At 42.2% G+C, this 144,179-nt stretch overlaps 2 protein-coding genes and 1 non-coding gene across 11 annotated transcripts; 1 reads left to right on the forward strand and 2 right to left on the reverse strand.

Annotated features, from left to right (window-relative positions):
* Nucleotides 1–9,674: 9,674 nt before the first annotated feature.
* SLC38A7 (solute carrier family 38 member 7) lies at nucleotides 9,675–26,525 on the reverse strand. Of its 9 annotated transcripts, XR_008382551.1 has the most exons (13): nucleotides 26,095–26,440; nucleotides 25,776–25,898; nucleotides 22,523–22,911; nucleotides 21,709–21,907; nucleotides 21,326–21,470; nucleotides 20,006–20,104; nucleotides 19,351–19,408; nucleotides 19,020–19,134; nucleotides 17,300–17,447; nucleotides 16,590–16,789; nucleotides 15,780–15,834; nucleotides 10,832–11,575; nucleotides 9,675–9,877 (listed from the first exon to the last, which is right to left on the reverse strand). XR_008382551.1 is itself a non-coding variant. In XM_053603175.1 (12 exons), exons 3-12 carry the CDS (start codon nucleotides 22,790–22,792, stop codon nucleotides 11,473–11,475), a joined length of 1,392 nt encoding a protein of 463 aa, XP_053459150.1. In that variant the 5' UTR covers nucleotides 22,793–22,911; nucleotides 25,776–25,901; nucleotides 26,486–26,525; the 3' UTR covers nucleotides 9,675–11,472. The 9 variants fall into 9 exon arrangements, 8 of the variants coding, with proteins under 8 accessions (XP_053459150.1, XP_053459160.1, XP_053459197.1 ...); XM_053603175.1 differs by lacking the exon at nucleotides 26,095–26,440 and adding an exon at nucleotides 26,486–26,525 and having other exon boundaries at nucleotides 9,675–11,575; nucleotides 25,776–25,901; XM_053603185.1 differs by lacking the exon at nucleotides 26,095–26,440 and adding an exon at nucleotides 26,486–26,501 and having other exon boundaries at nucleotides 9,675–11,575.
* Nucleotides 26,526–35,071: 8,546 nt separating this feature from the next.
* GOT2 (glutamic-oxaloacetic transaminase 2) lies at nucleotides 35,072–63,016 on the reverse strand. The gene is made up of 10 exons (XM_053603234.1): nucleotides 62,822–63,016; nucleotides 51,302–51,458; nucleotides 50,371–50,499; nucleotides 47,163–47,222; nucleotides 46,500–46,661; nucleotides 46,159–46,263; nucleotides 44,933–45,083; nucleotides 44,290–44,455; nucleotides 37,086–37,236; nucleotides 35,072–36,240 (listed from the first exon to the last, which is right to left on the reverse strand). Exons 1-10 carry the CDS (start codon nucleotides 62,968–62,970, stop codon nucleotides 36,118–36,120), a joined length of 1,353 nt encoding a protein of 450 aa, XP_053459209.1. The 5' UTR covers nucleotides 62,971–63,016; the 3' UTR covers nucleotides 35,072–36,117.
* A 66,336-nt stretch (nucleotides 63,017–129,352) lies between these two features.
* LOC128579942 (U4 spliceosomal RNA) lies at nucleotides 129,353–129,496 on the forward strand. Its single transcript, XR_008378311.1, has one exon. It is a non-coding gene; the product is annotated as a U4 spliceosomal RNA (small nuclear RNA).
* Nucleotides 129,497–144,179: the final 14,683 nt, after the last annotated feature.

Here is a 144,179-nt window from a genome sequence, read left to right on the forward strand (position 1 = left end):
CCTTTCCTATAAAGCATTTTTGTTGGGGCGGCTCCTATGGCTCAATGAGTGGGGTGCAGGCCCCATATACTGATGGTGGCGGGTTCGAGCCCAGCCCCAGCCAAACTGCAACAAAAACATAGCCGGGTGTTGTGGCAGGCGCCTGTAGTCCCAGCCACTCAGGAGGCTGAGGTAGGAGAATCGCCTAAGCCCAAGCGCTGGAGGTTGCTGTGAACTGTGATGCCACGGCACTCTGCCAAGGGCGACAGGTGAGACTCTGTCTCTAAAAAAAAAATAAATAAAGCATTTTTGTTTTTCCCATAGTTAATAATTGCCATGTTTTCCCATTCGCTTACTTATTTGTATACTTACCTAAATGTTGTAAAAGATCTGTCAGTAATTATTATAAATGATAAGACATTTTAGATGGCCTCTTAGTTTGATTATTTTCCCTGGAACCTTCCTTCTATAACTGTACGAAATCCTGATCCAACTGAACTGGTGAACCTCTTGGCAGCTGCCATTCTGAAAGCACCTTGGCTATGCTTCCGAGGTTGATTCCTTGTTTGTGGATGCTTTGCCTTTCTCTTTCTTGATCTACAACTCTGTGCTGCTGAAGCATATCCTTCATTGACTTTTTCTTTTTTTTTTGACACAGAGTCTCACTTTCTTGCCCTCAGTAGAGTGATATGGCGTCATAGCTCACAGCAACCTCAAATTCTTGGGTTCAAACAATCCTCTTGCCTCAGCCTCCCAAGTAGCGAGGACTACAGGTGCCTGCCACAACACCCAGCTATTTTTCGAGATGAGTTCTCGCTGTGGCTCAGGCTGGTCTCAAACCCATGAGCTCAGGCAATTCACCCGCCTCGGCCTCCCAAGTGCTAGGATTACAGGTGTGAGCCACCGCGTCCGGCCTCCTTCATTGACTTTCTAAGGCAGACTACATAGAATGTGAATTCATTTACACCTTGCTTTTCTGGAAAAATTTTTTCTTTTTCTGTTTTTTAAATTACAGTAGAGAAATACCAACTTGACCACCCAAAGGACTGTAACAAATTGGTCAACATACAGAAGTGGTCAACATAAGGAACTAGGCCTCACCCAAGGAACTGTAACAAATTAGTCAACATACAGAGGTGGTTAACACAGGAACGAGGCCTACTTATGTTTTTTTTTAATTGAGACATAGAGTCTCACTTTGTTGCCCTCAGTAGAGTGCTGTGTGTTTATAGCTCCACAGCAACCTCCAACTCTTGGACTTAAGTGATTCTCTTGCCTCAGCCTCCTGAGTAGCTGGGACTACAGACACCACAATGCCTGGCTATTTTTTGTTTGTTTGTTTGTTTGTTTATTTTTATTTATTTTTTAAATTATTATTATTCCTTTTTTAGTTGTTGCAGTTTTTGACCAGGGCTGGTTTGAACATGCCACCTCTGGTATATGGGGCTGGTGCCCTACTCCTTGAGCCATAGGTTTGTTTTTTTTTAGCAGGGCAGGGCTAGGTTTGAACCCACCAGCCCTGGTGTATGTGTCTGGCGCCCTACCCAGTGAGCTATGGGCACCGCCTGGAACTAGGCCTACTTTACTGATAAATACCTGTACAGGTGGTGCATGTCTGGTCTATGAAAATTAGGTCAGTTTAAGGAGGTAGTCAACTAAGCAGGTTCTACTGTATTTTAATTGACACATACTAATTGTACATATTTATGGGGGTGTGTGATGTATCTTTTTTTTGAGACAGAGTGTCACACTGTCATCCATGCTACAATGCCGTGGCATTAGCCTAGCTCACCACAACCTCAAACTCCTACATTAAGGCAATCCTTTTGCCTTAGCCTCCTGAGTAGCTGGGACTACAGGTACCTGGTACAACACCAGCTTAGTGTTTCTATTTTTAGTAGAGATGAGTCACACCAGCTCAGGCTGGTCTCAAACTCCTTAGCACAAGCAATCTTCCCACCTCAGCCTCCCAGAGTGCTAAGATTATATCTGTGAGCCACGAAGCCCTGGCTACTGTGATATTTCAACACATGTACACAATGTGGGTAATCAAATCAGGGTAATCAGCATTTGGCACCTCAAACATTCATTATTTCTTTGTGCTGGGAACACTCAAACTCTCCTAGCTATTTGACAATATACACTAAATTGTTAATTATTGGCTCACACCTGTAACCCTAGACCATGTGGGAGGATTGCTTGAGGCTAGAGTTCAGGACAAACGTAAGCAATATAGAAAGACCGGTCTCCACAAAAAATTTTGAAAAAGTAGTCGGGAATGGTGGTGCATACCTATAGTCCCAGGTACTGGGAAAGCTGTGACAAGAGGATCACTTGAGTCCAGGAGTTCAAGGCTACAGTAAGCTGTGATGATCCTATTGCACTCAGCCTGGGTGACAAAGCAAGACCTTGTCTCTTTAAAAACGAAATTATTAATTATAGTCACCCTATAATGCTGTAGAACACTCAAACTTATTCCTCTTATCTAGCTGTACTTACGTATCTGTTAACTAACCTCTAGCTATAGTTGTTCTCCCCTCCCCTTCCCTGGCGCCAGTAACCACTATTTTACTTTGATAACTGGAAGTTTGATTTCAGGCTCACACTTAATTGAGGATTTGGTTACACACTGAATAGATTGCAAATTAATTTCACTCAAAATTGCTGGAGGCATTGACATGCTATTTTCCACTTTGAAGTGATGCTAAGAAGTGTCTCCCCATGGACACCCTTCATAAAACTTTTAAGATTTTCTCTTTTAGTGTGCCACTCTTAAAATTCAATTTAGTGGATCAAATACAGTGACCCATGTTTTTCAGTTCTGGAAAATTCTCTTGACTTATTCTTTGATAATACCTCCCTCCTCTGCTCTTTATCCCCTGCCCATTTTCTCTGATCTTTATTTATGGCATTCCCATTAGTCAGATGTTGGACCTGAGTTGAAACTCTAAATTTTCTTTTCTTTTGTCTTTTCCATCTTTCTTTTTCTACTTTCTAGGAGATTTTCTTAACTATCTTCCACTCTATTTTTGGTTTATTCTTTTGACTATCATACTTTGAATTTCCAGGTGATAGTTCTAATTTTGTTTATTTTTCAAGACATCTTTATCTTATTTTACAATTGCAGTATCTTCTTTATTTTTCTGAGAGTATTAATCACAGCTTTTGTTTTATTTTATTTTCTACCTGCATTAACTCTGTTCCTTATGAGTTGCTGTTTTTGTTTGTTTGTTTGTTTGTTTTCCTGATTGCTATTTTGGTTTCTCTCTTGTATGTTAGACATGTCCCTCTTCTCTCTCTCCAGATCTATGGTTGTTCATCCATAGCTAAGAGTCCAGGTGGAGGCTTCAAGATGGTGGACTAGGGACATTCTCATCAGCTACTTTTGGGAAAGCTGGGGAGAAGTGTCTCTAGCCACCTCCATCTGGACCATTCTGCCTGGAGACAACATTGCAATGGCACAGTGAGACAGCTTGGGACACCAGTGCCACAGCCAACTGTCTGACTGGAAGCTGTGCATTTGGTTCCAACTGATTTGTTGGCTGAAGCTATCGCTATGGGGTAATGTTAAGGACCCAGTCTTCATACTAGGGTATCTGTAGGTCTTTTTTTCTGGGGTTATTCAACTCCTCCCTGAATGGATCACCCTATCTCCTGCCAGTGTACATAACCTAACTTCTAGCCTTTCAGAGCAGGCAGAGAGACTTAAGTCCCATCAATTCAGGTCATAGAATTCCACATAACCCCCATTTTCAGCCCTTCACCTTTTCCCTACCCTCTACTGAAACTTGGGTTCCTGAGTCAGCATTCTCCCTGGTTCATAGGTCTAGGGAATAAGCTCTTTTTTTTTTTTTTTTTTTTGTAGAGACAGAGTCTCACTTTATGGCCCTCGGTAGAGTGCCGTGGCCTCACACAGCTCACAGCAACCTCCAACTCCTGGGCTTAAGCGATTCTCTTGCCTCAGCCTCCCGAGTAGCTGGGACTACAGGCGCCCGCCACAATGCCCAGCTATTTTTTGGTTGCAGTTTGGCCGGGGCCAGGTTTGAACCTGCCACCCTCGGTATATGGGGCCGGCGCCTTACCGACTGAGCCACAGGTGCTGCCCGGGAATAAACTCTTTTTCTGGAGTGTGTCTGGAGTAAGGGAAGGGAAGTCTTAGGGAGTAGGTGGAGTCCCTAGAAGCAAGGCCTAAGATAGGGACTCTTGTAAAACTGATTGAGGGAATGGGGAAAGCACAATAGGGCAGATGAAGTTCAGCACGAACGTGGTCTTAGGGCCGGGTGAGGTGCCTTATTCCTGTAATCCTAGCACTCTGGGAGGCTGAGGCGGGTGGACTGCTTGAGCTCACTAGTTGGAGACCACCCTGAGCAAGAGTGAGACCCCATTTCTACTCAAAATAGTAAAAAAAGTAGCTGATCATTGTGGCAGGTGCCTGTAGTCCTAGCCTCATGGCTATGAGCTCCAATGCCATGGCACTCTACCCAGGGCAATTGAGACTCTGTCTCAGGAAAAAAAAAAAAAGAAAGAAAGGAGAGAAAGAAAAGAAAGAAAGAAAAGAATAGCTGGGTGTCATGGCAGGTTCCTGTGGCTATGAGCTGCAATGCCATGGCACTCTAACCAGGGCAATTGAGACTCTGTCTCAGAAAAAAAAGAAAGAAAGAGAGAGAGAGAAGGAGGGAGGGAGGAAGGAAGGAAGGGAGGACAGCTGGGTGTCATGGCAGGTTCCTGTAGTTTCAGCTATTTGGGAGGCTGAGGCAGGAGGATCACTTGAACCTAGGAGTTTGAGGTTGCTGTGAGCTAGGCTGATGCCACAACACTCTAGCCGGGGTGACAGAATGAGACTGTCTCAAAAAAAGAAAAAAAAAAAAAAAGAATGTGGTAGAGAATGGCTATATCATGCTTGCTATAGGTACTCTGGGGCACCATGGAGGTAATCTCAATTTGAGGCTAAGAGTGTGTAGTTGACTGGTGGCTTTATGCACTTACCTCAATTAGTCCAATCAGTGATTTGACTGTGTGATATAACTTCCCAGTGAAGCGTAAGTGTCATTTTTGTAGACGGCAGCTCAACTGAGAACAGGGCAAACCAAACCAAACTGACAGCCACTGAGGACTTGAGTGTATCAGGCCAGGGACACACCCAAAGACACCCAAGGAGGGTCTGGGTGGGCAGTATTCACTCCAGGAGTCAACCACTGTCTGAAAACTTTCAACTACCCACCACCTGCCAGCCCCAAGCTTTCCCCCTACCTTCGTGTGCCTGCTCAGGACCACCTGCATTATAAACATTTATTATGTTAAGCCCCTAGGAATTTGGGTTTATCTGTAGCAGTCTCTTAAATAATGCCTCAATTTTGTTTTTAATTGAAGAGTGATTAAACAAACAACAACAAAAAAGAATAACTATACAGATGAATCTTGCACCTGTTTGGAGGGCAGTGTTTTCCTTCTTCCTGGCTGCAAAGGCTTTGGCCTTCCTCCACATCTCCTGACCTTTTTCTGTGTCATACTTAGGAAGTATCAAATCTGGGTTTGTAATATCTAGCACATGACCTACACAATAAGTCTCTGTGATTATTGGATTGGTCTGATTCTCATACCAGATTGGAGGCTGTAACTTACAGGTGGCCCAGCCCTACCACAGGGGTGTCATTCAGGTGTACCTAGTGGCAGCAGAGTCATTGGAGTCCCGGAGTCATCCAGAGACCTGGATTCTCCTCTGAAGTCACAGGCTCTCCCTTTCATAAGAGAAATTACACAAAGGTGACCTCTATTGAGCTAAAGAAGAAACTGTTATTATACCCTCCTTCCTCCTAGTACAGGCAGTCTCCAAGTTACAAACATCTGACTTAATGACTCGCACTTATGAATGAAGCCCCATTATAGTTTATGAGTCCCGGTTCCAACTTACATACAAATTCACCTTAAAAACAAACCCACAGAATCTATTTAGTTCATATTCCGGGGACTGCCTGTATAGCAAAATAGCCAACCCTGTGGCCATGCACTTCATGTGTATAATTATATGAGTATCCTTGGATTTGTGATACCTACATATTCTACAAGGTGGGCATCAGCACCTCCACATTATAGTTGAGGAAAAAGAGTTTCAAAGAAGTCAGTCAACTCGAGTTCTCAGTTTTGTTTTTGTTTTTTTTTTTTTGAGACAGAGTCTTAACTTTGTTGCCCTTTTTAGAGTGCCATAGTGTCATAGCTCACCGCAACCTCAAATTCTTGGGCTCAAGCAATTCTCTTGTCTCAGCCTCCCAAGTAGCTGGGACTACAGGTGCCTGCCATGATGCCCGGCTATTTTTAGAGACAAGGTCTCACTGTGGCTCAGGCTGGTCTCGAGCCTGTGAGCTTAGGCAATTCACCCGTGTTGGCCTCCCAGAGTGCTAGAATTACAGGCATGAGCCACCACACCTGGCCCTAGTTCTCACAGTTTTAAGAAAACTGTGGGACTCAAGCCAGGTCTATCTGATACCAAAAACTTTCCTCTGTCCATCAGGCTCCTGCTACTCAAAATGTGGCCCAATAACATCAGAGCACTGGCATCTCTGGGATGTCAGCAAAGCAGACCGCAGGCCCCCAATGCAGTTCTACTGAGTGTAGCCTAAGATCCCCAGGCAACTTGTGACCTGTATGCACTTTTATACAGGTTGAAGTTTGAGAAGCACTTGACTCCCAGAGGTAGTGGAGAAATCCTAGCCTGTGTCTTCTTGAGAACCTGAGTTTTGCACATTTCTTTTGAACATGTGCCCTTTAGTTACAATTATTTTTCAAAAGCTTTTTTTTGATACAGTCTCCACTCTGTTGCCCAGGCTACAGTGCCATGGCATCAGCCTAGCTCATAACAATCTCAGAATCCTGCTTCAGTCTCCTGAGTAGCTGGGACTGTAGGTGCCCATCAAAATGCCTGGCTAGTATTTCTATTTTTAGTAGAGACAGGGTCTCTTCCTCAGCTGGTCTTTTTTTTTTTTCCGAGACAGAGTCTCACTATGTTGCCCTTGATGGAGTGCTGTTGTGTCATAGCTCACAGCAACCTCAAACTCTTGGGCTGAAGCAATTCTCTTGCCTCAACTTCCCAGGTAACTGGGACTACAGGCACCCACCACAGCGCCAGCTATTTTTTTGTTTGTTGTTGCAGTTGTCATTATTGTTTAGCTGGCCTGGGCTGGATTCGAACCCGCCATTCTCGGTGTATGTGGCTAGCACCATAACTACTGTGCTACAGGCACCGAGCCAGCTCAGGCTGGTCTTAAACTCCTTGAGATTAAGCAATCCTTCTGCCTCAGCCACTAAGAGTGCTAGGATCACAGGCATGAAGCAAGTACTTTCTTTCCTCTGGCTTCCCATTGCCCTGTGAATTGAATAAGGTCAGTGAATATCATTACTACATTATAGGTTTACAGAGTCCCAGGGAAGCAAGGCAACTTGCCCAGAGCCACCAGCCAGCAGGTATTCCATAATTTGACCATTCTTGATAGACTGGCTGGAAGAGAGCTGTTTACTCACGCATGGTTAAGAGTGCTGTCTGGTTTCAATCTTGTTATTACCTGTGACCTGTATGATCATGGGCAAGCTATGTCACCACTATTAGCCTTGGCTTCTTCATAGAGGAATTGTGAAGACCAAATGATGATGCAAGTGCTACCATACTTTGAGAACTCAACAAATGTTATCCATTCATTCGTGTATTCAACCTTTTCAGACACTCCCTCCTCAGCTTCCCCAGTAGCTAGTACTACAAGCAAGCTACTGGCACTTTTTTTTTTTTAAGAGACAGTCTCACTTTGTCACCCTCGGTAGAGTGCTGTGGCGTCACCACTCACAGCAACCTCCAGCTCTTGGGCTTAGGTGGTTCTCTTGCCTCAGCCTCCCAAGTAGCTGGGACTACAGGCGCCCGCCACAATGCCCGGCTGTTTTTTTGTTGCAGTTTGGCCGGGGCCAGGTTTGAACCCGCCATCCTCAGTATTTGGGGCTGGCACTCTACTCACTGAGTCACAGGTGCCACTCCTGGCTAATCTTTTTTAACTTAAAAAAAAAAAAGTTTGAAACAGGCTTTTGCTGTCCTGCCGGAGCATCATCATAGCTGTGACTTCAAACTCCTCGGCTCAAATAATCTTCCTGCCGTAGCCTTCCAAAGTGCTGGGATTATGGATGTGAGCCACCATGACCTGCCTTCAATAACTGAGGACTTGCTACTATGTGCTGGGCAGTGGCTAAGATGCCTGGTGGATAGAGAAGACATGGGCCTAGCCCCATGGAGCTTACAGTCTAATGGGGGACACAGACATTGATCCAGTGCTTACACATGTGTGAAGCATTAGGCTGGGTACGTCTTGAGTACAATGTTCAAAATGGATGCATCTGGCTGTTAGCAGGGGAATGTGCCTTTGTCATCTACCTCTGTTCAGAGAAAGTGAAACCCAACCTCTAGCTGAGTGGTTCTCAAACTTCCTAATGCTGCAACCCTTCAATACAGTTCCTCATGTTGTGGTGACCCCCAACCATAAAATTATTTTCGTTGCTACTTCTTAACTGTAATTTTTCTACTGTTATGAATCGTAATGTAAATATCTGATACACAGGATGTATTTTCACTGTTACAAAGGGGTAGCGACCTACAGGTTGAGAACCGCTGCTAGCTCTTCCACTGCTAGTCAGGTGTGAACCATTGCTCATATCCCATCCTATCCCTCAAGCCTGTTTGAAGCGTTTCCTCCCTTGAAGGTGAGTCTCTTTTGAATTGGGGTGGGGGTGGGGCTTGGCCTTATCCTCCTGTGAGTATCACTGAAGCAGTAGGGAAGTGTGGTGGGGAATGAGCTGTTAGACTTGACCCTAAGGGCAAGACGGAGCCACTGAAGACTTTCCCAGAACTCTCAGGACTCCCCTCTGTTTCTGTCCCACACCTAGGCAATGCTCTCCATCGACACTGGCCACTGCTCGGTTTCTCAAGCCATGTTCTTCCCACTTCAGGGCCTTTGTATGTGCAATTCCCATGGCATGCAAAGATCTGAGCTCTCTTCACTTAGTTAATTCCTACTCATCATCCACGGGCCAATTCAAACATCACCTCCTCCAGGAAGTCTTTCTTGATCCCAGGCAAGGCCCCAAATGTGACACACTCTACTTTCCTTTCTTGGTACTTACCACAGTTTCCAAGTATATACTGGTGTGACTACTTGCTTGGCATCAGTCTTCTCCAAACCATGCTGAGAGTAGAGCTAAAGTCTGTTTTATTGATTACTTTCTCATCAGCACTGAGCACGGTTGACTGGCTCTGTAACCAGGACAGCAGGGACCTGCTTTGCATATGCCGCTGATAAGATGGGGGTGATGCTGAGGAGTTTGAAGCTCACTCCAATGTTTGAGATCAGGGGGCAATGTGAGGCCACAGAGGTGCGGGAGAGACACAGAGGGGGCTTCAGTAAAGGCAGAGGTAGCAAGACTGGAGACTGAGTCACATTCCCAAGTCAGTGGGAGAGGACTGATAGGGTGTAGAAGAAAGTGGAGGTGGCAAGAGGCACTTGAGGATTCCCACTCGGTAGAAGGAGCACGGTGGTGCCAGTCCAGAAATGAGGGTGGCTTCTGGATGATGACATGCCATTTATATTTCCCACCCCAGCCCTTCGCCCTTCTGGCAGTGGCTTGGATTCTGACCCCAACAGCAGACATAAGGACGCAGCTCAGCAGCACAAGTTCCTTTTATTAACCATCTTCCCTTTTCCAAGTGTGCACAAGTAGAAAAGAAACAGTGAAATTACCCGAACAGAGAGGACTGAGGAGAGGATGGTGGGGAGTTGCGGGAGGTCCTGAGGTTAGGCCAAGAGGTGAGATTCCAGCTCCTTTTCCTGATGGTCTCTCTGTGCAATGACTTCCCTCTCATCCCCGACCTCTGAAACACAGCACCAGGAGGCTGTGCTGTCAGTCCTGCAACTAGGTTGTCCTCCTAGCCTTGTCAGGGATGGGTGCTGGCAGGGCCTGGTGCTATGCAGGAAAACAGCAGAATGAATCTGGCCCCAGGGGCAGAGGTGATCAGGCACCAAGAGGGGATATGAGAAAAGGCAGTTCATCTAGTCTAGAGACCAAGCAGAACCCTAACTGGCCCCCAAACAGCCACTGCTTCTTAGATTGGACTGCCCTGAGTGGTGGGCTGCAGGGCAACCCTAGTATAGAGATTTTGGTAGGAGGGCCAAGGAAATGATGGGGGTCCAGGTAGAAGAGGAAGCCCAGACTGGTGCCTGGGATTGGCCAAAATGAGCTGAGGGGTCAAGGTGGTCAAACAGGAGTATGAGGGGATAGTGTTTGTCTTCACCTCGCTTGGGATAACCTCAAACAATTGAGGTGTGACCTCAATGTGACTGACAGGCTGTGAAGGCCAGGACTAACAGATGTATGGTGCTGAGGAAGTTGTGAAAGAGGATTTGGTATCTCCACCTTCCAACTTAGGTGAGTGGGAGAGACTCAGCTATATAGAGCACTGGGGTAGGGAGTCAAGAGGGAGAAGGGAGTAGACGAGACCAGATTAGAAGGGAAACTTCCAGGCCAGTGTGACAGGCTGAAATGTTGCCCATCAGTGACAACCCTTTCTTCTCTCTGGGTTATCAGGCTAGAGTTGGCAGGGGAGAAGGGAGAGGAGAGGCAGGGAGAAGAAAAGCAATCACTGAAAAAGGTGTCAAAGAGGTTCACCTTGATCCTGGCCAGTACAGCTTGCCCGGAGGGTTTGATTGGTTCCCAACTCTCTCCATCACCCACCCTGGAGCCTATGCAAAGAGGGACCCATCTGGAATCTGAGAAAAGCAGACTCCCCCATTAACCCCATGGGAAAAGTTAATGGAGGAATACTCACAGCACCATGGCACGTGACAGCCCCTGGCTTCAGAGCCGGCTGGCACCGTTTGTAAACATTAGACTTGGTGATGCCTGGGGAGGAGGAGGACAGCGATGCCCAGCCTGGACCATCAGGTTTGGAGAAAGAGACAGGGTGGAGCTCCTAACATGGAGTGGACCAGGCTTGAATCCACCTGCCTCTGCCTTTCCATATGACTTTAGAAATTGCTAGATCCTAGAGGAAGCCACCGCTGGCCCCAGTTAATGAGCAGAGCCCCTACTTAGGACAAGATGCTCTGTGGAGGACGGTGGCCTTTTGTCTATAGTTTTTTTCCAGAGGGAAGTCAGACTGAGGTCTTTCTTCTGAGACCCACTGGCTTCTTCACCATGGGTTCCAGGCATGAAGAAGTTGAGGGCTTGGAGAGGAGACCTCCTGCCACCACCCATGACACTGCCAGGACTGGGGAGTGGAAGAGAGCTGGATTTGAGATGCCTAAAGTTGTGGGGCTTGATTTTTACCCCAGAACTGTTCCTGGAGAAGGATGTCCAGATGTCATCCTACCAGTCGGAACTATGGTGGACATGGTGTGCTCCCAAAACTCTAAGAGATGGGTTTCTAGGTCCAATGACAAAGGCCATGTGTTCCCTGAGAGGCAGTGCTTATGCCAAGACATCTACAAAGATGGCGTTGGCTGTGGTCTGGCCGAAGATGAAGGCTCCCAGGGTGACCAAGAGGACTCCGTAGCTGACCAGCACCCACCAGCTGTAGGGCAGAGGATGAGAGGGGCCTGATCAGTCATCCCATCCCATGATTCTATGACTTCAATATCTATACCAGTTAATTACTGTAATTATACCACTCCTGCTTATAGAGCACAGAGCATGTCCTTCCTCCCAAGGACTTTTCAGAGGCATGTAGGGCAAGGTGTATCATCCCTAGTCCATAGGTAAGGAGACCAAGACCTAATGGGATGAAGTGACTAGTCACAACACACCAAGGGCAGGACCAGGATTAAAAGGAATGGAAAGATGGAAAGATGTTCAGGAAAAGAAGTAGTCAGTTCATAAAAAACAAACAAACAAACCCCCCCAAAACAAAAAGCATACATCTGCAAATGTACCTATCAAAAATAGCAACAGGGTTATAACTGGCTTTTGAGATTAAGGGTGATTTGTTTTTTATTTAATATACATACACTGTATTTAAGAGACAAGGTCTCATTCTGTTGACCAGGCTGGAGTACAGCATTGCAATCATGGCTCACTATAACCTTGAACTCCTGGCCGCAAACGATCCCCCCACCTCTGGGCCTCCCAAAGTGCTAGGATTTCAGGATGAGCCATGGTACCCAGCCTAAAATTTTTATTTTCTTCTTTAGATATTTTCTTGTTTGTATTTTTAAAGTTTTCACTTTTATTTTATTTTTTGAGACAACGTCTCACTACATCAGCCTTGGTAGAGTGCTATGGTGTCACAGCTTGCAGCAACTTCAAATTCTTGGGCTTAAGTGATTCTCTTGCCTCAGCCTCCCAAGTAGCTGGGACTACAGGCACCTACCACAATGCGTGGCTATTATTTTGTAGTTGTCATTGTTGTTTAGCAGGCCGGGGCGGGGTTCAAAACTGCCAGCTCTGGTGTATGTGGCCAATGCCCTAACCACCGAGCTATGGGTACCAAGTCATACTTTTATTTATTTATTTATTTATTTATTTATTTATTTTTTGTAGAGACAGAGTCTCACTTTCTGGCCCTCGGTAGAGTGCCGTGGCCTCACACGGCTCACAGCAACCTCCAACTCCTGGGCTTAAGCGATTCTCTTGCCTCGGCCTCCCGAGTAGCTGGGACTACAGGCGCCCGCCACAGTGCCCGGCTAACTTTTTTTTTCTTTTTTTCTTTTTAAAGCATGCGACTGGTTCTCAACTTTTCCATTGCTCAGGGAAATCTACATATTAAAGCAATGTAATATTTTTCATCCATAAGACTAACAAAACTTAGAAAAGCTGTTATATATAGTGCTTGTTGGCAGGGGTGTGGGAAAAAAAGGCACTCTAATTACTGCTGCTGCAACTCTAATTGGAACTGCCTTTTCTTTTTTTTTTTTCTTGAGATAGAGTCTCACTCAGTTGCCCCAGGCTAGAGTGGCTTAGCTCACAGCAACCTCAAATTCCTGGGTTCAAGTGATCCTCCTGCCTCAGCCTCCCAAGGAGCTGGAACTACAGATTCCAGCCACAATGCCTGGCTAATTTTTCTTTTCTTTCCTTTTTTTTTTTTTTTGAGACAGAGTCTCACTCTGTTGCCTGGGCTAGAGTGCCATGGCGTCAGCTTAGCTCACAGCAACCTCAAACTCCTGGGCTCAAGTGATCCTCCCACCTCAGCCTCCCAGAGTACTAGGATTACTGGTATAAGCCACTGTTTTGGAGGGTAATTTGAACCGTCAACCAAAATAAAACATGTGGCAAGGCTTGGTGGTTTATGCATATAATCTTAGCACTTGGGGAGGTTGAGGTAGGAGGATTGCTTGAAGTGAGGAGTTTGAAACCAGCCTGAGCAACACAGCAAGAACCATCTCTACAAATAATTAAAAAATTTGCTGGGTCATCGGCTGAGGAGAAGGATCACTCAAGTCCAGGTATTTGAGGTTAAAGTTACCGATGATCTGATCACTATATCCAGCCTGTCTATAAAAAAATTAAAAAAAGAAAGTAAAGGCTTGGTGCCGGTGACTCAAGAGGCTAAGGCGCCAGCCACATACACCTGAGCTGGCAGGTTTGAATCGAGCCCAGGCCCACCAAGCAACAACGATAGCTGCAACCAAAAAATAGCTGGGTGTTGTGGCAGGTGCCTGTAATCCCAGCTACTTGGAAGGTGGAGGCAGGAGAATCACTTGAGCCCAGGAGTTGGAGGTTGCTGTGAGCTTTGATGCCATGACACTCTACCCAGGGTGACAGCTTGAGGCTCTGTCTCAAAAAAAAAAAGAAAGTAAAACAAACATGACCTGTGACCCAGCAGTTTCCTTCTAAGAATTGATCCTACCAAAATCATTGAACAGGTGTGTCAAGATGTTTTAAGAGTATTCACATTTGGGCGGCGCCTGTGGCTCAGTGAGTAGGGCGCCGGCCCCATATGCTGAGGGTGGCCGGTTCAAACCCAGTCCCAGACAAAAACTGCAACAAAAAAATAGCTGGGCGTTGTGGCAGGCGCCTGTAGTCCCAGCTGCTCTGGAGGCTGAGGCAGGAGAATCGCGTAAGCCCAAGAGCTGGAGGTTGCTGTGAGCCGTGTGACGCCATGGCACTCTACCGAGGGCAGTAAACTAAGACTCTATCTCTACAAAAAAAAAAAAAAAAAAAGAGTATTCATATTCAGGGGTGGCGCCTGTGGCTCAAAGGAGAAGGGTACTTGCCCCATATGCTGTAGGTGGTGGGTTCAAACCCAGCCCCGGCCAAAAACTGCAAAAAAAAAAAAAAGATGCTGAAAAGCTACCTGAATTAAAAAAAAAAAAGAGTATTCACATTCAGGACACATTCCCATAGCAGAATACTCTGTAGCACTTAAAAATGGAAGAAACGTATCTTGTGCTGATAGGATGAAGTGAAAAAAACCAAGTGACAGAAAGGTGTATTCAGCTGGACGTGGTGGCTCATGCTTGTAATTCTACCACTTTGTAAGGCTGAGGTGGGTGGATTGCCTAAGCTCAGGAGTTCAAGACCAACCTGAGCAAAAGTGAGACCCCCATCTCTACCAAAAGTAGAAAAATTAGCCAGGCATTGTGGTGGGCACCTGTAATCCCAGCTACTTAGGAGGCTGAGGCAGGAGGATCTCTTGAGCCTAGGAGTTTGAGGTTTCTGTGAGCTATGATAATGCCCTGCCACTCTACCCAGGGTGACAGAATGAGACTCTGCCCTTAAAAAAAAAAAAAAAGAAAAGAAATAGAAAAGAAAAGTATATCTGGCATGAAACCTTTTTTTTTTTTTTTTGAGACACAGTCTCACTTTGATGCCCTTGGTAGAGTGCCATGGCATCACAGCTCATAGCAAACTCAAACTCTTGGGCTCAAGTGATCCTCCTGCCTCAGCCTCCCAAGTAGCTGGGACTACAGGTGCCCACCACAATGCCCAGCTATTTTTAGAGATGGGATTTCACTCTTCCTCAGGCTAGTCTTAAATTCGTGAGCTCAAGCAATCTATCTGCCTTGGCCTCCCAGAGTGCTAGGATTATAGGTGAGCCACCGTGCCTGGTTTCATAAAACCATTTTTGATAAAACCAAACCATTTACAAAAGCCCCATATTTGTGGGGCTTATATGCATATATGAACATATGCATAACTATGTGTACAAAGAAATGTATGTGTTCCCAGAAACAGTCTAGAGCAGTGGTTCTCAACCTGAGGGTCACAACCCCTTTGAAACAATGAAAATACATCACGGCATTAGGAACGTTGAGAACCACTGGTCTGGAGGGCACAGAGCATACTGCCAACACTCCCTGTGATAGGGAGCAAGCTGTGGCGTAAGGGGACTGTGTTTGAATTATTACAACTAGCATTTTATCCCTTTTACTATTAACACCCCCATGATTCTTTTTTTTCTTTTTGAGACAGAGTCTCATTATGGTGCCCTTGGTAGAGTGCGATGGCATCACAGCTCACAGCAACCTCAAACTCTCGGGCTTAAGCGATTCTCTTGCCTCAGACTCCCAAGTAGCTGGGACTACAGGCGCCCACCACAATGCCCAGCTATTTTTTGGTTGTAGTTGTCATCGTTGTTTGGCAGGCCCGGGCTGGGTTCGAACCCGCCAACTCCAGTGTATGTGGCTGGCGCCCTAGCCACTGAGCTACAGGCACTGAGCCTCCCCCACAATTTTTAAGTATACAAGTCTCTTGACTCCTGCCTTTATTAAGGCCAACTCTAAGGTCATCTTCCAATCCACCACCTCCCCAGGAAGACCATGGGCTGGGCCCTGCTTTACCTGGCTGGTTTGACTTCCTCCATCTCAGAGAGTTTGGCTTGAATGAGGCACAGCCCTGTGAGGAAAGAGGTAGCCTTGGGAGTCTGTTGGGTGAGGGGGCTCCCTCCCTCAGGCTCAGCCTCCTCCCTTACTAAGAGGCAGTGGTGGTGGATGGAGAAAGGCCTGGCAACTACTCCCCAAGGACAGCCAGCATCTGACAAGGCCCCCTTGGGTTGCATGTGAAACTCAGAGCTAAAGGGACAGCACGGAATGGTGACTTAGTGGTAGCCCAACACCAGAGCTTTTCTCAGTGAACTTCTAAGCAGGTGTGGCTCTCTTGCTCCAAGCAAAGTGACCAGGCTATCACAGTGGCCTCCCGGATTAGCAAGGTATAGCCAGAACTTATATAGCTGGGCAGACAGGACACTTCCTCAGGGATATGAGACTGACCCACGTCAGAACTCAGGTCTCCTGATTGGTGTGTCAGGAGCCACACCAGACTCCACTCTTCCCTGGGCTGTGATGGGCTAGACCAGCCAGACAGATCCCTGATAGTCAGGAAGCAACAGATACCTGCATGAAGGGTTAGAGTATAGGTTCTGGACCCAGACAGCTTTGGGTTGGAAGAGGTTTACTTACTAGTTGTATCTGTTAACTTCTAGACAAGTCTGTGACCCTCTCAGAAGATAATTGTTTGGATAGGGGCTACCACAAGAGCTGAGGTGGGGGTTACTCTTCCCTGGCAGGTTTTGAGCCAGTGGGGAGCCAATGGCAGGGAGGCTCTGGAAGTCTGTGCTGTCAGGCTGGGAGAGGGGGCACCAGGGGCTGTACCTGGGAAGACGAAGATGAAGCAGGCGGCTAGGCCCCCAATGACTGAGATGACCTTGCCGATATCAGGAATGAAGAGCGCCAGCAGCAGGGTGAGCAGGAACCAGACCAGGGTTTGCAGCACTCGCCGCCGCCGCTCCCGCCCCACGTCTTCCTCCACTGGCATCCCTTGGTAGCGAAGCCACAGGCCTTCAACCACCGCCCTGCCCACAAAGAGAGGGTGTCAGAGGCGCCGTCTAGGACATGGGAGCTGGACTGCTAACTGGGTAAACTGTAAATTAAGGCCTTAATTTTGAGTTTTCCCTTCTGAAAAACGGGCATGCTAACACTCTGGTTGGTTGCTGTGGGGACTAGATGAGATGGTGAATGTGGAGGGCTTAGTGCTTTGCTTCACCACATGAGAGCTGATACATTATTCTCCATAAAAGGCATGGTCAGGAGTATCCAAAAGGTCAGGTATCCAAGTGAAACCTCAGAGATTCTTATGGGACTGACAGAACATTCTGGTGACCCTGAGCAAAAGGGGCTCCTGAGATCCAACTTGGGGTAGCTACTTGAGGGACAACCCTAGGCAGTAATTCTTTTCTACTAGCTTCAGTTCTTCCTTCTCCAGACTGGATTCCACACAAGGCCAAAGGCCCAGGTTGAAAGGCTCATAGGGACTGAGGGCTCTGGGGAGCAGGAGGACCCCAGTGGGGTGGGAGGAGGCTCACCGCCCACAGAAGTGCAGGATAGGGTAGGAGGTGAGCACACTCAGTATGATGAAGGCTCGGGCAACGGCCACAGCCATGTCTTCGGAAGGGTAGGACAGGAGCACATCAGGGTTCACAGATGCTCCAAAGGTCAAGAAGCCACAGATGCCTGTGCGCAGGGACAAGGGGGCTGGGTCAGGGCAATCCTGGGAGGATGAGTGAGCCCGCTCACTCCTCCTGCGATGTCAACTGGGAAGAATACTGGAGCATCTCTGAAAGCTTGGAGCTAGGGTCAGAGGGGTTGTGGGGGTGAGATCACACACCTCCCACCCTGTCTTCTCATATCCCCACCTTGCTGGAAGCCCTTTATTCCTCATCTTTCTGATCTTGAACTTGGCCAATGTATTCCCACCTTGAAGCATTAACCCTTCCATCTGCCCAGATCTTCATGCTGCTGTCTCATCATTCAAGTCTTATCAGATGTCCCTCCTTAGAAAGCACTTCTTGCCAGCCCATCTACAATGATCCCCCACCCTAGCACTCACACCACCTTCTTGTTTTCTTTCTAACACGCACCTCTCTCTCTTTTTTTTTTTTACTGGCTTATTGTCTGTCTCTCCAGCCACAACACAAATCTCAGGAGAATAGGGACTATGCTTGTTTGCCTCTCTTTTTCCAGGCTATATCTTCAGAGGCTAGTGCAGTACTGGCTCAGGCAGCCCTTGCAACCATTCTTCCTGCGTCACCCAAGCCTGCTTCTTTATCCTAAACACTCTCCCCAGAGCAGCCAGAGCCATCTTTCCCTGTTCAAAATACTTCCTCTCTTGGGATCCAACACATTCAAGGCCCAGTAAACCCAGTGCCCATTATGTGTCTGGCCTCACTGTCTGCCACCTGCCTCCAAGTCACTCCACTCCAGCTACAGAGACACCCTCTGTGGCCCTGCCTCAGGGACATGGAACTTTGTGGTTCCTCCGAACACTTTCCCCCCAGCTCTTCATAGTCTGGTTCTTTCTCATTATTTGGGCCTCCTCAGAAAGGAGGCTTCTATGGACCATCCCACCTGGTCCCATTCACATCTTTCCTATTTCACTTTGTCATAGCTCTTTCCATTGTCTGGAATTTCTTATTTTATTTATTTATTTTTTTGAGACAGATTCTCACTATGTTGCCCTCAGTAGACTGCCATGGCATCATAACTCACAGCAATCTCCAACTCCTGGGCTCAAGTGATCTTCTTGTCTCAGCCTTCCAAGTAGCTAGGACTACAGGCACTTGCCACCATGCCTGGCTAGTTTTCCTATTTTTAATAGAGACAGGGTCTGGCAATTGCTCAGGCCAGTCTGGAATTCCTGAGCTCTAGCAATCCACCTACCTCAGCCTCCCAGAGTGCTAGGATTACAGGCATGACACACCATGCCTGGCCTGGAATTCCTTATTGATTCTCTAGTGACTCGTGCATGACTGTTAATTCTATGGGGGCAGGCCAGGCCTGCCTCTCCCCATGGCATCCCCCATGCTGAGAACAGTTCCTAGTACTTCCTAATCATCAGTTCAGAACTGATGAATGAATGGATGATGGATACACCTCTCTCATCTTGGCAGGAAAAGATCCCAGGAAGCCCAAGTTCAAGCTAAGGCCTTCAGCAGTATTTGTCCTACAAGGAGTGCATGGGCTCTCTGTCCCCAGGAAAGCTGGGCCAGAGGACTTGGGTACTCAGAGGAGGAAGGGAACACTTACCTGTGCCCATGTAGACAGCAAGGGCAATGACCATGGCAGCTGTCACCACTCCTCCCCAGGTCTTTACCTCGGGCTGCTGCATGCTATTGAAGACAGGCACACTACTCACGTGACACTGTTCGGGTAAAGAACACAGTCATGGTGGGGAAGTGACCTTGCCCTCAGTTTCTAGAGGAAGGTACCTTGGGGACAAAGGGCCCAGAAACAAGGGGCAAGTTCTGGGCTCCTGATTCATCTTTCCCCTCAGGATTTCTCCCACCCTGCCAATGTGGGTTCTATCCCAGAGTGCAGGGGCAAGCTAAGGGGACAGAAGGGACCTTGCAACTGGCACCTGAAATCCAAAGCAGATGGTGGGCATGGCATTGAACACTGCCATCCAAGAAGCCGGCCTGTGGAGAAATGCACAAAGTGCTGCTGTCTGGGAACCCTTCAGAGCCACCAGCCAACCCACACCCTTACTCTTCATTCATCCCACCACAATTCCAGGGACTAGCATTCTACACCTTCCACCCATAGAAGTCTGGGAACAGGGAGAAGAGATATCTTCATTTCATAGGCCAGTAAACTGAGGCTCAGAAAAGTCCTCCTGGGACTGAAATCCAGAATTCCTGGCTCTTGGAGTAAAGCTTTTCTGGTTTGTTGCATTCCCCAAAAAAGGGAAACTTAAAAAAAGAACAAAAAAACCAACAAAACAGACTTATGTGTAAACAGAAGATCCAAAATATGCATTTTCACCTCAATGAGGTCTAGTCTTGCACCAGGTCATCTGTCAGAGGTTGGTGGCAAAGTCTCCCCCATCTTTAGTTATCTTTCCTCCCTCCAATAATAAGAGAGCAGGACCTTGTGCCTTTTCCCTACAATAACCAATGAGTCAGCCCCAATGAGATAATAAGCCTTGGAAAGGTCTTTTGATGTGTGACCCAATACTCACTGGGGCCCAAGAGGCAGTTTCTACCCTATACATCTCGCAACGGGCCTTCACTCACCTGGTCAGAATGTCCCCTGGGGTCATCTCTTTATCTGGCCAGATATATTTGATGATAATGATGGCAGTGACGTACCAGGTACCCACAACACTCAGGAAGCTGCCAGGAAGGAGAGATTGAGTGTCCTCCTCCCCAGCCTCAGCTGCCCATTCCTTGATTCCATCCCTAGGGACATCACCCTCAGCTCTAGTGATCACGGGTATCCACTCGATGAACTGGGGACTATGCCAAGCAAAGACTCAGGAAATAACTGAGAAATAAGTTTCAGAGAAACCTGCCAGAGCCAGGAGGGAGTGGGACAGCCAATAAGGGCCCCAGTTGGCATTTCTGGACACCTGCTCCATTCTTCCTCCCAGAAAATGCCCTGGATCAGCTCCGTGGCTCAGAGCCAATGGCAGAGACCCAGGATCCGAAACACACCTAGGGACTTTGATCAGAGCAGCCCAGCCTTGGTGAGCATGCCAAGGAGGTCATCCTTTTAGCTTGGCCTTTGAGAACTAGGAGATGCCAGAGGTGAGAGGGTTGAAGAGTACAAATACTGCAATGTCAACGTTTAAGGGAGCCATCAATACACCTGAGTTGGACCCCTCCATTTACAGTCTGGAGATAGTCTAGAATCCCAAACCTTTTTTTTTTGTAGAGACAGAGTTTTACTTTATCGCCCTAGGTAGAGTGCCGTGGCATCACACAGCTCAACAGCAACCTCCAACTCCTGGGCTTAGGTGATTCTCCCGCCTCAGCCTCCCGAGTAGCTGGGACTACAGGTGCCCGCCACAACGCCCGGCTATTTTTTTGTTGTTGTTGTTGTTGCAGTTTGGCCGGGGCCGGGTTTGAACCCGCTACCCTCGGTATATGGGGCCGGCGCCCTGCTCACTGAGCCACAGGCGCCGCCCTAGAATCCCAAACCTTTTTAGACACTGAGCCAGGAAGCAAGTCTCTACCCTTCAGCTAACCTGTATCGGACTTGCTGCCAGCCTGACAATCTCAGATGATCCAAATCCCATCTTTCCAGGGAAAGCCAAGGCCCAGACCAGCAGACTGCCTCCACACTCCCAGCCACAACCCATTCCTTCTTTGACAAGGACACTTAGAATTGAATCTCTCACTGATGAAGTGTCATTGTCTCCCTCAATTGAAAGAAAAAAAGGAAGGTCTTCTGCCTGGAACCCCCTGCAAGCCCTGGCCCACCCTTGCTTGCCTACTCTTGCTCCCTGAGAAGGTAGGTAGCACAGGGGAGCAGGGTTCTGCCACAGCCCCTGGGTCTCCATTTGCCTAGGACCAGAGCTCCTCACTGCCCCCAGCTGGGAACCTGCTTCGAACCTGGCATATTTCTGGAAGCCGATCTCCCTGGGGATGGACAGGGGCAGGATGAAGAGGATGGCAGTGAGGCTGATGGTGAACTTGCGGTCAGTGTACCAGGAGCCACTGTTGGCCCCCTCAGGCTTCTTGGCCATCACAGCTATAACTGCACAGAGAGGAAGGAGGGACTATCATGCCAGGCCACCACAGCGTGTAGCCCTCCTGCTCTGTTGGGCCCCGGGACCTCCCTCTATCTAATGGGTCCAGCAGCCTGGAAGTAGGACTTCTAGAGGAATGCTGGGCCTGGGTAAGTCCTAGACAGGTGTTCAGAGCTTTTCCCTTCCATCCCAGGATCCCCAAGGCTGAGGGGGAGAGGTGAGGTAGGTACGGAGGGGGAACCTCACTCTTGTCCTGCTGGTCCCCAATGATGATGAGGAAGGCGATGCAGGTGCCGAAGGTATATATGGCGATGGTCACCTCACACAGCACACCTGTCAGCTTGCCGCATACGGCCCATACCACCTCCTGGTAGGTCCTCTCGTTGCTGGCCTGGGAGCAGTAGGCCAGGATGACGAGGCCACTGATAATGAAAACTAACATGCCCTGTAGGGGATGCAGAACCAGAGTGTGTGGGAAAGACCTGGGACCAGAGGGTATGCTGGTCCTGCACAGCGTTTAGGCCAGTGCCCAAAGCAGGCTTGGCAAATCTCACGGGGCAATATTAATAGATTGCTAGGTTGTTGAGTTGAGATTTTCTATAAAAACAAAATGTTTTATGAAAAATTTCAAACATAAAAAAGTAGGGAGAACGGTACTGCCATTACCCTTCACTCAGCTTCAAATATCATCAATTTTCATGGTCAGTCTTGTTTCATCATATTCCCCTTCTCACTCTGGATTATTCTGAAGCCAATAAACCTTGTCTATCATTTCATTAATAAGTATTTCAGTATGTAGTTCTAAAAGATAAAGGCCTCCCTCTTTTAAACATAATCACAAAATCAATGTAATACCTAAAAAATTATATATACAGCTGATGGGGAAGCCTTCTGAAAGCCTCATCTGGGCTCAGTGGCATGCTGAAGATGATTAGTAATGTCTACCATGCTTGGGTAGGGGAGAGTGGTGCATGTGTCACTATAGGCCATCCCTGAACCTAAGCCTCCCTTTAGAAGCAAAGAGCCCGCCTGAACTGCACCTCTGTCCTCTTGGACTCACCATTTGCAGTGCGATGCCAGCTGCCACACCCCCAGCAGTGCTGAAGGCTGCTGGAAAATTGAGTAGCCCTGCGCCCAGGCAGGCATTGACGACGATGAAGACAGCTCCGAGTGTGGAAGTGGTGCCTCTGCCTGGACCCCCAGGAGGGGCCTCCCACTCACTCTTGGGGACTGTGTCCACACAGGGACTCTGCAGCAGCCGGGCACGCTCCCCAGCATCTGAGCTCAAGCTCCACTCACTGTGGTCACTGTTGATGCTGACCTGGGCCATGGCCCCAAGAGCCCTCTTCCCTGAGGGTCTGCAGGTTCTGCCTCAGGAGCACATCCCCCAGGGAGTGGAGAGAACACCTATCTGTTCCAGGCTGTTATCCTCAGAGGGCGCTTCTCAACCTAGATGGGACAAAAGCAGGTGCTACTGTTATCCTGAGATGGGGAAACTGGAGCAAAGTAAGGCGAAACAATTTTCCCAAGATCATATGGCTGGGATTCAAACCCTCATGTGCATCTGGACAAGACACCGCATTAGGTGTCACAGTGCAGGGAGGCAGAGACAGAAATATGTCAAGTGCAAATCTTGCTTGGTTCAAGCTGAAGAACTGCAGGGTCAATTAGATGTAAACATAAAAAAGAGGAGTAGTAACACACGTCAGCACTAGAGAGAGACCATGCACTGGGCAGGTGTGTCAGCAACCTTTCTTACCTCACTCAATCCTTATGATAGCCTCATGGTCAAAAGGTTCAGAGACTTTAAATCGCTGACCCAGAGTCACATATTAGCAAGTTGCAGGACAGGATCTGGATCCAGATGTGCCTGGCTTTCTAGCCTGTTTCCATACCACGCAGTCCCCAGAGGGGCAATCACCAAGAACCATGATTCAACATATTACAGTACAGCACACCTCCCTCTGACCCAGAATCTAAATTCTGTTTGGCTTTCAAAACTCTTCAAAATTTTAAGTTAATTTTCACTCTTCTCCCATGTGACAAGTGCCCCATGCCTATTGGGTATGTGTCTTTGGGAAAACAATTATTAATCCTGTGTTTGGAATGCTCCCAGCCGCTTTGCCAGCCTTTCAGGTCCCATTTCTTCCTCATTTTCTCAGACAATTTCTAAGTTCTTCTTGGAGCTACCGGGGGCCCCAGCACCACTCAGGATGGTTTCCTCTCAGCATTCCCTCATGTGCTAGCATTTCATGACACTTGGCTTGCTTTTCTGGGTTAGTTTACAAGACTCTGAAGCCAAATATACAATGTTTATTGTTACTTTTGACCACTATTGCTGCAGTTATTGCTGCAGTTATGCAATGCTTTATCTCAATCCTCAGTGTAGTCTGAAAAGGCAGATGATGACAATCACCATTTTACCAAAGAGGAAACTGAATCCCAGGTGGGGTAAGCACCCTCCGCTGGGTCGTACGGTGGTCAGTGGTAGAGCTGAGATTCAAATCTTGGCCTGTCTTATGCTAAGGTATCCATTTGCTTGTATCTGCTCCACTTTTGGGCCCAAGATGATACCTTGGGCAAGACTGGACTCAGATAACAGGCTTATCACCTGACTGATTCTCTTCACTCTCTGGGTAAACACAGCTGAGTTACAGTTTTTTCTTTGGACTTGGTCCTCTTTATTGAAAACTGGGAAGACATTTCTTCTTTCCTCTGAGGAGCCCAGCCCTGAAAATGACTTTTAGTATTCTCAAGGTTCAGTTCACAGCCTGAGACCCCCAAGAGAATGGTGGTGTTAAAGAACAAAGCTCGGGCGGCGCCTGTGGCTCAATCGGTAAGGCGCTGGCCCCATATACCGAGGGTGGCGGGTTCAAACCCAGCCCCGGCCAAACTGCAACCAAAAAATAGCCGGGCGTTGTGGCGGGCGCCTGTAGTCCCAGCTACTCGGGAGGCTGAGGCAAGAGAATCGCCTAAGCCCAGGAGTTGGAGGTTGCTGTGAGCTGTGTGAGGCCACGGCACTCTACCGAGGGCCATAAAGTGAGACTCTGTCTCTACAAAAAAAAAAAAAAAGAACCAAGCTCACCCCACAGATCAAGCACAGCCCTGAGCAGGGAGGGGTGGTAGATCTGGGTCTCGACCTTGGGCAAGTCATTTCCCCTTTCTAAGACTTTACACCATAAGTTTCTGTGAGGAGTGTGTTAATAAAGGTTTAGCATTCAATAAATGGTCACTGCTATTATTTCTGTAAATTTCCCTTCCCACATCACCCACCTCTACCATGCATAAGAACTGTTAGCCCTAAACAAACAGGGAGTAGAACACTAGTACCACTGGCCAGGTAACAGTGGGATAGCTAATGAGAAAGAAGAGCAACACAAAGGCCAGGTTACAAAGGCAGGGGCTTAGGGGGATACTAAGGAGCCAAGTGCAGCTTTCCCCAGAGGCTGCCATCGACTGGTTACCACCCAGGCTGGTAAAATCTGCCAAAGAATCATTTCCCCAGAGTCTCATAATTCCTGAGTCCCAATCCAGGTTTTCATTCAAAACTCTCTTTTATTCTCTACTCATTCCTTCCCGGTTTAGTTTTTATTGCCCACAGGGAAAAAAAGGGAGCTGACAGATTCAGCTATAATAACTGATCTAATTACTGGCCTTCATAGAGCCACACCCTCACCCCTAGAGGTGGAGAATGAGATTGAGGCCCCGTGGACTGGAGTGGTACCCTCATGAGAAGGAAAGGGAAATTATAGGCACTCTTGGACATCTGTCATCAAGCATGGGACCAAGGGACACAGCTCCAGAGGAAACGTTCCTCTGCTGACTCCAAATCCAGAAACATCAGTTAGATGCCACAGGCCTCTTCCTCTTATGTATACCGTCACTTAGCCAACAACTCAGCAAAAATCAAAGCAGTGAGTGGTAAAGGCAGAGTTTTGGACATCCAGTCTCCAGTATAGCTCAAGAGAGATCTGCAAAGTAATCCTGCCAAAGTTGTGAGACCATCTCCACTACGCTCACCTACGGACACAGAGGTCTGCAGGGTGACTCCTTTAAGGTCAGAAGGCTTGGTGAAGCTTCCTGATTTTCCAAGTGTCACGTTTCCCTTTGGCACCACTGCCCCAGTCCTGCACCATTTGCCTAGACTTCTGTTATCCACAAGAGAGTGCAGGCTGGGGTACTTATGGAACTCAGAGGCTGATTAGTCCCACCCCTTGCAGAATCTTTGCAGGTGTCCAAGATCTCTCAGTACACCCCACCCCCACCCCCACCCCTTGCTCCCAAATTAGTCAGCCACACTGTTTCCGGCTTACCTGCCCTTTCTACTTGATTGGCTGTGGAAAGGCAGGGGTGCTCCATCTCCCTGAAGGTCTGGGATCTGATTCTCCTCACTTCCCTTTCTGGCCTTATTTTTTTCTCAAGACATAATTTAAAACCTGCTGTCGCAGAGAAAAAAGTTGGGGCTGTTTCTGGGCTGGCTTCAGCAGAGTGGAAGGAACTAAGCAGCTCTAAGTATATCTCATAGTAAGGAGTGCCAGATCAGATAGGGAAACAAGCCCACAGAGGGAAAGAGGTTAGACTAAGGTTACTGCGGTTAGCTGGCAGAGCCAGAACTAGAAGGCTGGTGCCCACCTGCTCAGGCCAAAGATGTAGGCCCCTCAGATCCCAGCTGCAAGGGGTTCCCAGTCCAGCTGTGACGGAAAAGGGTTAGGCGGCACTGCCAGGTGTGCCAGGTTGCACCGGGGCCAGTGCATTCAAGGGTCGATTCCCAGGCCTGACGAGAGGTTACTGTGGGGTAAACTGGGGAGGGCTCTGGGAATCGATCCCGGCCTAGGACTAGATGGAGACTGGATGGGCTAAGGGCGCGGCGGAGCTGGCGCAATAGAGGGCGGGCGTCGGGTGAGGACGCCAGGCTCCGCAGCCCGGCGGGGAAAGGATTCGAGCCCTGTCGCGGTGGGGGTCTCCAGGGACCCCGGGGACCTAATGTTTCCAACCATCACCGCCCCTACCTCTTACCACCTACCTTTGGTGCTTCATTCCCAAGCCGCCAGAGGAGACACGTGAGCATAGATCACATGATCGCCCGGCTCCGCCCGTCCAGGAACGCTGGGAGTTGTAGTTTTCCTTAGGCGTCAACCTTGCAAAACACCAACTCCCTGACTTAGCGCCCAGGCAGCCCGAGTGCAGTTGTCACCACTATCTAATTTATCACCACTATCTAATCTGAGAATACTGTGGTCACCTCTCTGCCCCCTCCTTTCCAAAATATCCTGTAACCATTATCAGTTCTTCCCCAGCCCTCCTATCCCCAGGCAACCACTAATCTATTTTGTGCTTCTATGGATTTGTATTTATTTTTATTTTTCTTCCTTGAGCCACAGGTGCCGCCGTATTTTTATTTTTCTTTATTGAGACAAAGTCTCACTCTGTTCCCTGGGTAGAGTGCACATTGCAACCCTCCATCTCTTGGGTTCAAATGATCCTCCTGCCTGAGCCTCCCATGTAACTGGGGACTACAGATGCATGCCAGGGCACTGGCTAATTTTTCAATTTTTTTTTTTTTTTTTTTTTTTAGTAGAGATGGGGTCTCACTCTGGCTCAGGCTAGTCTGGAACTCCTGAGCTCAAGCAATCCTTTCACCTCCATCTCCCAGAGTCCTGGGATTAGAGGCATAAGCCACTGCTCCTGGCCTTGCCTGATTTGCCTATTCTTGACATTTTATACCAACTGAATAATACAATTTGTATGTGACCTTTACGTCTGCTTTTTTCACTTAGCATACTGTTTTCAGAGTTCATCCACGTTAGAACATGAATCTGTACTTCATTCTTTTTTATTGCTGAGTAAGCTCCCCTCTGCTTATCCATTCATTAGTTGATGAATATTTACATTATTTCCAATTTTTTTTTTTGGTAGAGTGCTGAGGCCTCCCAGCTCACACAAACCTCAAACTCTTGGGCTTAAGCAATTTTCTCACCTCAACCTCCCAAATAGCTGGAACTACAAGCACCCGCCACAACGCCCAGCTATTTTTATTTTATTTTTTTGAGGCAGAGCCTTAAGCTGTCACCCTGGGTAGAGTGCTGTGGCATCACAGCTCACAGCAACCTCCACCTCCTGGGCTTAAGCGATTCTCCTGCCTCAGCCTCCCAAGTGGCTGGGACTACAGGCACCCGCCACAACACCCGGCTATTTTTTTTGGTTGCAGCCATCGTTGTTGTTTGGCGAGCCTGGGCTGGATTCCAACCTGCCAGCTCAATTGTATGTGACCGGCACTTTAGCCACTTGAGCCACAGGCGCCACGCTGCCCGATTATTTTTAGAGATGAGGTCTGGCTCTGGCTCTGACTTGTTTACAACTCATGAGCTCAGGCAATCCACTCTCCTAGGCCTCCCAAAGTGCTTGGATTACAGGCATGAGCCACGGCACCTGACTCTTCAGGTTGTTTCCACTTTTGGCTATTGTGACTAATACTGCTGTGAACATTTATGTCTAAGTGTGGATGTATATTTTATTTTGCTAGGGTATATATGTAGGCATGGAATTGATGCATCCACATCCTCTATATTTAACTTTTTGAGGAGTTGCCATACTTTTTGCCATTTTCTGTTCCTACTAGCAGTATATGAAGGTTCCAGTTTCTCTATGTCATCACTAACACTTTTTATCATCTCTCTTTTTTTATTACAGCCATTCTAGTGGGTGTGAAGTGATATTTCATTGTGGTTTTGGCTTACATTTCCCTGATGACTAATAATGTTAGCATCTTTTCATGTACTTATTGATAATTTGTGTATCTCTATAGAGAAATTATCTGTTCAGGTCCTTTTCCCATTTATTAATTGTATATTTTTTAATTATTGGGTTGTAAGAGTTCTTTGTATATTCTGGTTTGGATTTTGTGATTCCCTGTCACAGCAGAGGCATCTTTTATATAATCTGCATATATGATTTGCAAATATTTTCTTCCATACTGTGGGCTTTTTAACTTCCTTCAGTGTCCTTTGAAGCATACAATTTTTTATCTTTGGCGAAGTCTCATTTACCTATATATTTTATGGCTGCCTAGTTTGGGCTCTTATATCTAGGAAACTATTGACTAATCTGAAGTCACAACATTTATACTTTTCCCCCCTGAGTTTTTTTTTTTTTTTTTTATTGTTGGGGATTCATTGAGGGTACAATAAGCCAGTTACACTGATTGCAATTGTTAGGTAAAGTCCCTCTTCCCCCTGAGTTTTATAATAGTTTCAATTCTTACATTTAGGTCTATGATTCATTCGAATTTAATTTTTGTATGTAGTATGAATAGGGATGCAATGTTATTCTTTTGGATGTGAATATTCATTTGTTCCAGCACCATTTGTTGAAAGAGTGTTCTTTTCCTATTGAATTATCCTGACGCATTTGTGCAAAATATTATTTTAAATTTGTTATTTACCAGGCACAGTGGCTCATGCCTGTCATCCTAGGACTCTGGGAGGTGGGTGGATTGTATGCGGTCACAGGTTTGAGACCAGCCTAAGCAAGACAGAGACCCCACCTCTAAGAATAGCTGGGTGTTGTTGCGGATGCCTGTAGTCCCAGCTACTTGGGAGGCTGAGGCAAGAGAATCGCTTAAACCCAAAAGTTTAAGGTTGCTGTGAGCTGTGATGCCACAGCACTCTACTGAGGATGACAAAGTGAGACTCTATCTCAAAAAAAAAAAAAATTGTTATTCGTGGCCAGGCATGATGGCTCACACCTGCAATCCTAGCACTCTGAGAGGCTGAGGCAGGTGTATTGCTTGAGCTTAGGAGTTCAAGACCAGCCTGAGCAAGAGTGAGATTCTGTCTCTACTAAAACCAGAAAAACGGGCGGCGCCTGTGGCTCAGTGAGTAGGGCGCCGGCCCCATATGCCGAGGGTGGCGGGTTCAAACCCAGCCCCGGCCAAACTGCAACAACAACAAAAAAAATAGCCGGGTGCTGTGGCGGGCGCCTGTAGTCCCAGCTCCTTGGGAGGCTGAGGCAAGAGAATCGCTTAAGCCCAGGAGTTGGAGGTTGCTGTGAGCTGTGTGAGGCCATGGCACTCTACAGAGGGCCATAAAGTGAGACTCTGTCTCTACAAAAAAAAAAAAAACCAGAAAAACTAGACAGGCATCATGGTGGGTGTCTAATCCCAGCTACTCGGGAGGCTAAGTAAGTCAGGAGGGTGCTTGAGCCCAAGATTTTGAGGTTGCTGTGAGCTATGATGCTACAGCACCCTACCCAAGGCAACAGACTATTAAGAGATAGAGTATCAACTGTCACTCCAGGTTGGAGTGCAGTGGCGTAATCATAGCTCATGGTAGCCCCAAATTCTCAAGCTCAAGAGATTCTCCTCAACCTCCCAAATAACTAGAATTATAGGTGTGCGCTATCCACACCAAGTTAATTTTTAATTTTTTTTTTTTTGTAGAAATGAGGTCTCACTGCATTGCCTGGGCTGGTCTGAAATTTCTTGCTTCCAGTGATCCTTCCACCTTGGACTCCCAAAGTGCTATGTATAATCCAGTGCTGGTGGCATAAGCCACCATACTGGGCTGACTTATGTAAAATGACTGTGAGGACTTATTTCTGGACTTTTAATTCTATTTCATTGATCTACATGACTATTTTTTTTGTTGTTAGTACTGCATTCTTATGTTTTTTCTAGAGGCTTTATTGTTTCACTTTGCACATTTAGTTTTGCAATCCATCTTGAATTAACTTTTGTATATGCTGTTAAGTAGGGAGTCAAAGTTCATTCTTTTCATTTAGTACTCTATTAAGTACTTGAGGGCAGAATTTGTAGGGTTGGAGCTAGTGGTTTCTGTAGTGACATGGTGTGCCATTCCTCCATTTCTTTAGTTGTCATCAATTGCTGGGAGCAAGGCCGCTCGGGTCCTAGATTCTCCTTCATTCTGTATCGCAGAGACCATGCAGTTGGCACATCTTCACATTTTCTTCTTTGGCCCTGCCTTTTCTGCTATTGTGTAAGCCAAATATGGCTGTTACAAAAAGGGACTGTTGGTTCTTCCAGGAAACTCAGGCCTGGCCGGTGTTCTGTAGTAGTGGGGGTTTCTTGTAGTGACCCTCCTCACCCTGGTCCAGTCTGCATTCTGCATTGCTCATTTCTCCTCTTCCTATTTAGTGGCTTCTTCTTCTTCTTTTTTTTTTTGAAACAGAGTCTCACTATGTTGCCCTGGTAGAGTGCCGTGGTGTCACAGCTCACAGCAACTTCCAACTCTTTGGCTTAAGCGATTCTCTTGCGTCAGCCTCCCAAGTAGCTGGAACTATAGGTGCCTGCACAACACCCGGCTATTTTTATTGCAATTGTCATTGTTTTTTTAGCTGGCTTGGGCTGGGTTCAAACCTGCCAGCCTTGGTATATGTGGTTGGTTGCCGTAACCACTGTGCTACAGGCGCCAAGCCAATATATAGCGGCTTTTGATAGATTTGTACGTATTACTGTTCTAAACCACTTTCTGTCCTTCCCTGGGGGCTGAGAGTGGATAGTGCATGGTATTTCTTTGCCCTGCTGCTTTCAGGCTTGACCATGTGACTTGGTCTGGCCAGTAAAACTTGGCTGGATGTTCCACGTGTTACTTCCAGATAGAAACTATCGGATTCTTCATTTAAGCGCAGAACTATCTGTGTGTATATAAAATGTCTAAAACATTTTGACATGACTGAGAGTTTGAGCCTTCCAAATTTCAGGGATGTTTATCTTACCCAACCACTGAGATGTCCAATAAAGTCAGTTTTATGTGCTTGTTTGATGTCTAGTCCTGTTTTAGACAAACATTAAGACTTAGCATTCAGCGCTGTTCTCTTATTGTCATGTGGGTCTTAAAATCCTACTCTCACTGCTTGATGTGCAAGAAGACTACTTGAGATTTGGTGCCTGTGGCTCAAGCAGCTAAGGCTCCAGCCACATACACCTGAGCTGGTGGGTTCAAATCCAGCCCTGGCCCGCCAAACAACAAGGATAGCTGCAACCAAAAAATAGCCGGGAGTTGTGGCGGGTACCTGTAGTCCCAGCTACTTGGGAGACAGAGGCAGGACAATCACTTGAGCCCAGAAGTTGGAGATTGCTGTGAGCTGTGATGCCATGGCACTCTACCCAGGGTGACAGCTTGAGGCTCTGTCTCAAACAAAAAAAGGAAGGCTACTTGAGTCTGGGGGAATCGGAGAGCTGCCACCTTGCAAATAGCTTTAGGTATTAGGCTAAAGCAGTGTTTTTCAACCTTTTTTATGTCATGGCACACTTGATTCTACAGTTAAACTTCCATGGCACACTTAAATTATGTTTATCAAAAAAGAAAAGAGTACAAAAATACTTACTATGCTTTGAACTTCTTCTGAAAATAATTTAATTAATGATCCTTTAAACTTTTTGAGGCATACCTAAGATCCTCTCATGGCACACCAGTTGAAAATTACTGGGCTAAAGGGTTGGAGCTTTGAGAAAATGCCATAGCAGCAGAGCACACTCTTTAAGGAGAGCATATATTTAAGTATGATAACAGTCCTAGATTCGTATAAAGACTGTGAGATCGTGGGCAAATCAAGTCTGGTTAATTATCTGTAAAAATGGGAATGTAACTATCTCTTAAAACCACAAGGATTAAGACAGACTAGATAAGTTTGGAATGTAATAATACTTGCTACCACAGGAAGCAATAAGTTGTAGAACTCCATAGAGTAGGCTACACAATTAATGTTTAACTTGAGAGTTTGCACTGCTCACCACTACATGATACTGGCTCCACAATAATTCTGGAAGATTTCGCAGAATTAAAACCTTCCAAGCAGTAGACTTACGTTCTAAGAGGAAAGCTATTTGTCCAAGATGCGTGAACTGGGCTTGGTGCTTGTAGTACAGTGGTTATGGCGCCAGCCACATACACCAAAGTTGGTGGGTTCAAACCTGGCTTGGTCCAGCTAATGAACAATGACAACTGCAACAACAACAAAATAGCTGGGCATTGTGGTGGGCGCCTGTAGTCTCAGCTACTTGGGAGGCTGAGGCAAGAGAATCGCTTGAGCCCAGGAGTTTGAGGTTGCTGTGAGCTGGATGCTATGGCACTCTACTGAGGGTGACATGGTGAAACTGTCTCAAAAAAAAAAGAAAAAAAGATGTGTGAACCGGTCTTGGTTTGTACATCAGGATCTGTGACTTTCTATATCTAAGCAAATAATCAAAGTATACACATTATGAGAGGAAAAAGGGGGCACAGTGTTTGAGAAAGTACCATTATGAATACCTAGATATCACTGAACAAGCATCTAACAATATTTTTCTCTTCTCTAAATTTGCATTTTATACACATATTTTGGTATGATATTAACAGAATCAAAATAATTGCAACTCCTATCACAAATGGCTAGTAATATCCCTAAGAGATAAGGAGCTCCTGAAGTTGATAAAAAAACCAATCTTTCAATAGAAAATGGGCAAAAGATAGGAATAAATTAGAGAAAATATTTTTCAAACATGAAAAATTTTGTGTCTCCCTCCCAAAGATAATGCACATAAAAACTACACTGGGATGTCAGTTTTCACCTCTCAGATTGGCAAAGATAAAACATAATGTGTTGAAATTATAAGTGAACCCAACTCATCCACAGTTAGTAGGAGTATAAATTATTATCTTTAAGATTAGGGCAACTTGGCAATGTCAAAATGTACATACATTATTTTATTGGCTCAGCAATTCTAGCTCTAGGGATTCATTTTTCAGCTATACTGGCTCATGCATAAACTGGCACACATACAAGGTTGTTAATATAGCACTATTTATAATGCTAAAGATTGGAAAAGGCCTGTCAATAAAAAACTACCTCAATAAGTCATAGTATATCCAAAGTATTATGCCATAATTAAAAATGCCGAGGAAGATCTTTTAACTGTAGGAAAAAGGCATAGAACATGTTAAGTGAAAACAAAGCAGGACACAAAATTATGTAAATAGTATAATCTCAATCATGTAAATATTTGCATAGAAAAATCAACCGAATCAATTTAAATTATAATGAAACAAAGGCATGACTGTTCTTGAGCAAACTTCCCTCCTCCATCAGGTTGGAGAGTTTTAACATCTTAGACCCAGACTGGGAAACCAGGAAAAGGTTGTAGGCAAACTGTCTGAACTTCTGAGAAAAACATCAGGGTTCACACACCATGTGAGGAAATGGACATAGTCCAGGGCGAACTGGTAATAAATGTATTTAAAAATAGGAAGGTCAGGTCAGGCGCGGTGGCTCATGCCTGTAATTCTACCACTCTGGGAGGCCGAGGTGGGTGGATTGCCTGAGCTCACAGGTTTGAGACCAGTCTGAGCCAGAGTGAGACCCCATCTCCAAAAATAGCTGGGTGCTGTGGCAGGCACTTGTAGTCCCAGCTACTTGGAAACTGAGGCAAGAGAATCACTTGAGCCCAAGAGTTTGAGGTTGCTGTGAGGTATGATGCCACAGCACTCTACGGAGGGGGACAAAGTCAGACTCTATCTCAAAAAAAAACAAAAAAAAAAAAAGGAAGGTTAGCAGGGTGGTTGTTTCCTTCCCAGTTGAGGTGAGATCTTAGCACCCAACTTTCGACTACTGTTGCTTTGGCAAGGGTGAACTTGAAGCAGTTCTCCTAATCTGGGTAGTCAGTCCCTTTCTAAAGCAGGTAATGTTTGTCTTTTTCCTTTTTCAGTATTTTCCCAAAAACATCCAGTGAACCAGTCCATTCACTTATCCCTTCAGCACCTTGGTCTGTATCTATTAGCAACAAGAATATCAAAGAGCAAAGGGGTCAGGTGTGACTTCCTACTTGCCATGCACTGTGCACCTCAGGAGAGAAGAAAACAAGGGGAAAAGAACAAGTTGAGTCTACCTTTCCCTCCCAATAACCATCAGAACTTTCTGGTTGGTCTCTGGGCCTGACTCCTGCCCCACTGCTTGGTTGGCCAGTTGCTGTCTGATCTTGAAAGGCTCCTTGCACTAAGTAGAAAGGGACAGAATACCCTAAGTAAGCCTGAGGCCATGCAGGTGACATTGGTGTTTGCTAAGGGGCACATGACCTTCTGTTAGAGATCACAGACTGCCAATCTGCTGTTTGCCTCTTGCTTGCAAATCATTTTCAAAAAATCAAATTAGTTGCCAACTTTTAAGCACCAACAGACTTTCCATAAAAATTGAGATTTCCATTTTTTCTTGAAAAATTTAAGACCTGCAACCTTGAACTTCCATTCTCATAGTTCCTGTCATTCTGTACTCTTTCTCAACACCCAGGATAAGAGCTGATCACCAATGATCATCTTACACTGAGTTCACATCATTTTTATTAATATTACCTACTTGGTTCCTATAGACATGTGAAATTGCCACTTCTTCTCTATACCTTTCACCTCTTCACAGGATCCTTTGTGGGACTCCACTTGTTCCCCAAGGTCCAAGGGATTACCACATTCTCAGTGTCTTTGACCAAACTGAACGGTAGGATGAAGAAAATTCATCTTCAGTCACCATTTGGGAGTAGTGAACTCATCTATTGGCTTATGGTCTGTTAGACATCCTACCCCTTCCTCCCATTAAAGAGAAAAGATAACTCAGTAGACAGTGGTTGAGTCTACAGTAATTTTATTGTAACAGAGAAACCAGGCTGCAGTAAGTCTACATGATTGGAGCAGGTGGTGGTTATCTTTCCCAAGTGTAAAGCCTGAGCCTAACTGGCAGCACACAAAGGCCACAATAGCCTCCTTTCTGGTACTACCCTGACTCATGATGTGAGAAAAGTGACTGTACAACCACACTCAACCAAAGGAGGAGGTCCGTCGGGGTAGAGGCAATATCCCAAAAGGAGAAAATTACACAATCATTGAAGAGGACGCTGAGATAAAGTGCAGTTACCGACTCTCCACTATTCTTCGCCCAGAAAGGTGAGGGTATGGTATTAGCAGAAAATTATGTTCTTCATTCTTAAATCTGATAGGATGGGGTTGTCATTCAATCAAGCAATAGAATGGGATGAAAATCTAGGTTAGTTAAAAATCTTTGTGCCTAAGGAAAAGAACTGCAATGACAAGGGAGAAAAGTGAGGCTTCTCTTTTTCTTAAATAAGGTAAGAAAAAGTATCTTTTATTTTCCTTGCTGCACTGGCAGCAGACTCATTGGTAAAACACAATTTCTGCAATATGGTCTGTTGATAAGGTTGCTCCATCATGAGAAGACAAACATGAGGTTAACCGTTAATGACAAAACTAGGTCTTCTCTCAAAGTTGCTAACAAGTGTTATTTCTCACGAGGAACCCTTGAAACAAGACACTTCAGTTAAAGCTTCTGAAATATTGCAACGGCATGATTGACAGGTTTTTTTGGTGCTATGACTTTCTTGCACATGTAAACTCTTTCAGCAAAGTTGGAGATAAAAGGATGAGGGAGGGTTTGGTTTAGAGCCACAAAGTTCCAGATGCCAGCCACAAATGCCTCTGCCCTATGTTGCTACATGTTCTTTTCTGAGAAACACATTCAGTTGCTGAGTATTATGCGCTGTGGTTGAAAGAAATGATACACACACCACCATCCACCCTCCCTCTCGTTCCATGTGAAGCTCACAACAGCAAAGGCTGAAGATGGAAAGGTTGTCTCTGTTCCTTCACACCAGGGAAATTACTTAGTGACCTGGTGAATGGCATGGGCAAGGTAGCCAACATTGCTGGAGGTGACCCCGGCCACAGAGATGCGGCCATCCTTTGTCATGTAGATGGAAAATTCCTTGGTCAGCCTCTCCACCTGCAGGAAGAACAAGAACACCTCTTCTCATTCAGGGGAATTTTCCTTGGGACAGCACAATGGCCTACTTGTTAAAATAGGAAAACAGAAGCTCTATTTTTCTCACTTAACGCCCTATTCCCAGAATTTGCTAGGCTAGCTTAGAGTGACAGAAGAATAACAAGCTATTTTGAAGTAAGATAATGAATTCTGAGGAAGAAACAGGTGAAAAAAATCTTAGATTCACCACAGAGCTAGAATTCAGTTATGAAACAGCTATTTCTCCGCTCTTTCTTCAGAGAAGTAGCAGTGATTGTGAACACAATCAAAACAAGCTTTGTGGCTGGGTGTGGTAGCTCATGCCAGCAATCCCAGCAATTTGGGAGGCCAAGGTGGGAGGATCCCTTGAGGCCAGGAGTTTGAGACCAGCATGGGCAACATAGTGAGACTCCATTTTTACAGAAAAATTTAAAAATTAGCCAGGTATGGTGGTGTGATCCCAGATACATGGGAGGCTAAGGTAGAAGAATCATTTGAGCCCAGGAGTTGAGGTTACAGTGAGCAATGACTGTGCCATTCCACTCCAGCCTGGGTGACAGAGTGAGACCCTACCCTTAAAAAAAAAAAAAAGAAAGAAAAAAAAAATAACAGTTCTGCTCTTTAGAAGTTTGCACTTTTGCAAGGATATAGATAGGTAGACAATTAAAACAAACAAAACCCAACCAAACAAAATGAATACCTTTACCTAAAAGGGCTCCAAGATAACCATTTTTAGAGTAGCCCTGAAAAGGGAGGTAACGTACGAGCAATTTGTCTGTTTACAAAGACCAATTGGTTAGCTGCAGAGAAATTAGGAGTCCACTTACCTGTTCAGGCTTTAGCCCTGTGAAACAAAACATGCCAATCTGGTCAGTGATGTGTTGCCAGTTGTGGGAGGAGCCCTCCTTCTTGAGGTTAGAGACCAGTTGAGTTCGCATGCCAATGATGCGGTCGGCCATGCCTTTTACTTCTTGCAACCTGTAATAAAACCCCAAGATGCAGCTCACTCTGGCCAAGCCTGATAGGTAAGCCAGAGTTCATAGTATTTTACCTCCCCTGAGTTCTCTACTGTGCTTCAATTCTCAGTCTTAGACTACGTCACATGTTGATACTTCCCAGGGAAGAAAGCTATTTTACAGTGTTCTGTTTATATCAGAACACTATTTTGATCAGGTAACTAAAATAGTTAACATACTTGAGTATAGACAGTCTCCAATTTGTGACTTTTCAACTTTCTGATGGTGCAAAAAGTGATATGCATTAAGTAGAAACCATCACTGTAAGTACTTATACAACCACTGCTTTTCATTTTCAATATTGAGTAAATTATCGAGATATTCAACATTTCATAATACTCATAAAATAGGCTTTGTGTTATGCAAGAGAATCGCTTAAGCCCAAGAGTTTGAGGTTGCTGTGAACTGTGATACCACAGCACTCTACCCAGGGTGACAGCTTGAGATTCTGTCTCAAAAAAAAAAAAAAAAAGATAGGCTAGGATAATCATGGTATTTGGTAGGTTTGGTGTGTTAAATGCATTTTGATTTATGTTTTATTGGGACGTAACACCATTGTAAGTTAAGGAGCATCTGTATTAAGAAAAGTGAATCATGCCTCGTGTGGTGGCTCATGCCTATAATCTTGGCACTCTGGGAGGATAAGGAGGGTGCAGGATTGCTTGAGCTCACAAGTTTGAGACCAGCCTGAGCAAGAGTGGGACCCCATCTCTAAAAATAGCTGGGCATTGTGGCAGGTGACTGAAGTCCCAGCTACTGGGGAAGCCGAGGCAATAGAATCACTTGAGCCCAAGAGTTTGAGGTTGCTGTGAGTTATGACTCCATAGCACTCATCCTACTGAGAGTGACAAAGTGAGATTCTGTTTCAAACAAGAAAAAAGCGAATTATTCTCTGTAAAACTTATGAAGACTAAGATAAAAGCTGTGGGTTTAACAATAAAATATGACCTTATTTTTTTTTTTAACATGACTGGAATGTACATTTCTACCTTCACAATTCAGATAATGTACTGTGACAGACCCTACAATGAACAAAGCCGTTTGCTAGGTGCTGAGGTCTAAGAAATAGTCCTTGCCTTCAAAAGCTTACAATGGAGACTAGGAACCAAACCTATAAACAACCAACTATGGAACAAAACAGCACTTGGAAAATTAATAGAACACTGTTGTACTAAGAAAGCTCAAAGAAGAAAGACTTAATTCTGCTGAGGCTGTGGAGAAGGCAGTCCTCTACATGGCTCACTTGATCTAATCTTCCCTTTCCTCCAAAATTACCCTTTTCATTCTGTTCTTGTGTCTCTGGGAAATTCTTGTCAGCTCTCACCAACTGGATGACTATAAAGATGTTTATATGTCCTTGCTCTTATCTGTTCACTTTCCTAAACCATCTCTGTGATTTCATACAGTTAGATGAGATTATAAACTGCCAATCAAAGTCCAAATATAAGTCCTAGTCATTAGTTTATTTGATCCAGTGAAGGATTTTAAAATTGAGCACTTGTACGTTAAAGCTTAAATCTGGAGTTTCTCTTGAAAAACGAGAAGCTGACGGCATTACATTAGCAGTGTGATTACTGGCTGGAGCTGAGGAGCTCCTGCCCCTTCTAGGTGTGGCACTTGATTATAAATTTCCTGCAGTTCCCACCTACCCAGCTCCATTCACTTTGAGGCTTGAGTCTCAAAGGCATTGAGTTATGACCATAGCTAGATCTGGCGCCGCCACTTCGAAAGCCCTCTGTCCTCCTTGCTGCCCAGAGAATAAAGTTCTGACTTCTTACAATAGCAATCAGGGTGCTTCATGATCTGCTCCTGCTTCTCAGCATGACTGACTTCTAGAAAACATTCCTCCACACACTCAGTATTTTCTCCACAGAAGCCATGTGGGGCTCTCTATGGCCACTTTGAGTAATGCACGTCTCATGCCTGTGACCTCTCAGGCAGATCTTTCTGCTCATCTTTCTCTCCCCTTCATTCCCTTTGCCATCAAAATCCTTTCCTCTTTTTCCTTCATTGAGGCATAGCTCAATCACCACATTCTTTATTACATCATCTCCAACTCCCCAATATAGTCAACGGCTCTTCCTTTAGTTATTCTTTATTCCATTCAGTCATACATCAAATGTCGCATGCATGTTTTTCTCATTGGATTGTAAACTCCCTGAGGGTAAAGACCATGTCTTAGTCATCAGCACAGTATCTGTCATCTTTGTCCACTTACAGACTTTCAAGTATGTATCAAAAGGCATACATTAAAAAAAAATTCAAAAATATCAGAGAATATGAAAATTCTTTTCTTTTTTTAGTTTTTTGAGACAGAGTCTCACTTTGTCACCTTGGTAGAGTGCTGTGGTGTCATAGTTCACAGAAACTCCTGGGGTTAAGCAATTCTCTTGCCTCAGCCTCCCATATAGCTGGGATTAAAGGTCACAATGCCTGGCTATTTTTAGAGACGAGGTCTCGCACCTGTGAGCTCAGGCAATCCACCCGCCTTGGCTTCCTAAGCACTGGGATTATAGGCGTGAGCCACTGCACTGGGCCTTGGAAATCCTTAAGTAAAAAAGTTTAGTATGATTCTAAGTGACAACACTGAAAATAATCCTACACATACATATATAACAATATGTGATAATAATGGGCAAGGAAAAAAGGGCTGTGTTATAGGGCCTAAAGTTATGATTAAATTTTTCCCTTTCTCAAAGTTTTTGCAATATACTTACATGTAATTTTATAAAAATGTATAATTTTAAAAGTAATCAACTTTTTGGTAAGTCTAGCATGAATCTATTGTACCAGAAAAAACTATCCTGAGCTAGACTGCTTCTATTTACTTCATTGTTCAGACTTACTTTAAGATAGAAAAAATAGGCTTGCACCTGTGGCTCAAGTGGCTAAGGCACCAGCCACATACATCTGAGCTGGCGGGTTTGAATCCAGCCCGGGCCTGCCAAACAACAATGATGGCTGCAACCAAAAATAGCCGGGCATTGTGGCAGGCGCCTGTAGTCCCAGCTACTTGGGAAGCGGAGGCAGGAGACTCGCTTGAGCCCAGGAGTTGGAGGTTGCTGTGAGCTGTGATGCTATGGCACTCTACCCAGGGTGACAGCTTGAGGCTCTGTCTCAAAAAAAAAAAAAGAAAGATAGAAAAAATAGTTGTCACATGATGAGTAGGTAAGCTACATATAAAGTTTCTTAGAGATAGTAAATAGCAGGTTTAGCTTTTCTTTGTTTTATTAATTCTTCATTTTTAGGGCTGGGCATTGTGGCTCACAGGTTTGAGACCAGCCTGCACCAGGGCAACATCTTGTCTGAAAAATAGCCGGGTGTTGTGGTAGGCGCCTATAGTCCCACCTAATTGGGAGGCTGAGGCAAGAGAATTGCTTAAGCCCAGGATTTTGAGGTTGCTGTGAACTATGACAGCACAGCGCTCTACCAAGGGTGACAAAGTAAGACTCTGTCTCAATAATAAAAAACCTCCATTTTTAGAAGAAAATAGGTTAAAAATGGCTCTATGAAAAAGGAAAATATATGCACATGTGCATATTGCTTCAAGAATAAAAACCCCTCATACCCTGGAAGCTAACCTAATTTTCAGATGTCTAGAATTCTAAGTGCTCCAAAATTAACTATTTAAAAAATGTTTAAAAATGGAACTTTGCCCTGGAAGTGAGAACAATGTAACGTAAATGTTATACCCTCATATTGATTTGAATAAAGTTTAACAAAACAAACAAACAAACAAACAAACAAAGAAACCCATCTCAATATGATCCTGTCATTGAATAAACTATTACCTTATTTGGTACAATTAAAAAAAAAAAAGAACAAATAAAAAAGAAGTTTGAATCTAAAGCTATCTCTATTCCGTAAATTAAAGAACTGATGATATCCAGAGGAGGGGAGGGTGGGGGAGGTGAAGGAGCACAGAAGAAATCAGTTGCTCTACAGTCTTGGATGCAGTGGGAATAAAATTTGGGGTTCATAAAATGCTTTGGATCTCATAGGCATTCAGTGAGACAAACCTTCCTCCCTGCCTGCAGCCATTTATCTAGTTATCAGCATTCAGTTTTCAACACTTGGTAAGTATTTCCAGAATACATCAATAAAAAAACAAAACAGGGTGGCGCCTGTGGCTCAAAGGAGTAGGGCACCGGCCCCATATGCCATAGGTGGCGGGTTCAAACCCAGCCCCCGACAAAAACTGCAAAAACCAAACCAAAACAAAAAAACCCTACAAACTCTCAAAAAATCAACAACTTCCCCTCTAATAGGCCAGAACCATAGTACAACTTGGTCACAGGACAAAAGTGAAGGCTAATAGGAAAGAAGGCAGTATAGTTTGTTTTAGGGCAACAACTAGAATTTTTTATTTCTTTTGAGACAGAGTATCGCTCTGTTGCCCAGGCTAGAGTACTATGGTGTCAATTTACCTCACAGCAATCTCAAACTCCTAAACTCAAGCAATCATCCTGCCTTAGCCTCTCAAGTAGCTGGGATTACAGGCACCCACCTTAACATCTGGCTAATTTTTCTTTTTTTTCTTTTTTGAGACAGAGTCTTACTTTGATGCCCTTTGCATCACAGCTCACAACAACCTCAAACTCCTGGGCTCAAGTGATTCTTTTGTCTTAGCCTCCTGAGTAGCTGGGACTACAGGCACCTGCCACAATGCCGAGCTATTTTTAGAGATGGAGTCTCACTCTTGCTCAGGCTGGTCTTGAACCTGTGAGCTCAGATAATCCACCCATCTTGGCCTCCCAAAGTGCTAAGATTACAGGTGTGAGCAACTGCGCCGGACCTTAATTTTTCTGTTTTTAGTAGAGATGGGGTCTTACTCTTGCTCAGGCTGGTCTTGAACTCCTGAGTTCAAGTGATTCTCCTGGCTCAGCCTCCCAGAGTGCTAGGGTTACAGGCAGAAGCCACCATGCCCAGTCCTCTACAAGTTGTCTCAAAAAAAAAAGAAAAAGAAAAAAAGCGAAAGAGGAGGAAATCCATTTTTTTTTTCCAAATTATTACAGCTACTGCTTTAAGACTACAGAGTATTTTTTATCCTCAGAGCAAAACTGGCTGTTAGTACTTTCTTAGCAAATCTTTATGTGTTAATGTCAGAATGGCATAGGACTGCAGCTGTCTGGGAGATCACTGCTAGCCCAGCCTGGGAGCCTCAAAAAGTCCAGACTCAGCATTCCCATAGCTGTGTGGCTCCACCCGTACAGGCCCCAGGTTGGCTTCAAATTTAGCTTTTTTACCCAAGAAGTTGCTAAGAGATCTGCCCTCTCAAGTTCATGTAACAAATTACATCCTCCACATTTTTTATGAACTCAATTATATAGAACAGGTGTTGGCATACTTTCTGTAAATGATTAAATAGTAACTATTTTGGGTTTTATGTGCCATAGTGTCTCTGCCTATTGAAACTACTGTACTCTGCAGTTGTAGCATGAAAGCAGCCACACACAATTCATGGGTACAGCTGTGTTCCAATAAAACTTTATTTACAAGAACAGGGGCAGTCTGGGTTGACCTTCAGAACATAGATTGCCAAACCCTGATGTAGAGTGTTTTCTTTTTTCTTGAGACAGAGTCTCACTATGCTGCCCTTGGTAGAGTGCTGTGGTATCATAGCTCACAGCAACCTCAGACTCTTGGGCTTCAGCAATTCTTTTGTCTCAGCCTCCCAAGTAGCTGGGACTACAGAAGCCCATCACAACGCCCAGCTAATTTTTGGTTGTAGTTGTCAATGTTTTTTGGCAGGCCTGGGCTGGGTTTGAACGCACCAGCTCGGGTGTATGTGGCTGGCGCCCTAGTTGCTGAGCTATAGCACCAAGCCTAGAGTGGTGTTTTCTTGACTGTGTGTCATCAGTCAGCCATTGGTACATCATAAATTTAATAAGATGAACTGGCATCTAGAAAATATTGGAGTACAGCATACTAAGTACTGAGTTTTAAAAATGGTTTCAGTTATATATACATACATACATAAGTATGTAATGTGTATTCAGAGTCATGATGTATGAAATATATTTCTTATGTGGACTGTGGCCAAAAAGATTTGAGTAACAGTAATTTAGAGAATAGGTGTTGAGAGGCAGGTGGTTTGGATGATTTAAAAAAAATGCAGAAATACTCATTCAGTGTTAGCTATTTTTTTTTTTTTTGTAGAGACAGAGTCTCACTTTACGGCCCTCTGTAGAGTGTTGAGGCGTCACACAGCTCACAGCAACCTCCAGCTCTTGGGCTTACGTGATTCTCTTGCCTCAGCCTCCTGAGGAGATGGGACTACAGGCGCCCGCCACAATGCCCAGCTATTTTTTTTTTTGTTGTTGTTGCAGTTTGGCCGGGCTGGGTTTGAACCTGCTACCCTTGGTATATGGGGCTGGTGCCCTACTCACTGAGCCACAGGCGCCGCCTCAGTGTTAGCTATTATTAGAACAAAAGCAATTGCAAGTTGTAGTTCATGCCTATAATCCCAAGACTTTGGGAGGCTAAAGCAGAATGGCTTGTGGCCAGGAGTTCAGGACCAGTCTGGGCAATGTAGAGATACTTGGTCTCTCCAAAAATTAAAAGAAAAAAAAAATTAACCAGGCATGGTGGCACACACTTGTAGTCCTAGCCATTTGGGGGGCCTAAACAGGAGGATCACTTGAACCCAGGAATTTGAAGTTGTGGTGAGCTGTGATGATGCTATTGCACTCCACTGCATTCCAGCCTCGGTGACAGAGTGAGATCCTGTCTCAGAAAAAAACAAAATATGATGTTCTTAAGGAAGTTTTCCTATTTTAGGGGAAGAAAGTTTTATTTAATTTAGAGATGATAGAATAAAAGGACTATCATTTCTGAATTGTCTGTCTCTTAAAGAGAAAGACCAACTCATGTTTAAAAGTGCTGACAAAATACATACCCCCTGCCCACTCAATATGGCATCTGTCAGTTACTAGAGGTCAATTATAAACTAGCATTAAGGAGAGCAGTGGTGGGAAGAGGCAGATGTTTGGGGTTGGTTGGCATGAGCCTTTACCATTGTTTTCGCAAATCTGGGGTAGTCAGAATGGTAGAAGCAATGCGGGCTCCATTGAGAGGAGGATTGGAGTACAAGGGACGGATCAAGATCTTCAACTGTGACTCCACCCTTTTGGCTTCCTCTGCGTCTTTGCAGATTACAGTGAAAGCTCCCACACGCTCACCTGAAAAGACAAAATGGATCTTCTAATTTTCTACCTAATACATTATAAAGCAAATAATGATTAAATTTGTTATGTATTAGCTGTGTCCCTCAGAAGGACCACAAAAACAACTCTATTGTAAATAAAAAGTTTTCAACAACCAGAATGGTAGGTAAATCAAGGCACAAGAGAAAATTTGAGTATTCAAAGATCTCTTTTTATTGCATCTATCTTCTTGGCTCATGGACCAGTCACTTTTGTTTAGAGAAGTAGCAATTAGTTTTCCTTGCTGGAGGCATTTAAGGACACTGAAGAGGATATGGCTAAGAAGATCAGTAAAATCCACTACACCAGTCTTTCCTCTCTTGGTAAGGAGTAACATGGACACGCTCGCGTGCACACACACACGAGACACCAATTTCTATGCCTTTGTGGCAACCTCTCTCAGCTCTTCTTCAAACTATGAGAACATGTATCACCCTGGGTCCTTTAGCTTACCATATAAGCCCATGTTTTTGGCGTAAGATTGGCAGAGACAAACATTAATGCCCTGTTCAATGAAGTGGCGCACAGCCCAGGCATCCTTGTTTCCATCACCACTGGCAAAGCCTTGGTAAGCCATGTCAAAGAATGCAAAGAGATTCTTTTTCTGAGAAGGAAAGAGAAGACCAACACTTCAGGTAGCCTGTTTGAAGATGCTCTAGATGGTTACTTGTGCTTATTGGGACCATGCCTGCCTCACATAGATGGAGTTAACAGTTTTCTCCCCAGATGGCAGTTTGGGAGATGTTTTACTTTTCCTAGGGTTAGGATCAACACACATGTTTTTTGCTTTGGTGGACATCATCCCTTAAGAAGATACTAAGAAAAGAGAACCTTTTATTTTTATTTCAGATTAATGTGAGGGTACAAACAACCCCAGGTAACAATATTTTCATTTGTTAGGTAGAGTCTCTCCTGTAGTCAGTTGTGTTCCATACCCCAAAGGTGTGACATATATCCCTACATTGTGGCCATTAAGTGGGAGCACACCAATCCCCTCACTTCTCTCCCCTTCCCCCCAACTTGAATTAAATTGAGTTTTTCTCTTATGTGGATATGTATTAGAATGTCTACTATTAGTATTGAGTACCTTGGATATTTGCTATAAAAGAGTTTTAATACCAGTCTTCCCAGAAGGGTGAAGTTTAAGGCCTGCAGTATAATACAATCCTGGGAAACTCATCTTATACCCAGGGCTTAGGAGACAACCTCAATTGAACCATCTCATCTTGGAAGTGCTGTCCAATTGTTGTTTCTGTAAATCATTCTGTTTGCAGCATACATTTGGCATAAAGAAAGGGAAACCAAAAGGAGTGAAAACGGGGACACATGACAATAAGAATTATTTTCTTCCCTGGGAATTTCGACTAGTGTTTTCTCTGATAGCTGGCTACATTCTGTAAGTGATAATGGCAATGCTAGAAAATGAAAAACTATATAAACAGATGAATAAATAACCAATGACCTGGCACCAACAGGAGACATCCTGGGGCCAGGAGAATGCCTGTAGTGCAGGTTGGGCAATAACAAGTTTTATCAGAATTCCTTATAACCAGGCTGAGGAACATAAATTATTTTCAAATATTCATGTATCATCAATTATAGAAATTAAGTTATCAAATTAATTGTGCAAGGCTAGTTACTGAACAGAGAAGTGTCACCAACCAGTTCATTCTCCTTACCTTTACCACTGTTGCTATTTCCTTCCACTGCTCTGGACGAGGGTCCACTCCTGTGGGATTATGGGCACAGGCATGCAAGAGAAGAACACTTTGCTCTGGTATTTTCTAAAGAGAAAAACAACCAAGAGATGACTTTGTTTTACAGCTTTAAAGGAGATAGTTTACCTGAAATGCCATAGGATCACTATGATTTGATAAGTAACAAAGATAACCTGAGGTCTGGGAATTAGCTCATTCCCAGCATTTTAACTCAGATATTGGGATCCACTGGGAGACATCACATGTCCTCAAGGAGTTTTATTCCTCATTATTTCACCCATCCCACTCTGAAAGCCACTTACTGAAATGTCCTCCATAGCGCCTGTAAAGTCAAAGCCGCAAGTCTTGGGGTCATAGTATCGATAACCTTGGAGCTGCATGCCAGCATCTCTGAAGATAGGTGTGTGATTTCCCCAGGATGGTTTAGGCAGAAAAACATCTCGGCTGAACTTAAAAAATCTTTGCTAAAAGATGAGATGAAAGAGAATGGAAAAATAAAGGAGAAGCAAAAGAAGATGGTATGTACTTTACTGCAAGAACATCTATGTCTACTGAAATGCAGCTTATCTCTATGGTTGACAGGCAGTATTGACTGAGCAGTGAGGCTAACTGTGTTGGAATCTCTCTAACAATTATACTGGCTGTGTAGCCAAGGACATATTTGGGCCTCACTTTCTTTGCTTAAAAATAGGTTAACTGTATCTTCCTCATAAGTATTAAATGAGATAAAATACAAAACCTCTGTAGTAACAGTAAATATTAAGTAAATTAAATTTATTGTGATCAGTATGATATCCCCTTATAATTTCTTCAAAGTACTTTCATTTTTTAATCAGAGAACAAGAAATCTGCCAACTTCATGCAAAGAAGAATCTACTCCTGGGTGTATAGTCAAATTCCCACACAACAGAAAACCCTGTCATCTTCAACTTATAGCTCTTTCCTGAAGGAGCTTCAAGACTCACCAGAAAACTGGCTCCGATCCGTAAGGCCCCAGTTCCAGAAATGGTCTGCACTGTGACGAACTGAAGTAGAGACACCCATGGTCAGTGATATGCCACACTTTCTACACAGGCCTAGCCACAGAGAGGCAGTGCTCTGTACAGACAGCACCCTGGGTATTTTAGAAACTAATTTGTTGTGGCCTGTTACTAATTTTACCTGTGTCACACAGGAGTAAATTTTCAGGACACAAAAATTACTCTCCAATATGAAAAAAAGAGTGATTCATACAAAAGATATAAAAAGACACTAAGGACAGTCACTACATAAAAACATTATCTTTGGGCAAGCTTCGGCTTAAACAAACAAACACAAAAAAACATTACTCTAGAATTATACAGAACAGAATGATTCTCTGAACATCAAAATTTCTTGAAAAGCAAGCCAACAAGTATATTAGGATAATGTTACATTAAAATTTTATTTTAAGGCTATTCAGTGAAGTGGGAGTGGAGAAGGAACAAAGAAATCTATAACCAGAACATTACCGCCTTTTTTTTTTTTTTTTTTTGAGACGGTGTCTGCTCTGTTGCTCCAGATAGAGTGCAGTGTCATCATCATAGCTCATAGAAATCTCCAACTCCTGGTGATATGCGACAAGAGAATGGCTTAAGTGATCCTCTTGCTCCAGCTTCCTGAGTAGCTGGGACTACAGGCACCTGTGACTAGCCTGGCTAGTTTTTCTATTTTTAGTAGAGACAGGGTCTCATTCTTGCTCAGGCTGGTCTCCTGATCCTAAGCAATTCTCTTGTCTCAGCCTCCCAGAGTGCTAGGATTACAGGTGTGAGCCACCATGCCTATCTCATTACTATATTTTAAAGGTTGTCTAAATTTACATACATTTTCATGATATGTAAATATTAATCTTTTGGGTAACGGAAGATGCCTGGGGTAAATCTGTTTATTAAAACTCGTCAACTTTAAGTGACAAGAAACCAGTGAGCCAGCCCGAGGAAAGTGAGACCCTGGCTTTACTAAAAAAAAGAAACCAAACGAACAACAAAAAACTAGCTGAGGGGTGGCGCCTGTGGCTCAAAGGAGTACAGCGCCAGCCCCATATGCCTGAGATGGCGGGTTCAAACCCAGCCCCGGCCAAAAACTGCAAAAAACCCCCCAAAAAAACCCACTGTGGAGGCGGGGTGGGGGTGGGGGGGGCCTGTAGTCCCAGCTACTCGGGAGACTGAAGCGGAAGGATCACTTGAACCCAAGAGCATGAGGTTGCTGGAAGCTACGCTAATGCCACAGCACTCTAGCATGAGACTGTGTTTCCCAAAACAAAACAAAACAACAACAGAAGATAGCAGGGTTGAGCTTTTGGTTTGCTTTTTCAAAGACACTGTGGAAAGGTGAGAAGGGCATCTCAGCAGGCAAAACACCTGGCCCCCCTGCGGCAGGAGCAGGCGGATGTACACAGGGGCACAGCGCGGCCGCTGGACGCTCGCTTCGGCCGCCCTCACAAACCTCCCCAGGCTGGCTGCCACCTCCGTGCTTCAGACAGGCAGCCAGTTGCCATGGACCCCTCCTGGGAAATGACAAGTCAAGCCACTGCAACCCCATGGCCAGGGCAGGTGCCGCCCTTGGACTTGTCCGGGGGGCGTGGCTCTCGCTGAGGCGCCTCTCGCCTCACCGCAGCGCGCAGCTGTAGCCCCCAAGTCGCGCCTCCACAGCGCCCGCTCTCCTGAAGAGGCCGCCGGGAGACCCAGGCAGAGGTGGCTGAGTACATCAGGACGGGGTACGGGGTACTACCACCCCAGTGGGGACAGGTGGGTGTCCCCCGGGACCCGGGCACAGGAGGCAGGGCCTTCCGGCCAGTGCCGCTGCTGCCACGCTCCCGGCCGGGCGCTACACCGACTGCTATGGCGTCCTCTCGCCCTTGCCCATTGATCGCTGCTTTTCTGAGGAAAGCCGAGCCGCTGCCCTGCCGAACTGACAAAGCACCGGGATCCCACCTCCACGTGAGTCAATAGTTGCCTGTTGCTTTCCAACTCCTAACCCGGCGATTTAGACATGTAGCTTCACTTCACATGTAGGAGGATTTTGCACATTTTTTTTCTAATTTAATTCTAGCTTTCACAGAAAATACAGAATAAAATTTCAGTTATTTAAAAAAAATACAAAAACACCTTTTAAAATAGTTCATCGCTGCAAACTTGAGCATGCTGGAAATAAAAGCCTAACTGTAGGCCTGATAATACTATAATTCACAAAGGCACAGCAATTTATAAAACACAAGCTGGTGTTACTTTAAGATAGTCCCATACTTAGGTTATAATAAACAGACTAAGCAAAATCACAGCATGAATTAAAAATACATTTCCATGAAGGGTTAACAGGTGGCTGACTGTCTGGCTAGAACTAAACCACGTTTTATCTGTGACATACAATAATTATAGTATCAACCTGGGCTTGGGGTTGTATGCTTTTCTCTGAGTTAACAAACTCGTGTGGATCTGTGAATGAAGTATATTTATTTTGGCTTTTCAGAGGAGGAAGGAAAAAGAGAATGTTGGCTTCATTTCGCTAATTTATGTTTCTTCCCTTCAAACTTACCCAGAAAAATACAAATTTATTTATTAACCCCCCCCCCCCACCCAAAAAAAGAAAGTAAACCACAATACATGTGAGCTCACACATTGGGAGCATGCTCTTCTCTTACAATGTTCAAATTGGCCCAGAAAGGGCAGCAGCAGAGTGCCTGACTGCTCCAGCTCCCACAGTCCACCCACAGCTTCTTTCCTGCCTACTTCTTTCCAAGTTGGAAGGTTAAGGTAGACATGAAGGCAGGGGCTAATTATAAACCTAAATCTGGGCATAGGTAGGCATTTCTAACGCATATTCAATGTAAAATGAACATAAGCAGACGGTGCTAACAGCAAAAGCAGTGTTAAATCACTACTACATTTGGAAGATTACTAGTAGTACATTTTTGGAAGTGGAGCCACATAGTACAGGTTTGGAAGTGTTGTCACATGAAATATTTAATTATGGCAATTTATTAGCTGTAAAAGAATTATTAGCAATAGTGTAGTGTAGCCACCTCAAAACAATCATTACTCACAAAGTAAGCTGTCTTTTCATATTTCTTTAAAATTGCTTACATTATTACAAATTTGTTCAAATTGTTAAATTTATAAACAGATCCTGTATGATGTTAAAGTGTGTTCAGCTTACCCGGCCACTTTTCAATACTTCGCTATTCTCACCCAGGGCTAGTTCTGCAGATGCCTTGCAAAATTCAGCCAGTCCCCCAATGGGCAGGTATTCCTTATCTAGATTTTTTGCAGCAATCTGGGCCTCTGCCTAGACAAGAGAAAATGCAGCCATTAGTTTCTTCTCCTCACCTCGAATTATTATGATAGATATAGAAAGTTTTAGGTCAGGCATGGCAGTTTACACCTGTAATCCTAGCAGTCTGAGAGGCTGAGGTGGGAGGACTGCTTGAGGTCAGAAGTTCAAGATCAGCCTGAGCAAGAGCAAGACCCTCATCTCTACTGAAAATAGAAAAAAATTAGCTGGGCACAGTGGCACACACTTATAGTCCTGGCTACTCAGAAGCTGAAGCAGGAGGATCACTTGACCCTAGGAGTTTGAGGCTGCAATAAGCTATGAAGAGCCAATGCCTTCCAGCTTGGGAGATAAGAGTGACACCCTGTCATAAATAAAATAAAATAAAATAAAAAGAAAACCAACCACCCTGCCAACTCCCAAAAAACCAGAGTTCTAAGGGGATTAGTTATATTAGTCATATTACTTAAAATTATGAAGTTAACTAACAGAAAATGCAATTAATAAAAACATAACAAAAATAAACGAGAATGAAAAAAATTCTATAGTTAGGAATAAAGGACAGAGTATGCCTGTGTATGATGGTTTTATTAAGGCAATCAATCACAGTAAGATAAATGGAAAATAACAGTAATCCTCATCTACAAAGAACTGTTCCCCTGATTTTTATAGCCAAGGAGCCTGCAGCCAAGAAAACCTGAGTGATTCATGCAGTTAGTGCTATCCAGTACTTCTGTCCAGCACTTTTCCTACCACTCTCCAGGGCTCCCTTCAGTCTCTTCACCCTGACTCAGCAGGCGATAGATGACAAGCTCACCTTACGGACACTAGGGAGCACGTAAGGCTTTCCATTATCATCCCGGTAGGCACCAACTCCCAGATTCATCTTTTTGCTATTGGTGTCTCTCTTAAAGGCTTCAGTGACTCCCAGGATGGGATCCGGGGGTCCCATCTCCACATGGGCCCACCAGGAGCTGAAATGAGAAATACATGAGCTCAGTCGCCTTACCTAGATCCCCATAGCCAGAGATGCCCGAGCTTCCAAAAATTCATTTCAATAAGTATTTACAAGTCTATTATGACAGGGTACAGCAATAGGAACCAATAACCCAATAATGCAAAAGACTTCAAAGCATCTCCTGGGAGAGTGGAAAAGACCAATAATTTTAATACAAATGTAACATGAAGCTGATGGGGGCACCAAATCATCCTGGGGGAAGACAGAGGGCAAATGCAGGCTTTTAAAGCAGTCTAAATCTGACCTGAATTCCCATGCAAAAAATAGTTCAGGTAATTTGGCAGTGAGAAATGAGAGTGGTAAAAGCTGAGACATGAAAGGAAGGGCCATAATTTGGAAAGCTTGTTAAATATACAAGTTCTTGGGTCCTACTTGGGATGTAGTGAAACTCAAAGAATCTTTAAAGTTGTTTTTTGGGTGTGTGTGCGTGTGGGACATGGTGATTAGGTGAGGGTAGTGAACATAAATGGACGTAGATTCTGTACAGCCCACCTGGTTATAGTGTGGAGTGCTACTGTGTGCAGGGTGGTAAGAACAGATGCAGCAGGATCATTGAAGAAGCTGGTTTGTTACCCAACAGAACAGATAAAGCGATGAGGACCTGAACCAGGGTGGGGTAGCAGGGGTGGAGAGGAGGAAAGAGGTGCTAGGTATTTAGGAATTAAAAATCAGCAGAACTTTAACGTTTGATAATATTCATCATTTTATATTTGTATTAGTCATGATTTTACCTTAAAAACAAGACAACTATCCTTTAACAGTCTTGGAGGCGATCCATTGATGCCCAGGGATGTCACTTGACTGGGCCAGGTGAATTGTGCTGTTGGGGAAGTACATCCCATCTTTCTTTAGATTGCAAAGTGAATGCCAGGAGGCAACAGAAGTTTAAATGGTTGTTCTAGTTTGTTCCCCAACCTCTACTGATTTGGGATCGTGCTTTTGGTTTACTTATGGACAATAAGCTGGTCCCCATTGGTGGCAGCAATGATTACAACACCGGTTTCTTGCTGTAACCATTGGGCACTTTGAAGGATGGCAGAGATCTATTCTCTTCTGAGCGAGAGACAACAGAGAATCTGGCTTAAGCTTTTTGTTCATTTGCCTTTGTTTATTTGGAGCTTAAATCATTTAAGAGTTTTATAGCTTTTTAAAAATTATACTCATGAGTTCTTTGTTTTTATGTTTACTCTTGCCCTGTGGCTGAAGGAATAGATCTGAAGAGCTAGAAGCTTTCTACATGTCAGTAATTGAGAAAGCCTTTTTTTTTTTTTTTTTTTGTAGAGACAGTCTTACTTTATCACCCTCAGTAGAATGCCATGGAGTCACACAGCTCACAGCAACCTCTAACTCCTGGGCTTAGGTGATTCTCTTGCCTCAGCCTCCTGAGTAGCTGGGACTATAGGCCACAATACCTGGCTATTTTTTTGTTGCAGTTTGGCTGGGGCCTGGTTTCAACCCACCACCTTTGGTATATGGGGCCGGCGCCCTACCCACTGAGCCACAGGCGCCACCCAGAGAAAGCCTTCTTTTCTTAAACTCTGAGTATCTGAATGTGAAATGTTTTCTATCTCTGGAGAGTACTGATAAATTAGATTTTAAAAGTCTCAAATTGTAAGTACTTTGTTCTACTTATGTTATAGACATAAATAAGCATCTGTAGCAATAAAATATTCCTAAAATTCTCAGGAAATGGCACACTGAATTTTTAGTTCTTCCAAAGTGTTAGACTTACACTTTCCTTTTCTAGAGACAGAGTCTCATTCTGTCGTCCTGAGTAGAGTGCCGTGCCGTAACAGCTAACAGCAACCTCCAGCTCTTGGGCTTAGGCGATTCTCTTGCCTCAGCCTCCAGAATATCTGGGACTATAGATACCCGCCACAATGCCTGGCTATTTTTTGTTGCAGTTTAGCAGGGCTGGGTTTGAACCCGCCACCCTCGGTTTATGGGGCCGGGCACCCTACTCACTGAGCCACAGGTGCTGCCCTAAACTTTATTCTTCTTAATTAAGCTCAGAAGCATTATAGACATTCGAGTTCATATAAATAAGGAAAATCTTTGGTAAATGAGACTAGTTTTAGTTTTATTTTAGTCTTTTATTCATGTTAAGTATAATATAGCATACATTTTATGCTATGTGAATTTGCTTTTCCTAAATGTATACTGGCTTACTGATAAAATAAACCAATATTACTCTTATATAGTGTTTAAAATTATAAAAAATAGAAATTGTGTTAAACTACATTGAATTATTCTAACAAACTTTTAATTTTAACAGCAATTATATATTTTTACTCTATTATTAAATAGATAGTACAGTTCTCATATACCCATTCCTCCATTTCCCCCTATCGTTAACATTTTATATAGGAATTCGTTGTTACAATTAACGAATCCATATGGATACATTATGAAGTCTATAAATTATTCAGAATTTCTTAGTTTTTACCTATTTCTGTTCCAGGATTCCATCTAGAGTACCACATTATTTTTAGTTGTCACATCTCCTTAGGCTCCTCTTGGCTGTGACAGTTTTGGGAATACTGGTCAGGTATATTATAGGATACCCCTATTTTGGAATTTGATGTTTTTTCTCATCATTAGACTGGGATTATGAGATTTTAGAGAATAGTAATCGTATTTTTTTAAAAATCTCAGATTAACATGAGGGCATATACAATTAGGTTACATTGTTAGTGTTTGTGAGGTAAAGACTCAGTTGCAGTTGAGTCCTTCATTCAGGAAGTATGCCATATACCCCTACATTGTACCCATTCGGTGGGAACTTACTAACCTTCTCTCCTCCTCTTGAATTTACTCATGTTTTTCTCTTGTGTGGGCCTCTAGTATTTTGTAATATCAGCTTGAAGATGATTTCCATGATCTTTAGGTCAGCAGTCCCCAACTCTTTTGGTACCAGGGCCCAATTTCAATGACTGAGGGTGGGTGGTAGCTTACAAGAAGATTCAAGCACGTAACATTTATTGTGTAATTTATTCCTATTATTATTACATTATAACATATAATGAAATAACTCAACAACTTACCATAATGCAGAATCAGTGGGAACCCTAGCTTGTTTTCTTGCAACTAGACTGTTTAAAATGCTTGCCTAGGACTGACATCACAACCTTCTCCTCTCAGTTTTCTCAGTGAAAAAGAAGATACTTTGGTTAAAAGATAATTAATGAGTAGTTGAGACCATACCAGGTTAACAGTCACAGATAAATAAACTGTGTTTTTGTTTTTCAAGGAAAAACAGCAGTGTCCAAAACAGTAGTTCTCAAACGTTTTGGTCTTTTAAACCCTATTATTATTATTATAATTTTTAGGCATTGTGAGTGTGTGTGTCTCACTCTGTTGCTTAGGTTGGAGTACCTTGAACTCCTGGGCTCAGGAAGTCCTCCTGTCTTAGACTTCCAAATAGTTGGGAATATAGGTGCATGCTACCACAGCTGGCATACTCTTAAAACCTGAAAGAGCTTTTATATGGGTATAACCACTAATAAATTAATTGTATCAGAAATCAGAACTGAGAAATTTGTTATATTAATACTTAGTGACTAATCCGAAAGTATCAATAATCGAAACAAATTGCATAATAAATAACATCATGGGCTGGGGCGCCAGCCTCATGCTCAGGGGCTAGTGGGTTCACCAGCCTGGTGCTTGCTGAACAACAACAATGAAAAAAATAGCCAGGTGTTGTTGGAGGTGCCTGAAGTCCCAGCTACTAGGGAGGCTGAGGCAAGAGAATTGCTTAAGCCCAAGAGTTGAGGTTGCTGTGAGCTGTGATGCCATCGCACTCTACTGGGGGCAACAAAGTGAGACTGTCTCAAAAACAAAACAAAAAAATAACATCATAAATAACATCTCAATGTTCCCAAAAGAAAACTACTATCCTAAAGCATGTTCCACATATAAAAGAGCATATGAGAACAAAACTCAGAACGTGAATTTTGTTTTGATTTATAATAACTAAATCTGAAAAGAAGCTATGATGAATTAACATTTTTAACAAAGTTTGCTCGGGTGGCGCCTGTGGCTCAGTTGGTAGGGCGCTGGCCCCATATACGGAAGGTGGCGGGTTCAAACCCGGCCCCGGCCCTGGCCAAACTGTAACCAAAAAATGGCTGGGCGTTGTGGCGGGCGCCTGTAGTCCCAGCTACTCGGGAGGCTGGGGCAAGAGAATCGCTTAAGCCCAGGAGTTGGAGGTTGCTGTGAGCTGTGTGAGGCCACGGCACTCTACCGAGGGCCATAAAGTGAGACTCTGTCTCTAAAAAAAAAAAAACGAAGTTTGCTCAATCTTGATAGGCTAGTTTCCGTGGTTTAATGATTAATGACTTCAGCTACAATATGAAGGGTTATTTTTTTAACATTCTGTGCAGTCAGCCTAGCTGGTAGAGATTCTGTGCTTTACCCCAATACTTTACTTTATGTTGCATATTATATCATTCTATTACATCCTTGATTATTTAAAACAAACAAAAACCTAGTTTCTCACATATGGAAAGAGCTAAGGTTCTTTATAATTATGCTTCATAACTTTAATGTTTTATTATTATTTTGATTAAATAGGTAACCAGTGATTTTTTCCCTGGCACTCATAATCTTGTCTTAAATGACCAGCTTTTTAATCTGGCATTCCCCAAATTGGATGTGAAATACAGAAAAAAAAAATTTTTTTTTTTTTAAGACTTTCACTTAAAGGTGTCTTTGAATGTTAGCTGGGTGTGGTGGTTTATATCTGCGATCTGTAATCCTAGCACTTGGGGAAGCTGAGATGGGAGGATTGTTTGAGGCCTGGAGTTGGAGACCAGCCTGACCACAAGTGAGACCCTGTCTCTACAAAAAAATATGAAAATTATAGCTGCGCATGGCGGCTTGTGTCTGTAGTCCCAGCTGCTGAGGAGGCTGAGACAGGAGGATGGCTGCAGCCCACGAGCTGGAGATTACAGTGAGCTATGATGAGGCCACTGTCCTCTAGCCTAGGGAACAGAGTGAGACTGTCTCAAACAAACAAACCCCCAAAACCAACCAACCAACCAACCCTAAAACACTTACAGAACTATCTTTGAGATTTCCTAGAGGGCCCTTGGAAAGTACTATCTTTTCTTCCAGTAAATACCCTGTTAGCAGAAGGGATGCATTAATGTATCAAAAGGAGGTTTTTTAAGCTCATGGTAAACTACTGTTCTAGAAAAGGATTATTTTACCTCTTTTTTCTTGAGGGGAAGTAAGCAAGAAGCTTTTTACATGGTTTCATGATATATAATGCAAAGTCTCTATGATGTCCTAAGTCAGTCATTAAGAACCTGCTAGGTGCTCATGTAAAGAAGAGTAAAACACAATGCCTTACTAGCAGATTAGTCCAAGAAGTCCAGGATGGGGTGAGATAATGGATAGTGATAAAGACAGGCACAATACATTATTTATGGGAACCCTGATGAGGAGTTAATAGCTTGAGGAAAGGAGGAAAATACTATAATGCAGTGGTTCTCAACCTGTGGGTTGCGACCCCTTTGGGGGTCAGAAAACACATACTTCTGATGGTCTTAGGAACCGAGACACTGCTCCTCTACCAGTCTCCAGGCCGGTCTGCCCACATGCAGAAACGCCCACATACGAGTACCCGGCGTGCTGTATTAAAGGGTTGTGGCATTAAGAAGGTTTAGAACCACTTTTACTATAAAGTCAGGAAGGCTTCCAAGAGGATGTGACCCATAAGTTGAGTGCTAAGGATGAAAGAAAAGGGCCTTCCAAGTAGAGCTTAAGGGTGAGAAAGAACTGAGTGTTGTTGGAGCAGATAGTAGAAGGTAAGGTAAGGAAGCAAGGCTCCAAATTACCCAGGTCAAATCACCCAAGTTCCCTTAGTGATCATTTATCCAATCTCAGTCAATTGTATCAGCATAGCACAGCGGAAGTTCTCTGTGCTCACTGTGCTGATGAACTCGAGAATTATTTCATTAACATTTATCTCCTGACAAAGGCTCTCTTACTGAACTTGTGGCCAGTCAGCATTTATACACCTCACTCCTTCATGAGGCACAGTGGATAGCAGGACAGAGTTGAATTCATGCTCTCCTGGCAAGTTAAAAACTGCCTCAGTCTCAATAGTTGTAATTAGTGTGTACAGTTAGTTCTCTGTTATTTCAGGGCAGATTATTCCTTTTTTTGATTTCTTAGTCTCTTCTTTTAATGGGCTCTTTTAATAGTTTGCCTTGGGCAAATTCAGTACTGGGCAAACTGCATGAATTAGAATAACAGTTCAGCCACCTACAGCTGTGTGAGCAGAGGCATGTGAATTAGCTTCTCTAAGTCTCAACTTTCCTCAACTGTAAAATGGGAGCATAACAGTACCTATCATACAGGGTTGGTTGCTATAAGGATAAAAAAAAAAACACTCAGAAAAGAGCCTGGCAGAGTGATTGATGTTAACTAGTATCATTGTTGCTAAATTATTGCTATTACACTTGTATGTGTAACCACCTTGCATCCTGGTATGGAGCCTGCTGAGGCCAGTTAGTACTCTGTTTTCCTGAAAATAAGACATCCTCCGAAAATAAGACATCCTCCTTACAGGAAAGATAAGATGTCCCCTGAAAATAAGACCTAGTGCATCTTTGGGAGCACACCTTAAAATAAGACACTGTCTTATTTTTGGGGAAACAGGGTAGAGAATTCAAAGAGCGTATATAGTCATGAGATTTCATGACCAAATGCATGTCTTTTCTGCTCTTCTTTTTCTGTCTTTTTATTTTTTGAGACAGAGTCTCATTTTGTCGCCCTTGGTAGAGTGCGGGCCGTCACAGCTCACAGCAACCTCAAACTCTTGGGTTTAAATGACTTTCTTGCCTCAGTCTCCCAAGTAGCTGGGACTATTGGCGCCTACCACAGCTCCCAGCTATTTTTAGAGACGGGGTCTTGCTCCAGCTCAGGCAGTTTACCTGTCTCATCCTCCCAGAGTGCTATGCGCTTTTCTTTTTTTCAGACATAGCTTTGCTCTGTCCCCTCATCTAGAATGCAGTGGCGTTTTTTCAGCTCACTGTAACCTCAAACTCCTGGGCTCAAGCCATCCTCCTGCCTTGTCCTCTCAAGAGTGCTAGGATTACAGGCATGAGCCACGGTGCCCAGCCAGCTTTCGTTATTTCTTATCCATAATTCAGACCCTGAAAACATGTAGCCACCTGCCTATCTACATCACTGTCATTAATTGCTGAGTGAAAGGGATACTTTGAATGTCAAGGACATATTAGATTATAAAAGAGAACATTCTACAAAGCAATTTTCATTTTTAAGAAGACGGTCTGGTTGGGCACTGCAGGGTGAGCCTGTAGCCTCAGCTACTCATGAGGCAAAGGTGGAAGGATCACTTGAGCCCAGGGTTCTAGTTTAGTCTGGCCAACACAGCAAGACTTTTGTCTCATAAAAAGAAAGAAAAGAAAAGAAATCTATTTCCAAGGCCTTCAATCAATAATGAGAGCCACTGCCTACTGCTCTTAACCACAAGGACAGAAGGCATCATTCTTTTTAAATAGTGTCAAAAGCACATATTTGTTAATCTGTCAGATTCTTGCAAACATTAAACAGAACCAATAGTCTTGAGCCTTCTGGTGTATCTCTTAAGAAGAATTCTAAAATCAACTTAAAAATAGTGAGTTTTAAACAATCTAATATAAATATAGGAGCAGGGATACTCAATTTGATTGGCTCTACATTAGTGACCACATTCCAGCTCCTCTATGCCCTTCATTACTCTATTTCTTAAAGGAATTATAGCAGATGAAAACAAGGTTGTGCTAGGGACAAAACTGAAGCTGATAACCTGACAACATAGAAGCTGATAACCTGTGGCCTACAAAGAGATTCCTATCAATGTACTTTGGATGTACTTACAAAGCCTCAAACATTGAGCAATATTGACTAGCCAACCAAAAAATGCTAGGTACAAAGTATTCATCTAAGTCTTTTCAATTGAAATGCCTTGCAATTTCCCACAGGGCTTTAGCATACTTAGTACCTTACAGGTTTTAAAATGTCTTCCTCACAGTTTTCTTATTTTAAAATGGGGATTTAATTAACTTGTCCATGATCATAGAGCTAAAAATGGCAGAGATAATACCACAATTGTGAACTTCTAAATAATGTTTATTGTACCACTGTTAAGCACTGCTTTATGAAGGAGTCTTGTGATATTCCTTCAGTTATTTCACTAAAAATTAAATCATCAGAACTAAATAATTAGAAACAGATTAAAAATCAAGGAAAAGACTTATGTCCAGTGTTTAAAAAACGCACCTAAATGATACACTTGAATTTAGAAAGAATTCTATTTAAATGACACAAGTGTTTTGTTGGATAAATTTTCAGTTCTTCAGAATACCAACTGCCAAAGTTTTATTGTATTAGAACGAGCTGTTTAAAAAGAAACATCAGGCTCGGTGCCAGTAGCTCAGTGGCTAGGGCCCCAGCCACAAACACCGGAGCTGGAGGGTGCGAACCCAGCCCGGGCCTGCCAAACAACAATGACAACTACAACCAAAACATGGCTGGGCATTGTGGCAGGCGCCTGTAGTCCCAGCTATTATGGTGGCTGAGACAAGAGAATCACTTAAGCTCAAGAGTTGGAGGTTGCTGTGGGCTGTGATGCCACAGCACTCTACCAGGCAACATAGCGAAACTCTGTCTCAAAAATAAATAAAATAAAATAAAAAGTAAAAAGAAATGTCAATAGGTTGAGTTTATTTAAAATTTTTTTTTTCTTTTGAGACAGTCTCAGTCACCCTGGGGTTGAGTCCCGTGGCTAACGTCATAGCTCACAGCAACCTCAAACTCTTTGGGCTCAAGTGATTTCCCAAGTAGGTAGGATGACAGGCACCTGCCACAGGGCATGCCTAGTTTTCTTGTTTTTAGTAGAAATGAAACACACATTCTTGTCTAGGCTGGTCTTGAACTCCTGAGCTCAAGCAATCTGTCCACCTCAGCCTCCCAGAGTGCTAGGATTACAGGCATGAACCACCCACCCTGCCCGGCCTACTCTAAATGTTTTTCACTTTTACCATTTGGCTATAGGTAAAGATCATCTCTATAGTGAAAGGAGTAAAGGTTCTGATTTCCTTGTCTGAACAATTTAACACTCATGGCCCGATAATGGCATCTGGTTCTATCATCCAGTCATGTCTCACTGTTTAAACCCAAACAGCAGTTCATCAACATCAGGTGCTCAAATATTTTAAGATTTAATTTTTTTGGCACATATTTTGCAGCCATAGTACCCCTATAAGTTTAGGTTTTTGTTTTTAAAGGCTATTCCAGTGAAGTAGTGGGAGTGGAGAAAGAACAAAGAAGTTTGTAACTAATGATCAATTAGTTGTAAATATCACTGCATTGGGACTGACCTGTGTTTAGATTTTGATCTAAAATACAACATCAAAATGCCATACTATACTTGTTTCTGTTGTATTAAGGTAAAAATCAGAGTTTAAAATTAAGGGCGCTGGTCCCATATGCCAGAGGTGGCGGGTTCAAACCCAGCCCCGGCAAAAAAAAAAAAACAACAAAAAACCCACACACACACAAACAAATACTGAATTTGAAAGACATGCCAGGCATTGTTTTAAGTGCTGAGATATCCTCTGTTCTCAAGGAACTTACATTCTAATGGTAAAACGACCAAACCAAACCAAAAAAAAAAAAAGAGTCAGGCTCTCTAGTTTAAATGATGACTAACTGTAATCCTAACCCAAGGGATTTTCACCAAGCACTTTAACTAGAGCTTTAGTCAGGACACTCAGGCAAATCCACAAAACAAGGTATTATTTTAACATATTACATTGGTGAAACACACTTTCTCTCTCCCTGTAATGTTAAGCATTCTTTTTGGTTTTCCAAATTTGCTGCTTAAGTTAACTTCTCCCTAATTCTGGCTGATTAGGTAGGCAGGCTTAAAAAGCACTCGTTGACAAGGGGCTAAGGAGCCAAATCAGGAAGAGAAGAAAGCGTGAAAGCCTGGGCAAAATTGTACCGCCAAGACTGTGGGTATTTAGAAAGGACAGACTGTTCTGCTGGCTTAAAGACATGATGCATACATTCAAACAATAGCTAAAGCAGTCATAAAAGGCCAAACAACACTTTGCTCCTTGTAGTTATTATCTATTTGAGGGTGATTCTAAAACTCCGCTTTCTCCTTAGGTATACTTAAAGGAGCCTGCCCCAAATGGGCTTCTTGCGTGAATTAATCGCCTGGCTTGGGTCTTTAGCAGGAAGCAATTACTAAAGCCCATTTCATGCTTTGAACTTTCCTTGCATACTATGTATCACAGTACAAAATTATGTATTTGTCATTTTTTTTTTTTTTTTTTTTTTTTAATTTGGCCGGGGCTGGGTTTGAACCCACCACCTCCGGCATATGGGACCGGCGCCCTACCCGCTGAGCCACAGGCGCCGCCCATTTTTTTTTTTTTTTTTTTTTTTTTTTTTTGTATTTGTCATTTTTTGAGCAATGTCAATTTGTTATTGTTCTCTCACTCTTGTTCATCACTATTATCGCCAGCATCTACTCTACTGCCTGGCTCAGAGAAACTGGGGTTACGAAATATTTACTGAATGAAAGTGCAGAGAGAGATGGAGAGGAAGCTCTATCAGTTTCCTACTACCGGGTCACCTAAAGGCGGACAAAAAAAAAAAAAAAAAAAGGGATGCTCAGTGTACCTAGACCTTTTCGGATCCAAAGGCCCAAGGGGCACGGGGACACAGGCGTTATCTTAGACCCGAGGATGCTCCCCCCGCCAAGGGAGAAAAGCCGGGCCAGAACGCCGGTGTCTCGGGAGCCTTCTCCCGCTCGCTTCCCTCGCTGCTCACACAGGTGCTACCGTCAGCTACTGCCCAGCCCACCCGCCTCGGCCGGAGCGAGGCCTTTACAGGTGTTCCGCTGCTCCCAAGGGCAGCCCGTCAAGGGCACGCGCGTCCCCGGGTGCCGCAGCCAATCCGCGCACGGTCGCTACGGCCGCGTGCTCTCTTCTTTCCCCTGGTCCTGAATACAAGTCCGGGAGCCGACAAGGGCCCCACTTCTTTCCCCGGGGGACTGAGCTGTCACGCCCTCCTGTGGTGCCTGGTGCAGGGGAGAGAGGGATGCGGGACCCTGAGGGTCACTGGGAGGAGAGGACTTCCAATCGTCAGGCTCCAGTAAAGGAAAGCTGAGGGAGTTGCAGAGAAAGGGTGTGTGTGTGTTCGGGAGCGGGAAGGGCAGATGTACTGGGGCGCCGGCCGCGCGACTGGGCAGGGCCTGTGGTCCCGGCTCCATCTCCGTCTCCCTTGGCTTACCTGGCTCTGGCAGAGGCTGCGGCGGCTATGACTGGGTGGAAGGCATTGGTGATCCCGGAGAGAACGCGGCCGGAGTACAGCAGAGCCATGGTGGGAGGCAAGAGGACAGTAGGTGGCTGCAGGACGGAGCGGAGGGCAAGTGGGCGCATGCACCGAGGCGCGGGCTTCAGCTGAAAGTAGGGACAGCGACTTCCCCGGGCGGGGCTAGAGCGCCGCGCGCCGGTCCAATCTTCGTCACAGCGTCCCCTGGCGGCCGGGGGCGGAGCACCCAGGCCTCCGTGGATGTCTTGGAGAGTGACGACGCCGCAGTTTATATCACCACCCACGTGCTCCCGGCGTTTGCTACACTTCGTTCGTTCAGTCTTGATGGACCAGATCGAAGAACTGGCTGCTATTATGCCAATTTGAAATCTGGGAAAATGTAGGTTGCATATATAAAGTATTTTGCTCAATGCCTTACATTAAGACCCACGGTGGCTTTTACTTTTGGACCCTAAACCACCAGCCGGACTGTTTCCCTAAGTGCATGTCATTACATCTTCTTCCTGAGTGTTTCCTTATCCCTATTAGGGAAAGACTAGCATGTGTATTTTGTGAGGATTAAGTGAGATTAGCAGATTATGTCTAAAAACAGGGCCTGATGTAGTAAGCACAAAGTAACTTATGGTTATTAATGGCAAACTTGTGTCTATCAAATCCTTATAATTGTATGTAGAAGTGAATGAAACAATTTTAAAGGAAAAAATATGAATTTGAGGGATGAGGAACTTGCAGCCTCAAGGCCACATGTGGCCCTCCAGATCCCCAAGTGTGGCCTCTCCACAGAATCCAATTTTCATAGAACAAATCCCTTTATTAAAAGAATTTGTTTCCGTGTGTGAACTGGACTCCTAAAAAAAAAAAGAATTTGTTAAGGATTTGTTGTACAAAATTTGCATTCAGTCAAAAAGCTGTACTCAAGGATCCAGAAGGCCACAAGTTCCCCTCTTTCTTACCTTGATGTAGGCCTCCACAGGCCATGACTTAGGATTCTACCACTATATTCGTTTGCTTGGGCTGATGTAACAAATTACCACAAGATGGGTGGTTTAAAACAACAGAAATTTATTTATTTATTGATTGATTGAGACAGAGCCTCACTCTGTTTCCCAGGCTAGAGTGAAGTGGTGTCATCATAGCTCACTGTAATTTACAGCATTTAAGCTCTAGTGATTCTCCTGCGTTAGTCTCCCAGGTAGCTGGGACTACAGATATGCACCACCATGCCCCACTAAAACAATATAAATTTATTCTGTCACAGTTCTGGAGGTAAGTCATCCAAAATCAAGGTGTTGGCAGGGTTTGTGCCTTATGGAGTCTCAGAATCTATTCCATGCTTCTCCTGGCCTCTGGGAATTGCCTGTAATCCTTGGTATTCCTATGCTTGTAGATGTATCACTCTAGTCTTTGTCTTTGTCATCATGTGGCACTGTGTCTCTTTGTCTCTTCTCTTTTCTTTCTTTCTTTCTTTTTTTTTTTTTTTTGGTTCTTTGTCTCTTATCTTAAGGACATCAGCCATATTGGGTTAAGGTGCATCTTAATGGCCTCATCTTTACTTGGTTACATCTGCAAAGGCCCTATTTCCAAGTAAATCACATTAACAGGTATCTTAGTTTAGAACTTGAGCATATCTTTTTGGGGAACACGTTTTAAACCATAACAACCACTGTCCCCCAAACACAACAAGGTATACATTTTCAGGTATATTATACTTCCAGCTATAAACCCTGGAGATCTACTCACACATTTATAAGGCTGTCAGTGAAGCATTGTTTATAAAAGAAATATACAGAGAACAACCTAGTTGCGCATAAATGGGGGAATAGACCCATGTGCTGTGGGAGGCACATGATGGAGCATTATGGAGCTGCTGACATGAATAAGCTTGGTAGTTGTCAACATGGGGAGACATCTAAACAATTTAAAAAGTTGCAGAACTATACATATAATATGGCAAAAATTTAAAAATACCACAGAACCATGCCATACATTCATTCGTAAATGCATATAAAATTTTGAAAAAATATACCAAGAATATAGTTGAATATTAAGATCATAAGGGCATGAGAGAGTATTTGCCTTGAGAAGAATGACACAATTTTGTCATATTTGCTTCATAAAAATGACAGATCAGATTAACAGTTGTCACCGTTTGGGGGCTGGATTAAATTGGATTCTGTGCATTTCTGTATGTGTGTGTACATGTATACACATATATGCTAATTTGAGTTACTAGTATGAAAGGTGAATTGGCAAGGGCTACTCTAGAGGTGAGGAGACTAGGTAGAAAGAAGGTTGACACAGTGATCCAGGTAAGAATCTATGATTACCTGAGTTCAGGTAGAGGCAGAGGTAGAGATTATGGAGAAAAGGTTACAGATTTGGGACATACCAAGGAGGTAGAATCAAAAGGATTTGGGGATTAGACACAAGGAGAAGTAGAAAAGGAATGAGAAATAATTCCCAGTGTATTAACTAAAATTAGGATTGTCTGCGAGTAATAGAGACCCAAAATAATTGGCTTAGGATAACGTTTTGTTTTTTTTTTTCATATGAAAATCTGAAGATAGGCTTTCTAGGGCAGGTGTGGCGTTTCTGACTCACAAAGTCCTCAAGAATTTTGTCCTGAGGCTGTCCCCCAGTGATCCAAGATGGGAGCCACAGTTTCAGCCATCACCTCTCTGTCCCATGCAGGAGGAAGGAGTGAAAAGGGCACACACTTGTTGTCTTTTAAGGGAATTTAAATAGGAGAAGGTAGAGTGTGTCAAAAATCAGATGGAAGAGAGGGGCTGGGCATGTGGCTCATGGCTGTAATCCCAGCACTCTGGGAAGCTGAGGCAGGTGGATTGCTTGAGCTCAGGAGTTTGGACCTGCCTGAGCAAGGTTGAGACCCTGTCTCTAAAAAAACAAAGCTGATTGTTGCAGCTGGCACCTGTAGTCCCAACTATCAAGGAGGCTTATTCAAGAGGATCCCATGAGCCCCAAAGAGTTAGAGTTGCTGTGAGCTGTGATACCATAGTACTCTACCAAGGGTGACTGAGTCAGAGCCTGTCTAAAAAAAAAATCAGATGGAGGAGAGAGCAAGCCAGGGGAGCTGTGGAAATCAGGGAGGCTTTCATGGGGGGAGATGGCATTGGATCCAAACTTTGCAGGATATATGGTATTTCAGAAGTGGTAATGGAAGGAAGAAAAAGGCATGGTCCACACCTCTCCTTACTCTCCTTCCTGTTGAGGATGCATACCTGCCCAATCTCCCTCCAGGAGAAAGCAATGGTGGACTTCCTCCCTTTCTAACTCATCTACCCCTTGTGGCCATTTCCCTGTTTTTTTTTTTTTTTCATTCACCTACTTCATACCTCCAACCCTATTATAAATTACTTGGGTTCCTAAATCCTGCATTTCAGGTTTTTGGGCTGATATCCCACTTGGCAGCTGCTGGGCTTTGAAGCCATCCACCTGGCCCTGGCAGTCTCAGGACTGAATGGCAGTGCCCGCTGTCCTCAGGGTCAACTATGACATCTCTATTCTGTATTTAACAATATGGAGTAAGCATTCATTTTTTTTTAAAGACCCATCAGTTTTTTTTTTAATTAGTTCTAATAAAACAATGTGCAAATTCATGGATTAGGCAGTCTGAGTGACTTTTTGCCAGCGCTTAAGAGTTTACTAGATGCTGTGCTCTGTTTTGTTGTGTCTGAGTTTCTCCAGACCTCTCTCCTATTTCTTGCTGGGCCCCAGAAGATATCCAAGGAAGTATTTCCCAAATGAGCTCCGAAAGAGTTCCAGATGGTTATATATGCATTGGATTCTCTTGGATACTTTGGATGCCTGTGAGGGTTTCTGGAGTCTGAGAAGTCCTTTTCTCACCATACTTGCTTTCATAATTATTTGTATTGTTATTTTGATAAAATTACTTTTTCTATGACTAAAAATTCTGGGGCATTTTGAAAGCTGCCTGGAACTGAGTTCTCTGGTCATCAGAGATCAACACGGGCAGAGCTTTGATGGTGAATAAATAACTCCTCTTAACCAAAAACCTCAAGATCCCCCCTCCATCCTATTGATGTTGGAGAGTATAGTACTCTAGTAACTGAAAGGGCTTTTAGAGCTCATTTGTTCTCCCCTCCCATACCTTCCCCTTTCCTGCCCATCTTTTCCCTTCCCTTCCCTGTCTCACTCTGTCATCCTGGGTGGAGGGCTGTGGAATCATCATAGCTCACAGCAACCCCAAACTCTTAGGCTCAAGTGATGCCCCTGCCTCAGCCTCCCAAGTAGCTGGGACTATAGGCGCCTGCCAATGCCCTGCTAGTTTTCTATTTTTTTTTTAAGAGACAGGTCTTGCTCGTGCTCAAACTCCTGAGCTCTGGCAATCCACCCTCCTCAGCCTCCTAGAATGCCTGGATAACAGGCGTGAGCCCCCATGTCCGGCCAGTAGACCATGTTTTGAGTAGGACAGATCTAGTCCATGTCCTGCCAGCTATTTATATTAGACTGAGGCCCAGAGATAGGAAACCCAAATTCTCAACTTCCTGCAATATTTACAGAAAAATCTTGAGGCCAAAAGAGGGAAGTATCACCAAAGGTCACATTGGAGCAAATTGGAGTTTGAAACTAGAAACAAAAGCACAGATAAAGGGTAGCTTCCTTTTATTAATTATTATTATTCTTTTTGAGACAGAGTCTTAAGCTGTCGCCCTGGGTAGGGTACTGTGGCATCACAGCTCACAGCAACCTCAAACTCTTGGGCTTAAGTGATTCTCTTGCCTCAGCCTCCTAAATCGCTGGGACTACAGGCACGCACCACAACACCTGGCTATTTTTGGTTGTAGTTGTCGTTGTTTGGCAGGCCCAAGCTGGATTCAAACCCGCCACCTCTGGTGTATGTGGCTGGCGCAGAGCCCCTTTTATTAATTTCAACACCGAATACAGACATCTGAGAGGATCCCCTGATCTATGCTGTAAATGGAAAGGAAGCTAAACTTTGTAAAATAACTTATTCTGAGCCGCATTTGAGGACCATGGCTGGGAGCCATGCCTAGGAAGCCTTGAGCAAGTGAACTCACTGTAGTTGGTCACAATTCAGTTTTATACATTTCAGGGAGACAGAAATTACACATAAACTTGTAAATCAATACATGGTAGGCACACATTGGTTTGGCCCCAAAAGATGGGCCATCTCAAAGGGGTGCGGGGTACTTACAGGTTATAGGTTCCTTTAAAGACTCTTTGATGTGTAATTGGTTAAAGTAATGAAGCTTTGTCTAAATGGCTTGGAATGTTTTAAGTTAAGATAAAAAAGTCTGTTAATCAGAGAAAAGCCACTTAACATATCCAGACTCAAGTGATTTATTAAATAAATTGAGGATCTGCAGGAGGTTGGTCTTGCATAGCCTAATGTCTGTTGATGAGTTAGAAAGGATATCTACAAGATGGGAGGGGGGCATGATGAGGCACATTTGACCTCCCATCTCATAGCCAGTAACTTAGCCTCACCAGTCATCTTGTCCCAGGAAGGGACAGGAAAGGACAGTTGCTGGTGACTTTCCCTCCTTAGGGTGGAGGAACATCTCTTGAGTAGAACATGCTAGTCTTTGACTAGTGGCCCCTCTGGAGAGCCACTCCCACTGGCCCACTGGTGTCCAAATACTTTTCTATGCATGTGAAATTCTTAGAAAAAGTACTTAGAAAAAAGTGTTTATTATTAGGAATTAATAAATGATTTTTTAACATACTTTAATAGTGGTGTTCATCTGTAGCTCTCTATTGTGCAGCTCTGGGTCTGTCTTGATTCCTCTGTTCTGTCTCACATAGACTTTTCATCGGAAGGACCTCAGTTCCCCTGTTGGGTAGGATCACAACAGTAATCCTGTACTGAGTTGTACATTCTAGAGTGGCCCTGGGCTCCTGCTGGCTACTTACAGGGACAGGGGATAGAGTGGCAAATGTGCCACTGAGTGTTTGGTTATATCCTGTGTTATTCCAGGGCTGTGGGACCGGAGAGGCCAGACATAGCTCTGGAGTGCTCAGTGTGAAGCCTTAGGGGCCCCAGATGGAGAGAGGTTGCTCCTGGCTGGGGAACTGGGAGAGCTGGCAGGGAGGAGGTGACATGTGAGCAGGGCCAAGAAGGAAGAGGGGGTGTTACAACATCATTATCTCTACTTCATGGATCTAATGTTCGGGAGACAAGAGCTGGTCACGGTTGTTTTCCACATTCACGCAGTGTGAGGACAGGCCCCGGGAGGTGAAGTGACTTACTCAGGGACAAACGGACCATCTCCATTAGCTGTGCCTTTCAGATAGTTGGCCTATTGTTTTTTTATAGTCAGTTCTGTCCCTTTGACTGTCTGTGCTGGGGCCACCCTGCCCTGCCCAGAGCAGCCAAACATTCCACCCTCAAATCCCTGTCTCAAGACTTCACATGCCCCTTGTTGAGTCATTTCTGACTTATCCATTTCCTTAAGCCAGAAATCCAAGTTATCCTTCATCTATCTCTCCTTCACCTCCCATGCTCTGCAATTGGTCTCCAGAACGTATCTGGAATAGTAATAGTAATGATGTGGTAATTGATTCTCTCAATTAGTCCTTGCATTGGTGCTATGAAGTTGGTGCCCGAGGTCCACAGCCAGGTAGGGGCAGAGCAGGGATTCAGCCCCAGCTGTCTTCTCCTTACCACTTGTCTTTTCTCATTTGAATGGTCACCACCACCAGTGGCTCTCTTGGGTCACACCAAAAGCCCCTCATTGAACTGTGTAAGTCCAGTCTTACCTGTTAAGGACATTCTCCATAGAGCACCCAGCAAGTTCGTTTTAAAACATGCAGCCAATCATGTCTTTCCCCTGCTTAAAACCCTTCAGAGGCTTCTCAGTGCCTTCAGCTTAGAGTCCAATCTCTTACACATATCCCTTTGGCCTTGTGGAATCTGCCACTTGACAGAGAGAAGCAGGTGCTGGCCTCCTCCATGCAGCAGACATTGCCAGTAGTCCACCCACAATCAGAGTGTACCTTAGTTGTCTTGATATCCCCTGCTCCCTGTGTGCCTGCACTCTGAACAGGCAACCATTATGTACTTAGAGTAGTAGGCACCCCAGGGGATGTTGCAATACAACTATAAAAGAATATACTGCATCTGCCACAAGCCTGTGATCATCTTGAAGGTGGGAACCATGATTTTGTGTCCTCTAAGCGTAGGGACAAATGTAAATTCAGGAGCCACTGCCCCACTTTATCTCCAGAGGAATGCAGAACACTCATTTCCAGACTGGGATGGCAATAAAAACCCCTGGAGAAAAACACTAGAGATGAGTCTAGAATAATGAATAAAAGTTTATTAAGTAAAAAACAAAAAGAAAGAATGTTACAAGAAAAAAGCATTTGTCAAAGGTTGAAGACATCAAAGAATAAGGTAGTATAGTCAAAGTCAAGATATTTCCAGATAAGATGGCACAACGGGCAAGAGAAGTCCCACCAGCAGCCTGATGAGGTTTTCATGGCAGGGTTATCAGCCTTGTTTTACAGAAGAGGAAACTAAGGCCCAGAGAGGTCAAACAACTGGCCCACCATCACATATTGGTAAAGTGAGAGTCGGTGATACCTCAGGTCTTTAATGCTCTTCTCCCTGCTAGTGTAGCTCCTCTAAGAGGGTTACCGAGGGGGGTTTAGTTAAGCCCCAGGCCTGAATCAGCAGAGTGTGGAGGCAAGGGTGGTGGGGTACAGTCAGTGACCTCAAAGTTGAAGCATGAGGGTTTACTGGGGAAGAGATTCTCTGTGCTCCATAGGTAAGAGGATTTGAGCTCTTCCTTCCTGAGCAAAATTTGGAGAAATAGAAGCAGGTATAAACATGCACAACTTTCTTTTTTTTGAGACAGAGTCTCAAGCTGTCACCCTGCATAGAATGTGATGGCATCACAGCTCACAGTAACCTTAAACTCTTGGGCTTAAGCGATTCTTTTGCCTCACTCTCCCAAGTAGCTGGGACTACTGACACCCGTGCCCGCCACAACGCCTGGCTATATTTTGGTTGCAGTTGTCATTGTTGCTTAGCAGACCTGGGCCGGGTGCGGCTTAAACCCGCCACCCTGGGTATATGTGGCTGATGCCCTTGCCAACTGAGCCACAGGCGCTGCTGCACATGCACAACATTTAATTCCCCCAGATATGTTTGAATCATGCTAATGTTGACTAAAGAAAAAAAAATCAAGGTTTTAAAGAATTAAAGTTAGTTTTATTAAAGAAGTCTTACTGAGGACTATAGATGGAGGCCGGTAGCCCAGGAGCAGTCCTGGCAGGACGCTGTAGCACAGTATCCCAGCCCAATGCTTATATACAGCTTGCAGTGGTTCAGTATGAACAAAATTACATCAAACTTGTTCGGGAGTTGCGTTAAGGCAGAATCACATCAGTGTTTAAGAGTGCATCTGGCTGTAGGTTACAGAAACATAATCACTAACCCTGTCAGGAGTTATGTGTAGGAAAAGGCAAGGGTAAGGTCATTTATCTTTTAAGGAATATAGTGACTCAGGCAGGAGATGTAAGGGGCTGTGTGCTCTATTCTGTTTTGTCTTCAAAAAATTTTTCTGGAGAGCTGTATTTCCTCACAGAGTCCGGGGATCAAGCAGAGATGAGCAAACCTGGCTTCTTAGGCTTGCTACTTTGTCTCTCATTCAGCACTTGAAAGGTGAATAAAAACTTTTCAAAATTGAAACTATTCTCCTGCCTTAATCTAAACCATTGTGTCAGGCCCCACTTCCAGGCCAAGGACTAACTCTCCTTGCTTTTGTGGGTTGAAGCTAAACTCTTTTTTTTATAACTTAAGTAAGGATTCTAGAAGATTTTTTAATTATTCAAAAAGAAAGAGGAAAAACAATACTAGCATCACAACAGTACAAGCCATTGATGTCATGGACACAGGCTGTCCCCAAAACTGGAGAGAGCATTTCCCAGAGAGTAAGAGTGACATCATTGTGGACATTGACCACAAGGGGTGAGGTACAGCCTGGTTAAAATGACCCATATAAACTTGGTGCAGTGATGCATGCCTGTCATCCCAGCTACCAGAGAGGCTGAGGCAGTAGGATCCCTAGAGCCCCAGGAGTTCAAGACCAGCCTGGGCAACATAGGGAGACCGTGTTTCAGAAGAAAAAGAAAAAATATTTTTTTTTAAAAAACAACTAGTACAGCCAGGCATGGTGGCGCAAGCCTATAATCCTAGCAACTCTGGGAGGCTGAGGCGGGTGGATTGCCTGAGCTCAGAGGTTCGAGACCAGCCTGAGTCAGAGCGAGACCTCATCTCTAAAAATATACAGGCATTGTGGTGGGTGCCTGTTATCCCAGCTATGTGGGAGGCTGAGGCAAGAGAATTGCTTAAGCCTAAGAGTTTGAGGTTGCTGTGAGCTGTGACACCTCTACCAAGGGCAACAAAGTGAGGCTGTGTCTCAAAAAAAAAAAAAAAAATCAATTTCCAGATGCATGAGCTGAAAAAAAAAAAAAAAAAGAAAAAGACCTAGGTAGGCTCGAGATGTTCCCATCTCCAGCTATTGCATATTGGAGGCTAGACAGGCTAATATATGGTTCACAGGATCTGCTAGTCACCACAGGAGGTTGTACTGACAAACTGTGGAGTTTCTGATCAAAAGCTGATTTTACCTGCTATTTATTCAGCATGAAAAACATTCTTAAGCTGAGTGAGAGTTTAGAGATCACCTAGCTCAGTGGCTTTCAACCTTCCTAATGCTGCAATGTATTTTCATTGTTAAAAGGGGTCACAACCCACAGTTTGAGAACCACTGACCTAGCTCAACTGCCTCACGTTCCAGTTGGAAAAATGCAGAATTTGATTAGGTGGATGACTTGCTTTAAGTCAAAGGTGAGTTTGTGACACAAGCAGAATTGGAATTCAAATCTTCCAGATTCCAGACCATCACTTTTATTGGGTTTAGCTGATTAGAGAGCACTAAAATTCTTCTGGTTTTGTTTTCCATGTAGGTGAGAAAAAATGGGGTATGATTATTAAGGAAAAGACTTCCCAGGACCAGTGAAAAAATAAAGGATATTGGTGGCAATACAAATATTGGGAAGCTCATTTAAAAACTTTTATGGTTGGGGGCGCTGGTTTTTGCCTGTAATCCAAGCACTTTGGGAGGTCAAGGAGGGATGATTGCTTGAGGTTAGGAGTTTGAGACCTGCCTGAGCACCATTGCAAGACCCTGCCTCTACAAAAAATAGAAGAATTAGCCAGGCATTGTGGCATGTGCCTGTAGTCACAGCTACCTGGGAGGCTGAGACAGAAGGATTGCTTGAGCCGGGAGTTTGAGGTTGCAGTGAGCTATGATGATGCCATTAGACTTTAGAGCCTGGGTGATGGAGTAAGACCCTGTCTTCAAAACAAACAAACAAACAAACAAAAAAACAAAAAAGAAACTTTTGTATTATTGTCATCTTTGTGCACGCTGTAGTGTAGTGATTTTTCAACTGGTGTACCGTGAGAGGATCTTAGGTATGTAACAAAAAATGTAAAGATCATAAATTAAATTATTTTTTGAAAGAAGTTCAAAGCCCAGTAAGCATATTCTTTTTCTGATCAACATAATTTAAATGTGCTGCAGAAGTTTAACTGTAGGTTCAAGCATGCCTTGAGATAAAAAAAAAAAAAGGTTGAAAAACACTGCTGTCATTAGTGTGTATTTTACCAGCGTGGTTCTGTGTAAATATTGATGCGTCTGTTGCCTGCACCATGTGATTTAGGAGTGACAAGATGACCCTTGTCAACAAGAAGACCATCTCCACTTGCACCTCAGCCTAAAACTACAGAAAGAATAAATACAGGTACTGATGATTGAAAAAAGGTGGTTAAATCACCTAGTTCAGCATTCTGCACAATAGAATCTGTGGGATGATGCATTTGCTGTCATCAGGAAGAAAAGAGTCTTGTGGTCAAATGACTTTTGCGAATTTTGGCTTAATTCAAATCCAATAGATTTCTTTTCTACAGGACTAGTCAGAGCTTTTACTATATGCATTATGGATTTTTAGGACAGATATAGAAGATGCAAAGTTTCCAGGCTTTCACGTCCATTGAACCTGCTTTTTTCTAAGAATAATCTCATGGGTCTAATGTTCTGTGGAATAAAATATTGACCTCTTCCAAACATCCTAACTTTACAGATTTATTACCCATAGCTGAACAGCAGCCAGGGAATCATCTAATCAATTTCCCATGCCTCAGTTTCCATAGGGTGAAGCAATAAGGGCCAAATGTTACCTGAACATGCAGTGAAGTGTCCCACAGGAGAGAACCTTGAAATTAGGAAATTGGTGAGCAGTCTATTTTCCCCTTCATTTAGAGATATTACTCATTATCTTGGACTGTATGCCAATCCTGAGGGAAAGAGAGGGCTTACCTTTACTATCCTGAGACATCTCCAAAGCTCCCAAGGCTGTTTACTATTTGAACAAATCTTTTCTTCTTCTCTCCTTCCTAAACTGTGAAGAAATGTGAGAAATACAGGGGACTTGTCTCTTAACAATCACACAGACATGGAATCTTAAATATACAAACTATAGGATCTTGGGCATGTGGAATTATTAGGAAAATAAGTAAATGAATGGATGAATGATCTAGGCAAGGTCACTTACTATTACAAATGTAAATGACCATCTTTATACACTGTCCGGAAAATAGGTAATCCTAGGGAAAAAGGCAGGGATAAAGGTATATAGGTGCCTGTGGTCATAGCAGAAAACCTTATATCAAAATAAAGTTGAAGATGGATCCTACTATTCACACCCAACTGTAATAGTTCTGTAACTTAGTCCCATGACCAACACAGTTTTTATGCAACTATTTTGCAAAGAAAAAAAAAAAACCACATTGATTTTGTAATATAGCTTCATTGTAAGCCTGGTCAAAGCCTGAGAGGTTCCATTCTAGCCACTGTGCCCAGCCTTTTATTTTTTCTTTAATATTATAGCTATCCTAGTGGATGTGAAACCTTTTCACAAATAAGTTGGTTTGATTTGCATTTCCCAATGACTTTCTTTTTTTTTTAAGAGACAGAGTTTCACTGTGTTGCCCTGGGTTGAGTGCCCTGCTGTCACAGCTCATAGCAAGCTCCAATTCCTGGGCTTAGGCGATTCTCTTGCCTCAGCCTCCAGAGTAGCTGGGACTAGAGGTGCCCGCCATAATGCCTGGCTATTTTTTGTTGGAATTTGGCCAGGGCTGGGTTCAAACCCGCCATCCTTGGTATATGGGGCCAGTACCCTACGTACTGAGCCACAGATGCCACCCCCAATGACTATTTAATGTTGAGCATCTTTTCATGTGCTTATTGGCCATTTGTGTAACTTCTTTGGAGATGTTTATTACAATTTTTCATCCATTTAAAAATTTTTATCATTTTATTGTTGAAGTGTAAGAGTTCTTCATATTTTCCAGATACTAGACCTTTACCAGATATGTGATTGGCAGAATTTTCTCCCATTCTGTCAGTTGTCTTTTCATTTTCTTGATGGTATCTTTTGATTCACAAAAGTTTTAAATTTTGGTGACGTCCAGTTTATCCATTTTTTTCTTGTTTTGCTCGAGATTTTAGTGCCATATCTAAGAAACCATTTCCTAACCCAAGGTCAAGGAGATACACTCCTATGTTTTCTACTAAGAGTTTTGGATTTTAAGCTCTTATATTTAGACCTTTGATCCATTTTGAGTTAATTTTTGCATATGACGTGTGGTAGATGTCTGACTTCATTCTTTTTCAAGTGGCTATCCAGATGTCCCTGCATTACACAGGGAAAAGATTATCCTTTCCCTATTGGCATCCTTCTTGAAAAACAATTGATCCTATACCTAACAAAGGACGTGAAAAATCTCTACAAAGAGAACTATGAAACTCTAAGAAAAGAAATAGCCGAAGATGTTAACAGATGGAAAAAAATACCATGCTCATGGCTGGCAAGAATCAACATTGTTAAAATGTCCATACTGCCCAAAGCAATATATAATTTTAATGCAATTCCTATTAAAGCTCCATTGTCATACTTTAAAGATCTTGAAAAAATAATACTTCGTTTTATATGGAATCAGAAAAAACCTCGAATAGCCAAAACATTACTCAGCAATAAAAACAAAGCAGGAGGAATCACGCTACCAGAACTGACACTGTACTATAAATGCATAGTGATCAAAACAGCATGGTACTGGCACAAAAGCAGAGAAGTAGATGTCTGGAACAGAATAGAGAACCAAGAGATGGATCCAGCTGCTTACCGTTATTTGATCTTTGACAAGCCAATTAAAAACATTCAGTGGGGAAAAGATTCCCTATTTAACAAATGGTGCTGGGTAAACTGGCTGGCAACCTGTAGAAGATTGAAACTGGACCCACACCTTTCACCATTAACTAAGATAGACTCACTGGATAAAAGATTTAAACTTAAGACATGAAACTATAAAAATACTTGAAGAAAGTGCAGGGAAAACTCTTGAAGGAATCGGCCTGGGTGAACATTTTATGAGGAGGACTCCCCAGGCAATTGAAACAGTATCAAAATACACTACTGGGACCTGATCAAACTAAAAAGCTTCTGCACAGCCAAGAACATAGTGACTAAAGCAAGCAGACAGCCCTCAGAATGGGAGAAGATATTTGCAGGTTATACCTCCGGTAAAGGTCTAATAACCAGAACCCACAGAGAACTCAAACGTATTAGCAAGAAAAGAACACGTGATCCCATTTCAGGGTGGGCAAGGGACTTAAAGAGAAACTTCTCTAAAGAAGACCGACACAAAATCTACAAACACATGAAAAAAATCTCATCATCCTTAATCATCAGAGAAATGCAAATCAAAACTACTCTGAGATATCACCTAACCCCAGTAAGAGTAGCCCACATAACAAAATCACCAAACCAGAAATGTTGGCGTGGATGTGGAGGAAAGGGCACACTTGTACACTGCTGGTGGGAATGCCCACTAATACGTTCCTTCTGGAAGGATGTTTGGAGAATACTTAGAGACCTAAAAATAGACCTGCCATTCGATCCTATAATTCCTTTACTAGGTTTATACCCAGAAGACCAAAAGTCACAATATAACAAAGACATCTGTACCAGAATGTTTATTGCAGCCCAATTCATAATTGCTAAGTCATGGAAGAAGCCCAAGTGCCCATCGACCGAAGAACAGACTAGCAAATTGTGGTACATGTATACCATGGAATACTATGCAGCCTTAAAGAAAGATGGAGACTTTACCTCTTTCATGTTTACATGGATGGAGCTGGAACATATTCTTCTTAGCAAAGTATCTCAGGAATGGAAGAAAAAGTATCCAATGTACTCAGCCCTACTATGAAGCTAAATTGTAGCTTTCACATGAAGACTATAACCCAACTACAGCACAAGACTATGGGGAAATGGCCAAGGAAGGGGAAGGGAGTGGGGAGGTTTTGCTGGAGGGAGGGTAATAGGTGGGGCCAAATCTATAATGCATCTTAGAATGGGTACAGGTGATTGCACTAATGTACACAGCTATGATTTAACAATTAAAAAAAAAACAATTGATCCTAGATGTATGGGTTTATTTCTACACCACTTAATTCTGTTCTATTGATCTATATGTCTATCTATCTATCTTTTTTTTTTTTTAGAGACAGCAGAGAGAGTCTTGGTAGAGTGCTGTAGCATCATAGCTCACAGCAACCTCTTGCTCTTGGGTTTAGGCAATTCTCTTGCCTCAGCTTCCTGAGTAGCTGGGACTACAGGCGCCAGCCACAATGCCGGCTGTTTTTTTTGTTGCAGTTTGGTCGGGGTTGGGTTCAAACCTGCCACCCTCAGTATATGGGGCTGGTGCCCTACTCACTGAGCCAGAGGCACCGCCCTATATGTCTATCTTTATGCTAGTACCATACTGTCTTTATTATTATAGCTTTGTAGTAAGTTTTGAAATTGAGAAGTGTAAATCCTCCAGCTTTGTTCTTCTTTTTCAAAGTTGTTTTGGTTATTCTGGATCCCTTGAATTGCCATGTGAATTTTAAGATCAGCTTGTCAATTGCTCTAAAGAAGCCCACTAAGATTTTGATAGGAATTGTGTTGAACCTGTACATCGTTTTGGGTAGCATTGTGATCTGAACAATATTAAGTCTTCTGATCCATGAAAATGAGATTTCTTTCCATTTACTGAGGGCTTCTTTAATTTCAACCTTATTTTGTAGTTTTCAGACTATAAAAATAATGGTAGTGATTATGTTAACAATGATTTGTTAAAGGTAACATAACAGGTAAAGGTAAAAGCCAGGTCCCAATTTTACGACTTCTGACTTCAAATATTTATGATTTTCCCATTATCAGGTAAGAACACAGGGTGAGGAACAAGAAAATAATGTAAATTACAGTTGATAGTTATTAAGTCTTACTAAGTGTAAGTTTTATGCTTATTCGGTTCATTAGTGTTTAGAAATAACAACTACTTTGTAATGCTGTATACTGCAACTTGCTGAACTTGTTTGTCAGTGCTTATAGTTTTTTACTTGACTTTTTTTTTTTTTTGGTTTCCATATACTGTATAAGATAATGTTATCTGCAAGTAGAGATAATTTTGCTTCTTCCTTCTGATCTGGGTGCGTTTTTTTTTTCTTGCCTAATTGTCCTGATACAATAATATGCCTCCAGTACAATGTTGAACAGAAGTAGTGAGAGTGGACATTCTTGTCTTGCTCCTGATCTCAGGGGGAAAATCTTTTAGTCTTTCACTATTAAACATGATATTAAGTGTGGATTTTTCATAGGTGTGCTTTATTAGGCTGGGAACTCCCTTCTATTCCTAATTTGTTGAGTGTTTTTTATCATGAAAGGGTGTTGGATTTTGTCCATTGCTTTTTCTGCATCTATTGATACGGTCATGTGGTTTTTGTTTTCTATTCTATTGTATTGTGTCATATTTATAATTTTTGTGTGTTGAACTAACCTTATATCCCTAGGATAAATCTCACTTGGTCACAGTGTATAATCATTTTTGTATGCTGTTGGATTCATGTTATTAGTATTTTGTTGAACATTTTTTCATCTATATTCATTCATAAAGAAGATTGGTCTTCATTTTTCTTTTTCTGTGATATAGTTATTTGGTTTTGGTATCAATGTAATAATATTGATCTTATCAAATGAATTAAGAAGTATTCTCTTCCTTTGTATTTTTTGGAGAATCTATTGTTTTTGAATGTTGAAGTCTTTCTGCCACCAAAGAAAGACCTTTTTGAATCTCAAAATATTTCATATCCTTGCTCCTGACCCTGTGTTCTTACCTAATAATGGGAAAATCATAAGTATTTAAAGTCAGAAGACCTAGAATTGGGACCTGGCTTTTACCTTTACCCGTTATGTTACCCTTAACACATCATTGTTCAGAAAATCATTACCATTATTTTTATCATCTTTATATTTGCCATTTATTGACTATATATTATGGACCTTACATTCTGTTTATCACCTTTAAGTTTCACATAAACCTATAGGTTAGCTGCTATTATTGTTTCTATTTTATAGATAAGGAAATGTTGCATGGAGAAGCTAAACTTAGTTTTTTTTTTGTTTTTTTTTTTTGAGGCAGAGTCTCATTATGTTACCCTTGGTAGAGTGCTGTGATGTCACAGCTCACAGCAACCTCGAACTCTTGGGCTTAGGAGATTCTCTTGCCTCCCAAGTAGCTGGAACTGCAGGCACCTGCCGCAACGCTTGGCTATTTTTTGTTTTTTGTTTTTTTTTTGCAGTTGCCATTGTTGTTTAGCTGGCCCAGGCCAGGTTTGAACCTGCCAGAATGGGTGTATGTGGCTAGCGTCCTACCCACTGAGCTTCATTCACTGCCTGAGAAGCTAAACTTCTAAAATTCGTGACCTTTGGAAGATGGTCCAGCTCCAGCTCCAGAGGACACAGATTAATAACTACTTGCTAAATTCGAGGGGATGAGCATTTTGAGCATGTGTGTTTGTATGCGTGTGTATATGTGTGAATAAGTCTTCCTTTAGTTCTTATAGCTGTTATCAGTGTCATTGTAAAGATGAAGAGGTAGAAACTCAGAAAGATTTAGAAACTTGCCAAAAGTCATAGGCTAATAATTAATATTAATGTCATTTAAACTAAGAGCTGTATATCTGCAAAATCTAAGTTCTATCCATGATATGATCCTGCTGTTTTTTTTTTTTTTTTTTTTTGTAGAGACAGAGTCTCACTTTATGGCCCTTGGTAGAGTGCCGTGGCATCACACAGTTCACAGCAACCTCCAGCTCCTGGGCTTCAGCGATTCTCTTGCCTCAGCCTCCCGAGTAGCTGGGACTACAGGTGCCCGCCACAACACCCGGCTATTTTTTGGTTGCAGTTTGGCTGGGGCTGGGTTTGAACCCACCACCCTCGGCATATGGGACTGGCGCCCTACTCACTGAGCCACAGGCGCCGCCCTGTTTTTTTTTTTTTTTGAGACAGAGTCTCAAGCTGTTGCCCTGGGTAGAGTGCTGTGGCATCATAGCTCACAGTAACTTCCAACTCTTGGGCTCAAGTGATCCTTTTGCCTCAGTTCTATTTTTAGTAGAGATGGGGTCTCACTTTTGCTCAGGCTGGTCTTGAACGTGTGAGCTCAAAGCTATCCACCCGCCTCGGGCCTTTCGATCCTGCTGTTTTGAAACAGTTTTTTCATGTGCATATAAATGTAATAATAACACTTCCCTAACATTTATTTGGTACTCTCCTCAATACCAAATAAGATCCTGGTTGCTTATGCACATCATTTTTTTTTTTTTATTAAATCATAGCTGTGTACATTAATGTGATCATGGGGCACCATACACTGGTTTCATAGACCGTTCGACACACTTTCATCACACTGGTCAACATAGCCTTCCTGGCATTTTCCCAGTTATTGTGTTAAGACATTTATAGTCTACATTTACTAAGTTTCCCATGTACCCTTGTAAGATGCACCGCAGGTATAATCCCACCAATCACCCTCCCTCCGCTCATCCTCCCCCCTCCCTCCCCTCCCTCTCCCCCTTTTCCATACTCTTAGGTTATAACTGGGTTATAGCTTTCATGTGAAAGCCATAAATTAGTTTCATAGTAGGGCTGAGTACATTGGATACATTTTCTTCCATTCTTGAGATACTTTACTAAGAAGAATATGTTCCAGCTCCATCCATGTAAACATGAAAGAGGTAAAGTATCCATCCTTCTTTAAGGCTGCATAATATTCCATGGTGTACATATACCATAATTTATTAATCCATTTGTGGATCGATGGGCACTTGGGCTTTTTCCATGACTTAGCAATTATGAATTGGGCTGCAATAAATATTCTGGTACAAATATCTTTGTTATAATGTGATTTTTGGTCTTCTGGGTATATACCTAGTAGAGGAATTATAAGATCGAATGGCAGATCTATTTTTAGATCTCTAAGTGTTCTCCAAACATCTTTCCAAAAGGAATGCATTAATTTGCATTCCCACCAGCAGTATAGAAGTGTTCCATTTTCTCCACATCCACGCCAACATCTCTGGTCTTGGGATTTTGTGATATGGGCTAATCTTACTGGAATTAGATGATAACTCAAAGTAGTTTTGATTTGCATTTCTCTGATGATTAAGGATGATGAGCATTTTTTCATTTGTCTGTAGGCCGGCTTATGCACATCTTTGTCTATGTAAATATGTGCTATCTTGTTAACTCTGGGCTCAAATATGGGAGGATATCTAATTTTTTTAGGGCCTTCTGCAATATGGGAGGTAATTTGTTTTTGTTAGAAAAACAATTAAGTGGTGAATTCATGCTGCATCATAATTAGTTCCAGACTGTGTATCTCTGAGGAATTTCTTCCTATTTTGGCAAAACATAGTCAACATGAGGCCCAGGGACATGCCATTTCAATGAACAGGGCTTCGTTCTTGGCACCTCCAAGAGACTCTGCTTCTCTCTGCAAAACAAAGACAAAGGGGTAGTTATTTATTTGTTATTATTTTTTGGTCAGGATTGAGGTTAATTGAATAATGCAAAGTCTAGTTGGTAGTTATTAAAAGGTATTAGATTCTTGACCTGGATTTTTGTATTTGCGCTTTTTGGGTAAAACAAACAGAGGGAACAATTAGCAAACAGAAGACATTTAATATACTTGTTTTTGCCTTGAAAGCCTGTTTCCCTTTGAGTTTGAAAAGACTTTCTGAGCACTAAGGGTAAGTTAGAGAATGTTGCCTGCTGGCCTCCAAATGACAGGATTTGACTGAAAAAAGTTTGAAGCTTTTGGAATAGCTTTATTGAACTATAATTTACATAGCATATAGTTTTCCCAGTTAAAGTGTATAACTGAAAAGTTTCTAGTTTATTCACAGTTGTGCAGCCATCGCTACACTGAATTTTTGAACATTAGATCATCCTAAAAGTAAAGTTTTAAACTAATTTTAAACTAAAATTAAAACTACTAAAGAGGTGTTACCCTTTATTCTTCCCATTCTTCCTCCCATTCTCTATACTCTCCAGGTCCTAGGCAACTACTCACCTGTTTCTATAGACTTGACTATTCTGTTTTTTTCATATTTGTAGAATCATAACAATAAGTGATCTTTGGTGATTGTACTTTAATTGTAAGTCATGTTAGTTCCTGCTCATGGAGCAACCATAAATGTGAGGAAATGTTTACTTTATTTATTTATTTATTTATTATTATTATTTTTTTTGCAGTTCTTGGCCAGGGCTGGGTTTGAACCCGCCACCTCCAGCATATGGGGCTGGCACCCTACTCCCTTGAGCCACAGGCGCCACCCTTATTTATTTCTGAGACAGAGTCTCACTATGTTACCCTTGGTAGAGTGCCATAGCATCACAGCTCACAGCAACCTCAAACTCTTGGGCTTAAGTGATTTTCTTGCCTCAGCCTCCCAAGTGGCTGTAACTACAGGTGCCTGCCACAACACCTGGCTATTTTTGTTGTTGTTGTTGCAGTCTTCATTGTTGTTTAGCTGGCCTAGGCTGGTTTCTAACCCCCCAGTCTCGGTATATGTGGCTAGTGCTGTAAATTCTGTGCTACAGGCACCAAGCTGAAATATTTACTTTTTGTTCTTAGTAGCTTAAATTGTTTGGCTCATGTGACTCTGGCTTGTCTAAGTCATCTTCACCCTGGCTTTGTGGAAGTTGATTAGAGTACAGAACTTTCTTTTCAGTTCTTTCTCTCTCTACCCTTTTACCAATAACATGTCTTCTTCCTGATTGAGATAAATAGAAAAAGAAAATCCTGTGCAAATTCACCTTGGGTGGGAGGGATCATGTGTGTCTGCTTAGATCTTAGCTATTCGCCTTCTTGTCTGCTCTCATAACAGTCCTCAAAGTCTCTGGTTTCAGTGTCCTTTATAGTGTCAGATGGAGAGGAGGATCTTCACCTCTCCTTTACTTTGAGTGAATTGATGTGGTCAAGACAAGGACTCAGAATTCATACAGATGACCAAGTCACGGGGCACACAAAGTACGAATGATTAAAGTTTTGACTGGATACAATGGAACAAAATAATGTGGATGCTGTTTTATACGATGAAATGACCTTTCAGATCTGCAATGAAAAAAATCTCATTGCCTAGCTTCTGATTACAGATTTCCTCTTGGTGAACCTCTACATTTACGTATCAGACAGGCCTTCATGATCTTGTCCTTAATGGCATCTAGTCAATATTTCTTGATCATCTCCTAAGCAGTCAAATGCACAGTAGGACTGTATTACATATGACAGTATCCTTCTGCTGCATGTTTCCCCATGATTTAGTCCCTGATCCTTTTATACTAATCTCTGTGTCTTTCTCCAGGTAGGTCACTTGTGCTCTCTGAGACCTCCATGCATTATAAGCACTCTGCAGTCCTCTTGATTCCCTTGATAAAATCCTACTCATCCTTTAGGATCAAGTTCAAGCTCCATATATTCTCTGGAGTATTCCTTAATTTTCTCCAGTGTGGGCTTTCTCAGGATACTTGTGGTAGGTTGAAAATCATGGCCACAATGTTTGCAGTTCCTCTCCTCAAAAAGGAAGAGATTGTTTTCCTATTCTTTGAATTCAGATTGACCTTAGGGCTTGTTTTGCCTAGTTCAATGTGGCATAAATGATGGTATGTGAATTCCAGAACCTGTGCCCCTGGAACAGGTTTGAAACATCTTCTTTGCCTTCTTGGAATGCTGCCTTGAGCTGAGCCCTCTATATGAAGGTTTAGCCTTCCAGAGGAAGAGAGGTTATGTGGAGGAGAACCAGTTTACCCTAGTTGACTTCAGCATCAACTGCTAGAAGTGTGGGACTATACCTAAATAGTCCATTATGGCTGAACTCTCAGAAGACTGTAGCACATTAGTGATGTCAGGCAAGCCAGGAGAAGTTCTTATTTGAGTTCAGCCAAAATGCAGAATCACGAACAAATAAATAGGAGTTTAAAGTCACAGCAGACTGGGGTGGTTTGTTATGTAGCAATACATAATTGACAGCAGAGTACTTTTCTTGTTGTTTATAAAGGTTTTGTATCTGAAGGAGGCCATAAGAAACTGTAAGAAGGAATATTGTTATCTGGAGAGAAATTCTATCTCTTTTTCCTTTCTGTTTTATTTAATTAATCCCCTATCATTATTTAGGTCTCAAATCAGGTAACCATTTCGTGGGAATTGTTCTCTGACTACCCAGAGATAGGGTTAGGGCTTTTTCACACTCTGCTCTTATTATAACGTATTTCATACTTTATAATGATAATTCCTCATTTCTTCTTGTCTGTTTTCTTTTTGAAGGCCTGTGAGGGCAGAGACAGAGCCCAGCTCAGACATTGTGCACTGTCACTTAAGAACCTGGCAGAGAACGTCACATATATAGAAGAATTTTCTGCTGTTGGATCTCATTAGTTCACCAGATACTCATTGATGCCCTCATCAAGTTACTTGTTTTGTTGTGGGACAATGTTGAGCTTGATAATACTCTTCCTTATGATGAGATAATGCCTCAGCTTACCTTCTATTTATCAGACTATGTCCAATCATTAGCATTACAAAAAAATCTCTTGCATATTTGAGTACAGGTGATATTCTCTTTTTCTCTTTTATTTATTTATTTGTTTATTTACTTATTTTGAGACAGAGTCTCACTCTTTTGTTCAGGCTAGAGTGCTGTGGCATGAGCCTAGCTCACAGCAACCTCAAACTCCTGAGTTCAGGTGACCCTCCTGCCTAAGCCTTCTGAATAGCTGTGATTACAGGTGCCCACCATAATGCCCAGCTAAGTTTTCCTATTTTTAGTGGAGATTGGGCTTCACTCATGCTTAGGCTGGTCTCGAACTCCTGAGCTCAAGGGATTCACACACCTCAGACTCCCAGAGTGATATAATTATAGGTATGAGCCACCGTGCCTATACTCTTTTTCTCTTTAATTTTTTTCAGACAGAGTCTCACTCTGTCACCCTGGGTAGAGTGCCATGGCATCTTCATAGTTCATAGCAACCTCAAATTCTTGGACTTAAGTGCCCCTTTTGCCTCAGCATCCCGAGTAGCTGGGACTACAGGTGCCTACCACAATAGCTGACTAATTTTTCTATTTTTAGTAGAGATGGGAGTCTCACTCTTGCTCAGGCTGGTCTTGAACTCCTGAGCTGAAGGTCTTGAACTCCTTGACCTTCCAGAGTACTAGGATTATAGGGTTAAGTCACACATGGCTAGCCATTTATTTTATTTTTTAAGCAATATGTTCTAAACTGAGTGCTGTTATGTTCTCTTGAAATCATTTTCTTTAGCCTTTGGAATAAGAAATAGCTGAGGACCCTGGGATGTCTGGCCTGGAGCCCTTGACCATTTAATCTCTCTTCTCTGGTTAACAAAACCCATCTTAAGGCGTGGTATTGGTAGCTCAGTGATTAGGGCGCCAGCCACATATACCCGGGCTGGTGGGTTTGAACCTGGTCTAGGCTTGCTAAAAGAAAAAAACAAACAAAAAAACCAAAAAACCAATAACAACTGCAACAAAAAAATAGCCAGGTGTTGTGGCAGGTGCCTGTAATGCCAGCTACTCGGAAGGCTGAGGCAAGAGAATCGCTTGAGCCCAAGAGTTTTTAATTTATTTATTTAATTTTTTATTAAATCATAGCTGTGTACATTAATGCAATTATGGGGTACAATGTGCTGGTTTTATATACAATTTGAAATACTTTCATCAAGCTGGTTAACATAGCCTTAACTGCATTTTCTTAGTTATTGTGTTAAGACATTTATATTCTACACTTAGTAGATTTAACATGTACCCTTATAAAATGAACCATAGGTATGGTCCCACCAATTACCCTCCTTCCACCCAAGCCCAAGAGTTTGAGGTTGCTGTGAGCTATGATGTCATAGCACTCCACCAAGGGCGACATAATGAGACTCTGTCTCAAAAAAACAAGCAAAAAAAAACTCATCTTAAAATGTTATGATAAGAATTTAGCACCGCTACTGACCTAGGCAGAGTGAGGTGATCACTTCCATCATTTATTCTTTTTTTTTTTTTTTTTGTAGAGACAGAGTCTCACTTTATGGCCCTCGGTAGAGTGCCGTGGCCTCACACAGCTCACAGCAACCTCCAACTCCTGGGGCTTAAGTGATCCTCTTGCCTCAGCCTCCCGAGTAGCTGAGACTACAGGTGCCCGCCACAACGCTCGGCTATTTTTTGGTTGCAGTTTGGCCGGGGCCGGGTTTGAACCCGCCACCCTCTGTATATGGGGCCGGCGCCTTACCGACTGAGCCACAGGCGCCGCCCCCATCATTTATTCTTTTAATTATGTAACTTAAGCACATTTGATTTGTAGATGATATGACCCTGTGGCTAGCAGTAGCATATATGAAAAAATAATTCTGGGTTAGAGTTATTTAACATCTAATTTCAAACTAAGAATGCACAGTTTATTTTAATCATTAATCTTTTTGAAAATGTGTGGCAATTTTCATACAACTTAAAGTGTATGGGCTAGATATAGTGGCTCTTGCCTGTAGCACCTAGGAAGGCTTTGGCTTGAGATCAGGAGTTCAAGACCATTCTGAGCAAGAGCAAGATGCTGTGTCTATAAAAAACAGAAAACTTAACCAGGCTTGGCAGCATATGCCTGTGTCCCAGCTGCTTGGGACCTGAGGAAGGAGGCTTGCTTGAGCCCTGGAGTTTGAGGTTGCAGTGAGCTGTGATAACACCCCTGCATTCTAGCCTGGGCAACAGAGCGAGACTCTGACTCAAAAAAAAAAAAAAAATTGGGTGGTGCCTGTGGCTCAAAGGAGTAGGGCGCTGGCCCCGTATGCCAGAGGTGGTGGATTCAAACCCAGCCCCAGTCAAAAACCGCAATACATACATACATACATAAATAAAAAAGTAAAAAATGTATGTGGTGATGAGGCATTTTAGGTGCTATTGTGATTGCAGAAAATAGCATTTTATGCAATACCTATGAAAATTCACATTGGTAAGAATTCTACATTCTATTCTGTTTAACCATGGCTTGATTTTTAGTATGAAAATTTCTATGTAGCACTTAGCAAAATTCTTGGTTTACTTAGACTGGATACTATTTGTAAAAGGAAAAAAAATGCAAAAATGCATTGACACTAAATTCTTTTCAGGGAAATGGATAGTTTTCTTTCCAGTATTGTAGAAAATGCTGGGACAGTAGAAAAAATGGGGCTTGGAATTAGACAAATTTGAGTATTTTTTCTACCACTAGGTTGTTGTATGACCGTGGAGATGTAACTTAACCCTAGTGAAAATTGCTTTTCTGAAGTGAAAGGGGATAACATTATATCACAGTGCCCAGCACAAACATGTTTACTAACATCAACTCTTCATTTGTTGTGGTTTCATCTAGTTTCTGGATGTGGGGAGCATAGCCTCCATTGACTGGTGCCCTGGTTGACAATGAAGGCGAATACATCGTCCGATTGAAACCATTATTTAATGCTTTACTTCTCCATTGACTTCTGTGTTTAAAACTGGGTGTAAGGAACAGATGCAAGATTCCTCTGAACCTTGAAATTTGGTAATTCAGGAGTCTTTTTATAGTATGGATATCTTGTGTAGGGTGGTGCGTCTGTGTTTAAAATAGTCAACACCTGTGTAGAAGGTAACAGGACCCTGTAAGGCAGTGATTTTCTGGCGTGCTGTGAGAGGATCTTAGCTGTGCCTGGAAAAATTTTCAGATCATTGATTAAATTATTTTTGAAAGCTCTTCGAAGCACAGTTAAGTATATTCTTTATTTCACTCTTTTCTTTTGATCAATAGAATTTAAATGTGCTGGGGAAATTTAACTATGTTTTAAATGTGCCATGAGATAAAAAAAAAAGGTTGAAAAACACTGCTCTAAGGGAATGAGGATGGAGTGTGTGTACTACCTGGGACTACCAGAAGATGTTTTCTGAACCAGCTCTGGATGCCCCCTCACCTCCATCAACATGTGGAAAGTCTTCAAGGGCCCGCGTGCATTCCTTAAACTTATTCCAAGGTGGCCATGGATGGTTGTAGCATCTCTGAGCAGATGCTGCCATCTTGTGGTAGAATCTCAGAATGCTCTGGGCGGGACATGAGCTGAAAGGGCTGTTTTACCTGGATTCCCAGCAGGCCCCATTCTACTTTTGAAAGATAATTAAGCAATTTTACCAGACAGTCATTTAAAAATTTTATAAGTTGGAATAAAGATAAATGTCTTCTGGAATAAAATGTATTTCATATTTATTTTTAACTTCATAGAAACTTATAAAATGTCAACCTACTTAACACCGTCTATCCAAGCCCCTAATAAACCCATTCACTCTGTTCTCAGTACATTTAAAAAAACCCCCCAGATTTTAATAATACAGAATTGTATACATACAAAATCAAGAAGGTCCAAAATATACTTTTCTGGATACATTTTTAAATTTGGAAATTCAAACATGGGCATATGTTAAATGGAAATGACTTTAGATAAAATGATAAGAAGAAATCATCTCCCTTTTCACAAACTATTTTTCCACAAAGGAAACAAGTAAGAATTGTTTTTTCTAGATTAAATATTAAAATACACTATGTATTTATGTGGAAAGTGTGAATCTCAGTTCACAACAAAGGTGTGAAACAAGCATGCTTTTATTTTTGGAAGATTTTCTCTTTTGAGCCCAGTCTTAAGAGGTGGATGGTAATGTAACCCCTCAACACGAGAGTCATGTTGTGTGTTAAGCTTTCGAGTTTGCTGAGGGGACATTTGGTCTTTGTTTATTCATTTTCCTGGGAGATCTTATGTTTTTTTTTTTTTTTTTTTTGAGACAGAGCCTCAAGCTGTCTCCCTGGGTAGAGTGCAGTGGGATCACAGCTCACAGCAACCTACAACTCCTGGGCTTAAGTGATTCTCTTGCCTCAGCCTCCCAAGCACATGGGACTACAGGCACCTGCCACAATGCCCAGCTATTTTTTGGTTGTAGTTGTCATTGTTGTTTGGCAGGCCTGGGCTGGATTCGAACCCACCAGCTCTGGTGTATGTGGCTGGAGCCTTAGCTGCTTGAGATACAGGTGCTGAGCTGATGTGTTTTTTGACCCTTTGGGTGTTCCTCTACCACTACCATGGCATGCTGAGGACGTGGGACTCAGCCAACCCTGCCCATATATCTGTTTGCATAGATGTGCCACTGGACCTGGTCTCTCTCAAGTTCTGCAACCTCTTACAACATGCTGGAACACAAGGCTCCTTTCTTTCCTTCTTCTCCTCTTTCTTTTCCTCCTCCACCTTGTTTTCTCTTTTTTCCTCTCCCATCCTGCCAGAACTAGAGGCACTTCTTTCTTGTTCTCTTCTGTCCTACTTTTAATGAAGTCACCCTAATGTATTCGTATCTCTTCTTTCTGTGGCTTAAAATTTAGATATAAATCTCAGGAGAATTTGCAACAAGTCTCTGATATCTACTTTGCATCGTTTTTCTCCAGTGGCAGTGAATGATATGATCAATTAATTCCCTATCTGTCAAAGAAGAGAAATCGGAAAAGCATGCTACAGAGATTCCACAGAGATATTTCAAAATATTATTTTGCTGTATTTCTCTTTCTGGGAAATTTTTGTGGTAGCCTAAATGTGTGTCTACATCAACTTTTGATCCAAATTCTAAAGTAATGACCATTATTTCTCCAGAGTGGAGTATCTGCTGGGTACAGGTGCTGAGCTATTGTTCATATTTTTTGACTCTTTGACTCTGGAAGCTGTGTCTTGTTTTATGTGTGTGTGTCCAGGGCGTAGGGCAGTTGTGCTCCATCACAATTAGGTGGAGAGAGGAGACACAGTATGCCTCTTATTTGTCTGTAAGAGACTTGGTACTGGCAGGCAGAGAATCCTAGAAATCAGGATATTGTGTTTTTTGGCCTTGGCTGCTGTCTACAGAGAACTCAAAATTAAAAAAAAAAAAAAAAAGAAATCTTCACCTGACCCCATCTTCCAAAAAGACTTTAAAGTGACAGTTAGGGCTTATTTACTTACCTACAGGGCTTAGTTCTTACCTGCCAGTTAAAATCACCCCTGACCTTCTTTGAGGAAGAGGTTCAGTTCTTTCAGAAATACCATGCCCAAGAGAAGGGCTTTAAAGACACCTTTAAAAGCCCCCGTCCCCTTCTAGGTATTCTTCTGCGAATTTTAGTGAATCGAATCTTCTCCATCAAATTACAACAAGACTTCATTTTCTCTCCTATTTTCCATATTTTTGGAAATTCTAGTGGTTTTAAACCACTGAACTACTGGATAGTACTTTTTTTTCTTTTTTCAATTAGTGATAATCATGCCTTCTATAAACCTCATTGGCTACGGTACTGCCACAATGCAAATATTGGATTCATTAAACTGGATATCATTAAACTTTTTTTTTTTTTTTTTACCTTGTTTCAACTACTGTGTGGTCCCCTCATCACAGTGCCTTCCAAGTGTGGGTTTTTTTTTGTTTGGTTTTGCATACAAGTTATTCACTGAGCACCATGAATTGTCTAGACATTGTACTAAAGACCTGGTCCAGATAAGACCTATGTGAGGATTTTCAGGAACCAGGAACAATTTCAGTCTATAAACTTCAGTATGAGAGGGGGGATAAAATGCGGTAAAATGCCCTGTGATTAGTTATGGAATCAAGAGAAATGAAAGTAATGCCAGTTGAGAGGTTATCTGGTGATGCAGTGTCCTATTCATTACATGTCTGAGACTTGGTTTGGTTTCCTGTTCTAATGTTTAGCATGGAATTAGGGTTCTTCCTATACATTGAAGACTGGAGGGAAGGGCTTACCAAGGTGGTGATTTTAACTGGCAGGTAAGAACTGAGCACTGCAGGTAAGTAAATAAGCCCTAACTGTCACTTTAAAGTCTTTTTGGAAGATGGGGTGGGATGAAGATTTCTTTTTTTTTTTTAATTTTGAGTTCTCTGTAGACAGCAGCCAAGGCCAAAGGGCTTACCAAGGCCCTTCCCTCCAGAATGAATGAAAGGATTCATTCTTTTTTTTCAGTACGTCTTAATATTTAATTTTCTGTTTTTGTTTTATTTATTTATTTTATTGTTTCACATTAATTGAGGGCACAAAGAATCAGGTTACAATGTTTGCATTCGTTAGGTAAGGTCTCTCTTATAATTGTGTCCGGCCCACAAGACATGTGCTATATACCCTAACATTGTGCCCACTAATTGGGAGCACACCCATCCCCCTTCCCCCTCCACTCTTCCTCATTCCCCTCCCCCCATCTTGAATTGATTTGAGTTTTTCCTCTTATATGGGTGTGTATTAGATCATCCAGTGGTTTCGTATTAGAATTGAGTACATTGCATTCTTGCTTCTCCATTCTTGTGATACTTTACTAAGAAGAATGTATTCCAACTCCATCCAGGTTAATACAAAAGATGTAAAGTCTCCATCTTTTTAAATGGCTGAATAGTATTCCATGGTATACATATATCACAGCTTGTTAATCATTTCCTGGGTTGGTAGGCATTTAGGTTTGTTTCCACATTTGGTGGGTGTAAATTGAGCTGCGATAAACAGTCTAGTGCAAATATCCTTATGATAAAAGGATTTTTTTTTCTGGGTAGATTCCTAATAATGGAATTGCAGAATTAAATTAGAAGTCTAATTTGAGTGCTTTGAGGATTCCCTTTTGAAATAATTGAGACTTGATCTATGTTCCGGAATAGGACTGTTTTTTTGTAACTGTTCAGTGTGCATTTAGGAAGAATCCTGCTGTTGTTGGGTTGAATGTTTAGTAAATATCTACTAGGTCAAGCTGGTTGATAGTCATCAAGTCTACTATAATCTTGCTGATTTCCTGTCTACTTGTTCTACCAATTATTAAGAGAGAGATACTAAAATTTCTACCTATCTTTATTAATTTGTCTGTTTTTATGAACCTCACTTTGAGTAGCAAGTTTCTAGGTGTCTCCTGCTTCTTAATTCCCTGGGAAGCTGTTTCTTTTTTTTGATTTCTCAGATCACCTCAGAATGAGATATTTCCAGAGTACAGCCTACTTTTTTTGTGAGAGTATTTACCACAGCATTTAATTACCTATTAATTTCTCTGTTCCCCCACTAGATTGTTATGACTTAGACATCAGTAACTGGGTTTTGTTACATTGACGTATGAGAGACTCAAGAAATATTTGATAATATAAGAAATATATTTAAGGCTTAGGAAATGAACATGTGACATAACTAAAATCAGGAAGAAGAATTCAGTGGAGTAAGGGAATTGCTGCAGGAGTGGCAGTGAGAATATAAAGAGCTTGAACAAAATTATTGGGGAGGGCATGATTTTTCACATGATTAAAAATGAGTAAAGGGTGGGACCTGTGGCTCCAAGGAGTAGGGTGCCAGCCCCATATGCCAGAGGTGGTGAGTTCAAACCCAGCCTCAGCCAAAAACAGCCCAATAAATAAATAAATAAATAAATAAAAATGAGTGAAAGCTGATGAGACATTGGGTTTCATTAGCATCTACTCAAATTCGGAGGGTCATATCTCTGATCCTTTTTGTTTCCATTCCACCCTATTTCCAAAGGATCCATGTAAAATGTTGACCAACATATGAGATGTAGCTTCATTTGAGTGCTCATGTGTATACTCAGGGACTACAGAGATTACAAAGCCTTACTGGGAGTGGTGGTCAGAAATTTGTCTACAATAACCAGAAGTAGAAAAATTCACGGGAAAGTGAGGCATCATTGTTGGTGAAGAGAGCTTGGGGACAGAACCATTGGTATAACAGTAAGAGTCTGAGAACACATGTGAGATTCTAAACAGAAAAGAGGTCTATAACCAAAGCAAAAGGGGGATGGTTCAGGACAGAGCTTGAGAAGGATAAAAAACTGCCAGAGATGCCTTCTTTTTAGGCGTTATGATGTAGGGATGGAGGGACAGAACTGCGCTCTGTTAGACAGGGTATACACCCTTTAGAGGAGGTACATTCACTGTCATTCTGCAGTAGTGACAGAATGAGTCTTTTTCAGTGCTTGAAGACCCAGCTTTACAGAGCCAGGACAGATGGTGAGCAGCAATTGCAGAATGGATCACTGTAAACTTTACAGAGCATTTAATCTCCCATCTGTTTCCTTCTGCAACTTCAACTTAGTGCCATAATTCCAAGTTCCCTACTTTCCCTCTTCAGGCTACCCAGGTAGCCTCTGTCTTAAAAGTTGACAGGCAGATATGCTCTATTAGAAATGACCTGTTCATCCAAGATGTTCAGTTTAGAGTTTTTAAAGATGGGTCCCCTTGCTTATGTTGTCAGATTGCATTAATGTTTTCCTGCACTGGATTCTGATTTTGCATGTACAGTATCTTTATAAAGAGATAGGACAGAATTAATTCAATAGCTTTGTGTTCAAATGCTCTGCCTTTAGTGACTCACTCACTCCACGGCTATATTGATGTATACATTTTTTTAGATCTCTGTCCAAGCCTTGGAATATAGATATAATAGGCCCAATAAGAGAGAAAATGAATAAATATTATTTAGTTATCTATGCAATAATATATTTTCCTATAAATCTGTGGATTGGCTGAGGCTCAGTTGGGGGGTTCTTCTGCTTGTCTTGTTTGGTAGTCTTTCATGCAGATGCATTCAGCTGGCAGTTAGGTGTAGCTGGAAGATCCCCTGTGGCTTTACTTGTGTGTCCAGTGCCTCAGTGCTCCTCCAGGTGGCCTTTCTCTTTCCTAGTGGTGGATTTTTGTCATTCAGAGCCTGGTCTACATTTCTTTATAGCAAGGTGACTGGCTTCACCAAGTAGGAAGCAGAGGCTGCCAGGCTTCTTGACCAGGAGCAGAAATGGCATCATATTGACTGCAATTTATTGGTCAAGGAAAGTCACAATGCCAGTCTTCACTTAAGAGGAAGGGTAAAGGACTTAATGAGTAAAATGGTGCACATTTTTAGGGATGGCAACCTTTTGGGGGGGAGTTTCTCCCACAAATACAAATAAATAAGAACCATAGTTAAAATTCAGTAACTTCTGTGTCAGACAGCAGGCTGAGTACTTGACAATAATTATATTAATCTCACGAAATCCTTATACATGAAATTGTTATACCCATTGAAGTAGAAATTCTTCTTTTTTTTTGAGGCAGAGTCTTACTCTGTCACCCTGGGGGTAGAATGACATCATAGTTCACAGCAACCTCAAACTCCTGGGTTTGAGCAACCCTCTTGCCTCAGCCTCCCGAGTACCTGGAACTATAGGTACCTATCATAATGCTCAGTTAATTTTTCTATTTTCAGTAGAGAGAGGGCCTCACTCTTGCTCAGACTGATCTCGAATTTCTGAGCTCAGGCAATCCACCCTCCTCAGCCTCCCAGAAGATTACAGGCATGGGCATGAGTCACCATACCCGGCCCAGAATCATTCTTATACCCATTTTATAAGCAAACAAACAGAGGCTAGAAGAGGTTAAAGAAATAACCCCAGGCCAAATATCTAATAAATGGTCATATCAGGATTCAAGCCTCTTGGAGTTTGTTATTGTACTATGAGAGTGAGTTAAGTGGATAAAAACTTAGTCTGTGGAGTCATCACCACACTGTAATAAATGTTAGGAGGGAAGGTTCAGAGAAGAAAGATGTCTTCTATTTGGGAGTTCAGGGAAGTTTATTAGGTAAGGTGTCATTTATGTTTGACATAGATGTTAAGGATGATTTTATTTTATTTTATTTATTTATTTATTTTTGGTTTTTGGCCGGGGCTAGGTTTGAACCTGCCACCTCCGGCATATGGGACCGGCATCCTACTCCTTGAGCCACAGGTGCCGCCCTTATTTATTTTGAGACAGAGCCTTAAGCTGTTGCCCTGGGTAGAGTGCCATGGCATCACAGCTCACAGCAACCTCCAACTCCTGGGCTCAAGCGATTCTCTGGCCTCCACCTCCCAAGTAGCTGGGACTACAGGTGCCTGCCACAATGCCCAGCTATTTTTTGGTTGCAGCCATCATTGTTGTTTGGCAGTCTGGGCTGGATTCGAACCCGCCAGCTCAGGTGTATGTGGCTGGCGCCTTAGCCACTTGAGCCATAGGCACCGAGCCAAGGATGATTTTAGACATGAGAAAATGGGTGAATTAAAGATTTCTTGTCAGTGGCAAACATTATGAACTTATATTTGAGGAGAAGAAGCAGGGGCATATGCTGAGAACAGAAATTAGGCTAGCTTGGGTGGACTCTAGAATTCAAGGAAGGAGACAGCAAGAGCTGATGGAGACAGGAAGTTTGGGGCCAGATTGTGAAAAACCTTGGATAACAGGATGACATATGTGGGTCATTATTTAGTGGTGAATGGGAGACATTTAGTATTTAAGAATAAGAGCTTTATTTTTAAGGGTTAGAATCACAAGGATAGACTTGATCGCTCAAATAGACATACCGAAGGCAGGATTAACAAAGAGAATGCGTTCTCAATGGGCCATTTGAGAAGGGCTCTTTTTACTGACCATTCATTGGGATGGAGAAGGGATATGGAAAGGTAGTGATATTGAAGGGTTTGGTAGTTGAGAAAGAAATCAAAGATGGATTTAGGGGCTGGGTGTGGTGGCTTCTGCTTGTAATCCCAGCATGTTGGGAGGCTGAGGAGATAAGATCATTTGAAGCCAAGAATTTGAGATGACCATAGGGTGGCGCTTGTGGCTCAAGGAGCAGGGCGCCGGCCCCATGTACTGGAGGTGGTGGGTTCAAACCTTGCCCCACCCAAAAACTGCAAAAAAGAATAAATAAATGAAAAAAAAAAAAGAATTTGAGACCATCTGAGCAAGAGTGAGACCCATCTCTACAAAAAACAAAAATTAGCTGGACATGGTGGTGTGCTTCTATAGTCCCAGTTAACTCCCAGCAGGAGGATCACTTGAGGCCAGGAGTTTGAAGTTGCAGTGAGCTATGATGCCACTATATTGTAGCCAAGGCAACAGAGTGAAACCTTGTCTCCCAAACAAACAAACAAACAAACAAACAAAAGGTAGATCTAGAATATCCAGCCTGACTAACAAGGGAATAGAAATGGGGAAAACTTGGAGAACATACAATTACTTAAATTTTAGGGCTACTGGATTGACTTCAAACAATGCTGTTGACCTCATTAGGTGCTAGGTTGGACTTGAGGATGCAAGGACCTTGATGCAAAGATGTGAATGAAGGAAAATGACATTTTTCTTTTTAATTAATTTTGCAAGACATTGTAGACCTGGTTTTCTTTTCTTCTCTTTATTTCTGTCAATCAAATTCCATAGTACCCCAAACACAGTAACTTTTCTGGCCTGCTCCAGGAGATTTTTTTTTTCTTTTTTTAATTCTTTTTTTTTTTTATTGTTAAATCATAGCTGTGTACATTAGTGCAATCACCTGTACCCATTCTAAGATGCACCATAGATGTGGCCCCACCCATTACCCTCCCTCCACCAAAACCTCCCCCCTCCCTTCCCCTCCCTTGGCCATTTCCCCATAGTCTTGTGATATAGTTGGGTTATAGTCTTCATGTGAACGCTATAATTTAGCTTCATAGTAGGGCTGAGTACATTGGATACTTTTTCTTCCATTCCTGAGATACTTTGCTAAGAAGAATATGTTCCAGCTCCATCCATGTAAACATGAAAGAGGTAAAGTCTCCATCTTTCTTTAAGGCTGCATAGTATTCCATGGTATACATGTACCACAATTTGCTAGTCTGTTCTTCGGTCGATGGGCACTTGGGCTTCTTCCATGACTTAGCAATTATGAATTGGGCTGCAATAAACATTCTGGTACAGATGTCTTTGTTATATTGTGACTTTTGGTCTTCTGGGTATAAACCTAGTAAAGGAATTATAGGATCGAATGGCAGGTCTATTTTTAGGTCTCTAAGTATTCTCCAAACATCCTTCCAGAAGGAACGTATTAGTGGGCATTCCCACCAGCAGTGTACAAGTGTGCCCTTTCCTCCACATCCACGCCAACATTTCTGGTTTGGTGATTTTGTTATGTGGGCTACTCTTACTGGGGTTAGGTGATATCTCAGAGTAGTTTTGATTTGCATTTCTCTGATGATTAAGGATGATGAGATTTTTTTCATGTGTTTGTAGATTGTGCATCGGTCTTCTTTAGAGAAGTTTCTCTTCAAGTCCCTTGCCCATCCTGAGATGGGATCACGTGTTCTTTTCTTGTTAATACGTTTGAGTTCTCTGTGGGTTCTGGTTATTAGACCTTTATCGGAGGTATAACCTGCAAATATTTTCTCCCATTCTGAGGGCTGTCTGCTTGCTTTACTTACTATGTTCTTGGCTGTGCAGAAGCTTTTTAGTTTGATCAGGTCCCAGTAGTGTATTTTTGATACTGCTTCAATTGCTTGGGGAGTCCTCCTCATAAAATGTTCACCCAGGCCGATTCCTTCAAGAGTTTTCCCTGCACTTTCTTCAAGTATTTTTATAGTTTCATGTCTTAAGTTTAAATCTTTTATCCAGTGAGTCTATCTTAGTTAATGGTGAAAGGTGTGGGTCCAGTTTCAATCTTCTACAGGTTGCCAGCCAGTTTACCCAGCACCATTTGTTAAATAGGGAATCTTTTCCCCACTGAATGTTTTTAATTGGCTTGTCAAAGATCAAATAACGGTAAGCAGCTGGATCCATCTCTTGGTTCTCTATTCTGTTCCAGACATCTACTTCTCTGCTTTTGTGCCAGTACCATGCTGTTTTGATCACTATGCATTTATAGTACAGTGTCAGGTCTGGTAGCGTGATTCCTCCTGCTTTGTTTTTATTGCTGAGTAATGTTTTGGCTATTTGAGGTTTTTTCAGATTCCATATAAAACGAAGTATTATTTTTTCAAGATCTTTAAAGTATGACAATGGAGCTTTAATAGGAATTGCATTAAAATTATATATTGCTTTGGGCAGTATGGACATTTTAGCAATGTTGATTCTTGCCAGCCATGAGCATGGTATTTTTTTCCATCTGTTAACATCTTCGGCTATTTCTTTTCTTAGAGTTTCATAGTTCTCTTTGTAGAGATCTTTCACGTCCTTTGTTAGGTATACTCCCAAATATTTCATCTTCTTTGGCACTACTGTGAAAGGAATAGAGTCCTTGACTGTTTGTTTGGCTTGGTTATTGTTGGTATATATAAAGGCTACAGATTTATGGGTGTTGATTTTGTAGCCTTAGACATTGCTATATTCCTTGATCACTTCTAAAAGTTTTGTAGTAGAATCCCTAGTGTTTTCCAGATATACGATCATATCATCTGCGAAGAGTGAAAGTTTGATCTCTTCTGACCCTATGTGGATACCCTTGATTGCCTTTTCTTCCCTAATTGCAGTGGCTAAAACTTCCATTACAATGTTAAAAGAGCAATGGAGACAATGGGCAACCTTGCCTGGTTCCTGATCTAAGTGGAAATGATTTCAATTTAACTCCATTCAATATGATATTGGCTGTGGGTTTGCTGTAGATGGCCTCTATCAGTTTAAGAAATGTTCCTTCTATACCAATTTTCTTAAGTGCTCTGATCATGAAGGGATGCTGGATATTATCAAAAGCTTTCTCTGCATCATTTGAAAGAATCATATGGTCTTTATTTTTAAGTTTGTTTATGTGTTGAATTACATTTATAGATTTACGTATATTGAACCAGCCTTGAGACCCTGGGATAAATCCGACTTGGTCATGGTGTATAATTTTTTTGATGTGTTGTTGGATTCTGTTTGTTAGGATTTTATTGAGTATTTTAGCATCTATATTAATTAGTGATATTGGTCTATAATTTTCTTTTCTTGTTGGGTCTTTCCCTGGTTTGGGGATCAAGGTGGTGTTTGCTTCGTAGAATGTGCTGGGCAATTCCTTCTTTTGCTGTATTTTGGAAGAGGTTTAGTAGTATAGGTACTAGTTCTTCTTTAAATGTTTGGTAGAATTCTGATGTACAGCCATCTGGTCCTGGGCTTTTCTTTTTAGGGAGATTTTGTATAGTTGATGCTATTTCAGAACTTGATATAGGCCTGTTCAACATTTCCACTTCGTTCTGGCTAAGTCTTGGTAGGTGGCGTGCTTCCAGGTATTGGTCGAGTTCTTTCAGATTTTCATATTTGTGAGAGTAGAGTTTCTTGTAGTAATCGTTAAGGATTTTTTGAATTTCTGAGGGGTCTGTTGTTATTTCATCGTTATCATTTCTGATTGATGAAATTAGAGATTTTACTCTTTTTTTCCTGGTTGGGGTGGCCAAAGGTTTGTCTATTTTATTGATCTTTTCAAAAAACCAGCTTTTGGATTTATTGATCTGTTGTATAATTCTTTTGTTTTCAATTTCATTTAATTCTGCTCTAATTTTGGTTATTTCTTTTCTTCTGCTGCGTTTGGGATTGAAGTGTTCTTCTTTCTCCAGTTGCTTGAGATGTTCCATTAAGTTATTGACTTCCTCTCTTTCCGTTTTCTTGAGGAAGGCTTGCAGTGCTATAAATTTCCCTCTTAGGACTGCCTTTGCAGTATCCCAGAGGTTCTGATAATTCGTCTTGATTGTTGTTTTGTTCCAAAAATATGGTGATTTCCTTCTTAATCTTGTTTATAACCCATGTATCCTTCAGCATAAGGTTGTTTAGCTTCCATGTTTTTGTATGGGTATGCAGGTTCCTGTTGTTATTTAGTTCAACTTTTATTCCATGATGGTCTGAGAAGATGCAAGGAATAATTTCTATTTTTTTAAATTTTCTGAGGTTAGATTTGTGGCCTAGGATGTGGTCGATTCTGGAGTATGTTCCGTGGGCTGATGAGAAGAATGTGTATTAAGTTTTTTTGAGATGAAATGTTCTGTATATGTCTGTTAAGTCCAGATGTTGAATGGTTGAGTTTAAATCTAAAATTTCTTTGCTTAGCTTCTTTTTGGAGGCTCTATCCAGCACTGCTAAAGGGGTGTTAAAATCTCCAACTACTATGGAAGTGGAGGAAATCGAGTTGCTCATGTCTGTTAGAGCTTCTCTTATAAATTGAGGTGCGTTGTGGTTGGGTGCATAAATATTAATAATTGAGATCTCATCATATTGAGTATTACCTTTAACAAATATGAAGTGTCCATCCTTATCCTTAATTATTTTGGTTGGTTTAAAGCCTATTGTGTCTGCGAACAGGATTGCAACGCCTGCTTTTTTCTGCTTTCCATTTGCCTGGAATATAGATGACCATCCCTTCACCTTGAGTCTATATCTGTCTTTTAATGTAAGATGCGATTCTTGGATGCAGCAGATATCTGGCTTGAGTTTTTGTATCCAGTCCGCCAACCTATGCCTCTTTAGAGGACAATTTAAACCATTCACATTAATTGAGAGTATTGATAAGCTTTTCGAGAGACCGGTGGACATTTTTAATCCTTTTGAGACTGTGGAAGTTGGAATTTGATCAAAAATATTTTGGGTGGGTTTACTTTTGTGGTGGAGAATTACGCTGGTCTTTATGGAGGATAGGTCTAAGAATGTCCTGGAGAGCTGGTTTAGTTGTGGCAAATTTCTTCAACATGTGGATGTTGTTGAAGTATTTAATTTCTCCGTCATAAATGGTTTAGCTGGGTACAGGATTCTGGGTTGAAAGTTAATTTGTTTTAGGAGATTAAAAGTCGATGACCATCCTCTTCTAGCTTGAAAGGTTTCAGCAAAGAGATCTGCAGTTATTCTGATATTCTTCCCCTTGTAGGTAATGGTTTTCTTTCGTCTGGCAGCTTTCAGAATTTTCTCCTTCATATTAACTTTAGTGAAATTGATTATGATGTGTCTGGGGGATGTCTTATTTGGGTTGAGTCGTGCTGGAGTTCTGAAACTGTCTGCTATCTGAATTTCGGAATCTCTTGGCATGTCTGGAAAGTTCTCCTTCATAATCTCATGGAGAAGAGACTCTGTGCCTTGTGAAGCCACTTCGTCACTTTTGGGGATCCCTATAAGACGAATATTGGTTTTCTTCAAATTATCCGAGAGCTCTCTGAGAGAGTGGTCTGTTTTTGCTCTCCATTTCTCTTCTTCTTTGAGGGTTTGGGAGCATTCGAAAGCTTTGTCTTCAATGTCAGAAATCCTTTCTTCTGCTTGCTCCATTCTGTTAGTGAGGGATTCTACTGTGTTTCTCAGATCTTTGAGGGATGCAACTTCTTGTCTCAATGTGTCGAATTCTTTGGTCATTTGGTCTTTGAATCCGTTGAATTCTTGAGATAACTTTTGGAATTCTAATTCGATCTTATTTGCTATCCAGATCCTGAATTCAATTTCTGACATCTCAGCTATTTGTTTGGGCATGGGGTCTTGTGCTGTTTCTGCCCCATTGATCCTTGGGGGGAGTTGATCTACTCTGATTATTCATATTGCCAGAGTTTTTCTGTTGATTTTGCCTCATGATTGTTTTTCACTGTTGCCTCTGGCTGTCCTCAGAGTTGGGGAGGTGTCTCTCCAAGATTAGATCCCAGCGAGATCACTCTATTGTTGCTGGATCTTTGTAGGGAGTGACCCTGTGTAGTTCCTCTGGGGCTGCTCTAGCTAGGGAGTTCTGGTTGTGGAAGCAGCTCCGGTTTGTGACACACCCGAATCCAGCAACAGGGCTGGGGGTGGTGCACACGGTTCTGGGAGTGCCAGGCGCCCAGTGACTTTGGCACAGAGAGGCCAAGGCTCCAGCAGTCTCTGGCCAGGAGAAGAAGAGCTCTGCGCAGAGGCAGGGAGGGCTCCAAAGGGCATACAGCTACCAGAGTCCCTGTCCAGATGAACGGGCTAGTGTGGAAGCTGGGAGGACACAGGAGGGAGGACGCAGGGTTGCGTGGCTCCCGCAGTTCCTGGTCAGGGAATGTGGAGGCCCGGTGCGGGTCACCGGTCAGGGGTCTCTGCACAGCTCTTACGGAGGTCTGGGCGGCACCAAGCCCAGGAGTTTGAGGTTGCTATGAGCTGTGACATCACGGCACTCTACCCAGGGCAACAGCTCAAGGCTCCAGTGTGCCAAAACCATCTCATGCTGCCCCTAAGGATTAAGGCTGTAAGGCAGCTCAGCCCCCACCTTTAGGCTGCTCAGTCAGTAGGTTACTTTGACCCGCCCAATCCTTGCTCTGAGACCCTGAGGGCGGAGCTTGCCAGGGCAGTTCTTTTGCAATGCCTTCCTGCGCCCAGCTCAGTGGCTCAGTCTGGGGCCCCAGACAATGCCCAAAGTTCTCCACACTCCTGCTCAAGCTCTCCCCAAGGCAGTTCAACTGAGTGCCAAGTCCAAGAACACCGAAACAGTTCACAGGTAAGGCCTTTCCAGTTTGCAGTCTCACTGCTGCTTGTTCTTACTGTTGCCGGCGTGATTAGGTCGATTGAATACATGCAACCACTTGCCAGTTTTCCACGTTTTTGTCCTCCTCTTGGGGTCCAGAAGTCCCTTGCTGACTCCCTGTATCCTCAAAGGGATGATTATAGGCAGATCCCACCAGCCAGAGATGCCTGGAGTCTTGTCTCCCCAGACTCGCTGTTCCTAGTTGCAGGGAAGCTGTTACTCGGCCGCCATCTTTAATCTCTTCTGCTCCAGTAGATTTTATCTCCCTCTCTCCAACACCCTCTCATTAATGTCATAAGAGGTGATGTCCTGTTATCAGGGCATTAGGTACTCAGTAGGGCATTATGCCTTGACCAGCTGCTTTACATATAAGAAAAATGAGATAGAGAAAAGTTAAGTAACCAGAACAACATAGAGCTGGGATTTGTGTGCTGACTTGAGTTAGAGCAGGAGGGAGGGCATAGGTGGAAGGCTAAGACCTGGTCAAATAAAGCAAATCTATAAGGAAGAGATGCTCTGTGGCCTAGCAGGATCAGGAATAAGCCTGGAATAGATAGAGCTGTGAACTGATGACTCAGTTTCCTTTGTGGAGGCTAGCAACTGCAAGGTGTTTACCTTATAAAAGTCCTAATAGATTTAGGCTACATGATTCTTTAATAGCACTGTGATTAAGGACTTTCATTCTGATTAGAATTATACCCTGGCAAATGAGCTGGAGCCATCAGAACTTAAGTAGCTGCTCAACAGAATGAATGCAGTCATTTCTGAAGTGGCTCGTTAACTTAGCCTGTTTTCCCCAAAATAAGACATCCTCCAAAAATAAGACCTACTTACAGGAAAGATAAGACGTCCCCTGAAAATAAGACCTAGCGCGTCTTTGGGAGCACACCTTAAAATAAGACACTGTATTACTTGCTCTCTTGTTTTTCATTTGCTTCAGATCTGGGTAGGTAGATTCTGGGGCCTTGGGAATGGCGGCTGGGATTTAAAAATTTCATGTGGTGCACTTCCTACCAATCTGCCTCATTACTGACACTCACCCTCATCGTTCGTCAAAAGATTGGTAGCCCCTAGAGGAGGAGTGGTAGATGGAACTTCATCTTTCCATGTGCTTTGTCAAGCTCCTATTTATTTGCACAAGTTGTCTGTATTGGGTCCTGTGCTGAGGGGAAAGGACTCACGTAAGAGTAGGTTTTCAAGAGCCTGTGCAGTTAATTCATTCAGGACTTCCTAGATCAAGCTATTATAGCCTGTGTGCATATGCTATTTTTGCTAATGTTAATATTTATAATAACAACCATGGCAATAATAGCTATCATTTATTTTGCACTTTTCAAACTATCTTAGAATGGGCTGGGTGAGTTGTATGTTATTTTAAGTCCTTATAACAGCCCCCTTCACAAATGAGAAAGCAAATTTCTCAGCTCCACAGCTTTATTTTATTTTTTAATTAAAAAATTTTTTTATTAATATTAAATCATAGCTGTGTACATCAATGTGATCATGGGGCACCATACACTGGTTTTATAAACAGTTTGACACATTTTCATCACACTGGTTAACATAGCCTTCCTGGCATTTTCTTAGTTATTGTGTTAAGACAATTAGCTCTACAGCTTTAAATCCTGCTTCGGACAACAAAGTTTATGCTTTGTCTTCTGTTGTAGAAATTGAAGTCACTACTTCCTATTCTACATAGGGAGGAATAGGACAGTTAGGATAGTTTGAATATAGTTTGAATAAACTTTGAATATAGTTTCCAATTGTTTCCATACTGTGGGGAAGAAATCCTCAGGACCCTGATAAAAGCACAGCTACTTGAAGACAGGTAGGGAAAGAAAGCAGACCAGAAGCCAAATTGCATGATGATAGCAACCACCCTCCCATACTCCTTTAAGTCCTTATGACCTTGACAAGAGTATAGCCATCCTGAGAGAATAGCTAGTGGTAGAAAGCAGGTCAGAGACCAAATGGCCTGGCCACAGCAACCTTCTTCCTGCCCTCCTGAAATGCTTCAGGGTCAATGTTCCTGGGAAGCATCAGAGTCTCCTACCCTATTCCTGGCTGGCACTAGAGATAAGGCCCTGGTGCAAGATTAACACCTTTTGCTGGAGGCAGTAATTCTAAAATCAGTCTTGGACACAGTACTGTTCACTCTGCAGGAAAGATGAGTTCCCTTACCTCTCATGACCCCTTCCCACATTCCAACTACACTAATAAAAGTCCCTTGAAACTGTGTGAGGGCAGCTGACTTCTGGTCAGACCTCCATCCTGTTCCTTTAAAATAAAGCCTATCCTTAATCCCTGGACTGGCCTCCTCTCTTTCTTGCAGACCCTGGCCCAGATGCCACCCCTAAACCTTTCATATACCAACGATCTTTTGATCATTTTGATGAGTGTGGGCAATGTGTTATGGTTATTCAGTTCCCAACACTGTGCAATTGTACTTCTTCTCCAAGATTATAGTAGAGTCAGATTAGGATGTTGCTGGGAATAATTTAGCCTGGAACACCAGGAAAAACTGGGCCAGACACAAACCAGACCACAAAGTATGGTGATTTATTTTGGATCATCTTCCCCTCTGAAGCTTGGCTGGCCTCTGCGAATGGGAGGTGAACTTTTTTTTTTGGAGACAGTCTCACTTTGTCACCCTTGGTAGAGAGCCATGGCGTCATAGCTCTCAGCAGCCTCAAACTCCTGGGTTCAAGTGATCCTCTTGTCTCAGCCTCTGGAATAGTTGGGACTACAGGCACCTGCCACAATGCCTGTCTATTTTTAAAGATGGGGATCTCGCTTTGGCTCCGGCTGGTCTAAACTCCTGAGCTCAAGCAATCTGCCTGTCTCTGCCTCCCAGAGTGTTAGGATTACAGGCACGAGCCACTATGCTGGACCCTTGAGGTGAACATTTTGAAGCTACGCAAGAATCAATATGTACCAGGGTTGGCTTAAGGTAATACCCTGTTTCCCCGAAAATAAGACATCCTCCAAAAATAAGACCTACTTACAGGAAAGATAAGACATCCCCTGAAAATAAGACCTAGAGCATCTTTGGGAGCACACCTTAAAATAAGACACTGTCTTGTTTTCAGGGAAACAGGGTAGATAGTATTGGTCAGAAGAGAGATCAATTGCATGTGTAAGGAAATGCAGCAGGTTAAGTAGGCAACTTACTGTAATGAAAAGAACACAGACTCTGCAGTTTAAAAGACAATGGTTTGAATTTAGTCTTCACAGCACCTTGTGACTTTGAACAATTCTCTTGAGCCCCCATTTCCTTGTGCGTAAAATGTACCTACCTCATAGTTACGAGGAAGCTATCATTGCTAGTGCCTTCTGCTGGGCCTAAGCTTCCTACTGCTTAGGTGCTATGATAACTGCTTTAAGTACACTGAGCATGTGTTCATGCCTTATGTTTGCAGGCTCCCAAATCTTTGCTTTGGAAATATGACCATTAATTTTCACTGTTACATTTTCCTTTATTTTGTTTTCCTTTTGATGGTTTCCTCAAGACAAGAGGACATGTTTGGTGGCCATGGTGGAAGTCTAAGGAGTGAGAAGAATACTTGTGGATTTTTTTTTGTTTTTTTTTTTTGAGACAAAGTCTCTGTTGCCCAGTCAAGAGTGCAATGGTGTCAGCTTAGCTCACAGCAACCTCAAACCTCTGGTTTAAGAGATTCTCCTGGGCGGTGCCTGTGGCTCAGTGAGTAGGGCGCTGGCCCCATATACCAAGGGTAGCAAACCTGACCCCGGTGAACTGCAACAACAAAAAAAAAAATAGCTGGGCGTTGTGGTGTGCGCCTGTAGTCCCAGCTACTCTGGAGGCTGAGGCAAGAGAATCGCCTAAGTCCAGGAGTTGGAGGTTGCTGTGAGCTGTGATGCCACAGCAGTCTTCCGAGAGCCATAAAGTGAGACTCTGTGTCTACAAAAAAAAAAAGAGATTCTCCTGCCTCAACCTCCAGAATAGCTGGGACTATATGTACCCACCACAATGCCAGTCTATTTTTTTTTTTTTCTTGTTTTTAGTAGAGACAGGATCTCAGTCTTGCTCAGGCTAGTCTCACAAACAATTCTCCCGCCTCATCCTCCCAGAGTGATAGGATTACAGTCATGAGCCATTCATTGTGCCTGGCCAAGGGTACTATTCTTTTTTTTTTTTTTTGTAGAGATAGAATTTCACTTTATCGCCCTCACAGTGGAGATACACGGTGCTGTGGTGTCACACAGCTCACAGCAACCTCCAACTCCTAGGCTTAGGTGATTCCCTTGCCTCAGCTTCCCAAGTAGCTGGGACTACAGGTGCCCGCCTCAACGCCCAGCTATTTTTTTGTTGCAGTTTGGCTGGGGCCAGGTTTGAACCCACCACCCTTGGTATATGGGGCCAGTGCCCTGCCCACTGAACCGCAGGTGCTGTCCAAGGAGGTACTATTCTTAAATCACCTCCTAGAGACCTCACTTAAGTTCTAACATGTGAATTTTGGAGGGGCACAAATATTCAGACTAAAGAACTCACTTAAATAAAAAATGATTAGTTAAAAATAAAGAAATTGCCAAAACTCCCTCAATGAATGAATGAATGACTAAATAAATAAATAGAAATTGCCAAAACTACCCAGATTTCAGCAGCCACCAACATCAAAGTAAGACCCTTTGCCAGCACGAAGATCGGCTTGATGGAGGCTCAGATAATCTTATTTTTAGCAATAAAATATTTTTAAATTAAAAAAAAAGACCTCTGTAGTCCCAGCTGCTTGGGAGGCTGAGGCAGGAGAATCGCGAAAGCCCAAGAGCTGGAGGTTGCTGTGAGTCCTGTGACATCATGGCATTCTACTGAGGGCGGTAAAGTAAGACTCTGTCTCTACAAAAAAAAAAAAAAAAAAAAGACCTCACTTAAGTTCTAACGTATGAATCATGGAGGGGCACAAACATTCAGACTTTAGCACTGAGTGCTGAATATTTTTGTATACCCCAAAATATTTTTGAGGTTTGTTCTGGTACACATTTAAGTTACTTGAAAGTAGTTTGAGCCTTTTAGGTATTTCTTTCTTTCTTTTTTTATTGTTTGGGAGTCATTGAGGGTACAAAGAATTAGGTTACACTGATTGCATTTGTTAGATAAAGTCTCTCTCTCTTTTTGTTTCTGAGACAGAGTCTCACTTTGTCACCCACTGGTAGAGTGCATGGCGTTATAACTCACAGCAACCTCAAATTATTGGGTTAAAGTAATTCTCTTACCTTAGCCTCAAGTAGCTGGGACTATAGGCACCTGCCACAATGCCCATCTATTTTTAGAGATGGGGATCTCGCTCTAGCTCAGGCTGGTCTTGAACTCATGAGCTCAGGCAATACACCTGCCTCAGCCTCCCAGAGTGCTGGGATTACGGGCATGAGCCATCCCGCCTAGCCAGATAAAGTTTCTCTTATAATTGTGTCCCACCCCCTAGAGGTGTGCCATACATTGTGAGCCCTCATCCCCCATCTTCTTTCCCTCCCCCTAGTTGCTCATTCCTCTACCCTACATTGTATTAGCTCATCTGCTGCCTTCATATTAGAATAGAGTACATTGGAATCTTGCTTCTCCATTCTTGTGATTCTTTACTAAGAAGAGTGTGTTCCACCTCCATCCAATTTAATGTAAAAGATGTAAAAATCTCCATCTTTTTTAGTGGCTAAATAGTATTCCATAGTAGACCTATGGAATACAGCTTGTTAATCCATTCCTGAGTTGGTAGGCATTTAGGCTGATTTACATTTGGGCAATTGTAAATTGAGCTGCAGTAAACAGTCTAGTACAAATGTCCTTATGATAAAAGGACTTTTTTCTTCTGGGTAGATGCCTAGTAGTGGGAATGCAGGATCAAATGGAGGTCTACTTTGAGTTTGTTGAGGATTCTCCGTTCTGCCTTCCAAAAAGGTTGTATTAGTTTGCAGTCCCACCAGCCCCAGAGTAAAAGTGTTCCCTTCTCTCCACAGCCACACCTGCTCTGCACCTTTGAGACTTTGTGATGTGGGACATTCTCACTGGGGTTAGGTGATATCTCAAGGTAGTTTTGATTTGCATTTCTCTGATGATTAGGGACAATGATTATTTTTTCATATGTTTGTTAGCCATTCATGTGTTTTCTTTAAAAAAGGTTATATTCATGTCACTTGCCCAGTAACATATGGGATTGTTGGCTCTTTTTTGTTGATTAATTTGAAGTCTCCATAGATCCTAGTTATCAAGTTTTTGTCCAATTCATAATATGCAAATATCTTTGCCCAACTGAAGGTTGTCTATTTGCTTTGGTTGTTTGTTTCCTTAGCTATACATAAGCTTTTCAGTTTAATTAAGTCCCATTTGTTTACTTTTGTTGTTGTTGCAATTGCCACAGAAGTCTTCATAAAATCTTTCCCTAGGCCAATAACTTCAAGTGTTTTCTTCACACTTTCATCGAGGATTTTTATTGTTTCATGCCTTAGATTTAGATCTTTTATTCATCTTGAATCAATATTTGTAAGTGGTGAGAGGTGCAGGTCTGGTTTCAGTCTTTCACATGTGGTTATCCAATTCTCCCAGCACCATTTATTGAACAGGAATTCTTTTCCTCAGTATATGTTCTTGTTTGGGTTATCAAAGATCAGGTGGTTGTAAAATGTTAGTTTCATCTCATGGTTTTTCATTCGGTTCCAAATGTCAATGCTTCTATTTTTGTGCCAATACCATGATGTTTTGATCACTATGGCCTTATAGTATTCCCAAAAGTCTGGTAGGGTGATACCCCCAGCTTCGCTTTTATTACTAAGAATTGCCTTGGCTATACGGGGTTTCTCCTGGTTCCATACAAAATGAAGAATTATTTTTTTCCAGTTCTTGAAGGTATGATGGTGCTATTTTGATGGGTATTGCATTGAATCTGTAGATTGCTTTGGGTAGTGTAGACATTTTCACAATGTTGGTTCTTCCCAGCCAGAAGCATGGTATGTTCTTCCATTTGTTAATATCTTCTGCTATTTCTTAGGGTTTCATAATTTTTCTATAGAAGTCCTTCACCTTTTTTGTTAGGTATATTCCTAGGTATTTCATTTTTTTTTTGAAGCTACTCTGAAGGGATTTGTGTCCTTGATTAGCTTCTCATCTTGGCTGTTACTGGCACATACAGAGGCTACTAATTTGTGATCACTGATTTTATATCCTGAAACATTGCTGTATTTTTCGATCACTTCCAGGATTCTTGTGGATGAGTCTTTGGAGTTCTCTAAGTATAACATCATTGGCAAAGAGGGAGAGTTTGACCTCCTCTGCCCTCATCTGGATGCCCTTTATTTCCTTCTCTTGTCTGCTTATATTGGATACAACTTCCAGCACTATGTTGAACGGTAGTGGTGATAGAGGACAGCCTTGTCTGGTTCTAGTTCTAAGTGGAAAAGCTTTCAGTTTTACTCCATTCAGTATAATATTAACTGTGGGTTTGTTGTAGATGGCTTTAATCAGTTTAAGAAATGTGCCACCTATGCCTATTTTCTTCAGATTTCTAATTAGAAATGGATGCTGAATTTTATTGAATGCTTTTTCTGCATCTATTGAGAGGATCATGTGGTCTTTTCTTTTGCTTCTGTTGATATAGTGAATTACGTTTATGGATTTGCGTATGCTAAACCAGCCTTGAATCCCCGGGACAAAACCTACTTGATCATGATGAATGATTTTATTAATGTGTAGCTGTAATCTATTGGCTAAGATTTTATTGAGAATTTTTGCTTCTGTATTCATTAGTGAGATTCCAATTCTATGGGATGGTTCATGAGTTTGTGTATGTGCTGTTTTTCGAATGCAAACATCTAATGTGATAAATTTCCCTCTGAAGACTGTTTTTGCTGTATCCCACCAATTTGGTAACTTTGTATTCATCGTTGTTATGTGTGAGGAATTTAACAATTTCCTCTTTTATGTCTTCCTGAACTCAACTATCATTCAGCACAATGTAGATATTTCTCAAAAGAACTAAAAATAGAACTCCCATTCAATCCAGCAATGTCATTACTGGGTATCTACCCAGAGGAACAGAAATCATTACATCAAAAAGATTCCTGTACTTATAGCAAAGATATGGAACCAACCTAAGTGTCCATCAATGGATGATTAAATAAAGAAATGATGGGGGGTGTACACACAGTGTGTCTATAAAGTTTGTGTGCAATTTAAAATAGACAAATTGGCAGGAGAGGAAGTGAAATCAGGGTCATGTTAGTCCAAGTTTATGGGAATAATTCCAAGAAAAAAACAGCTATGAACAAGTGAATTAAACATTTTTCTTAGGGGAGAGAAAGCATCACTGATGGAGACATGTCAGTGTGGCCAGTAATGAGCAGAACAGATGAAAACATTGCAGAAATTCATCAAACTGTATGTCAAAATCTTTAGTTGACTATGACCATAGCAGACCGAATTAACAACTATAAGAAACAGGAAAATCTTGGAATGACAAAGGTGTGCACAAAATTGGTCCCAAAGGAACTTGCTGATGAACAAAGGAGAGTCAAATTTTGCCAAGACATTTTGGAGAGTCAAGATGATTTTTTGGGTCATATTATCACTGGTGATGAAACATGGGTGTACCAATATGACCATTAAAATGCATAATAAAAGTCAGTCAATTCTCCACAACCAAAAAGTTCCAGCAGTCCAAATCAAGAGTCCAAACAATGTTGCTAACCTATTTTGATATCAGAGGGGATTGCTCATTATAAATTTGTAGCAATTGGACAAATAGTTAACCAAGTTTGCTATTTGAAAGGGGTACATGAAAAAGTTAGACAAAAACTATCTGAACTTTTTGGCAACAGCTCATTGCTCTTGCATCACAGCAACAGACCAACTCACACAGCACTGTCTATAAGGAAGGTTTTAGCTGGTAAATAAATATCTGTACTGGAACACCTCCCTACAATTTTGATCAGGTCTCCAATGACTTTTTTATTTACCCAAAGATAAAGGAAATATTGAAAGAAAGGAAAAAAGAAATTGAAAAGCATACATTTTCATGATACCCAGGACATCAAGGGTAATATAATGACAGCTCTCATGGTCATTCCAGGAGTTCCAAAATGGCTCTGAAGGGTGGACTAGCTTCAGTGCACGGTTTCTCAAAGACAGTACTTGGAAGGAGATCATTGTGATATTCAGCAACAAGGTATGCAGCACTTTTTCTAGGATGAGTTTGTCAGACCACACACACGCACAGAGGAATACTACTCAGCCATAAAAAAGAATAAAATCGTATCTTTTGCAGAAAATCGAATGATACTGGAGGTCATTATCTTAAATGAAATAACTCAGAAACAGAAATTCAAATGCCACATGTTCTCACTTATAAGTGGAAGCTAAATAGTGTGTACACAAATATAGACACAGTGGAATAATAGATATGGAGACTTGGGGTGGGAGTTCAGAGAGGAGTGAAGGATGAAAAATTACTTAAAGAATACAATATACACTATGTGGATGATTGCACCACCATGCAATATATCCATGTAAGAAAATTGCACTTTTATTCCCCAAATCTGTAGGAATAAGAACTCTCAGAATGAAATAAAACTACATGCTATGTCTGAATGTTTGTGTTGCATAAAATTCCTATGTTGAAATCCTTACCCCCAACCTGATGGTATAAAGAGATGGAACCTTTGGGATGATGATGTCGTGAGGGTGGAGCTCTCACAAATAAAATTAATGCTCTAATAAATGAGACCGCAGAGAGGTGTCTTACCTCTTCCACTATGTGAAGACACAGCTAGAAAGTGCCATCTATGAACTAGAGACGATGCCTCACCAGACACTGACTCTGTGATTGTTTATATGCTACCTAGTCTATGGTGTTTTGTTAAAGCATCCTAAAAACATGAAGACATGACAAAATAAAAGAAATGGGTAAAATATTTGACCAGATATTTCAAAGAAGACTGAATAAAAATCATGTGAAAAGATACTCAACATTATTGATCTTTAAATAAATGCAAATCAAAACTGCAATGAGATACTACTCTATCCCAATGGAATAGTTAAAAAAGAAAGAAAAACTAACAATACCAAGAGTTGCTAAAAATTCAGAGGAACTGGGAGGCGGAGACAAGATGGCTCACTGAAGCCAGCTTTCCACAGAGGCTCCCGTCCAAGGAGAGTTAAAGGACAGAAATTTAGCAAGTAACCAGGTGGATTTGAGCTGCACCAAGAGAGAAGGTTGAAGAATGTACATCAACCCCGCTGAGGTGAGCTGCGACTCCAAGGATACAAACAAAAGGTACAAAATACATCACCAAGCAGACGGGAGTACCCTCCCCTATGAGAATGGCTCGGAGTGCCCCACAAACAAACAAGCAGAGTTCAAAGGTCCTCCCACTACACTCCACGGGAGAGACCGTCTAAAAACTGGACCTAACTCCCCTACTAGGATGCCACGGCATTCTCCTGCCACGCATTAAACTGTATAAAACTGTATATATTGTCTACCTGCAACTCTGAGCTCCTAGCACTCCTCTCCACTCTCACTCTGAGGTCTGGAGGCCTGTCCCTCAGGAGTCCAGATTCTTGGGTGATTTCTCAAGGGGTGTGGACAGGGCCTAAACTGCAGCTGGTCAGTGTTGACTCTGGGGCATGGGAGTGAGGAGATGACGGTCGGCTGAGAGGGAACCACACCAGAGTGGCAGTGCCCCAAGGCGCAGAGCAGCAGCCGTCTTTTAGCAACAATAGGGCTCACTCCTGGATATTCTGAAGCCACACCCCCTGTCTCCCTGGGCAACCAGAGGAGGCTGGGCATCTACTCAGGTGGCAACCACCATGGAACAGATCTGGGACAGAAATGCAGGCCCGTGAGTAAAGGGTTTCCCTGAGGCGGTACTGGCCTGGGTGGAGCTTGGGGACTAGAAATGCACATGCAGAGCTGGGAAGTTCCCAGGGCGGGGCTGACCCAGAGGACCGCTTTACTGAGCCTAAGACGCATGCGGCCCTCAGGGGATCATCAGCCTATAAACAAGGGAAGACAGGAGGGTAGAACTGACAGGTAACCGAATACAAACCTGCAGGAGCAAAGACAGGGCCTGAGGTGCAGGCTTTGGGAACTCAAAACAGCTTCTCTTCTGTTGGGGAATTTAGCAGGGACAGAAACAAATTCCTGCAAAGTTGTTCTGTTCTGTTCTGTCAGTAACATCAATCGGGGTGGGGCTGGAACTGAGTGAACACCCCCAGCCTCCATCAAGCTCCCGAGGTTGTCAGGCCTCACCTCCCCCTGCTACATAGAGGCAGAGCACAGCAGCCTAGGTGAGTAGAAATAGATTTCCTTGTGATTCAGGCAGGTGCAAACCCCTGGAGTATCTATTCACTACAGGCAACTGGGTCAAAGCCCTGCGAGACTATCAGTGACTGGGTGTGACAGAGGTGCAAGGTGGGGAAGGAGGCATCAACTTTCCCAGACTGATGTATTTGCTGGGTGGGTCCTCCTGACTCCATGGAGCACTGGAGTAAGCCATATCAGAGTAGTCACCAGACCCCTGCAATCCAGTTGCCAGAGACCTTTTAAACTCTCCCACCCGAGAAAGGTGCTGACTGAGACAGTTGATTTGGACCTTTTGAACTGAGCCGATCGTCCGAGGACTATTCAGGTGGTGCCCTGGGTGTGTGGTTGTAGGAAGGTTTGATTTTCCTTTTCCAAATGTTGCCTGTGGGGAGTTGGGGTGACTTAATTGCTGGTATTTCTCCACAGCTGAGACTTCAACCCAGAGTAACCGTTTCACTAGGGTTGAACAGAGACCAGCTGAAAACAAGACAAAACCACTTAGCCCCACCACACCAAACAGGTCCCCAGTTTCTCAGGCCATAGCACTGTACAGGTCCTCAACAACTACTCCATTCACAGTAGTGCCAAAGAAGATGAAATATTTGGGAGTTTATCTAACAAAGGACATGAAAGATCTCTATAAAGAAAACTATGAAACTCTAAGAAAAGAAACAGCTGAAAATGTTAACAATGGAAAAACAACATGCTCAGGGCTGGGAAGAATCAACATTGTTAAAATGTCCATACTACCCAAAGCAATATACAATTTTAATTCAATCCCTATTAAAGCTCCACTGTCATACTTCAAAGATCTTGAAAAAATAATACTTTGTTTTATATGGAATCAGAAAAAACCTCGAATAGCCAAAACATTACTCAGAAATAAAAACAAAACAGGAGGAATCACACTACCGGACTTCAGACTATACTATAATTGATAGTAATCAAAACAGCATGGTACTGGCACAAACACAGAGAAGTAGATGTCTGGAACAGAATAGAGAACCAAGAGATGAATCCAGCTACTTACCATTATTTGATCTTTGACAAGCCAATTAAAAACATTCAGTGGGGAAAAGATTCCCTATTTAACAAATGGTGCTGGGTGAACTGGCTGGCAACCTGTAGAAGACTGAAACAAGACCCACACCTTTCACCATTAACTAAGATAGACTCTCAATGGATTAAAGATATAACTTAAAACATGAAACTATAAAAATACTAGAAGAGAGTATAGGGAAAACCGTTGAAGAAATCGGTCTGGGTGAGTATTTATTTTATTTTATTTTTTTTGCGGTTTTTGGCGGGGGCTGGGTTTGAACCCACCACCTCTGGCATATGGGGCTGGTGCCCTACTCCTTTGAGCCACAGGCACTGCCCAGAGTGAGTATTTTATGAGGAGGACCCCCCGGGCAATTGAAGCAGTTTCAAAAATACACTACTGTGACCTGATCAAACTAAAAAGCTTCTGCACAGCCAAGAACACAGTAAGTAAAGAAAGCAAACAGCCATCAGAATGGGAGAAGATATTTGCAGGTTATGTTTCTGTCAAAGGTTTAATAATAACCAGTAATTCCTCTACTAGGCATATACCCAGAAGACCAAAAATCACATCATAACAAAGATATTTGTACCAGAATGTTTATTGCAGCCCAATTCATAATTGCTAAGTCATGGAAAAAACCCAAGTGCCCATTGATCCACGAATGGATTAATAAATTGTGGTATATGTACACCATGGAATATTATGCAGCCTTAAAGAAAGATGGAGACTTTACCTCTCTCACGTTTACATGGATGGAGCTGGAACATATTCTTCTTAGCAAAGTATCTCAGGAATGGAAGAAAAAGTATCCAATGTACTCAGCCTTACTATGAAACTAATTTATGGCTTTCATAGGAAAGCTATAAAACAGTTATAACCTAAGAATAGGGGCAAGGGGAAGGGGGGGGTGGAGGGAGGGTGATTGGTGGGATTACACTTGCGGTGCATCTTACAGGGGTATACGTGAAACTTAGTAAATGTAGAATGTAAATGTCTTAACACAATAACTAAGAAAATGCCAGGAAGGCCATGTTAACCAGTGTGATGAAAATGTGTCATACGGTCTATAAAACCAGTGTATGGTGAAAAAAAAAAATTCAGAGGAACTAGAATGCTCATACATTGCTGGCATGTATGCAAAATTATAGCATCACTCTGAAAAACAGTTTGTCAGTTTCTTATACAGTCAAACATATGCTTTCAGATGACACAGCAATCCCACTTATAGGTATTTACTCAAGTGAAATGAAAACCTAGATTCACACAAAAACCTGTATGCAAATATTTACAACATTTTCCATCATCCCTGCCAAAAACTGGAAACAATGCAAATGTCCCTCAACTGAGAAATGAATAAACAAATTCGTATATACATGCAATGGCATATTGCTCAATAATTTAAGAAAGAACTGATACATACAGTAACATGAATGAATCTCAAATGCATTATGCTTAGCGAAAGAAGACAGATGCGAAATATTATTCATTGTATGATTCCATTTATTTAATGTTCTTATAAAAGCAACATTATAGGGACAGAAAACATGATAGCAGTTGTCACGAGTTGGGGGTAGAGGAAGGGGTTGACTATAAGGAGGCCCTAGGAAATTGTGGGGTGGGGTTATAGAACTGTTTTATATCTTGATTGCAATAGTGGTCACACAACTGTATACATTCACAGAACTGCACACTATGAAGGATGAATTTTACTATATAGAAAATTTGACTTTCTTAATGGAAAAATGTTATTGGTATGTAGTAACATATGATTAAAGTTAATATTTGTCATACATGGAGTACCTACTAAGTGACAAATGTTCCATATAATTCTCTCTAATCCTTACAGGAACCCCTCAAATATTTACCATTGTCCCTACTATTAAGAAACTGATCTTAAAAAAAATAGATCTCTTAGTAATTTATGGAGCAAAACTTCAAATCTAAGTTTTCTTGGTTTAAACCTAAAATAATTTTGTTGTACCACAAAAAATGTGCCCTCATTTTCACTTTCCAAAGATTAGCTCAGATTAACTGCCATTAAAACCTAAGAGACTTAGTTGGCTATAAGAATTCTGAGCCAATCCTGTACTATGTCTGTTCAGACAATAAACTGGGTAACAGGCTAGATGAATGAAGGAGGTCTGCACTATTCAGACATCTGGAATATGATGTCCACATCTAAGCAGATGAAACATATCCTAAGAATGCTAACTACTGTAGGAAAGGACTAAAGGAAGATTTAACTTGTTAAAAAGAAATCTACCTGGCTGGGCGTTGTGGTGGGCGCCTGTAGTCCCAGCTACTTGGGAGGCTGAGGCAAGAGAATCGCTTAAGCCCAGGAGTTGGAGGTTGCTGTGAGCTGTGTGAGGCCACGGCACTCTACCTAGGACCATAAAGTGAGACTCTATCTCTACAAAAAAAAAAAAAAAAAAAAAAGAAATCTACCATGGATAGTAATCCCCCTGAGTTTTACTTAGTCTTATTCATGTAGTTTCAGATACCATAACAAGGCTAAATGAGCGTTTATTTTAGGAAGCAGATTTTGGTTTCATATTGTACTTGCATTGTTCTCTCACAAGCATTCAATATTGAAAAAACTATCTGAGAACATGGTGATAGTTCCATCTTTCAGGGCATTCAAGGAGAAACTGAATGGCCATAAATTAGGGATGCTGAAGAGAAGATGGATGTTTATGTTTTAGAGGAGAGGAAGCCAGATAATCTCAAATTTATCTTCCAATTTTTATTTTACCATTCTTTGTGTAAGTGTCTATAATAGGATCCAAAGTTACTGATTTTCTTGTAAAACACCAATTTTTAATTGTCTAAAAATTTAGACAATTTTTCTCTTAGTGATTTTAAAAAGAATTTTAATTTTTGTTCTTCAAAAAGTGGATTGTATCTAAACAACTTAAAGCAAGAGCCATGTACTCATTTCTACTTCATTCCCAAGAAAAGTGACTCCTATTGTCTCTCAATCATCCCCGCCAGGTTCTCACCAGGATGTTCCAAACTTCTTTCTTTAGGTGACCTGAAACTCTTCCTGATGTTTGTCATATGTGTGCCTGATCTTTTGAATTCAGTGGGCTAAAAGAGATGGAGATGGTAGTTAAGATAACTAAAACATGACCCCACACATGCTACCCAGGCCATCTCATCACCAACGCCTTTTAGTGTAGAACAAATGACTCATCATTGAGTCACAGGTCAGGAACAAAGAAAAGCGAGACAACATCATGTCTCAGTAAGAAAATCAGAATATTATGATCCATCTAAAACCAGTATCAGCAGAAGTTAATGGGGAAGTAAGATGCTAGGAATCCAGGATAGAAGGAGAGGCAACAAAGGAAGAACATTAGCAGGCACTGTGCTATTGCAGGCATTGTTTCTCTTAGACTATATGAAGTAGGTGATCACATCCCTATTTTACAGATGGAGCTACTGAGACCTAAAAGATCAATTAACAATCCCAGGGCCATATAGCTGGTAAACAATAGTCGCACATTACCCAGGTTGGCCTGATTCCAAAGCCCAGGCTTTTAACTACTCTGCCAAAAATTCTCAAACAAGGGTGACTATGCTCTTTCCCCCACCCAGGGGATATTTGACAATGTCTGAAGACATTATTGATTGTCACAACTGGGGGGAGTAAAGGGTGTTACTGACATTCAGTGGGTAGAAGCCAGGCCAGCTTCCCACCACAAAGTATTATCCAGCACAAAATGTCAATAATATCAAGCTTAAGTAACCCTACATTGTGCCATGCATGAGAGATAATGAAAGAAAAGTTTCCAGTTTAGGCACCATTTTGCTTCAGTGGTGCTCTTTCCATGATCCTGGTGGCATGGCTTTCCCAGTAATAAAGACTGGAGTCACCATGTGTCTGATTTCTGCCCTTTAGGAAACAGAAGGTTGGGGTGATGACTTGTTAATTTTTTAAGATGCACCACAGGATGAATATGTTGAATTGAAAAAGAGATTTTAGAATGTCTGACCTCAGCTCAAATGGGCAATACAAAAAGCCCATAACTGATGCTTCAGGCAGTATGAAGCCCTGAACCCCTAGGGCAGGGCAGGCATGGGGATAGGAATTATGACCCCATTATCCACAAAGAGAACATTATTCTAACAATAACACTGTGATTTCAGAAGCAATTTTAAAAACAAGAATCCTTTTCCCCAAACTCGAGAGCTTTTCTGATTTTTTGTCAGCAACAAAAGAATTCAGCTTCCAAAAGCAGTTTGTATCTCTGAATATTAAAAGTCCCACCTTGGGAAATTTTTTAAGCCTTCAGACAAACTCTTTTAAAGTTACAAATGAAAGTCACTCAACAGACTATAGTGCTCATGAGCCCCTTTTATCTATGGAAGAAAGACAGAAAGAAAGACAAAGAGATAACTTAGGAACCAGAGACCAAATTACTGACTTGAGTCGCCTTCCATGCCATGTCTGGCCCAACCAAGATAGGGAGTTAAAAGCTCTAACTAATAGCAACAGCAAATGATGTAATTTGATTATATAAAGAAATCCATCAAGGGAGAATAAAAAAGCCAGATCACATTATTCATAGAGCTCTTAGAGTTTAAAAAGAGCCTCATTTTGCCTTCAGCTAAGCCCTTTCATCCTAAAATCAACCATTCCACTTTCCCTTTTTGTCCAGAGAACAAGCCATTCCAGAACCAAAGAACTGGTCCATTGGAGCTTGGACTATCTAAATGAGTTTAGTTTTTTTTTAGCTATATCTAAAACTGAATGGGCTTAATTTTAAAGATACATGGGGAACCTCTACGTTACTCTCCTGAGCTCTATCACTCGGACTTTTCTTTTCCATGGTGGTTATTATCATGCCACACAATACCTATTTGTCCACATATTCCATGTGGACTCCTGTGTTCCCCCATTAACCCAGCTACATTTTTCCATGGAATCCAACTATGACACTTCCTGAATTGCCCCCAACTCCAAGCATTGAGAGTCTAATGCTCAAAACTCCATAGCAAGGATGCAACATAGCAGCTTGTAGTATTTCTTCCAGGACTCACGAATTGCTATATCCATGCTCAAATTTGCTTCTGTCTGCCTTTTTCCCCCGCTAACCCATGACCATAAGCATTTATTAGCCATTCTCAGGAAATAATTACATACTTGGCACCGTAAGAGATGTTTCACAGTTATATTTAGTCCTTGCAGCAATCCACAAGATAAGTATCATTACCTCTATGAGATGAGAAATCTAAGACTACAGAATTTTAGTAATTTATAACAAATAACACAAAAAATCAGTGGCAGATTTAGTGCCAAGCCTATGACCCCAGGAACCAAGTTTATTATGCAGCATAGAAGATTTGTGGGTGAAAATGCTAAAAATAAAAGTTAATAGTAGTTATTTCTAGAATATAAGGTAACGGCTAGTTTTATTCATTTCTTAATTATTGTCTATATTTTTCAATATTTAAAATAGGGCATATAAGAGTAATAGAGACTAGGTTTACTCTTCCATCTAAAAAAACTGAAAACATATATAAAACAAAAATGTTCAAGACATCAGACATCAGACAACAAAGAGTGTGATCCCTGACACATAGGAAGCAAATAAGGTATGCCAATCGCCCTAGTGTACTCTATTAAGAGTTTTCAGACCTCTGCACCAGGAGGAGAAACCAGAAAGCCTTTTGCAAACTTCCTGAGTTGGAGAGACAAAGCTAAGAGTCCAGTGAGACTAAAGTAGCTAGAGTTCACACCACAAAGTATTGTGAGAAGAGAAGTGAATACAGAGAGAACTCCAGAGATCTGCAGACAGGACCTTCAAGTATTTAGTGATAACTGATCACTCCATATAACTGATCAGTGTTCATGTGTCAGGAAACTACCCATGCCAGGGGGAAAAACATTCCAAAAGATTAAAGTATACAGTGTGCAAACAGGGTTGGAATAGTATCTATTCCAACCAGCCAGATCAGAAAACCACGGGTGTCTTGGGCTATTAGGTAGGTTATACAGTAGGGTTTTGCTTTGGTAGTGGAAAATAATTATCCCTAGACTGAGCTCTACTCTGGTTCCACCTAATAATTCTTTTTTTTTTTAAATTTGTTTTTATTTAAACACATTGGAATAATTATTTTTTATTTTTTTTTGTGTTTTTTGGCCCGGGCTGGGTTTGAACCCACCACCTATGGCATATGGGACCAGCGCTCTACTCCTTGAGCCACAGGCGCTGCCCTCCACCTAATAATTCTTAAAAGAAACACCTAAAGGGGTAGATCAGGATGGTGGATCAGAAGGATCATTCAGCTGAACTCTCCTAGAATGACTGGGGAAAAAGAGAGAACCCAGTATTGCCCGGCATGGGGACCTTACCCAGAGTCATAATTCAGGGAGCAAAGCAAGGAAGTGGTAAGCTGGATACAGCATATGAACCTGAGGGGTGGAAATTTAATGAATTAGGCAAGTGATTGTGACCGGGTTGGATAGGCTGCCTTCCTCCCACCCCGCCCTTCTCACCTTCACCCTACCACCCTGCACAGAGGTTCAGGATGGGAAGAAGCCTTTCAGGAGTTTTCAGTAGTTGGGGGAAGCTGCCAGTTGAGTGGAAAGCTTGGAAAAGTGGGCGGACTTGAACAGTATACAGCAACCAGATTTGAATACTGGTTGGAGTGGATTTGCTATATGTCTGGTGACTGGGGAGGCAGCCATTCTGAGAAGGTCTCAGATGCCAGGGGGCTGCCATTGTGGGAAGATCGTCAGAAGGTCTTAGCAGAAGCCTAAAGCACAGCCATCTTAGTTTCACCTGCCAGGATCAGAACTCCACTCTTGGGACAGGCTAAGGAATTCCCACACCCCACAGGAAATGGAATCGGGGGCACTGTGAGACCTGCCCCTGAAGGATTCTCGTGAGCGTTAAGATCCCAATCCAGCAGGGTCTGAATGCTAAAGAAACAATCAGGCAATCACGGAAGACAACTGATCAAGGACCACAGAGGCTGTTGGTGGTGCTGTCTCCTAAAAAAAAAACCTGTGTTCCGGCAACATATTGCAACATACTGTCATCAACAGCAAGGACCTCTGCTTGAAACAAAGGAGGCAGTGAGAAGGAAAAAGGAGGACAAGGAGGTGAACAAGAAGAAAGAACAGAGGGCAGCGCCTGGCTCAGTGAGTAGGGCACCGGCCTCATATACCAAGGATGGTGGGTTCAAACCTGGCCCTGGCCAAACTGCACCAAAAAAATAGCCAGGCATTGTGGTGAGTACCTGTAGTCCCAGCTACTCTGGAGGCTGAGGCAAGAGATCGCCTAAGCCCAAGAGCTGGAGGTTGCTGTGAGCTGTGATGCCATGGCACTCTACCAAGGGTGACAAAGTGAGATTCTGTCTCTAAAAAAAAGAAGAAAGAACACATGAAGAGGAACCAACAGAAAAATTCAGGCAACAAGAGAAACCAAAACAGAAGAACTCCCCCAAGGGACTACGAGGCAGCTACTACAGAAGTAGTAGTCCATCTATAAAGAATGGACTTGACAGAAAGGGAATTTAAAATATATATGATAAAGACAATGAAAGGAATGGACAAGAAAATGGAAAGACAAAACCAAAAGTCAGATGTAAGATATGTAGAATATAGAAAGGATATGGCAGAGCTTAAGAAAATGAAGGACACAATCAGGGAATGTAAAGATGCAGTAGAAAGTATTAAAAATAGGTTAGACCATGGAGAAGAAAGAACGTCAGAGCTAGAGGATAAAGTTTTTGAGTTAACCCAGGTAGTTAAAGAGGCAGAAAATAAGAGAGAGAAAGCAGAACAGGTGCTTAGAGAACTACAAGACTCCTCCATGAAGCATTCAAACATACAAATAATAGGGATTCCTGAAGGGGAAGGAGATTGTCCCAAAGGAATGGAAACCCTATTGGAGACTATCATAAATGAAAAATTACAGAGTTTTACTAAAGACCCTGACAAACTCCTTTCAGATGGATGTCAGGTTGTCTCAACTCAAAAAAGCCTCTCTAAGACATATTGTAATGAATCTGCCCAAAGTCAGAATGTAAGAAAAAATTCTGCAAGCAGCCAGGAGTAAGCACCAACTGACCTACAGAGGCAGAGTCATTAGGATGACAGTTTGGATGAAACCTTCCAAGGCAGAAAAGCATGGTCATCCACCTTCAACATTCTTAAACAAAACAATCTCTAGTCCAGAATTCTTTATCCTGCTAAACTAAGCTTCAAAACTGATGGGAAAATCAAATCTTTTGCAGATATATAAGCACTGAGGAAATTCGCCACAACAAGACAAGCTCTACAGGGAATACTTAGACCTAGTCTCAGCACTGACCACCACAGTGAACCACCAACAAAGTAAATACCTGGAAGCTAAAGGTCAAAACTTAGCTTCCACAATGGTGCAAAGGATAGAACTACATAATGGATTTTCATAAAGAAGAATAGCACTCTACCACATTTATCAATTCCCTCAATAAATGTCAATGCTGAATTCACCACTGAAGAGGCACAGGCTGGCTGATTGGATACAAAAAGCACAAGCCATCCATATGCTATTTCCAGGAGATACACTTAGCCTTGAAGGAAAAATCAAGACTCAGGGTTAAGGGATAGCAATCAGCATTTCAAGCAAATGGAAATCAGAAGAAAGGAGGGGTTGCAATCTTATTTTTAGATACAAGTGGATTTAAAGCAACTAAGTTAAGAAAGACAATGATGGACACTTTATACTGGTCAAAGGAACAATACAATAAGAAGACATTTCTTTCTTTTCTTTTCTTTTTTTTTTTTTGAGACAGAGCCTCAAGCTGTCGCCCTGGGTAGAGTGCCATGGCATCACAGCAACCTCCAACTCCTGGGCTCAAGCGACTCTCCTGCCTCCGCCTCCCAAGTAGCTGGGACTACAGGCATCTGCCACAATGCCTGGCTATTTTTCAGTTGCAGCCGTCATTGTTGTTTGGGGGGCCGGGCTGGATTCAAACCCGCCAGCTCAGGTGTATGTGCCTGGAGCCTTAGCTGCTTGAGCCACAGGTGCCAAGTCAACAAGAACACATTTCAATTTTAAATATCTATGCACCCAACTTAAATGCTCCCAGATTTATGAAACAGACCTTGATGGGTTGGAGTAATATCATACTCATAATATGGAATGGGGAGTATGATATTAGTATGGGGAATGTTAAAGTCCCCAACTATTATGTTGGAGTAATATCATACTCATAATATGATATTACTCCAACCCAATAGTTGGGGACTTTAACATTCTGACAGAACTGGATAGATCCTCTAAACAGAAACTAAACAAAGATACAAAGAACTTAAATGTGACCCTAGAACAAATGGGATTAATAGACATTCACAGAACACACCATCCCAAAGCTAAGGGATATACAATTATCTCGTCAGCCCATGGTACATACACCAAAATTGACCACATCCTAGGATACAAATCAAACTCAGCAAATTTAAAAGAATAGAAATTATATGTTGTATCTTCTTAGACCACAAAGTAATAAGGGTAGAACTCAACACCAACGAAAACGTTAATCCCCAAACAAAGACTAGCAAATTAAACAACCTTATGCTGAATGATAGTTGAGTTCAGGAAGACATAAAAGAGGAAATCGTTAAATTGCTCACACATTAGAGAAGTTTGCAGTCAGAGTGATTTCCTCTTTTATGTCTTCCTGAATTCTAGTACAACCCTTCTGGAAGGAAGTATGGAGAAACCTCAAAGCACTCAAGCTAGACCTCCCATTTGATCTGGCAATCCCATTACTGGGCATCTACCCAGAAGGAAAAAAATCCTTTTATTATGAGGACACTTGTACTAGATTGTTTATTGCAGCTCAATTTACAATCGCCAAAATGTGGAAACAGCCTAAATGCCCACCAACCCAGGAATGGATTAACAAGCTGTGGTATATGTGTACCATGGAATACTATTCAGCTATTAAAAAAATGGAGACTTAAAAAAAAAATGGAGACTTTACATCCTTCGTATTAACCTGGATAGAAGTGGAAGACATTATTCTCAGTAAAGCATCACAAGAATGGAGAAGCATGAATCCTATGTACTCAATTTTGATATGAGGACAATTAATGACAATTAAGGTCATGGAGGGGAGGGAAGGAAAAGCAGAGAGAGGGAAGGAGGGAGAGGGGTGGGGCCTTGGTGTGTGCCACACCTTCTGGGGGCAAGACATGATTGCAAGAGGGACTTTTCCTAACAAATGCAATCAGTGTAACCTGGCTTATTGTACCCTCAATGAATCCCCAACAACAACAACAAAAAAATTCCTCACACATAACAATGAATACAAAGTTACCAAAATTGGTGGGATACAGCAAAAACAGTCTTTAGAGGGAAATTTGTCACATTAGATGTTTGCATTCGAAAAACAGCACATGCACAAACTCATGAACCATCCTATGGAATTGGAAAAAGGAGGAAAAATCAAATCCCACACCCAGCAGAAGAAAAGCAATAACCAAAATTAAATCAGAGGTTAATGAAATTGAAAACAAAAGAATCATCCAGAAAATTAACAAAACAAAAATGTTGCTTTTTCAAAAAAATAAATAAAATTGACAAAACTTTGGCCAGATTAACTAGAGACAGAAAAGTAAAATCTCTAATAACCTCAATCAGAAACGATGAAGGGGAAATAACACATGCCACACAGATACAAGAGATCATCTCTGAGTCCTACAAGAAATTCTATGCCCAGAAATTTGACAATGTGGAGGAAATGGATCAATACCTGGAATCACACCTTCTCCCTAGACTTAATCAAGAGGAAATAGATCTCTTGAACAGACCAATTTCAAGAACTGAGATCAAAGAAAGAATAAAAAGTCTTCCAATAAAAAATTGCCCTGGTCCAGATGGCTTCATACCAGAATTCTATCTAACCTTCAAAGAAGAGCTTATACCCACACTGCAGAAATTATTCCCAAAAATTGAGAAGGAAGGACTCTTCCCCAACACGTTCTACAAAGCAAACATCACCCTGATCCGTAAACAAGGAAAAGACCCAACTAAAAGGGAGAATATCAGACCAATCTCACTAATGAATACAGAAGCAAAAATTCTCAATAAAATCTTAGCCAATAGATTACAGCTACACATTAATAAAATCATTCATCATGATCAAGTAGGTTTTGTCCCGGGGATTCAAGGCTGGTTTAGCATATGCAAATCCATAAACGTAATTCACTATATCAACAGAAGCAAAAGAAAAGACCACATGATCCTCTCAATAGATGCAGAAAAAGCATTCAATAAAATTCAGCATCCATTTCTAATTAGAAATCTGAAGAAAATAGGCATAGATGGCACATTTCTTAAACTGATTAAAGCCATCTACAACAAACCCACAGTTAATATTATACTGAATGGAGTAAAACTGAAAGCTTTTCCACTTAGAACTAGAACCAGACAAGGCTGTCCTCTATCACCACTACCGTTCAACATAGTGCTGGAAGTTGTATCCAATATAAGCAGACAAGAGAAGGAAATAAAGGGCATCCAGATGAGGGCAGAGGAGGTCAAACTCTCCCTCTTTGCCAATGATGTTATACTTAGAGAACTCCAAAGACTCATCCACAAGAATCCTGGAAGTGATCGAAAAATACAGCAATGTTTCAGGATATAAAATCAGTATCACAAATTAGTAGCCTCTGTATGTGCCAGTAACAGCCAAGATGAGAAGCTAATCAAGGACACAAATCCCTTCAGAGTAGCTTAAAAAAAATGAAATACCTAGGAATATATCTAACAAAAAAGGTGAAGGACTTCTATAGAAAAATTATGAAACTCTAAGAAAAGAAATAGCGGAAGATATTAACAAATGGAAGAACATACCATGCTTCTGGCTGGGAAGAACCAACATTGTGAAAATGTCTACACTACCCAAAGCAATCTACAGATTCAATGCAATGCCCATCAAAATAGCACCATCATACCTTCAAGAATTGGAAAAAAATAATTCTTCATTTTGTATGGAACCAGGAGAAACCCCGTATAGCCAAGGCAATTCTTAGTAATAAAAGCAAAGCTGGGGGTATCACCCTACCAGACTTTTGGGAATACTATAAGGCCATAGTGATCAAAACATCATGGTATTGGCACAAAAATAGAAGCATTGACATTTGGAACCGAATGGAAAACCATGAGATGAAACTAACATTTTACAACCATCTGATCTTTGATAACCCAAACAAGAACATATACTGAGGAAAAGAATTCCTATTCAATAAATGGTGCTGGGAGAATTGGATAACCACATGTGAAAGACTGAAACCAGACCTGCACCTCTCACCACTTACAAATATTGATTCAAGATGGATAAAAGATCTAAATCTAAGGCATGAAACAATAAAAATCCTTGACGAAAGTGTGAAGATAACACTTGAAGTTATTGGCCTAGGGAAAGATTTTATGAAGACTTCCATGGCAATTGCAACAACAACGAAAGTAAACAAATGGGACTTAATTAAACTGAAAAGCTTATGTATAGCTAAGGAAACAACAACCAAAGGAAACAGACAACCTTCAGAATGGGCAAAGATATTTGCATATTATGAATTGGACAAAAACTTGATAACTAGGATCTATGGAGACTTCAAATTAATCAACAAAAAAGAGCCAACAATCCCATATATCACTGGGCAAGAGACATGAATATAACCTTCTTTAAAGAAGACAGATGAATGGTTAACAAACATATGAAAAAATAATCATTGTCCCTAATCATCAGAGAAATGCAAATCAAAACTACCTGATGGGGTGGTGCCTGTGCTGAAAGGAGTAGGGCACGGGCCACATATACTGGAGGTGGTGGTGGTGGGTTCAAACCCAGCCCTGTACTCCACCAAAAAAACTAACTTGAGATATCACCTAACCCCAGTGAGGATGTCCCACATCACAAAGTCTCAAAGGTGCAGAGCGGGCGTGGCTGTGGAGAGGGAACACTTTTACACTGGGGCTGGTGTGACTGCAAATTAATACAACCTTTTTGGAAGGCAGTATGGAGAATCCTCAACAAACTCAAAGTAGACCTTCATTTGATCCTGCAATCCCACTACCCAGGCATCTACCCAGAAGAAAAAAAGTCCTTTTATCATAAGGACATTTGTACTAGACTGTTCACTGCAGCTCAATTTACAATTGCCCAAATGTGGAAACAGCCTAAATGCCCACCAATCCAGGAAAGGATTAACAAGCTGTGGTATAGGTCTACCATGGAATACTATTTAGCCACTAAAAGAGATGGAGACTTTACATCTTTTGTATTAACCTGGATGGAGGTGAAAACACCTTCTTCTTAATAAAGGATCACAAGAATGGAGAAGCAAGATTCCAGTGTACTCTATTCTAATATGAAGGCAGTAGATGAGCTAATTCAAGGGATGGGATCGAGGAATGAACAAGTGGGGAGAGGGGAGGTGAGATGGGGATATGTGGTCAGGGTATATGGCTCACCTCGTGGGACAAAATTATAAGAGGGACTTTATTTAACAAACAGAGAAGGTGATGTGTACACAGACAGAAGATGGCCATTTACAATCCAAAATGAGAGACCTATAATAGATCCTTCCTTCTCAGCCTTCATAAAGAACCAACTCTACTGATACTTGATTTAGGATTTCTACCTTTCAGAACTGTGAGACCATAAATTTCTTTTTTTTTGGTTTTTGGCCGGGGCTAGGTTTGAACCCGCCACCTCCAGCATATGGGACCGGCACCCTACTCCTTGAGCCACAGGCGCCGCCCAAGAGACCATAAATTTCTATTGTTGGCTGGGCACAGTGGTTCATGCCTGTAATCCACTTGGGAGGCCGAGGTGGGTGGATTGCCTGAGTTCAGGAGTTTGAGAGCAGCCTGAGCAACAATGAAACCCCATCTCCAAAAAATAGCTGGGGATTGTGGCAGGCACCTGTAGTCCCAGGTACTTGGAGGGCTGAGGCAGGACGATCACTTTAGCTCAAGAGTTTGAGGTTGCTGTGAGCTATGATGCCACCAAAGTGAGACTCTGTCCCCAAAATACATATATATATATATACACACACACATACACATACATATATGTAAAACTATATATATAGTTTAACCCATTCCTTTTGTGGTACTTTGTTATAGCAGCTCTAGTAAACTAAGGGAATAACCACATAAAAATTAAATCCCAAACCCAACTCAACTCCTGACTAGATTAACTCAACCATTATACTAAAAGCCTAGCAGAAGGAAAGGTATGACCATTTCCAAATAGGAAAATCATTTTTTTCAGTCTCTATAATCCTAAACTGTCTAGCTTTCAACCAAAACTGCTAGGTATACCAAAACAAACAAACAAACAAACAAACTCCAAAACACACCAAGAGTCAAAGTAATCAGCTTTGCACAGTGACAGTATTGTAGCCAATGAGGTTTATCCAAGGCATGATTATTGATTCTGAAACTGAAACTTTTCCCAATACCCTGGATGACAACTTGCACTGTAGTTGGCAATGGCAATTTTTGATGGTATCTAGGGAGACTGAATAAAAAGAAAAGACAAAGTAATCAACAGAATCAGACTCAAATATGGCACAGATGTTATAACTGACAGGGAATTTTTCAAAAATTGTTAGCATTTGTTTTATGGGCTGGAATATGATCTACTTTGGTGAATGTTTTATGTGTACATAAAAAGAATGTATATTCTACCAAAAAAATTCTCATTATTGTACCTATTGATATGTGTCTTTTTTCTCTAGCTGGGCTCTCCAGTATTTTTTCTTTCTCTTTTCTTTTTAGCAGTTTGAACATGAGGTGTGTAAGTATGTTTGTTTGGTAGTTATTCTGCCAGATCACAGTTGTCATCATTACTTTTGGAATATTCATTAGCATAACCATTCATTCTTTAAATATTTTTGTACCTAATTTTCTCTTTCTTCTCCTAGAAATTAAATGGAATTTTTTTTTGGTCATTTGAATTATGTGAATATTAGACCATTTGATGCTGTCCTACAGCTCTTGGACGTTCTATTCCATTGTTCTCTGTCTCATTTTTCTGTTTATGATTCAGTTTGGGTAATTCCTATTAACGTATCTTCAAGCTCACTATTTGTTTTCTTCAACTGTGTCGAGTCTAATGATTAGCTTGCTGAAGATATTCTTTACCTCGTTTCTGTGTCTTTCCTTTCTTGGCAATCTTTTTGTGTTTCTGAAAACTGTTCATAAGAAGAGTCATTATGTTCAGGACTTGTAATAATCAGCACTTAAAATCACTTATAAGGAGTTGTAAAAGGTATTACCGAGAAAGTTTTTCTGTTCCTTTTACTCATCTGCCATGGAGTCTAACCAGTGCTGTAGGAGTAAAAAAATCTAACACTGCCTCTATGAGATAGAGGTAATGGTAATAACAGTAGCAACTCTCCAGGGGTGTTTATGATAAAACAGTATGATTTAAGTATAAAGCACTTGTGGTTAATAGACAGTTGCTTATTGCACATTTTTCAGTAATGTTTTCTACACATTTTTATGTTATTTGCAAGGCTGAGTTCCTACCTTTTACATCGCCATATAAGTGATTGTAAGTGCTGATTATTACAAGTCCTGACCATAATGATTGTTTGAATAGTTTTCAGAAACTCAAAAAGATTGTCTTATTAAATATCCTATTTGGTTTAAATTCTCTTCAGTATTACTTAATTTGTGGTGAACATTCCAGAAGGCCCCTTAATGTTGGCAACTGGAATGTGATGGAGTGCCCCAAGAGCAATGTTGTATCTGGTGGGATATTTCCACAGGGCAATGAAGATGGGGAAAATCCAAATGATAGTTTTGAGTAGAGATCATAACTGGGAAGGAAAACGTCAAGGCTGGAGGCCATTAAAGATAAGACCCCAATCATACACAGCAAAGATAAGTAAGCCTTGTGTTATTACCTCCTAACCCCCACAAAGGGTATAGATTTTGAGGATTCCACAATCAATTTTTGTGAAATGCATGTGCTAGGGGTGATAGGAGAGAATGTAGGGAGAAAGGGACATTCTATTGGTGAAGTGAAAGGTATGGTTGTCTACAGTGTGCCCTGGCTTACAAAGTTTGTGTACCCATCATTTCTATCTCCAGCATTTGAGCAAAAATCAAGATGAATATAGATTTAATTTTTTCCCAATGTGCTAGATTGGTGTACAGAATAGGAGCAGAAAGAAAACTGGGGAACTGTATGGTGAGCATACAAGGAAGGACACTTCTGATATTGGTGATACAGAGAAGTATTAGGCAATCTACCTCTCAATTCCCTAATTCTTTAGTGGGAAAGGTGATTAATCATTTTTTTTGGTAATTATTAGGAGCACTGAGCCTTTGTTCACATGTATACAAATCATTAACAGAGCAAGGTGCCAGTTGGAGGCAGGTGATTTTATAGCTCCTACAGAGAATTCTTTGGGAATGAGTATTTTTCAGAATTTCAAGCTGCATTGTTGCTAAAAAAGGGAAGAGGCCAAGGGCAAGGGCTCATGCCTATAAATCCTGCACTCTGGGAGGCCAACGTGGGAGGATCCCTTGAACTCAGGAGTTTGAGACTAGCTTGAGCAAGAACAAGACCCCTGTCTCTACTACAAATAGAGAAATTTAGTGTTGTGGCAGGTGCCTGTAGTTTTAGCTACTTGAGGCAGGAGAATTGATTGAACCCAGGAGTTTGAGGTTATTGTGAGCTAGGTTGACTTGATGGCATGCTAGCTTGGGCAATAGAATGAGACTCCGTCTCTAAAAAAAGTAAGGGAAGGGTGGTGCCTGTGGCTCAAGGAGTAGGGCACTGGCCTCATATACCGGAGGTGGTGGGTTCAAACTCGGCCCTGGCCAAAAACTGCAAAAAAAAAAAAAAAAAAAAAAAAAGTAAGGGAAGTGAATTTTAACACCCATGTTTAGCTACCAATGTCTTTGTAGAGTGCCCCAACTGATCTATTTCATGGATTATATGAATCTACTCATTTTTCATGCCAATTTAAATTTCTTACTTGCCTAATTCAGTTTTTCCTCTCTACTGTTCCCTTTCTATTGATATTTTCCTCCAACACCATAGGCTATGGCCAGGATTGACTAGCCAGCCCATGCTTCCACATTTTTCCATATTAAATTCAATCTTCTCATGACTGGGTCACCCTTTGGAAACAACGGTATCACTGACTCAAAATTTAGGTCCTCTTTGCTTTTCAAATATTGCTGTTGGTCTTCACGTTTGGAACCAAGTGAGCTTCTCTATGGAATTCCTGAGAGCTTTGCAAAAACCCACCATTTAAAAGTCTCATAAATGAAAGCCATTCTTTGTAAAGTATATTTCTTTCTGTCCTTGCTTCCTTCCTTCCTTCTGTCCTCATCAGCTTTGAGTATCCACTTGATACTTGAACTTGAGTGCTAAGTTCAATAACCACTTGGATGCAAGGAGCCAACAGTATTTAAGTTTGGTTCAGCTTAAACAGAGAACAGTGGAAGAGTATCAAAATGACATGAAACCAGGCTTCGTAAGTGTCTGTAAACAAGACACTGAAAATCCTGTGGGAACCATGGCAGCTTTTCTACTCTTCTTCCTCCCCTTCCTCCCCTTTTTCCTTTTCTCCTCATCTCTCCCTCTTCAAAATATTCTAATCTTTGGTCTAATATTTTATATGGGAAATCAAGTGGGCAGGAGATGTGTGCAGGAGGAAGCAAATGGCTATATTCTGGGGATAGCCGCTGTCTTTTTAAGATTGAAAAGCTACTTTCTTTAGCTACTCTTTGCTTTTTCCCCATTCCTAAAGAACTTTGTTTACAAGCTTGAATTCCTTTCCAGCAGTCCTTCAGACTAGGACAGAAATTTATTCTAACATTAATTTATTTGTTTATTTAACAAATATTTTTTGAATGCCTAGGTTCTGATGGTATGGGGATAAATAAGAGAGTGCCTACCCTTGAGGAGCTAAGAATTAATAGAAAAACCTTAAGTAAATGGACTTACCAGGAACTTTCTGCTCAGATTTATGGAGGAAAATAACTTTCTTCTGTTTTGAAAATTCAGATTTTTTTTTCTTACAAGTGTTAACAAAGGTCCTGCTTGATCTAAAATGGCACAGCTATTGGTTGGGTGTGTTGTTGGCTAGTTGTACTGAAATAGTCTCTCTTGGATGTTCCAAGTACTCCTCAATTAGGCTGGGCATGATGGCTCACACCTATAATCCCAGCACTCTGGGAGGCCGAGTCGGGAGGATTCCTTGAGCTCAAGACTAGCTTGAGAAAGAGGGAGACCCCCATCTCTACTAAAAGCATAGAAAATTAGCTGGGTGTTTTGGCAAGTGACTGTAATCACAGCTACTCCGGAGGTTGAGATAGGAGGATCACTTGAACTCAGGTGTTTGAGGTTGCTGTGAACTATTGATACTACTGTACTCTAGCCTGGGCAACAACTGAGACTCTGTGTCAAAACAACAACGACAAAACCAAATACTTCTTAATTTAGGCAAACTGAGCTCATCCCATTTCTTGGCACACACTGGTATACAGATATATGCAAAAAAGCATCATAATTCACTCAGTTATCCAAGTTAGAAACTTAGGAGATATTCTCAACTTATGCTTCATTTCCACATCCAACTGATCTTTATCCAGTCCTTAAAAAAATATTACTGGGGCTGTGCCTGTGGCTCAGTGAATAGGGTGCTGGCCCCATATACTGAGGGTGGAAGGTTCAAAACCGGCCCTGGCCAAACTGCAACAAAAAATGGCTGGGCGCTGTGGCAGGCACCTATAGTCCCAGCTACTCGGGAGGTTGAGGCAAGAGAATCACCTAAGCCCAGGATCTGGAGGTTGCTGTGAGCTGTGACCCATGGCAGTCTACCGAGGGCGACAAAGTGAGACTCTGTCTCTTAAAAAAAAAAAAAATTTACTGGCCGAGTCTGGTGGCTCACACCTGTAATCCCAGCACTCTGTGAGGCCGAGGCGGGTCAGTTGCATGAGCTCATGAGTTCAAGACCAGCCTGAGCTACAGTGAGACCCTGTCTGTAAAAATAGCTGGGCATTATGGCGGATGCCTGTAGTCCCAGCTACTTGGGAGGCTGAGGCAAGAGAATCGCTTGAGCCTAAGAGTCTAAGGTTGCTGTGAGCTATGATGCCACAGCACTCTATGAGGGGGCAACAAAGTGAGACTGTCTCCAAAAAAAAAAAAAAAAGTTATTTTTACTAATACATAATCTCTCAAATCTGCTTCTTTTTCCTTACTCCTGTGGTATCATTCATTATCTCTCATTCAAATCACTGTCATGGTCATTGCCTTCCAGTTCTTTTCAGTCCCCCTTCCATCCATTCTTTTAGAGCAAACAGTAGTTGTTGTTAAAGTTGCAAAAAGAAAAAAGACAAAGAAACTTTGATGATGCCCTTTCCCAGATTATCGTGTTCTTAATGTTTAGAAAGATCCAGAGAGTCTGTTTTATTTTTCATTTGGCCATCTCTAGACTTCTTTTCAGTGCTCATTGGTGATAGCATTTATATTCTCCACTGACTGAGAAGAAATTGTTGAACAATTTTAAGCAAATTGCGTTTTTAAAATTTTAGAGATAGGGTCTTGCTCTGTTGCTCAGAGTGGTACAATCTGTGTGCAGTGGTACAATCATAGCTCACTGCAACCTTGAACTCCTGGGCTCAAGTGATCCTCTCACCTCAGCCTCCTGAGTAGCTAGTACTATATAGGCACATCCCACATTCCTGGTTAATTTTCAAATTTGTTGTAGAGACAGTCTCCTTGCATTGCCCAGGTGATCCTACCATCGTGGCCTCCCTAAGTGCATGAGCACCCAACCTCAAATTATTTTATTAAAACCTCATATTTAGCTATAATATGTGCAAAACATTATTCATTTAATCTACAGACTATTACTTTTGGATAGAGATTCATATAATATGAGTAATATCTAGATAGCTACTTCTACAAACTTATGGGCCAAATTATAGAAATCACTGTTCTGGAGGGGGAGAGACAAGATGGCAGACTGAAGCCAGCTTTCCACAGAGGCTCCCGTCCAGAAGAAGAGTTAAGGGACAAAAATTTAGTAAGTATCCTGGTGGATTTGAGTTGCACCAAGAGAGAAGGTTGAAGAACGCACACCAACACTGCCGAGGCAAGCTGTGATCACAAGGACGCAAACAAAAGGTACAAAATCCATCACCAAGCGGACGGGAGTCCCCCTCCCCCATGAGACCGGCTCAAGAGCCCCACAATTAAACAAACAGGCAGAAATTAAAGGCCCTCCCACTACACTCCCCAGGAGAGACCTTCTAAAAACTGGACCTACCTCCCCTACTAGGGTGCCATGGCATTCTCCTGCCAGGCATAAAACTGTATAAAACTTTAAATATCCCTTACCGGCAACCCTGAACCCCCAACACTCCCCTTCCACTCACACTGAGGTCTGGAGGCCTGTCCCCCAGGAGTTCGGATTCTTGGGTGATTTCTCAAGAGGAGTGGACAGTCCCCGAGCTGCAACTGGTCAGCGCTGACTCTGAGGCACACGAGTGAGGAGAGGGCACCCGGCTAAGGGGGAGTCACACCTCGGCGGCACTTCCCTGTGGTGTGGTGCAGCAGCCCTCCCTGGGCAACAATACGGCCAGGCATAAAACTGAATGAAACTCTAGCTTCCCCGCTGAGCTCCCAGCACTCCCCCCCACTCTGACTTGGGGTCTGGGGGCCTGTCCCCCAGGAGTTTGGATCCTTGGGTGATTTCTCGAGGGGAGTGCACAGTGCCTGAGCTGCGACTGGCCAGCGCTGACTCTGAGACACGAGAGCGAGGAGAGGGCACTCTGCTGAGGGGGAGTCAAGCCTTGGCGGCACTTCCCTGCGGTGCGGTGCAGCAGCCCTCCCTGGGCAACAATACGGCCAGGCATAAAACTGAATAAAACTCTAGCTTCCCTGCTGAGCTCCCAGCACTCCCCCCCACTCTCACGAGGGGTCTGGGGGCCTGTCCCCCAAGAGTTTGGATCCTTGGGAGATCTCTCGAGGGGTGTGGACAGAGCATAAACTGCGGCCGGTCAGTGCTGACTCTGGGGCGCGAGACAGAGGAGAAAAGGGTCAGCTGGGTGCCCACACCAGAGCGGCAGTTCCTGGAGGCAAATCAACAGCCGTTTTTTCTTTAACAGCAAAACGGCTCACTTCTGGATATTCTGAAGCCCCACCCCCTGTCTCCCTGGGCAACCAGAGGAGGCCACCAGTGAGCAAAGGATTTGCCTGACGCTGCTCACAAACCCGGGAAGCTTCCAGGGCAGGGCCAACTCAGAGAGGTAATTGGACACAAACTTCCAGCAGCGAAGTCGTTTGAACTCAGAACAGCCCGTCTTCTGCAGGCAATTTTAGCAGAAACAGAGACAGAATCCCGCAAAGTTGTCTGTTCTGTTCTGTTCTGTTCTGTTAGCAACATCAATCAGGGGCGGGGCTAAGCCTGAGTGAACACCTCCCCTCCACCACCTGCATCAAGCACTCAAAGATGTCAGGCCCCACCTCCTCCTGCTAGAGAGCAGCAGACTGCAGGGGCCTGGCAGATTTCCTTGCATTTCAGGCAGGTGCAAACCCCTGGAGTATCTGTTCACTATAGGCAACTGGGTTAGCCATCTGCAGAGATACCAGTGATGGGTCCGACGGAGGGGCAAAGTGGGGAAGGAGACATCAAACTTCCCAGACTGATCTATTTGCTAGGTGGCTCCTCTGGACTCCACGCAGCACTGGAGTAAGCCATATCAGAGTAGTCACCAGACCCCTGTGATCCCGTTCCCAGAGACCTCTTGAACTCTCCCACCTGAGACAGGTGCCGTTTGAGACAATTGATTTGGACCTTTTGAACTGAACTAATAGACTGAGGACTTTTCAGGCGGTGCCCTGGGTATGCGGTGGTAGGAAGGTTTGATTTTCCTTTCCCAATTGGTGCCAGAGGTGGATGGGCGGGGTGACTTAATTGCTGGTTTTTCCACACAGCTGAGACTTCAAGCCAGAGTAAATGTTACAATAGGATCGAACAGAAACCAGCTGAAAACAAGACAGAACCACTTTGTCCCACCACACAAGACAGGGCCCCAGTTTCTCAGGCCACAACACTGTACTACAGGCCCTCGATAAAGCCCCAGGGGAAAAATCAAAGGGAGTAAAATAACCATGGGGCGGAATCAGCAGAAAAACACTGGTAACATGAATAACCAGAATAGATCAACCCCCCCAAGAAAAGATACGGCAGATGTAATTGAAGATCTCATTCATAAACAACTGGCTGAGATGTCAGAAATCGAATTCAGAATTTGAATTGCAGACAAGATTAATAAAATGGAATTAGGAATTCGAGGAGAAATTCAAAAGTTTTCTCAAGAATTTAACGTATTTAAAGACAAAACAACCAAAGACTTAGACACACTGAAGCAAGAATTTACAGCCCTCAAAGATATGAAAAATACAGTAGAATCCCTCAGCAACAGAATGGAGCAAGCAGAAGAAAGGATTTCTGACATTGAAGATAAAGTCTTCGAACGCTCCCAGTCTCTCAAAGAGGAAGAGAAATGGAGAGCAAAAATGGATCATTCACTCAGAGAACTCTGGGATAATTTGAAGAAAAGCAACATACGAATAATTGGGATTTCTGAGAATGATGAAGTGGCCTCGATGGGCACAGACGCCCTTCTGCATGAAATTATGAAAGAAAAATTTCCAGACATGCCTAGAGAATCTGAAATTCAGATAGCAGGCAGCTTCAGAACCCCAGCATGATTCAACCCCAATAAATCATCCCCCAGGCATATCGTAATTAGCTTCACTAAAGTTAATATGAAAGAGAAGATTCTCAAAGCAGCCCGGTGAAAGAAAACCATTACGTACAAAGGAAAGAATATTAGAATAACTGCAGATCTCTCTACTGAAACTTTTCAAGCCAGAAGAGGGTGGTCATTGACTTTTAACCTCCTAAAGCAAAATAACTTTCAACCCAGGATCTTGTATCCAGCTAAACTGAGTTTCATTTATGATGGAGAAATTAAATACTTCAATGACATTCATATGTTGAAAATATTTGCCATAAGTAAACCAGCTCTTCAGCATATTCTCAGACCTATCCTCCACAATGACCAAGCCAATCCTATACCACAAAAGTAAACTCACTCAGAAACTTCGGATCAAACTCCAACTTCCACACTGGCGAAAGGATTAAAAATGTCCACTGGACCTTTGAAAAACTCGATACCCAAAATTCCACCAGACTTATCAATACTCTCTGTTAATGTGAATGGCTTAAACTGTCCTCTAAAGAGGCATAGGTTAGCTGACTGGATACAAAAACTCAAGCCAGATATTTGTTGCATACAAGAGTCACATCTTAACTTAAAAGACAAATACAGACTAAGGGTGAAAGGGTGGTCATCCATATGTCAGGCAAATGGTAATCAGAAAAAAGCAGGTGTTGCAATTTTATTTGCAGATACAGTAGGCTTTAAACCAACAAAAGTAAGGAAGGACAAGAATGGTCACTTCATATTTGTTAAGGGTAATACTCAATATGATAAAATCTCAATTATTAATATCTATGCACCCAACCAGAATGCACCTCAATTCATAAGAGAAACTCTAACAGACATGAGTAACTTGATTTCCTCCAGCTCCATAATTGTCGGAGATTTCAACACTTCTTTGGCAGTGTTAGATTGATCCTCCAGCAAGAAGATGAGCAAAGAAATCTTAGATTTAAACCTAACCATCCAATATTTAGATTTAGCAGCCATCTACAGAACATTTCATCCCAACAAAACTGAATACACATACTTCTCATCAGCCCACGGAACTTACTCCAAAATTGACCACATTTTAGGTCACAAGTCTAATCTCAGTAAATTTAAAGGAATAGAAATTATTCCTTGCATCTTCTCGGAGCATCATGGAATAAAACTTGAACTGAGTAACAACAGGAATCTGCATACTCATACAAAAACATGAAAGTTAAATAACCTTATGGTGAATGATAGCTGGGTCAGAGATGAGAAGAAAGAAATCGCCAATTTTTTGGAACAAAACAACAATGAAGACACAAACTATCAGAACCTCTGGGACACCGCAAAGGCAGTTCTAAGAGGGAAATTTATAGCACTGCAAGCCTTCCTCAAGAGAATGGAAAGAGAGGAAGTTGACAACTTAATGGGACATCTCAAGCAACTGGAAAAGGAAGAACATTCCAACCCCAAACCCAGTAGAAGAAAAGAAATAACCAAAATTAGAGCAGAATTAAATGAAATTGAAAACAGATCAATAAATCAAAAAGCTGGTTTTTTGAAAAGGTCAATAAAATAGATAAACCTCTGGCCAACCTAATCAGAAAAAAAAGAGTAAAATCTCTAGTATCAATCAGAAACAACAAAGATGAAATAACAACAGACTCATCAGAAATCCAAAAAATCCTTAATGAATATTACAAGAAACTTTATTCTCAGAAATATGAAAATCTGAAGGAAATTGACTGATACTTGGAAGCACGTCACCTTCCAAGACTTAGCCAGAATCAAGTGGAAATACTGAACAGGCCCATATCAAGTTCAGAAATAGCATCAACTATACAAAACCTCCTTAAAAAGAAAAGCCCGGGACCAGATGGTTTCACGTCAGAATTCTACCAAACCTTTGAAGAGGAATTAGTACCTGTATTACTCAACCTGTTCCAAAAGGTAGAAAAAGAAGGAAGACTACCCAACACGTTCTATGAAGCAAACATCACCCTGATCCCCAAACCAGGAAAAGACCCAACAAAAAAGAAAATTATAGACCAATATCACTAATGAATATAGATGCAAAAATATTCAATAAGATCCTAAGAAACAGAATCCAACAACACATCAAACAAATTATACACCATGACCAAGTTGGTTTTATCCCAGGGTCTCAAGGCTGGTTCAATATCCATAAATCTATAAACGTAATTCAGCACATAAACAAATTAAAAAACAAAGACCATATGATTCTCTCAAGCGATGCAGAAAAAGCTTTGGATAATATCCAGCATCCCTTCATGATCAGAACACTCAAGAAAATTGGTCTAGAAGGGACTTTTCTTAAACTGATAGAGGCCATCTACAGCAAACCCACAGCCAATATCATATTGAATGGAGTTAAATTGGAATCATTTCCACTCAGATCAGGAACCAGACAAGGCTGCCCATTGTCTCCATTGCTTTTTGACATTGTAATGGAAGTTTTAGCCACCGCAATTAGGGAAGAAAAGGCGATCAAGGGTATCCATATAGGGTCAGAAGAGATCAAACTTTCGCTCTTCGCAGATGATATGATTGTGTATCTGGAAAACACTAGGGACTCTACTGCAAAACTCCTAGAAGTGATCAAGGAATACAGCAATGTCTCAGGTTACAAAATCAGCATCCATAAATCGGTAGCCTTTATATACACCAACAATAGTCAAGTTGAAAAAGCAGTTAAGGACTCTATCCCATTCACAGTAGTGCCAAAGAAGATGAAATATTTGGGAATTTACCTAACAAAAGACGTGAAAGATCTCTATAAAGAGAACTATGAAACTCTAAGAAAAGAAATAGCTGAAAATGTTAACAAATGGAAAAATATACCATGCTCATGGCTGGGAAGAATCAACATTATTAAAATGTCCATACTACCCAAAGCACTCCCTATTATAATAATTATAATTATAATTTCAACGCACTCCCTATTAAAGCTCTGCTGTCATACTTTAAAGATCTTGAAAAAAGAATACTTCGTTTTATATGGAATCAGAAAAAACCTCGAATAGCCAAGACATTACTCAGAACTAAAAACAAAACAGGAGGAATCACACTACCAGACCTCAGACTTTACTACAAATCGATAGTGATCAAAACAGCATGGTATTGGCACAAAAACAGAAATAGATATCTGGAACAGTATAGAGAACCAAGAGATGAATCCAGCTACTTACCGTTATTTGATCTTTGACAAGCCAATTAAAAACATGCAATGGGGGAAAGATTCCCTATTTAACAAATGGTGCTGGGTGAACTGGCTGGCAACTTGCAGAAGACTGGGATTGGACCCACACCTTTCACCATTAACTAAGATAGACTCTCATTGGATTAAAGATTTAAACTTAAGCCATGAAACTATAAAAATACTAGAAGAGAGTGCAGGGAAAACCCTTGAAGAAATCGGTGTGGGCGAGTATTTTATGAGGAGGATCCCCCAGGCAATTGAAGCAGCTTCAAAAATACACTACTGGGACTTGATCAAACTAAAAAGCTTCTGCACAGCCAAGAACACAGTAAGTAAAGCAAGCAAACAGCCCTCAGAATGGGAGAAGATATTTGCAGGTTATGTCTCTGACAAAGGTTTAATAAACAGAATCCACAGAGAACTCAAATGCATCAGGAAGAAAAAAAACAAGGGATCCCATCGCAGGCTGGGCAAGGGATTTGAAGAGAAACTTCTCTGAAGAAGACAAGCGCGTGGCCTTCAGACATATGAAAAAATGCTCATCATCTTTAATCATCAGAGACAGCAAATCAAAACTACTTTGAGATATCATCTAACTCCAGTGAGACTAGCCTATATCACAAAATCTCAAGACCAGAGATGTTGGCGTGGATGTGGAGTAAAGGGAACACTTCTGCACTGCTGGTGGGAATGCAAATTAATACATTCCTTTTGGAAAGATATATAGAGAACACTCAGAGATCTAAAAATATATCTGCCATTCAATCCTGTAATTCCTCTGCTGGGCATATACCCAGAAGACCAAAAATCACAACATAACAAAGATATTTGTACCAGAATGTTTATTGCAGCCCAATTCATAATTGCTAAGTCATGGAGAAAGCCCAAGTGCCCATCGATCCATGAATGGATTAATAAATTGTGTACACCATTAATAAATATGTACACCATGGAATATTATGCAGCCTTAAAGAAAGATGGAGACTTTACCTCTTTCATGTTTACATGGATGGAGCTGGAACATATTCTTCTTAGTAAAGTATCTCAAGAATGGAAGAAAAAGTACCCAATGTACTCAGCCCTACTATGAAACTAATTTGGGGCTTTCACATGAAAGCTATAACCCAGTTACAACCTAACAATAGGGGGAAGTGGGAAAGGGAGGGAAGGGAGGGGGGTGTGGGTAGAGGGAGGGGGATTGGTGGGATTATACCTGTGATGCATCTTACAGGGGTATTTGTGAAACTTGGTAAATGTAGAATGTAAATGTCTTGGCACAGTAACTGAGATAATGCCAGGAAGTCTATGTTAACCATTGTGATGAAAATGTGTCAAATGGTCTATGAATCGAGTGTATGATGCCCCATGATCATATCAATGTACACAGCTATGATTTAATAAAAAAAAAAAAAGAGAAAACACACACACACAAAAAAAATAAAAAAACCCTGACAATAAAGGCATTAAAAAAAAAAAAAGAAATCACTGTTCTGGACAATGTCCTTCCATGGTACAGCAAAATACACCCTATCTCTCATAAATAATAAAGAATAAATCTTCCAACAATGCCCTGGTAATTGCACTTGAGATAAGTGGATCTCCATCTATAAGATTCAATTATTTAATTGATCTAAAACTTTCTTTCTGGCTTATTCTTCTGTTATTGCCTGATGAACACTATAAATTCTCATCCTACTGCACCCTCTTATCATAGGGTGTGCATAAATATTTACTGACTCTGTGCCCATGTGAAGTTCCTTCCACTGTCATGCACTGCTTAGTAATGTTTTGGTCAATGGTGTACTACGTATAAGACAGTAGTCCTATAAGGTTATAATGGAGCTGCAAAATTCCTATTGCCTAGTCACACAGTAGCCATCATAACATGATAGCACAATACATCACCTTTTATTTTCTAAGTTTAGATATATTTAGATACATGAGTACTTACCATGGTGTTACGGTTGCCTACAGTATTTAGTCCAGTAACATGCTGCAGATGTAGCCTAGGAGCAATAGGCTATAACATATAGCCTAAATGTATATAGTAGGCTGTACCATCTAGGTTTGCATAAGTAAACCCTATGAAGTTTTCACAGTGATGAAATCATCTAACCACACATTTCTCAGAATGTATCATCATTGTTAAGTTATGAGTGACTGTAATGTATTCTTTCACATTTTTGTCTATTAAAATCCTACCCACCTTTCACTTCAACTTAACCCATAAAATTTTTCTTGGTCTTGTCTGTTTTGTGTTGCTACCACAGAATACCGCAGACTAGGTAATGTATAAAGTACAGGAATTTATTTCTCATAGTTCTGGAGGCAGGGAAGTCTAAGACCAAGGTGCTGACAGGCCTTGGTGTCTGGTGCGGGCCTGGTTTCTGCTCCCAGGATGGTGCCTTGAGTGCTCTAAGGACCTCTTTCCTCACATGGCAGAAGAATGGAAATGCCAAGAGACAAAAGTGGGCCAAACTCACCGTTTAAAAAAATAATAGCCGTAATCCCACCCATGAGGGCTCAGCCCTCATAGCCAAATCACCACTTGAATATCCCATCCCTCATAACTATAACAATGGCAACTAGACTGGGCTCAGTGGCTCATGCCTGTAATCCTAGCACTCTGAGAGACCAAGGTGGGCAGACTGCTTGAACTCAGGAGTTCCAGACCAGCCTGAACAAGAGTAAGACCCATCTGTAAAAACTAGCCGACACTGTGGTGGGCATTTGTAGTCCCAGCTGCTTGGGAGGTTGAGGCAAGAAGATCTCTTGAGCCCAATAGTTTGAGGTTGCTGTGAGCTATGATGCTATGGTACTCAACTCCAAGGTGACTGAGTGAGGCTCTGTCTCGAAAAAAAAGGAAAAGGCAACTAAATTTTCACTTGTGTTTTATAGGGTAAAAACATTCAAACCATAGCAAAACTTTTCTAAAAGTCTATTGTATTCTCTTTTTTCTGTAACAATTGAGTTTTCTATTTCTTCCTTTGCTTCTTCTGCTGTATTCCTCATGACAAACAGTAGGCTTTTTATTAGGAGCCTACTATTTGCCATGAGGAATACAAGCATGAATTAGTTTCTCCTCTAAAACATTCTACTATCCCCTAGAGAACACAGACACATTACACACATCCCTATAATTAGAGGCACTTAATATTATATTCTGTTAGATCATAGTGATCTCCAGATCGTAAATCATATTTTAATCACCTTTGTGTCCTTCTTGAGCATTTAATACGTCAATTACCAT

This window comes from Nycticebus coucang, chromosome 2 (genome assembly GCF_027406575.1).
Source record: "Nycticebus coucang isolate mNycCou1 chromosome 2, mNycCou1.pri, whole genome shotgun sequence".
Lineage (NCBI taxonomy): Eukaryota > Metazoa > Chordata > Mammalia > Primates > Lorisidae > Nycticebus > Nycticebus coucang.

Excerpts from the sequence above, each read along its gene's own strand:
- GOT2 (XM_053603234.1), bottom strand. The coding sequence starts at position 62,970 with ATGCGCCCACTTGCCCTCCGCTCCGTCCTGCAGCCACCTACTGTCCTC. Across the intron at positions 51,459-62,821 it reads GCAGCCTCTGCCAGAGCCAG|CTCCTGGTGGGCCCATGTGG; the intron begins GTAAGCCAAGGG and ends TTCTCATTTCAG. Across the intron at positions 37,237-44,289 it reads CCAGATTTGCGAAAACAATG|GTTGCAAGAAGTAAAAGGCA; the intron begins GTAAAGGCTCAT and ends GTTTTATTACAG.
- SLC38A7 (XM_053603175.1), bottom strand. The coding sequence starts at position 22,792 with ATGGCCCAGGTCAGCATCAACAGTGACCACAGTGAGTGGAGCTTGAGC. Across the intron at positions 21,471-21,708 it reads TGGGGACCAGCAGGACAAGA|TTATAGCTGTGATGGCCAAG; the intron begins GTGAGGTTCCCC and ends CTCTCTGTGCAG. Across the intron at positions 11,576-15,779 it reads GAGGAAGTCAAACCAGCCAG|CTGGTGGGTGCTGGTCAGCT; the intron begins GTAAAGCAGGGC and ends TCTGCCCTACAG.